The 109,452-nt window shown below is 36.6% G+C and overlaps 7 protein-coding genes, 1 long non-coding RNA gene and 3 other non-coding genes across 20 annotated transcripts; 5 read left to right on the top strand and 6 right to left on the bottom strand.

Annotated features, from left to right (window-relative positions):
• Positions 1–2,792: 2,792 nt before the first annotated feature.
• trnai-aau (transfer RNA isoleucine (anticodon AAU)) lies at positions 2,793–2,866 on the bottom strand. The gene has a single exon. It is a non-coding gene; the product is annotated as a tRNA-Ile (tRNA).
• Positions 2,867–3,057: 191 nt separating this feature from the next.
• On the top strand, positions 3,058–3,129 carry trnaw-cca (transfer RNA tryptophan (anticodon CCA)). Its single transcript has one exon. It is a non-coding gene; the product is annotated as a tRNA-Trp (tRNA).
• Positions 3,130–3,593: 464 nt separating this feature from the next.
• On the bottom strand, positions 3,594–3,665 carry trnap-agg (transfer RNA proline (anticodon AGG)). The gene has a single exon. It is a non-coding gene; the product is annotated as a tRNA-Pro (tRNA).
• Positions 3,666–4,816: 1,151 nt separating this feature from the next.
• On the bottom strand, positions 4,817–11,818 carry LOC113113664 (protein SNORC-like). Its single transcript, XM_026280051.1, has 3 exons — positions 10,721–11,818; positions 5,692–5,865; positions 4,817–5,491 (listed from the first exon to the last, which is right to left on the bottom strand). Exons 1-3 carry the CDS (start codon positions 10,803–10,805, stop codon positions 5,382–5,384), a joined length of 369 nt encoding a protein of 122 aa, XP_026135836.1. The 5' UTR covers positions 10,806–11,818; the 3' UTR covers positions 4,817–5,381.
• A 755-nt stretch (positions 11,819–12,573) lies between these two features.
• On the bottom strand, positions 12,574–38,530 carry LOC113113645 (GRB10-interacting GYF protein 2). 3 transcript variants are annotated; one of them, XM_026280022.1, is made up of 29 exons: positions 38,402–38,530; positions 36,256–36,306; positions 35,165–35,303; positions 32,141–32,236; positions 31,749–31,857; positions 31,391–31,499; positions 28,542–28,582; positions 26,024–26,056; positions 25,281–25,457; positions 24,967–25,190; positions 24,704–24,857; positions 23,914–24,165; positions 23,596–23,792; positions 23,313–23,463; positions 22,257–22,423; positions 22,065–22,156; positions 21,480–21,578; positions 21,185–21,324; positions 19,630–19,727; positions 17,447–17,587; positions 17,000–17,158; positions 16,385–16,624; positions 15,993–16,121; positions 15,636–15,860; positions 15,009–15,196; positions 14,745–14,893; positions 14,179–14,360; positions 13,962–14,091; positions 12,574–13,280 (listed from the first exon to the last, which is right to left on the bottom strand). In XM_026280022.1, the coding sequence occupies exons 2-29, from the start codon at positions 36,291–36,293 to the stop codon at positions 13,213–13,215; spliced, it is 3,927 nt and encodes a 1,308-aa protein (XP_026135807.1). In that variant the 5' UTR covers positions 36,294–36,306; positions 38,402–38,530; the 3' UTR covers positions 12,574–13,212. The 3 variants fall into 3 exon arrangements, with proteins under 3 accessions (XP_026135807.1, XP_026135815.1, XP_026135824.1); XM_026280030.1 differs by having other exon boundaries at positions 16,385–16,621; XM_026280039.1 differs by having other exon boundaries at positions 16,385–16,621; positions 24,982–25,190.
• A 2,227-nt stretch (positions 38,531–40,757) lies between these two features.
• On the top strand, positions 40,758–46,005 carry LOC113113635 (G-protein coupled receptor 55-like). 2 transcript variants are annotated; one of them, XM_026280000.1, is made up of 3 exons: positions 40,758–40,872; positions 41,637–41,715; positions 42,623–46,005. In XM_026280000.1, exon 3 carries the CDS (start codon positions 42,630–42,632, stop codon positions 43,557–43,559), a length of 930 nt encoding a protein of 309 aa, XP_026135785.1. In that variant the 5' UTR covers positions 40,758–40,872; positions 41,637–41,715; positions 42,623–42,629; the 3' UTR covers positions 43,560–46,005. The 2 variants fall into 2 exon arrangements, with proteins under 2 accessions (XP_026135785.1, XP_026135795.1); XM_026280010.1 differs by lacking the exon at positions 40,758–40,872 and having other exon boundaries at positions 40,924–41,715.
• A 2,031-nt stretch (positions 46,006–48,036) lies between these two features.
• Positions 48,037–54,362, top strand: LOC113113630 (uncharacterized). The gene is made up of 3 exons (XR_003293614.1): positions 48,037–48,123; positions 48,558–48,669; positions 53,718–54,362. It is a non-coding gene; the product is annotated as an uncharacterized LOC113113630 (long non-coding RNA).
• Positions 49,797–51,587, top strand: LOC113113611 (lysophosphatidic acid receptor 6-like). 3 transcript variants are annotated; one of them, XM_026279938.1, is made up of 3 exons: positions 49,922–50,482; positions 50,576–50,674; positions 50,821–51,578. In XM_026279938.1, the coding sequence occupies exons 1-3, from the start codon at positions 49,996–49,998 to the stop codon at positions 50,913–50,915; spliced, it is 681 nt and encodes a 226-aa protein (XP_026135723.1). In that variant the 5' UTR covers positions 49,922–49,995; the 3' UTR covers positions 50,916–51,578. The 3 variants fall into 3 exon arrangements, with proteins under 3 accessions (XP_026135713.1, XP_026135705.1, XP_026135723.1); XM_026279928.1 differs by having other exon boundaries at positions 49,797–50,674; positions 50,821–51,587; XM_026279920.1 differs by having other exon boundaries at positions 49,801–50,482; positions 50,576–51,587.
• Positions 51,842–59,574, bottom strand: LOC113113623 (integral membrane protein 2C-like). Of its 2 annotated transcripts, none has more exons than XM_026279965.1 (6): positions 58,993–59,574; positions 56,524–56,661; positions 56,156–56,344; positions 55,314–55,424; positions 54,715–54,865; positions 51,842–53,085 (listed from the first exon to the last, which is right to left on the bottom strand). In XM_026279965.1, the coding sequence occupies exons 1-6, from the start codon at positions 59,083–59,085 to the stop codon at positions 52,988–52,990; spliced, it is 780 nt and encodes a 259-aa protein (XP_026135750.1). In that variant the 5' UTR covers positions 59,086–59,574; the 3' UTR covers positions 51,842–52,987. The 2 variants fall into 2 exon arrangements, with proteins under 2 accessions (XP_026135750.1, XP_026135739.1); XM_026279954.1 differs by having other exon boundaries at positions 56,524–56,664; positions 58,993–59,571.
• A 1,576-nt stretch (positions 59,575–61,150) lies between these two features.
• LOC113113624 (transcription cofactor HES-6-like) lies at positions 61,151–62,734 on the top strand. The gene is made up of 4 exons (XM_026279981.1): positions 61,151–61,349; positions 61,433–61,519; positions 61,611–61,692; positions 61,798–62,734. Exons 1-4 carry the CDS (start codon positions 61,287–61,289, stop codon positions 62,244–62,246), a joined length of 681 nt encoding a protein of 226 aa, XP_026135766.1. The 5' UTR covers positions 61,151–61,286; the 3' UTR covers positions 62,247–62,734.
• A 2,638-nt stretch (positions 62,735–65,372) lies between these two features.
• On the bottom strand, positions 65,373–96,729 carry LOC113113592 (period circadian protein homolog 2). 4 transcript variants are annotated; one of them, XM_026279891.1, is made up of 24 exons: positions 96,553–96,729; positions 87,813–88,295; positions 80,547–80,645; positions 80,149–80,306; positions 79,499–79,620; positions 79,151–79,352; positions 78,787–78,838; positions 77,092–77,234; positions 76,729–76,807; positions 76,429–76,535; positions 76,076–76,226; positions 75,483–75,591; positions 75,181–75,321; positions 74,964–75,039; positions 74,506–74,671; positions 73,788–73,915; positions 73,046–73,231; positions 72,196–72,252; positions 71,667–71,921; positions 69,818–70,728; positions 68,305–68,482; positions 67,715–67,919; positions 66,896–67,046; positions 65,373–66,614 (listed from the first exon to the last, which is right to left on the bottom strand). In XM_026279891.1, exons 2-24 carry the CDS (start codon positions 88,196–88,198, stop codon positions 66,450–66,452), a joined length of 4,227 nt encoding a protein of 1,408 aa, XP_026135676.1. In that variant the 5' UTR covers positions 88,199–88,295; positions 96,553–96,729; the 3' UTR covers positions 65,373–66,449. The 4 variants fall into 4 exon arrangements, with proteins under 4 accessions (XP_026135676.1, XP_026135668.1, XP_026135685.1 ...); XM_026279883.1 differs by having other exon boundaries at positions 87,813–88,292; XM_026279900.1 differs by lacking the exon at positions 72,196–72,252 and having other exon boundaries at positions 87,813–88,292.
• Positions 96,730–109,452: the final 12,723 nt, after the last annotated feature.

Raw genomic sequence — 109,452 nt, 5'->3', positions numbered from 1 at the left:
GGGGGGGTGAAATGCTCGTTTTCACTCAATATCCTGTTAATCTTGAGTACCTATAGATTAGTACTGCATCCTTCATAACTCCAAAAAGTCTTTAGTTTTATTATATTCATAAGAGAAAGATAGTCTGTACCGATTTTTCCCGGAAAAACACGAGCGTCTGTAGGCGTGACGTGTGGGCGGAGCTAAAGAATCACGAGAGCCAGTAGGCTTTTGCGCTGATAGCGTTTGGAAGCTGTGACATTACGTGAGGACAAAACCAACCAAAACAAACCATTGCTAACAGTCAGATTCAGCGTATATATATGATCCAGATGCTGAAATTTAACAAGAGCAGCAGCAACAACAGCGGCTCTATGTGGTATGTACTGAAACTGTATATATATTTGCTTAGCGGTTTTGGAAAATGATTAAGTTCCACTTTGTCGTTTTTTTTTTTTTTTTTTAAGCTGTACATGTGGAAAGTGCAGTTTGATGACAACATCGCATGTTGTTTACTTGATGTGCTTACGCGCCGATAGCTAAGTTAACAACACAGAGATATTTGAAGCAGTTTTACTCGTGCAGTTTGATGACAACATCACATGTTGTTTACTTGATGTGCTTACACGTCCGACAGCTAAGTTAACAACACAGAGATATTTGAAGCAGTTTTACTCACCGCATGCGGTTCCAACACACGATCGTGACCCTTTTTCGTTGGGACTGCATTATCCTTAAGATATAAACGATGTGCAAATCCGTCGTCAAACTGGGCCTTGTAAAACAAGCATCTTCGAAATGCAGGGGAACAAACACAAACCCTTACACAACTCCGTTGATGCTCTGTAAAAATAAACTCCATCCACTGGTCCCTTAATGCTGTTTGTCTTTTGGTAATCTGTGCAGGGTTGTCTTGCCCTGGCAACCAAAAACACACTCCTTTTGTGACATTTCGCGACGCTCTCGCTCTGATCAGTGAAGTCTGTTGTGCTCTCAGTGCTGTGCTATACAGGAGCGCGCGCTCTTCCGGGAGAAGTGCCCTCAGGACCCATATAAGGAAATTCCGCTCCATCTAACGTCACACAGAGCCATACTCGAAAAAAACTTTCCGAAACTTGTGACAAACCGGAAGTAGTATTTTTGGAACAGAAATACTCCTTCAAACATACAACTTAATTTTTGAAACTTTGTCCATGTTTAGCATGGGAATCCAACTCTCTAACAGTGTAAAAAACTCAGTATGCATGAAATAGCATTTAACCCCCCCTTTAAAACAAATAGAGATTTGACGAGCGTGCACTGATATTTTCAGTTCCATTCGTTTGCACGAATATAACACAACACCGGGCGATTCATGATCAGAGTCAGAGAGTGGCAACCTGTTGAACCACCACCACGTTCGCGCTGGAAAACTTCCACAGTCCCCAATTGGCCAAAATGCTCTGTTCGACTTTTCTGAGATCATCTACTCTTCCCTGTGGATGACCTGTGACCTACATTCTGTAAGATCTGAATTTTTGAGTTTGAATTTTTGACATTGAATTTTAGAAAACTGAATTTGAAGTTTCGAATTTCTTCATCTTGAAAACTTGAATCTGAATTTGTTTTAAACTGAATATTTGCAGTATAAGAATTCAGAACAAAAAAACTAGCTGTTTGAAAATACATGTCTATAAAATTCAGCCATAAAAACATTTCAGTTTGTTAAATTTCAAATGTTCAATATTCGTTTAAAAAAATCTAATTCAGAACTATTTAAACTAACACCTAAAATTCAATTTTGTTTGATTACACTTGCAAATAATTAAAATTTACACAATTCAAATTCAAATCATTTTGTCATAATAATACCTCCATAGGGGACAAACTGCCATTGTTAAGCAGTGTATTTATGGGTTCATTGCCATTGCAACTGATTTTGAGCATTGTTTGTTGTTTAGCTGAATACTTTTGTGGATGCTTACCTGTTGTGTTTGATTGTAACGTTACCTGTAGAGGAGAAAAAAGTGAGAAATGATGACATTGTTTGCGTACCTGTTGAAGAAACATGAAAGAAAAGTGTTTTAAATTATTTTAATGTTTAAAAACAGTAAATTGTTACATTATTTATACCACCAGAGAAAATGCTCTGTGTGGGCGTTTTTTTTATCTCTCCCCTTTTCCGAATTTTTTTTTTTAATGTAGGATAATTTTTTTCCCCAGCCAAACGCTGCAAGCCGGAAATCCGGCACGGTGCCGGAGAGCATTAAGCCCTGCATTTTGTACCCCTCTGTCATTGTATTCATTGTTTTTTATTGTATATAAATAAACCACATCCATCCCCCACACTTTTGAAAAGCTTGCTACGCCACTGAGTCTGCAGAAACTGACCTCTGGTCTTCCGTGCCGTTTCTGGACATTTAGGGTCCTAGAAAACTGCTTTTTTTTACTGGTCCTCGACTTATTCAAGCATTCCATTTATTTTATTATTACTCACACAAAAGAAAAAATCTTACATCATGAATAATCATAGACATAGGATTTAAATAGGAAGCAGTGTATTTAGAACCTAGCAGATTTGTTGTAATTTATGTAATTTATTTTTTTATTTTTTTATCAGAGCAGTGCACAATAAATTTACAATACAATTTTGTTTTGATTTAAATATATGCATTTGTTTATTTTTTATTTTTTTGTTTCAATTTTTTTTGCTCTCTAGCACTGGCCTATAATCACCCCAACTGATCATTAAAAATTTTAAACCTTATTTATTAAAGTTATTTATTTGCCACTCGAAAAACTATGGCATTTGAACAATCTATCAAGAAGAAGACTGGCCCGTACGGGGATCGAACCCGCGACCTTGGCGTTATTAGCACCACGCTCTAACCAACTGAGCTAACCGGCCACGGCTTCACTGCTTGGGTACCCACCTAGAAATTTTTCATAGAGATATTGGGTCGGCATGTTATCATGATATGTAAATGTATTTCCACAGCTTTCGTACGCCTTCATTTACATCCTAAAATGTAAATCCATCAAAAAAATAAATGACTATGCATAGTCAGATAACATAGTACAGAATACGGTTTATTTACTGACCTCGTGGCGCAACGGTAGCGCGTCTGACTCCAGATCAGAAGGTTGCGTGTTCAAATCACGTCGGGGTCATAAGTTTTCTTGCATCTGCATAGTTTGCTTCATTTTGCAGATTCTACTTCAAAAGATAAGAACAAGTGTTTCATCACTTATTATAAGAACTATATATATATATATATATATATATATATATATATATATATATATATATATATATATATATATATAAATCGAGAAACGACTAAAAAAACTTTTTTTCTCTCGAAATCTACATTATTTGTCGGTAGACCTTTCTGAAAGTATTTATTTGTCAACTACTGACAATATTAAATGGACCTTGCATTTAGTTTTTAGCGCATAGAGGCGCTGTAAGCACATGTAAGCAAGGGTGTTGACGCCGAACACTAAAGAACCGTAAGCTTTATTAAATCTTGTTCCAACCTTTTTTTCAAGAAAACTCGGAGGAACAGCCCACATTTCAATACTGCGTATATCAAAAAGTAATTAAAAATAAAATAAGACATACAAAAAAATATGGGCTCGTCCGGGATTTGAACCCGGGACCTCTCGCACCCTAAGCGAGAATCATACCCCTAGACCAACGAGCCGATGCATACTAAGCTCAAATAGCACTACAAATGTTTATAGGATTAATTTTGTGTTTATAGGGTTAACATGTTAATGTTTTTTAATAACACCGCAAGCACTCGTCGGAAATGTAACGGCTCTTTCCATAATCGCGAGCTTCATAATGTCCTTAGTTTTACCATCAGTTCAAGCTCCAAAGCGGAACAGAGTCGTGTGACAGAGACAGTGATGAAGCTCATATGTTTTTGCTGTACACAAGCCACATATGGCTAAGACAGCTGACTACCCTGTGTGACTCTGTCTCTATCACACGCACACACACGCGCTCGCGATGAGCATAACTCCGCATTTGGGATTGATCACATGTAAGAATTCAACGTAAATAGTGTCCTTCATGAAGTTCTAAAGTGTAACAGTAATCAATTTAAGGCAAATATCAAAAATATGCTGAGTAATACCTGAAAGTAATACCTGATAGAACATTGACGAGACGGTTTCAGAATAAATTATATTTGTGCCAAAAAAAAAAAAACCCGGACGAAGGAAAAGCTCATGTCAAAGCTTAATGTAGAGCCCTGCTTAAACTAACAAAACATACTTACAGTATCTGATTCTGAAGCGCCAGATTATCGTAGCAAAATCCGAATAACCTTCTCTCATAGGTTCACGGAATGGTCGTTCTGTTCTGTTGTAAATTAATCTTGAAGATTCCTAAATGTATCTACTTTCGGAAGGCCAAATAAAGTGCTTTTGCTAAATGCGGTTACTGAAACCACGCGCACCTTTTGTTTGTGTGAATATTTGGGTGGCATTACAAATATTTCCACACCATGACGAAGACATGTGGGGGCGTGTTTGAATGAGCCGTTTTAGGGGGGCATGGCAGAGTCTTAAATTTGATAAAGGATATTTCTTTGGATTTGAGACTTTAGTCTTTGTTACTTTACAGATGTTCTTCATGCACCAATAGCTTGTAGGGAGGCCTACATTTCAGCTCCATTCTTTTAAGTTTTTAAGGACTGTTTCCTCTGCAGCTGACTATAACGAGAATATAAATAATCAACTAATGGCAAAGCATTATAAAATAAATAATTGTATAATAATGATTAATATATACACACACACACACACACACAGTGAAAGAAACTACTCTTGGAGGAGGATTAAACATGGTCTCTTTATCTGTTCAGTGACCAATCACAAGGTGACAGTTTCATCAGTTTATGTATAAAAGTTCAGTTAAATCACTCACTCTCAGACTGCTTTGATTTCACTCAATACATACTGTACACACACACGCACAAACTTTATCAAACTCTAAAGGACAAGAAAGTTGGTATACATTACAATACAGTATCATACAATACAGTATCAGTATGAAACAAAAAAAAAGGATGGATGGTATTAAATATCTTAAAATGTGGCTTTAATATAATAATTCTGCCTTTTAACATTTAAGTCTAAACCTTATTACAAGAGGATATTGATTATACGGTCACCAAACAAATGAACCAATGACTTCTCTTGATTGCAGTTACTTTTTTGTTCAGCCTAATTCTGTTTTTCTCTGTCTTCAGTTTTATAGGAGTAAGAAATCACAAAACAGGTCTCAGCAAAGAGCATCCATTTCATGAAGGACCTGCCACCAATGAGACACATGAAAATACAGTTCAGAGGAAAGTAAAAAGAAAAGATGGGTTTGAGGAAGGGAGGAAATGAAAACACATAAATGTCCCTTAAGAGGCAGTGAACTTTCTGAGCATGATCACAATGAGAGCGAGAAGAACAGAGGCTCCGAGGAACACGGCGATGACGATAGCTGTGATGGCACCTGGCCCCAACACAACTGAAACCAGAAATAACACAGCTGTCATTACACACCCTATAATAAACTCTTAACAAAACCAAGTTATTTTTATGATTAACTTCATATAACACTTTCATTAGTTGCCTTGGATAAAAGCATCTGCTTAATGCATAAAAACATCAAATATAAAATATATCTTCATTATGCACATCTCAATGGTAATTCAGTGGTAACTTTACCTTCTTCCTCATCCAGAGTTATTGAGTATGTTCCGTCCTCATAATCATAGGTGTGGGTGCTCTCTGTGGGGTCTTCTTGTAAAGGTATTTTTGTGGTCACATCGAAGCTTCCAGCACCGGATAGTGTGTCCTGATTATCATACTGCAGTGTAGGGGAGGAATCAGCCACTGTTTCTGATGGGAAGAAGAAGAAGAAAAAGGGAGAAAAAAAGAAAACTTTAGTCAGAGTCAAGGTATATTAAACAATATATAATGTCAGAGAACATTTTTATAATGCTATATTTTACAAATGCAAATCATTCCAAAGACAAAATATATATATATATATTTACAAGAAAAATACACTGAACAAAAATATAAAACGCAACACTTTTGTTTTTGTTTATCTTGGCAAAGAAGAAGGGCTCAATAACACAGATTTTGACAGATTTGTGAACACTATTTGAGAGAAATAGGCCTTTTGTTTTGTTTAGTTCAGCTCATGAAAAATGGGGGCAAAAACAAAAGTGCTGCATTCATAATTTTGTTCAGTGTACATATAAAACACACACACACACACACACACACACACACACATATATATATATATATATATATAGCTATAAGAATACAAAATAAATAAATAAATACATTTACAAAACATGATATATTTAGCCAAATAATAGCCACAACTAAGAATAGTAAATAAACAAAATAAACAAAAATAGTATATATTTAATAGTTGCAAGTAAAAAATATAAAAAATAAAATAACTTGGGATGATATCTAAATATCTAAATAATACAACACTACAAATAAGAAAATAATAAGTTAGGAGTAAACAAATAAATACAAATTATCAAATAATATGTTTATATAGCTAAATTATAGCTACAAGAATACTCAATAAAAATGATCTAATATGATATATTTTTAAATAACTAAATAATATTTACAAATGAGAATACTAAATAAATAAATAAAAAGATCAATCAATCATTAAATCCATTCACAGCCAGCAGGTCAAAAGAGAATGTTCTTAAGAATTTTAATTAATAAATAGATAAAGTTAGCTGAATTTAATATTTGTTTCTTCCCCTGAAACTAAGCACAGGGAATTTATAGGTCTAGAGAGTGGCAAATGTTAGTCACATTCTATACGACTCAATGAGTGTCTCAACTGCATGTTTCCTCCTCTCTTCTTCTCCTCGCATCTCTCACTAACATTCCACATCTCCCGCAGGCATGGAACAGCCATGCGACTTTTCTCACCTACAACACACTCACCAAGCCCAAAGCTGATTTCCTATGCTACAGCTTTCTCAGAGTTCCCAGAGGGCACCTTATGGACAAAGGTTCTGACCCCAAAATGAAGGGACAAAGACAGACAGAGTGAACATAGACAAACAGTGGGATACCTAGACTGACCCTGCTCGAACAATCCAATGGCATGGGTCAAGAATTAGCTAAAAGTAAACTGACAAACATAACAGAGCACTAGTTTGTCCACTGAAATATTAAAAAATACAAGTATTTACATGCAGCGACCACTTATACCACCTTTCAATGCAACTAAACACTAAAATGCTCATATTCCACCACAAATCTTAAAATTAAAAGTTAATATTTGGAGTCACACAATCAAGGATAGCCAGCATACGTATTTTTGGTAATAGTTTGTTTGCTCAGCAAGACACACTCTTTCCTAACTTGATGCAGGCAGTAGGTAAGGAACACCGGGGTGCAAGGCCAGCGATGCATCAATGAGTCCTTCACTTGAGGGTACAAAAGGGCGCTTGTGTGGTCAGAGAGGACGGCTTGAGGCTGAGGAACCAACGGCCGAAATACAGCCAGTACACTGCAAGTCAAAGAAGCTTGTTTATGAAGCCAGTCTGTGGAAAAGCATGCATCTCGGCGTCAGTGTACGTAATCTGTTGATTTGGAAAAAACACACTTTTTTTGTGTTTCTCACTTCATGACCTGCTTAAATATTTATTAAGTACTGCTTAAACATTTGACGAGAGGACAAGGGCAAGAACGTTGTTTCGTTTCTTGTATTTTAACACACAACTGTGAGATGACAACATGTAGACAGGTGTATGTGAATGACACAATCCTCAGCCACTGCGTCCTCATCTCACCTCGTCAGTCAGGTCACTCAGAAAAATAACAGAAATGCATTAGGTTAATTTTATGAAACTCAACATTCACTAATATTATCAATTTGACTGAACTGAACTGAATCAACACTGAACTGACTCGAGCTGAATAATGACACACTTGTGTAGAGCTGCTGAACTAAACTAATTTCATAATTTCATAATTGATGTGAACCAGCACTTAACTAACCTGACCTTAATAATGACACCATTATAAAGTTGCTTTTTCACACAATTTGAATTTGACTCGTATTTGATAGGTTATTGTTGTTATCATTTGTTACTGGGCATCTGTATGACAAGCTATATAAATAAATGTGAATGGACTTGAATGGGACTAGTCGAAGCTGTTACAGAATTTGTTGTCTTCATCAATGTTTTTGTGCCGAGTAAATTATAAAAAAAGAAATAAATTAATTTAAAAAAAGGCGACTTCTACTGACAAGAAGTATTTATAGAAATCAAGAGAATCATCACACATTAAAAATTCCCTCACAGTCAAGGTTTTTTTTTTTTTTTTTTTTTTTTTAATGAAGTAAAAAAAAAAAAAAAAACTTTAGTGTGTTAATATCTTCATAAAAAAGTTCTTCAACATACACTCTAAAAAAATTAAGGTTTTTGCAGCAACTAAACGGTTCTTATAATATTTTTTCTTCGTGTAATGAAAACTTAAAAATATAAAGATCCTTTTTATCTGTATAAAGCACCTTTAGTGGAATGGAAACGATACATGGATGTTAAAGGTTCTTCATGGAACCAAAGATGCCAAAATCTTTATTTTTAAAAGGGTGTTGTAATGCAATGTGTTTATGTGGTTTAAGGTTAAAAAAACACATTATTTTCCCTCATACTGTACATTATTGTTTCTCCTCTATACCCTGCCTTTCTGAAACACATGGATTTTTACAAAGCTCATCGGTCTGTAAAGCAAGGTGTGCTCTGATTGGCCAGCTATCCAGTGCGTTTTGATTGACCGAATACCGCAAGCGTGTGATGGAAACATAACGCCAATTACCATACCGTGATGTCGTCTCCCTACACTTGCATTGGTTTCCAGTGGGGACATAATTACTTGATTATAATGACTTAACTTATCAATTAATTAAATTTATGCATTTAGCAGACACGACTTACAGTGGATTCAGGCTATACATTTTTTTTTTTACCTATCATGTGTTCCCAGGGAATCGAACCCCCGAAACTGCGTTTGATAGCACAATGCTCTACCAACTGAGCTATATACTATCTTTTCACACATTGCGTATTGTGTCACGTAAACATAAAACCAATTTTCTGCATTTGTGATCAGAGAAACTACAAACAACAAGCGCTACTCTACACTGCTCAAAACTCATGTTTTTATTTTTTATTTGCGTTCATAAGTGGTGAACTCTTTTAAATATGAACACATATTTACAGGTTGTGAGTCAACAGCCGGCATTGTAGGTTCAGGAAATAGTCCTCCATTAAAATGCATTACACACACACACAAATATTTGGGTTGAACGGCTCTAGAACTGTGTTGTAAATACAACTTAACCACTGATTTCCAGTTGTGTACTTTTTTGGAAGGCCAAACTAATTAGTTTTGCTTTCACAGCTTTTCACCACACATAGCGTCTCGACGACATGGCGGCGGAGAATCAAGAAATTCCTTCTTTCTTTGCGTGAACATTTGGGCATGTTATACAAATCTTCCCATACAGTGACCTAGACATGTTGGGGTGTTCTTAAACGAGGCGTTTTAGGAAGGCTTTGGGTTTGAGACTTTAGTCTTTGCAATTTTAGGGATCTATCTATGCACAAAATGGCTTATAACACTCTAAAGAGAAAAGAAAACTTGAATCGCATCATATTACCCCTATAAGAGTGTATGCAATTTATCAAAACAGACTGTAACATCATGATCAGATTTTAGAACCATTTATGATGCCATGATTTCAATTTAAATGCATTCACATGAGAAATATCAACTGTGCCATCACTACTTCCTTTGGACCTTGAATGTGCATGACCTCGTATTCTGGCGGGAAAGTCTGAGATTGCCTTGAAGAGTCATTTTATCCAACTTTATGAGCAGGTTTCTGCATTTCAATACATCTTTTGGAACCATTTTATTCAGCACTAAGAGATTAAGGTCATAAATGGCAACTGTTTTGCAATTCAGATTTTTTAAAATAGAGCTTTTTGTAATTGTAAAAATGAACTTTGTGCTCTTTGTGCATTTGTATACGTCTTGTTTTTCCTAGAGCGTAACAAACTATCTCTTTGTCCTTGTTCACACTGAACCCAAGACTAAATTCAGGTTCAACACCTAGTTGTGAAAAAGAGAACGTCTGAGTCGATCAAGTCAGCACGCTTCAGTCTGCAAGAGTCCTGCTCTTATGCCACTAATATACTTGGTTCTGGCATAAGTTCAATTAAGCATTTTAAATGTGTCTTTAGTAACAACATTTTTTTTTTTACATTGAATCTATTAACAGATTTTTTTTTATGTGTCATATTTTAATTTTGTACAACAATCATACAACTTAAGTTGTTTTGCAAATGTTCATTAAACAAGTTTTTACTTTTTAGCTGTGCGTGTGCGTCCCTTTTTCACGCTCAGGCTATTCATGGCACTGAAAGGGGCCTTGCAAAACCATGATTGTGAACAAGCCGAAATTTTTAGATATCATGTTTTTTTTGGACATTCTTCCAACATGGCCACAAAATAATAAACTGATCGACACCTCACACATCAATACAAGCCACAAAATTCTTCTCACTGACCAAAACTCAATTTCTCACACATAGCTGCCAATAAATCAGAACCCACTGAATCTTTCCTAAGAACTCAACACATCTATGAAAAGTCCATCACTTGGCAGATGGGAAGGAGGTGATGTTACCTGACTGCACAAAAGCCATGCAGATGGCCAGAGCGCCAATGAAGATAAGCCTAGAAAGACCGATGTAACTGCTTCGGATGCCCATGGTTCCTGGCCGGACACTTCTGCTCACTGCTCCTAGACGGGTACGTTAATGAAGCACACAGAGGACAAGTGAGGGACTGCACGAGAGAGGCAGGGGTAGCTGGGTTTAGGTGGGAGGACTCTGTATAGACAGTGCAGACTTTTGTCAACTCTTCTGGTAACTGCCCACCCTCGTCAGAGTCTTTCCAATCCTGGAGCACGATGCCTTCAAGTCCATCAGAGGCCTAGGCACCTTTCTGTTGGATTTCTGATCATAGAGGAGGGTCGTGCAGATGACAGTTCAATTTTATTACAACTGATACAATTAAGCTATGTGAAGCATCAGGAAAGTATGTTCATGATTCAGTATGATTATTCTGGTATGATTCAGAATTACACTGAAGGGTATGGAATTTTGACCCAAAAACCATGCAAAAGTGCCTGCCTCATTAACTGTATTCCGGTTATGCAATTATAACACTTTAGGTATTACAAAAGTCCCAATAATCAATAATTAGGATTATTAGTGTATTGACAGCTATGGCCAACACAATTGCATAATTTGTAACCCTTTACATGTTTCGGTAAATTGGTAGCAAATTCATACAAATCGCATTTATATGTTTTCTGGTTTCACTCTAGTGATGCTTGTTAACAGGTGGACCTTTTTCAAAAAACCTTTTCATATGATCAACATCATAAGAATTCATACAAAAATCACCACCTTGTGAAAAGTTTACTTTTCTTGAGATCAGGTTGGCTGAAGAATCATGGAAGCGTAACACGATTGTGTGTAAATTAATAAATAAAAGCATATGGTCATGGGTGATGGGCTCTTTCTTGAACTCTTCAAGAATATTTTGCTGCAAGACATTTTTGCACCCTGCCACCAAACTCGTAAGTTATGAAGATATCAACTAAATATACAGTACATATCAATATTATTTTTAGATGCTGAGCCCCCTTGATAAACACCAGACAGGAACAAACTGCACAGAACAGCTTCTGAAGGGTCTCTTTGGGCATAACTAGACCAGATTAATCAGTCACTGAATCTGCCTGCTTTACGCACGCACGCACACACACACACACACACACACACACACACACATATAGTGCTTTCAATGGTGGGATTAAGTCGTTATAAACTACAAACTCTCAGACAATTAACTGTTGTCAGGAGAGCAAGTTAAAAACTAGATAAACAAAAAAAAAAAAAAAAAAAAAAATTTAATTTGACGCTAGTATAGTTATAAAATTTTGTGTCTTGGAGATATACTTAAAAAAAAAATGTACATTTAAATGTTTATTCGGTTTTAATGCACTTCAATTTTAACCGATTTAGTTTAAAGGACTGCATTCTTTTTAAATATTAATGCACTAAAATACTTTCTGTGGTAATTAGTAACATTTTGATTTTACTGTTGATTTTACGAAAAAAAACAAGAATCTGAACCCAAGTAACAGGTTAAACTTAAAGACCGGGCAGCTATTAATTTCAGGATTTTTTTAGTCATTCATAGCTAATGAAAATCAATTGACTGCACACAAAGAGGCACTGACAGCTAATGAAATACTTTAAAGTCGAGCATAACTTGCAGGCATTTCCAAATCATAATGGTATAACTCCCTGAAATGTCCAGGTTTTCTATAACCGTGGGAATCTGCAATATGCATAAACATTTGCACAACCCTGCTTTGATCATTACAGGCAAAAGCGTGCAGAACAGCCCACACAAAAGGCTGTTCGAATTATCTACTGCAATAAAAAAAAAAAAGTACGACTCAACTGGTTCATCATTTCCATATATTATTATACAGATGCAGAATTTAAAGTTTATTCTTTAAACAGCCTAATATTTTACAAAGAAATGGATAACGGTCTGGAACTTTCAAACATGTCCTTAAAACAGGACACTGTTGATTACATTTCCTCGAGTCCTACGTTGTTATCGACGTCCATCAACATAGGGGGCAGCAAAGTGGGAGAGGAGAGAAGGAAGAAAATGGAAAGCACTAAAAGAATGAGGGGAGGAACAAATAAATTAAAAAAGGAAGTTGTAATGGGGATAATACAATTTTTTTCCTCTGCACTCCTTTTATTCACACTTAAAGAAACATCTCCATCTCAGTGGAGCGTCACAGTGAATTCGGTTGGCTCCTCTCCTGCAGAAGCAAGGCTCTCTATTCCTTTTCTCAGGGCTTTACGTTTTTGGTTCTTTTCGTAGCCGCGGGGCAGCGCTGTTATTGCAACTGTGGTTTCCTCTGGGAGGGAAAAAAAAACTTGCTGTCCCAAATCTATTTCAAACTGAAGAATTGAGGATAAAAAAAAAAAACAAGAGAAAGGAGGAAAAGGTTTGAGAGAGAATATGAGGGACACTGTTGAGAAGGGAAACAGTCAGTAGGGGGAGCTTGTTCATCAGCAGGCCTCAAATGTCTTCCACTGTCTCAATCTCACCCATGTTGAGTCTGTCAGACGAGGCATTGACAGAAAAACCTGCAGAGACAGGAAAAAGGAAGACCATTACAGGGAGAACTAAATTTTATATATATATATATATATATATATATATATATATATATATATATATATATATATATATATATATATATATATATATATATATATATATATATATATATATATATAAAATAGATCAATTCAAATTGGCCACAGGCTTTAGGACAATTTTTTTGCAATGTGTTAGCAATTTGTAATGAATTAAACTATAATGAACATTATACATTTTTGTAATCAGAATTTTACAAATTATTGGACCCAATAAAAACAAAAAAAAAAACTATTTAAACACACACACACACATATATATTTGATATTGATAATAATGACTGACAATTATGAAAACTAAGTATGTTTTTTTTTTCACATTGGAATGTATTTCAACTAAAGGTTCTTTCAAGTTTTTTTTTTTTAAATGGTTTTTGACATTTTTTATTATAGTTGAAAATACCAGTCAAAAATAAAGGTCAATCCAAATCTTACTTGTGTGTTTTAAATTCAAATCTACGTGCATTATTTTAGTCAAATCAAATAGTTTTGTCGTTTAACATGATTATCTTATCTGTGGCCCAATAAGGTTCCCCAGAACTTCACTTCATAGGAATCTTAACCACTGTGTAATTTCTTTATAGGTCATATCAAGTTTTAAAACCTCACCTAGAAGGCTCGGGTCGGCTCGTACCATCTTCTGTTTCTTCTTCTTCTTGCCTGAGGTGACCGTCTCAAACCGCTGCTGCTGTTGGTGCAGTACTGACTGTGACACTTGGCTCAATCCCCTCACAGAGTCCTGAGACACAAACCCAGGGGATTTCAGTGATGTTGTCATTCATTTACATGCATACGCACATACTAGTGCGGAGGCACACATACGCACCTGCTGTTTTTGCGGCTGGCTCTGCTGAGGTTTTTGCTGGTTAGCGTTCTGTTTGGAACGGCGCTCCAGAAACTGCTTGGCAAAGTCCTTGGCCTGTGGAGTGTCGCCCAGGTAGGCTCTCACATAGTCGTGTACCTCGTACGGTGAATCCACTTCCTTCAGGAATGATGCAAATGTGGGGACTGTGTGAAGAGGGAAAGACTGATGCCTTTCAGAAACCTTTACACAACACTTTTTTTCAAGAGGTTATGTATACCATATCTGTGGGTGCTACTTCATTACGTTACAGTCATCATGTTACAGGCCAAATTTCAGAACGCTAAAACTAATCTAGTGTATTCATAGTAATATTAAAAAAAGAAGACTAAAAAAGACTACCACTAGATGTTTTCTGAAACAAAACCTTTTAATGCCAGAAAAAATTAAACTAATCAAGATAAAGCGATGAAACATCAGAGAGGGAAGTGGTTTGTGGGAAGAAGTTTGCGCATTGTATGACAAACAGATGCAAATAAGCATGATAGCTGAGGGTGAGAAACGCGTGTGTGTGTGTGTCAGAAATTCACCGTCAAAGTTATTGGCTGTGTTGAGAGTGTGTAGAGTCTGTTCACACCACTGCATAAAGCCGTCCTGGTTCTTATTGGCTCCCTGGAAAAGTTTAAGTAGCTTCTCTTCTTCTTCCACCTTTTTACTGGCTTTACCACTGCTGCTATTACTGCATAAGACAAAATACAGTATGGAAATGGAACAAAAAGCGTCTTTTTTATTTTGCAAGAGGTTTTATTGCACTGCTTCTAGCAATACAGACACTAATATGTGAAATGGTTCACCTGAGGTTAGCGTTGCCTTTGTTCTTCTGATTGTGGCTCTTTCGTGTGGCCTGAGGTGGGGCGGCCTCCTTTACTGCTTCATCCCAGAAGCCAATATTAGAGTTCTGAGCATCACCCCAGATACTGCTGTCCATCATCCAGTTAGAGCCGACATTACTAACAGAAGTCCACACTGAAGAATTGAGGGCCTAGACAGAGACATAGAGATCATGCAATCTACTGTACTATGACTAATGCACTCAGATATTTTCAGCTGCAAAACAGGGTAAAAACGTTTTATTCAATATATACATATGCATTCAAACTGCACTTAAATATTAGCACATACAAATTAGAAGTCAATCGATATTGGATTTTGCTGAAACTATGATAATGTGTTTAAAGCATAGCAATAAAATTATTATTGTGCCGATACCATTGGATTTAATGATTTCAGCCTTTCCTTCCTGTGACACAGTGGCCCAGAAATCTAACACCTAAAAGAGTTAAGACTTTTGTTATGCCATTTAAGATATTTAAAAAATAGGACCTTAAAATGACATTAAGAATTAAGGATATGTGGGGAAAAAATGTTCTTCTGACACCCACTTCTGAGGGTACTATAACTACAGGCTGCATGGAACTCACCACTCGGTTCTGTGTGCGGTTCTGCTGGGTAACGGTTGAGTTTTGCTGCTGCTGCGGTTGTTGCTGCTGCTCCTTCCGTTGTTTCACCTGCTGCGCTTCCTCTCTCTGGATTTCCAGCAGAGACTTGGTGGCCGCTGGCTGCTTGGCCACATTGCCCCAGCCCGAGAGCTTCGTCTGAGGTTGCTGCTGCTGGATCCTCTGGAACTCTTGCTGCTGTCGTCTTTGCTGCAGGGACAAAGGACAGAAAAAAAGCCCTAAGGACGAGGTTTATCAAGTGTTCTTATACATCCATGAAGTACTGTTTGGTCACATGGGAAACTGTTGCAATTTACAAGAGAAAGTGTAAGCTGGGGATACCTCTTCCTGTGTCTGTCGTTCTCTCTCTTCCTCCAGTTTCTGGATTTCAGCGAGCGACAGCGCATTTTGAGACTGTGAGAGGGTGTTTGCTGTGGTCGACTGCTGACCCCACTTAGAGGATGATGGGAGCTGTGAACATACCCATGAAAAACCAAAATACAATAACTGGTCATTCAAAGTTACCATCATAAATCCCATTTTTTTGTAAAATAATCCAGTCTGTGATCAACTCTCTATTCATAATGACTATACAGTACAATAGTAATAATAAATTGTAATTATTATGGGTATTATATTTATGAGAATTATCAAATTAATCAATCATTACATTTACTATAATACTATTGCACTGTAAAAACAGACAAGCAAACGTCCTCTGCAGGATGCATCACCTTCATCTGTGCGAGCTGCTGCTGTTGCTGCTGCTGCTGCAGTCGACGGAGCGCCTCCTGCTGTTGCTGCCGCTGTCTCTGTAACTCCTGCTGTCTCTGAGCCTCCTGCTCTCTCCTCTTCTGCTCCTCCTGCTGTTGCCTCTCCAGTGCAGCAGCTGCAGCCTCCTCTTCTAGCCTCTTCTCTTCCTCAAGTCTCCTCTGAGCTTCCAGTTGTTCCTGTTTCCTCCGCTCCTCTTCCTGCTGGAAAATATGAAACGAAAAAAAAAGATCAGTAAGCGCACTAAACCATGACAAACGTTATTCCATAGGCCACACATTAGTGATTTTTACCATGGTTAAGGGGTGTTCTTATTTCTGAAACAAAGCTTTTAGAAAACATCATCAACTGCTTGTAAATGATCCACTAAAGACTGACTTAGTAACAATAATAGGCCCAGATGAAATAACACTTTGACAAGTCTTGAAAATATTTTCATATCCAATTTAAACTTGTTGCCTTAATAATATTTGGTAATTGCCCAATAACTGTTATTTTACAAAGTTTTTGAACATTGCTCAAAAAATTAAACTTTAAATCTGTTTTAAAGCAAAAGTTAATGGTCAGGTCAGTCTTACAAGCTTGCGGAGGAATTCTTCCCTTTGTCTCCTCTCTTCCTCTTCTCTTCTCCTTTCCTCCAGCCGACGGAGGGCCTCCTCTTGAGCTAACCTTTCCTCCTCCTCTTTCTTCCGCCGCTGGGCCTCCTCCTGCTCCCGCTGCCTCTGGAGAGCCTCCTCCTAAAGAGACACAAATGATGCTTTAATGCCACTAAACTAACATCAAGGAACCATCCACTTTGAAATCTGACTAGTAAAGTGACTAGTTTATGAATATGCTAATTACTCTCTATGCAAGTACATTAAGAAGAGTTTCCACAACAAAAAGTGCAGTGAGTGCTTGTATGACAAACTTATGCTAAAAGTAAAAACTCTCATTCCTCTTTATGGTAGCAGTTTTTTTTTTCGAACGTAAAGCATTGTATTTGAGCCTCGATGTGCATTGCACCAGTTCTCTTCTCTCCTCACCTGTTTGCGCCGTGCCAGCTCTTCTTCCTCCAGACGTTTGCGCTCCTCCTCTTGTCTAGCCCGCAGTGCCTCTTCCAGTCGCTTCCTCTCCTCCTCTTCCCTTTTAGTCCGAAGCTCTGCCTCTCGTCTCTCCATCTCAAGCTTTAGAGCAGAAGAGAAATCATTTACAAAATGCCATTTGCATCGGTGTTAACCCCTTACTAGTAACCCCCTTTTTTTGGCATGGAGACAGAAATTACATACCCAAAATAAAAAGGTTTCTGCTCATGATTCTTTCTGACTAGATACATAATCAACCTTTGTTCACAAAGCTGACACTTTAAAGTTTACTGTTCAGGAATCAGAATCACTCAGACTGTTATGATAATAGAGATATATAAGCTCAAACATAAAAACAAAAATAAAAATATTAAAAACATATGTTTTAAATGTATTAAAAAAATTGTTTATGTAGGAAATGAGTTTGAAAACACAGTGTAGCTAAGGCCACAAGTCTTCCTAAACTTCATAAAAAATGTCATAATCGAATCTGTAAAACTGTGAATTTTATGAAATATTTTCTAAGGCCATGTCATGTGTGTTTTTAGAGAAGGCTAATCAGATTGATTTATGGCCCTTGTCATCTCTGTAAGATCTCACATGTAAACACTGATGTGTGTTTTATATGTGTGTTTGGCTGTGAAAACTGCCCGTTTCATGATTGCATTGTTCTCACCAAACGAGTCTTTCACACCTCCGCCAGGTACGACACATTATCCGCATTATTCTTTTATCATTATTCTTTTGTTTTTATTCCACCTTTATTAGCCTTGATTGTGGTTTTTCAGGCTTTACAAAGCAACAAAGCAGCGATCTCACTTCAGTCTCTCTTTGCATTTAGCCCTTATTTATCAAAAGTCTTACTATAAAAATACAACAAAACATTTTCTTACGACCTTACGTGAATTATTGAGACAAAAATGCATTATGAAGAAGAAAAGCACCTGCTATTAGTAGCATTGTAGCTAACGTTAGCATCTAGCTACAGCAGACAATTTATGAAATTATTAACACACTTTTACTCAAAACTCACTTTAAATTGTTAAATTGTTTGTTTATAATAACTTCCTTTAGCGATCAGGGATGGAATTTGGTCGTTTACTGTTGTAAAAATATGTTATTTGTAGCCTTTTTCATCGCTGCACAAGTTAGCATTTCCCATGTACATTTTCGATTTTTTTTTATTAAAACGCCCCAGATCTCAAGAAATTCTCATACCAAGCTTTACTATCGTAATCGCGGGTTTATTATTTGGATATTTCGTGTGTACAGAGGTGTTTCAGTGTTGTTTTGGCCAGATAACTACCAGGAAGTGTGCAGGAAGCATGTGACACGATGTGGCGGTGTCCATATATGACACTGTAAGATTGACATTTGGCAAGGCCCAATCAGAGTCTGAGTCACACACCGCACAAGCTGACACCACTGCGCACACACAGATCGCTGGGAGAGACTGTTTATCATCAGATCGCGTAAATCCGTGGAAAATGAATAGAAATGACGATTCTGTCTGAAGAAATATGAAGTAAACATCAGTAAAAATATCCATATATCTCTGCAGATATGCATCTTTTGTCTATAAATCCTTATTGACGCTGTTCAGTGAGTCTATGTGAACACAAATAAACCGCTGCTGACCTGACTGAATATTAGTTAGTGATTAATTTCTATTCAAAATGTGGCATAATACGGATTTATTATTTTGCACTTATGACAAAAATCACTAAATATCTGTCACTGCAACAATGTTTTATCAAAATATTGGTCAAATATCGAAACTAGAGTCTTTAAACTTTCAATTGATGCACAGTTTGTCCAGATGAAGTAAGACTGTGATGTTTAATGTGCTGTGAAAGTGAAACAATAATAAACTGGGGCCGTCGGTGATGTTCGCACTTAAAGGGGTTAATACTAGATTTTGAATTTGAGTTTTCCTTTTAATGCAAGTTGCATTTTTAGTAATTTTGTGATTCGATTTTTTGTTTTTATAATTTTCACTAATGTTTGTTTTAGTTATTTTAGTCCATCAAGTTAAACTTAAATGAAAACAAATAATGGTGCCATGGCACAAGTTTATAAATCTGATTTCAATTAAATGTTTATAACAAGTAAAGCCATTAAATGGCACATAAAATCTTTCCTACCTTCAAAGCTTTGGCTTTCTCCATCTGCATCTGTTCAATGGAAGACGCTTGAGGCATGGAGTCTAGTGGCAGATCCCATACGCTACTTCCTTCCCAAGCTTAAAAGACACAATCAAAGCAAGGTTATACTTTGATTTTACAGTTGAACCATTTGATGAATATGCTTTTAAACAGATGGTTCACCCAAAGATGAAAATAAACCCCATGATTTATTTATCCTCAAGTCATCCTAGTTGTAAATGACTTCCTTCTTTCAGACGAATTCAATCAGAGCTAAATTAAGTAAATGTCCTGGTTCTTCCAAGCTTTACTTTGGGTGATGTTCAATAGTTCACTTGCCTTTAATCACGTTTAAACTTTCTCAGACTATAGTTTTTGCTGTAGTATGTGAAGAAATGCTTAAAGTACAGTTTAAGTAATAAACAAAGTTACACTGATATAAAATAAGTTTTTTTTTTCCAAACTGTTGTTAAAATTAAATTTTCTGATTTGTGACAACTTTCTGAAGTTGTAGTGATGCTTTCTTTTCCAAGAAAAAATATGTTATTTCGTTATATAGTTTAAATTTGTAAATATTTTAAAGTATAATTTCAATTTATTTTACACACTTAAGTCAGTATTATCTCATCAAATGTCGCATTATTGAACAAGGTATCGCATATCGCATTTTCCTTCAGTATCGCACAGGCCTACTATCTACTTTGCCAGTTAAAAGCAAAAACTGCGCTGACAAATGTTAGGTTTCTGTTCTGCTTATGTGGCCTCCATTCAGCTGAGTCAAATCACTTGTAACAGGGTTATACCACGAGACAAAAATGAGTCATACTCAAAACTAAACAAGTTGTGTTACTGTAAGTGAGACTAGAAAACAAGCACACCAGACATACAATACAAGCACTGCAGGAAGACCAAAGCACTTTTTTCCATTTAAATCTACTGGGGCACTCTGACTCAGGTATCCCGCCCCCCCACCCCCGAAAGTATTTCAAGTGAGTTTGCTGCATGGTGAACGAAAAGTATGCTATACATATTTGTTTACCAATGGGGGAAAAAAAAAATCAACCCAGTGTTTTAAAAGTAGCCCAATTCCAACCCTGCATCCAACACAAGCTTGACTGATCACATGTAAAAAGTAGGATAGAGATGGCCGACAGACCATGATGGAATAAATGCTGCTCAGTTTCACTGAAAAATATCAGATCTTGTAAGATAAGATGTGCTCCTTTACAAAGAGTGTGCGTGAACGCGGAATCAAAAGTGAACAACGAGCGCACATTCCAAGGATATTTCCAAATATTTGCATCTTAAAGGGATAGTTCACCCAAAATTATGTCTAAACAGTTGATGGTACCATTGACTTTCTTGGTATTTTTTTTTCCATACCATGGAAGTAAATGGTTACCGTCAACTGTTTGCTTACTTATCTGCTTTCTGGAAATATCTGGTTTGGGACAACATGAGGGTGTGTAAATGACCATTTTACATTTTGGGTGAACTATCCTTTATTCTGTAGTAGGAAAAAAATACATTTCCAGTTCTAAATGTTCAGACGTACTGCTGGGAGTAGAGGGCTGCATGTTTGGAGAACAGGATGCCTGAGTGGAAGGGTTCTGCATTTCCCAAACAGATCCCGAGTCTGGAACTGACATGGAGCGCGTGACAGGAGGTAAGAGGTTCTGTTGTGGCTCTGGGGTTCTGCGGGGGCACACATATCAAACCATGAGATTGTGTCACAGAAGCTCAACCGCAATACCAGTGCAAAGAAACACACCACCCACGCTTTGCTGAATTAATATACAGTCCTCTATTTGTGCAGATGAGTGACTGTGACAGGAAAACTGAAAACTCACCTGATCTTAAGTGCCTGATGGAGGAGGAGATTGAGCTGCTGCTGTTGTGGAGGAGGTGCAGAGCTTAAAACTTTCTGCTGAGCCAGAGCATATTGTTGCCTACAGAAAAAAGGTGTCTTAGCAGCTTTCATTTTATTCTGATTTAAATAAAATAATGTAATAAAAGTTCACAAATTTGCACTCTTTAAGAAATTAGAACATATTCAGAAAGGATGCATTCAATTGATCAAAAGTGACAAATACTAGCATAATTTTATAAAAGATTTCCAATTCATATAAATGCTGTTCTAACACCTACATGAAAGAAAGGCTTGTTCTAAAATGTTCTTATAACAGTATTGTATATTTAAAGGTGGAGTGTGAATTTCTGTGTTATTAGAAGTTATCACACTAAATTTATTTATAATCTACATGGCAGCCGAACTGGGCTGAAAATAAGATTGGTTTAACAAATAGTGCAAGTTCAAGGTAAAACAATGGAAAATAGTAGAGTAAAATTAAGCTTTTTAACAATTTTTTTGGTGTTCTTTCTGGCAATTCTGTTAGCACTGCAAAAAATAAACACTTTACTGTCTGTCATCATACCTGAGTAAGTACTGATATTGCAACTGCTGTAGCTGATACATATTTAGAACATTCATCTCCTGTTGTCTCTTCATCCTCTCTTGATCATCTCCCTATATAAAAACAAAAACAAATCATAACCTTTAGGATGCTGAAAACCTGGAGAAGAAGTCCTGGATGTGGCATTTCACAGAGATACACGAGTCTTATTACCAGTATGGGAGGTAGTGTAGTGCCGGCTGTAAACGGCACTCGTCCCCACAACTTCATCATCTCTCCCAGGGGCTGGAACATCTCATCACAGCCTCGCTTCACCTGCAAGGTCATGGTGAAATAGCCTGCCTGAAACCACTCAGACATCTCCTGGTTATTAAAAGGTCCTGTGCAAAGACAGACAGAATGGGGTCACTGAATGTGGCTATTTAGAGCAGCACAGTAACATTTAGAGTTCTTTGAGGGTTAGAGAGGCTTCATCGCAGGCAAGAGGCACAAGCTATATGCTCTTTGAAAAGGTTTTTTGTAAGATGCATGTCTTAAAATACAAGGAAAGGTTTAGTCTGGCACCCAGTAATTTTGTACTTGGGAACTTTGACAGAAAGTAATAAATTTGCTAAAAATTCTAACATTTAAAACTTAAAAAAAAACATTTATGACTTTCTTTATTTACAATTTAACACCATGAATAAAAAAAAGCTTAAGCTTATGCTTTAATACAAATTTAATGGACAATATACTTTAATAAAAACATTTAAAATGGAAAAAACTGTCTAGTAAATGCTCACTTCAAGCAAAAAAGTTAAGTCAAATAAATGCTGTTCATTTGAACTTTATTTTCATTAAAGAATCCTTAAATTCAGTTTCAACAAAAAAATATTAAGCAGCACAACCATTTTCAGCTGTGTTAAGAAATGTTTCTTGAACACCAAATCAGCATATTAGAATGATTTCTGAAGGATTATAAAGACTGGAGTAATGACTACTGAAAATGTTGCTTTGTCATCACAGGATCGATTCAATTGCATTTTAATATATATTTAGAAAGGAAATGGTTATTTTAAATTGTAATGACTTTTGACATTATTTTGGTTTAACAATATGTTTTATTAACTAAATTGCAGCCTTGGAAAGCATGAGTTAATTAAAAAAACAAAACAACAAAAACAGCCCCTTACTTGTGACTGGTAGTGTACTCAATCTGACCAATGTTTTTGCTGAAAAACAGCTTTCAAAATGCAGTGCTAAAATTACTTTGTATACTGAATTTTCTACCTTGGATCTCTCCCTGTGGATCTTTGTAAAACCATTTGAATGCAGCCTCATGGGTAATGGGAAGAGCTGTGGGTTTGTGACCAATCTTAGTTGCCAAACGCTCATCGTCCACACCGCCATCCTGCAGGTAGGCCACCATTTTCTCAGCTTCCTGCTCAAGTAAGGAGAAAGAGGATGTGAACTTCTACTTTAATATAGTTTTTCTGTGCATTTAGTTCCTAATGTAGGAACCAGCTTAATATTCAGATGCAAGCTCTGCTGTACAGTAAACAGCCATTCAAACCTGCTCAAAGTGCTTGAGTCCCTCATCCTCATCCATGTCAGAGGGCAGGACAGAGGGCCGGCTTATAGAGCCCACAATGCCCATGGAGTGGGGGAGAACAGGAGCCACAGCCACTGGCATCTCCAAAGGCTTTATCTGCTGGGTTTGAGTGGGCAACGACTGAACGGGGAGCACTGAAGGCGCCGGGACCGGAAGATCTGGAAGCAGAAGCAGGTTTAACTAGAGATTCCTCAACTGAATGCTACAGAATTTTATTTCCCCAAATATCCTCATAACTAAGAATTTGAATCAGTAAATATTTCTTCATGTGATCATTACCTGGGAGTGTTTTTGTGACATGTGGTATGGAAATAGCCTCCATAATGCTGTTTGGTAGAGTTGTGTGTAGTGGTGCTTTATTGAGTTCAGGTCTGAGTTCTGTTACTGTCGTTCGCTCCAACGCTCTCTCACTTTCTACAGCTGGTTCCGGGTGCACAGGTGGAAGGGGAGTCGGGGTCACAGCCTTGGGAGGCGTCACCACCGCTGGAAACGGTACAGCAACTGGAGAAGGCTCTTCCGATTTACTGCCTTCTGGAAACCAAATATAACATTTGATTAAAATTATGACAATTATTGTCCATTGTTAAAGTAATGATGAAATGTTATCTGAAAATGTATAAGATTAAAGATTTAAAAATGGGAAAAAAATTATAGTACCATACAAAAGTTTAAAGTCTGTAAGATTTTTAAAAAGTAAAATAAATTAATACTTTTATTCAGCAAGAATGGAATTAATAATTCCATAGCGACTAGACTTCTACATCATTACTATTTTATTCCACGGCACGAACCCTGAAAAATAAACTAAAAACTAAAAAGCAGCTTTCAAATTGAATAATAAAAGGAAATGTTTCTTGAGCAGCAAATCACCATATTAGAATGATTTCTTAAGAATCATGTGACACCGAAGACTGGTGTAATGATACTGAAAATTCAGATCAGATTTTCCATCAAAGGAACAAGTTACATAAAAAAATAGATTTAATGTTTTAACTTGCAAATAATATTTCACAATTGTACTGTTTTTGCATAAGTGACTACTTATACCCCAATGAGACTGCCTTCTCACCTTCATTTCGGTCACTCTCGCGTCTACTACTTTCTGTGTCAGTATCTTTGGTTTGTTCTGATTCACTGTTATGCTTTTCTGTGCATTCTTCATTCTCTTCCAGTGGCCGGAAGTCCAGCTCCGCCTCTTCCAGGATCGGCTCCTTAGGAGCTTTCTAAATGAGCATTGTGGAAAAATCACCCATCAAAACACATTAATCTAGAAACACATCCTTCTTTACTACTCAATAATATAGATTAAAAGACCAAAGTTCAGGAACTCACTTCCAACACCCTCACCTTGAGTGAGAGGAAGGCCCCAGAGGAGTCAAATGTCCCCGTTTCCTCCTCTGCATCTTCCAGACACCATTCTGGCAAACTGTCTCTCTCCTCTTCTACACTCCCGCTGCCTGACCGAGGTCTACGGTAACCATCTTCACCCCTTGAGTCGAAAGGGAAGCGCCGACGTTGATCCGGGTGTTCCCGCCACCCTGCTGATCGTGGGCCATCTGCAAATGCAGAATTTGTTTGGATCACAACATTTTCCAATTAGTTACAAATACGAAGTTCCTGAGGAACAAAAAGGGTGTACAACAAACCTGGACTCGGAGGACACCATCGTTCAGTATCCCGACGAGAACCCACAGGCCTCCAGCCCCCATCATCATCCTCTCCATTTTGCTCATCTCGAGACATGCGCCAGTTGTCACTCTCTGAGCGAATGAACTCGAGCTTTCGAGCGTTCGCTGCACCAGCATCCTCATAGTTTGCCCGTACTTTTAGGGAGAAAAAAAAAAGTCAATGAAAATAAAAATGTGTATGATTGACTCAAGGCTCAAGAAGGATGCCATGCATCTATTAAACACCACTGTTGAAATGTTTGGGCTCAGTATATATATTTTTGTTTTAGAGCGAAAACTCATGCTCACCAAGTCTTCAATCATTTGATCAAAAATACAGTAAAAATTGTAATATTTTGAAATTTCAGTTTTCAGCAGCCATTACACCTACTAAAGTCTCACATGAACCCCCAAAATAATTCTAATACACTTTTTTTGTTGCATAAACATTTTGCATCATTATCAAAGTTTAAAACAGTTGAGCCGTTTAATATATTCATGGAACCAGTGATTCATTTTTTTACTGAATAGAAAGTACAAAGAATTCATTTAAAACAGAAATATTCTGTCTATATAAAAGTCTTTACTGACTTTTTTTTATCAATTTAATTCATAATTGCTTAATAAAAGTATTCATTTCTTTAACTTCCAAACTTTATGACCACAAACTTGTAAAGGGTAATGTATATTTTACAGGTCTGATAGCAAAGAGAAGCACTTACTGTGATTGAGTGGAAAATGGGCTGGTGCTCCATCTATGGACAAAGAGATTCAGTTGGTTCAGTGACGACATAAAATGTGATGCATTACATTATGTGTCACACTTTGTTTGAAGTCATCTGACATGTTTTAATCCCACAACCCATTAAGTGCAAACTATGCATGTAGAAAGTGCTTAAAGGTGTCATATGATGCTGCTAAAAAGAACATTATTTAGTGTAATGCAATGTGTTTATGCGGTTTAGGGTTCAAAAAACACATTTCCCATACATATTCATGTACATTTTTGTTTCTCCTCTATGCCCCGCCTTCTGAAACGCATTGATTTTACAAGCCTCATCAGACTGCCCAGCTATCCAGTGCATTGTGATTGGCTGAATGCCTAAAGCGTGTAATGGAAATGTTACGACCCTTAACACATGCCGTCTCCCAGGCCAGCAGTCTCTTTTAGCAGTTCAATCAATGTACTGGTTTGGAGTAACTGAATAACTCAGGATATTGGTTTATTTCACATCAGAGGGAGTGTAAGGCATGTTTATAAACCAAATAAATGACTGCGTACTGGAAAGCGAACGGTTTCAAGCGATTCCGTTCAATTTGGTGAACTGGTTCACTAAGGAGATCCAGTTAAATAGAAAGATTTGTTCACAATCTGGCCATCAGATGAGACAAAACCAATAAAACCCATTACAAATTATGCATTTGTAGCATCCAGTGGGGACATAATTACGGATTATAATGGAACTGTTTTTTTACATTGCGTAATCACACAGCATAAACCATGTGTGCATTTTGACTGGAGAAATGAAAACAACAAGCTACTCTACACTCCTCAAAACTTGTGCTGGAATCATCAGTGGCAAATTCTTTACATATGAAAACATACTTAAAGCCTGTGAGTCAGAAGCACCAAACTGTCCTTGTGAACAAACTGAACCTTTGTGCAATGTGCACAGACGGCATTGTACGCAACTCTCCCAGGTTCAGGAAGCAGTCCTCCGTAAAATGTGCTGGGCACATCTGAATACTGAACTGTTCTGGAAGAGTGTTGTAATTGCAACTTAACTGATTTCTAGTTGTGTCCTTGTTTGGAAGGCCAAAGTAGTTTCACTCTCACAGCAAAACACACAACATGGTGGCAGGGGCAGCAACAATAATTTATAATTATTTCAGACGCCATTATAGTCTCTCTCCCGCTTTCCGTATTTTTTTTTATTTTTTTAATGGTGGGTGTTTACGGAGTTGACTAGCACAATTCTGATTATGGAGAAAGGAGGTGTGCTCACTCTACTGGTTAGTAAGACTGCCACTCAAGGCTGCCAGTTAGGCGTATGCTCTGGGACAGTGTAATAGCGTGTCCAGATCACAGGCTTTTGTGATTAGCAAACCGTAACGTCTTAAATTGTGATTCGATTTCAATTAATCGCACAGCCCTAGCTAAGAATGCTTTCATAAGCACATATATTTGTGGTCACATACAAGGTCAGCCATTGACGCCCGTACCTCGATTAGGGTAGATGATGCACCAGGCAGGGAGGAGGTATGCTTAAGTGAATGAATGGTAGCTTTGTGTGTGTCTTCTGATTGATGGCACATAAGTACTTTTTTGATGTTACTGACGTACTTAAGTTTATTTTATGGCATTCTACACACATAGACAAACTTTACCATATTTTAGATTTCCAAAAATAGGACAGTGGGTGCGGGTTGATGGGCCAGGGGGCTGGGGTGTGATTGGTTGGTGGTTAAAGTAGTGGCCAAAGTAGCATACATTAAAATACATAATTTTACAGTCCATGTTAATGCATATTGATCATAAATACAGCTCAAAAGCTTCCTACCCCTCCTTCACAAAACTTAACATCGAGTACAGTTTTATCATAGGTAGAATGCAAAATGTTTCAATACAAGTATTTCAAAAATCCTGCATCCAACATGAACTGCAAGAGTCAGATTTCACTGATAACAGGTTGAGTGGAGAGATGGCTGACAAGATCATAATGGGGGATTTGTTGCTTAACAGATCTTGAGCTCACTGGCAAATATCTGATCTTCCTTTACACAGCGTGCGTGATCGTGAACAACGAGTGCTCATTCAACAGATTTAAACACTCGGCGGCTCTTTGCTGCAAGGAAATTATATGCAACAGAGTATGTGCGGGACTGGACACAAAAATAGAGGGAGCAGGTGATAATAGTCAGAAATTCAGTGTGAGCGGGATTAAGAAAACAGTCCCGCGCGGGCATGGCTCTAAAACCAAAACACACACAATAAAAGGCGAATGTAGAAGCAAAAGCCGAATCCTGGACATTTTGGGTGATTTAAAAATACCAGCCAGATGCATTTTTATAAGTTAAAAAAGAGGATATGTCTAGGAAAAAAGAGGATATTCAGTCACCCTAACATACACGCATCTGGCAGTTACAATTTCTCAATCACAGGCAGCTGTATATTTCCCTTTGACAAAATTAAGAATCTGATCCCCCTTTCACAATCACTTAAAAATCTTGCTTACTAACCTGGATCTTTTCGACCTGGCTTTTCAAACCTTCTGTCTCCCCTGGGCAGGACAAAGAAAAATGAGTTATGTTAGCCACAACCAAAATGTACAAACGACAGAAAACGAATAGACTTAATTTGTCACTTCCCACTGTTTAATCAATGTGACCCATCACGGAAAGTAGGGACACAAGTCGGTTCTGGGGTATTCTGAGTTATTCACAGATTCTGAAATTTGGAGAAGTTGTGGCAATTTGAATGTAGGCACTCAAAAAAACTCAAACAGCAGAAATAGCCTCTGAAGATTCGCAATTCTCACTGCTGCGAGTGAAAATGGGGCTCATTTACATCTCATTTAGATAAGCCATACCCCCTGCATAGCAACGACAGACACAACGGAAAAAATCGGACCGCATATTATTAATAATAAAGGAGAATGTGCATTATAAATGTCATTAATTTATCTTTTTTTGACTTTTATAAAAATTATTTAGAGGCTGAAATATGTGAGTTTTATCTTTTTATAAAAAATCTTTAATCTTTCAAATGTGGCCATCATTTTTAATGTTATTATTTTAATGTTTATGTAAACAAAAAGTACATATTGATGCTAATTTTATTTGTTATTTGCTGTTTTTCTACATAAAACTTGGTGAATTGATTTCATTGTGTAGCATTAGGACTTTTTAACAGGATTCTGTGATAACCGATGAGCTAGCTAATAACAATAGGTAGATATGGGAAGGTCTAAACATGGACTAAACATGAGATAACGTGTACGTGTTCTTAGAATGAACACAAAACGACAAACTTTGATGTTTATGAAAACTCACCCCCCATAAGAAACAGAAAAGTATTCTTGCAGATCCGAAGTTCGCACTGTACGTCTGTTTGCCTCTAAATGTTACGGATTTTCCCCATTTCTCTGTCTTTATCCCCGTCAAATGTTACTATCGATATAGCCTCTGATATCTTACGGTCCAACTCGTCTGACGCCAGTCCAATACATTCTTCCTCGTCGTCATCTTTGCTCAGTATTGGTATATACGCTTTCAAATATACCAATACTGCTATCTCAAACACTGAGAGGCTTCTTTGTGATATCAACTAACAGATTCTGCAAAAAAGCGAAAATCACCAATTTTGAAAAAAAAAAAACGCTTCTTTCTCATTTTGCTCGAAAGTTGTGCTGCCGACTTGTGTCACTGGTTTCCGTGACGGGTCACAAATATCTAGGCTATTATAAACATTTGCTTACAATATAATTAAAATAAAATTCAAGAAACAGCTAATGTGATGTAGTCTCAAACAAAATCAAAGGTTTGCATGACGTTCATTCTGAGATGTCGAAACGGCCTGTCGAGGCAAACGGCTCTGCCTTCTTTGACATGGAAATCTCCAATTCATTTTTATTCTGTTCAGTCGATTTAGGTCATACAGGAGTTAAACATGAACACTGGAGTGCTGCTTTATGGCAGAAATGTGAATATCAAAAATGACTCAGGCACTTTTTCACGTTTAATATTGTAATACTGCTTAAAAGCAATTTACTGAATGAAGTGCCATATAAATAAATGTGATTTGACTGGAGTGCTGAAATGCAGAGCTCATGCAAACATATACACATCACTATGGCCAGATGCTTTCTTTACTGCTGTTTTCTCATCACTGTCTTTTTTGTTGTGTTTTTATTTTGTTACTGAGAGGACAGGCTGCATCAAGACATTCACAGACAGTATACTACTGGAATGGTATTTAAACAATATTTACACATAACCATAGAACTAAGAAATAACTTGGCCGTGAGCGTATAGGCATCTTTAAGCCTTTTCACACTGAACGTAAAGATTTACCGTGAATGTTTGGTGCAATGACAATTTTTAATTGAAAAAACAGATCCCAATGGGGCTATTCACACCAGGCAAAAACAAGTTTTTTTTCTTTCCTATGCGTAACATTTTCTCATTGCTCTGCAATTAAACAGGCCGTCCAACTAGATCTGAGCATACAACACATGCCTGGAGCAGCTGCTGTTGCACAAAAGGGTGATAGTGGGGGTGCGGTTACGAAAACCAGTGCAAACAAACACTGCTTTTCATGGTATTTTTATAACAATTAAGGATGTTTATGACAAGTCTTAAACAGGTATAGTGTTCAATCCAACAGCTGGGGCTGCACCAATATACCTAAAATCGCTAGTTCAAACTAGACCTCCAGAAGCGACCTCCAGAAGCTTGCATTCTGCAAGTGAACGATGACTTGTGTTGCCATCCCAAAGAGGGACAAAATCAGCATCACAGACCTTTTCCTGGACTGTGACCAGTTGGGGGAATGACTTTGAAGTCTTTGGCCATTTTCAAAAAACATTTAAAAGACATATTTTACTCCAGCACCTGACAAAACTAATACTAGCACTTAGCTATTCTATAAAAATTAAAAAAAAAAAAAAAAAAACTGTGTAATGTGCTAGACGAACTGAGACTTGTCACAGCACTTGTACACTGTTGCGCTTTCTTTTGTCTGATTGCTTCTATTGTTGTCCTCAGTAGTAAGTCAATTTGGATAAAAGCATTTGCTAAATGATTAAATGTAAAAAAAAAAAAAAAAAAAAAAAGGGTATACGTCTGCCTATTATAGAATTGAAAACCACATTAGGTCACAATCGTAAATTATTACAAGCACTCGATGATGGTTAAAAGTGTGCACTCGTTCTGAAGGCACCTTTCACCAACAATTCGTCTCGATTTTTAGCATCACGTACAGTGTGAAATGGCCTTTAGACTGCATGTTACCTTTAACATTCCACATGCCATAGATATGCAATTGCTCACAAACAGTTTGTGCTGCAGATGCAAATAATTTAGAATACCTCTCCTCCCAACTCTGGGAGCGATGCATCTCTTTGACTCCATGGCCAAAACCTCCCTCCACATCATCAAAACTTCTTTGGTAAAAACCTCCATCTCCTCTGCCCCTCCCTGTCATGCAAACAAAAAAAGGGCTCATGAGCACATGCACCAGTCTAACCTTTGCTCATCATGACAAATTTTGTGTATACAGAAACAAGAACTACATAGGAAGGAAAATGTTTCACAAGGTGACAAAAGTCTGCACTCTGCTCTGGTTTAACAGAATTTGCAGTATTTCCGCTGTTAGAAATGTATTTTATTGCAAGTCTTTTGAGCAAAAAAAAAAAAAGGAAAGTCTGCGGTTGCAACACAGCTAACCTCGCCCCCGTGAAGAACTTCGCCCTCTGGGTGCCCCTGCTACTGGCCCTCCACCTCTTCCTGTCAGACGGAGTACTGCTGCACTGTTTACAGACATGGAGAAATTTCTCTGTGGAGATAGAAAAACATGCCGAGCAATGTAAGGGCCAATAGCTGCAAACTCAGCAATAGGTTGCGTGAGAGCAAGACTGCAAGTGGGCGTCCATTCCTTTTCCGTTTCAACCACAGCATGTGCCAAAATGAGTTAATTACATCACCTACAGAAAAAACTACTTTAATATGTAGGCAAAGCTTTTCATTGAAGTTTAACCCAACTTCAGTTTCATAAACAAGAGAGAGCTGCTAGAAATATTTATGTGCGAGTCTTCTGAGTGAACAGGTCCAATTCTCACCTGTTCCTCCTCTGTAAATGGGACTAATGCCAATGGTAGCAGGGGCTCCTCTTGTAAAATAGGTAGAAATTCCTTATCATGAAGATCTACAGGAATCTAAAGAGGAAAAAAGTTTGGAAACATTTAAAACTGAAATTCAAAATTAAGAGCTCCAACAAAAGTTCAGTGTGGAAACTGAAGAAAGAGGAAAAAAAAGTCAGTGAATTGAGGAATTTGGAAGCCAGACAAATTGGAATACTCATAACATCAATATTTTCTATGACAGTAATAGTCATATATTGTAGAATAATTGCACTGTAACATTTTATTTTACTCTATACAGTAAAGAAATTACAATACTTTTGGCCAACTTCTACACTTGCAAGCAGGGCCTAACAATGTATACAATACATACAACATTTTGCCTAACAACGCCCAGTGATATTACAGATATTTTTCCCCTGTCATGAAACTGCAAAAACATATTTAATAAACAAATAAAATATCTGTAGCCATTTTAAATTAGAGCCAACCCCTGTATTTTAATCATGATACAAAGAAAGATGATACATATCTGTACCATGAGTGTTTTTTTTTTTATTTAAATTTGATGGCATCATTTTGAAAACCTTAAAAACAAAAACCTAATGTTCTGATTTTAGCTTTGTGAAAATATGCTACATAAAACACACATACTTTTTTTTTTTAGATAATATTATATCTAAAATTATATAAGAGACGGGCGATAGGATATTTCATGATATGAGAAATTTTATTTCATGATAAAGATATGTATCTTGATAAAGCTTTTTATTTTACTAAAAATAAGAATAGCAATAACACGTAATTTATTCAACTACATTAGGCTTATTTAACATATAGTAAGACATTTTATAGAAATTAAGTCTATAAATAAAACACTGCATAGTCTTCACTGCCTCAATCAAGCATGAACTGATTCTTATTAAAGATCCAAAAGTGATTCATGCAAGTGCAGTGAGTGACAGACAGCGGCAGGTAAATAAGGCTGCTGTCCCTTTAAGACCAACTGCATGGATCCAATATACTGACAACATCTGGTTTTCACCAAAATATTTATGTTTTACACATAACAGACTGTGTTTACGTGAATACTCCTCACAATGGGCATTTTGACATACTTGTGTGTATTTGACCATTCAAGCACGAAAGAGATCTGTTTTTGCAATCACATGGGGCTTTCAGAGTGAATTAGTTCTTTTTCACTGGTAATTGTACTTAACTATAAAGTACGTCCCAGTCTTTATTTTCTTGCATGTTTCCTTGTCACTCCATGGTGTATATTACTTTTAAGTAGTACTATATTATGCAGATATATTTGCATACATCGGAATACACAATATAGCAAAATCTCTAATGATAGACACTTTATTCTGCGGTTATGATATACACAGTCATAATGCCCAGCCCTAATATATATATATATATATATATATATATATATATATATATATATATATATATATATATATATATATATATATATATATATATATATATATATATATATATATGTGTGTGTATGTGTGTGTATATTAGGGCTGGGCACACAAAGAACAAAAGCATTCAAGTCCAAGCACAGAGAATATGTGAGATGAACGAATAAATTGCACCAAACATTGACATGACGCTATCAAGTAGCAACCAGTGTAGAGAAACGCTGTGTCTACATCAGACCCGACAACTGTAGTGTAGCACCACAACAACGAAAAAGTCTGTCTACACTACACACCACCATAGAAAATCATTTGAAATTTGGGGGCATTTTTTCCACTGATGTCCTGAAGCGCACTTCAGCTTTCACTCTCCACACAAACGATTGGCTATGCGCCTATTAGCACACATTTATCTAGGTTAAATGTTTAATCTAACATTGTGATATGCTTAAAAGTATTTAATATCTATAGATTACATTTTTCGGCAAGTCGTTATTACAACATAGTATGACATTGTCTCAAATTATGCTCATAAGTTTCTTCATATTGCGCTAGTATCTGATAACATCAAATCACTAAAAGAATAAAAAATTGCACTATGAAAGGTCTCCATGATAAGCCTGTTTTTGCACTTCCCGTTTTCCCTGCTTGAGAATTTCTGTACAATAAATGGATTAGAATGTCTGGTTCACTTGCAAAAAAAGCAGTGTGAAGGCAAACCACATCACTGATGACTGCAGTCGTGACACACAGCTATCGTTCCTTAGTCAACTGGTGTTTGGATTTCATGTGATTACTCACTGTGGTGGTGATATTATGATAACTCAGTTTCAAGTTTAAGATAATCTTTATCAAATTCCAAACCTTGAGAGGCAAATTAACTTTTTAACACGCTATGTGTGCACACCCCTAATCACAAAGGTACATTACTTGCATGTGCTTTAAAAGCCTTGACTGTTAAACATTTAATTTGCGCGCTGTTGTCTACTTCAGCCTAAATGACTACCATTATTTTTTATTTTATATTTTCTTTCTATTGACAGAAACTGCAGTTGAGCTTTTATTTTAGCGGAAAACTCCATCTACTAACTCCAAACGTGTTTATTTAAATGTTGTCATTAAAATGATGGAAATTATATGAATGTGAAAAGGTGTAACTGGTGTCCATTGCGTTCCCAGTTGCATGCTAAACTCACAGCACATGCAGAAATGGAGTTCACTTGCATTCACTGTATCCAAACTGAGAAGGGAAAAAACACCAGATCTTGAGCTGATCATGTGAGTAAAATGTGTATTTTGCTTTGAAACATGCAGCGCAAACCAACTTGTTAAGTGAATTAAGCCATATAGCGCTTTTGCTCTTAGCTTGTTTGATAGATGCTTTATAATGAGAAGCATAAATATATTTTCAGTTTATTATGAATCTGTGGTGGGCCACCAGAGTCTAATAATGAATGGGAAACACTGACATGTAAACTGCACAAGACACTTAAAAAATAATACCAAAATGCAGTAAGAAAAATGCTACTGACAAAAAATTCCGTCAGCAAAAGCTCACCGGTGTCCTTACCATGTTATCTTTTACATAAAGTGCTAGCATCTCTTCTCTCCCGTAGCGATAGTCTGCAAGTTTATACTTTGGCATTGCAGGTGAGAGTGGAGGGGAGGCCACGGTGCTGCTACCCACTCCACCAGACAGGGCGCGGAGCCTGGGACACAGCCGAGAGAAAACATGCTACATCACCATATCATTACATACCTCAAATTATGTGTATGTTTATCATAAAGAACAATTTATTTAATGAATTATTTTCTGTACCTAATTGCAATTAATCACACAATTCACACCTAACATTAAAATTTGTAATCAAATATATTTTTCACATTGAATTTCCAAATTAATGTAGAAACGACAAAGACAGCATATTTTTTTCTATTTCTTCAATGGGTAAATATAGCCATTAAACAGTACGGTAAAATTGGTGCTATCATTTCTAACATTTAAAAGACCTAAAGTGTTAAATTATTACAATTATTACTTTTAATTTAAATTAACTTAAAATGATGTTCACAATGAGAGCTGTGAGTATATAAATTGACCATGAGAGTTTAAAAGCAGAAATTTGAAGCTTATACTTTTGTTAAAGCATTTACATAAACTCTTAAATCAATGAAGATGTGCTGATGCATTCTGTGAACAAATCTAGGGTTGTCAAAAGTACCGGCTTCAGTACTGAAATTTAAAAAATGTGATGATACCAGCATTTCCCGCTAGCATTTTGAGCGGATTCTTAAACAGATCTGATTGTCTATTGTACTTAGTACTTTTTCCCAGACATGGCGATGTAATCCTCCAGTTTTAGTGTGTGAAACCCTTAAACACTTATCTTGTCAATCTAATCGAAAAATCAGTGGCAATACCCAGTATACCTGTTCCTTTAGTTGAACTACTTTCTGTGTAATTGACAGTATGCCACAGATGACGTCCATAGAGCTTAAGTTTCATTTTGCATAATCACTAAACTTCCAATAACAGAAGAGGCAGACTCTGAGAAGAAATCCTGACTAAGTCTGTGTACATAAGACTGAATATTCATGACATCATTAAACAACTATTTACAATGCTACATCAGACCCTGATGCTTCAGCGACAACACTCACCATTCTGGTCCAAAGTTAAGTGTCTGGGTTTCTGCCATTTTCCTTGAAAGTCTGAAGAAAAGGAGAGAGACACTATTAATAGCTCAGCACAAAAAAATATATATATATATATAAATGGACATAAGTAAAAAGGACTGAACATTTAAATAATGAGTTAACACCAAAAACACAGAAAATGCCATTTATGTGCAAAGCCGCTTATCAACAGAGGATTGCACGTTTAACTACCACTGCAGGTCTAAAAAGTGAAAGTCAAATTACTTAGAATTATGTGCATGCAATTTACCAAATATGTACATACACTTCAGACCTATTTAAAACCAACATGTAAAACTATCTTTTCATGTGAGAGAAGAGTTCATGATGTGAAAATACCCCTACACGCATACAAAAACGAATACACAAGGCATCCATGCTGAACTCTGCACTGGTACATCTCAACGTGTCTTAAAATATCATGTACATATCTTAATATATACGCCCAATGCAAATACTCTATAATGCTTATGAAAACACACAGGCGGAGCAATTCCTAACACCTTCATAAAGCATATGCATGATTTATTTATTAAAGTCCCAGATAAGTATAATTATGTATACAAAATGTGACAAATGTACTAACACGCTTTCTTACGTCTATACAGTGGTGACTTTGGCTGTAATGCATTTTTTCCAGCATATTCTAGAGGTGGCCTCCATGGCTCCATCTGTTCGGCACATTGATGTACCCCCTTACTGTGGCAAAAGCTATTTTAGGAACTCTCCCAATTTGGAAGGGCATTCTCAAACATCTGTGCAACCCACGACTTTGCCCACTATGTAAGGCAACTAACTTTTTTCAACATTGATTTGAACTGATAACATATGCATAATGCATATTGCAGAGGCATCTTGTCAGACCTGTTAAAACAAGACCCATTTAACCTTAAGGGGAAAAAAGATTTTATTTTATTAGCATTTTATTTGCATCTTATTACTATACGTTCTAAATTTAGTATGAAGCTCTACACAGCATGTAGATGACATAATGTCTATGCAAAACAAACAGGAGTGACCTGCTGCTGCTGGGATTTAAACCACGTGTGAAACCCATTAAATCATGCAATTATGAGGTTGCATCATGTGTCAAACAGGCATGCACAGCTTGGGGGGGTTAGCAGTTGAACACAAAACAGAAGACAATAAAACTAGTTAAGACTGAAAACAGATGGTCAACAGATTGCAGGTTTTTTGCCCAGTTAAAATGCATTATCACTGTACAGCTTTGAAATTTCACAGATTTAATTAGCATAGTTATCGATTTCCACCGCTGTTATATGGGTAGAACAAGGCATTTTTGGTATTTTAAAGGCTAACAGAAGGTCAGAAAAGACACTCGTAGGTAACGTTAACGTTAAAAGTAGTTTGAGCAGTCAAGAAGGTTAGTTTAAGTGACCATGTGGAATTGCTCTCTGTCAAGATTTGACATGTTTTTATTTCCGCAACCTCAAAAGTAAATAATGATTCAATAATAATAAAATGATCATGTTTCAGTGAGGTTTTAATGATGACGTCCCTGTCGTCCATGCCTTCATACAGCCTGTGAAGCACTGCAGTCCACAAGCCAGATCAGGAAAACACTAATAAATCCGTTTAGATGTAACGTGAACTATTGAATTGACAGCTGCAGATGTCACTTAACATTAACCGTTTAAAGAGGCGTTTTAATAAGGCGAAATATCATAGACTGGCTATCGCTGGACATCTCACTTTCTGAATTCTAACTCCTACCAACTTTAAATCAACCCACACACCGCCATGAAAATGTACGAACTGTCAAATAGTTTAGGAATAAATGCCGACAGGAGCGCAGACGCATATCGAGGCAAAGGTGTGAGTGAGTTTAACACGAGTTTAAATCCACGCGGCCTGTGCTCACAGGCTCCAGCCACACCGCGTTCCACTACAGCTGCCAGCGGACAGCTGATAGCATCATCAGCGGAAGGCCGGTCTAATCGAGCCAGGTGCTTCCAGGCCTAACAACCATGCGGACTACAATAGCGTCGGTCCGCTACGTTGGGGCGGGTCTATGTTACTAAGAGTTAGCGTAGGAATAGTTAAGTTTTATTTTAGAGCAAAACCATGTACGCCGGGCCCGCTGTCTTACCTCTGCTTTTACTGACAGCGCTGAGTTTGTTTGCGAGTTGCGTCTCTCGTTTCGTATCCACAAGATGGCTGAATCAGAGTCACATGACAACACGTATGCTGAAAATTGCCCGGATGACAGCGAGTGTGCTGACAGCAGCAGTTCTTCTCAAGAGCGCGCGCACGCATACATACTCTACGCACGTGCTGCAGATTGTAGTCTGCTTTAAAATTATATGCAGAACAATTGCATGAACTACACAAAACTGTCAGTCATTACATTTGCCGTTTTCGCAAGTATTTTATTTTCAATTACTACTGTATTATACATTAACATTAGTCTTCTCAAATAATTTATTTCAATAATTTCAATAAAAACAAACAAACAAAAAACTATAGGGGAATGATACAGCTAAGTATTCTGAAAATTCGAATAATCTATGGCGTGTGTAATTGTATTTATGTAATGTTCTTTGCTATTTGTCCGCTTTATTTTTATTAGGCTACATTTTTTTCAATATATTTTCATATTAATAGCCAAATGTTCCTATTTTTAGTTCTGTTTTTTTTTTTTTTTTTTTTTTTTTAAAAAGCCTACTAACCTAAAAGAGTAAAACCTCAATGCTAGCCCTAATCCCAAATAACTAGTTTTGGCTTTTTATAAAAAATTTTTTTTACAATTTTTATTTATTTATTTATTGAAGTAAATGTTATATGATTACCTGTTACAAAGGAGGTTTTGTGGAACTTAAACTTCTGGTGGCAGTTTGTTCCCTAAAAGTAGGCTTGTTGCTAGGTTATCAAATTCATAATGTAAAGTGAAGTTCTCTTGTTTACATCTATTTCTACACTGTAACTGAGTTATATTCTAAAGGTGTATAAAATCCCCTGCTGAAATGCAATTTGCAAAACTAATTTCTTTGATCAATTTAATCATTAAATGGATAATACAATTAACAAAACAATTACATTTGTCATTTTTCTATTACAAATATTTAGTTTAATGCTATTCTATGCATTTAATATACTAAACATGATTTATCTTTGTCTGCAAAACAAGAAAAGTTTGTAATATTATGTTAAATCTTGACTGATTATTTAATCTGTAATCATCATAATTATTTTTCTCACTTCTTCTAGCATCGATGGATGTAAATATCACCTGCACTCTAATCTTCACGCTATATCTCTGAATGCAAGCAAGAACATGAACAGATAATCTCTGTGTCACGCAACAATGTAATTCTGAGAAATGACACTAGAATATTGCATTTTAAAGTACAGTATCTATTTACTGAATATGGGTTATGTGCTGCCACTGAAACTATGTGCCACTGAACTATTTCCTCTGAATTATAATGTGATCCTCTTTGCCTCCCATGCAAAAGTTGTGAACACAACGGATTCCTTTTTTCATTGTTTATATGTCGCCTGAAAATTGCCTGTAAATCCATATATGCTTTTCAGCTTTTATTTAATTTATTTGCTTTCGGTAAACTTATTTTAACACAACGTTATTTATAAAACAAAGATGTGGCAGTGAACATGTCAAATAAAAAAAGAAAAGAATAGAAGAAAGATAACCAGAAAGTTGTGTATGATCGAAGTAAGATTTTGATATTGTCAAATAAAGTTTTTTAGGCTATTTTTTTTTTATATATATATACTGTATAAGGAAAGTGTACACTGAAAAAAAAGTATTCTTAATGACTTTTTAATTTAAAAAAAAAATATATATACATCTAAATATTCTTAAAACGTGCTTGAGAAGCAACACTTTATAAGGGATTTAGAATTATTTATTGAGTATTTTGTTAGGTTTTCACTTTCTATAAACTACTTAAAACAAAGTTCTACCAATGCAGTAAGACAAAATACACTTGCATTCAAGACACAGTCAATGAAAACAAGCTTTGGTATCTAATGCAATACTGATTTTTAAGTACATTAGTATTGTTTTAAGTTTTTTCGATTTTTAATTGGTAAATAAGACTCATTAAAAACTTGTATTTGTTTGTTTGTGCTGTGTATATTCTGTAACTGGTCACCTTTTTGTATTTATTTCACCATTTTAATCTTCATTTCTTCGATCTTCAATCTTCAAGTCTTCATTTTAAATGCTCCTGTTAGTGTGATATACATTTTAAAGTACAAAAAACCTTGCATTTAATAGGAGCTCAAAATAGCCACATCCATACATGTAAATTAACTAGTAAAATGTTGTTTAAAATAGATCAGGATTAAGTAAAGCATGTCACATTGCAGGGTGTGTTAACTTCCCAAAACTATGCATATGATCTGTGATTATACTGACTAAGACAAAACGAAGTAGCCTACTTAACAGGCCAACAGGAAGATATCATAAAGTACCAAAGGCATGTTTCTGTTAGCAAGGATGTGGTCACAGGCAAAACCTCTGAAAACAGAAGTACGACTATCTACAGTTTTCTTCATTAAAAGGAAAGTATCTCTTATGAGACAATTGTCATCCTGGTAAGCACAGACCCCTTATTTCATTTAACTCTTTTTTTCAGGTCACAACAACCTCTGTTTTGAAGTCAGTTTAGAAATTGCACAGAGACAGTTTCAGTAAATGAATTCTCTCTTCCAGTAAGATTCGGTGTCAGAAAATTGCTTGCAGGTTCATTTAAATGTTGTGTGGAAAAAATGTTATAGCTGTATGATATACGCAATATAACTAGAATGTAACTACTACACTTATCCTTTGTTGTATACAGGTGGGACAAAACTTCATTATTTTGTTCATGAGATTAATGGTGATTTTTGTACACCAGACATGCTTTCGTGAGAGATGTAGCCCACATGTCTGAAAAAGGGAAAGACTGTGGTTTATTGACATGCATCTCAGACTAAGATGTAAAAGTAGACGAAATGTCAAAGAGGTTTAACGTTCAGCGTAAGATGAGGGTCTTGCATGCTCGCTGTCTAACATAGATAATACAGGAAGGAAAAAAGACATCTGCCAGTTCGTCCTGCATAATTCCCTTTCAACTGATTTTGCTCTTGTGGTTTATCGGCTTAAACTAATTTTGCTGACCTTTGGCAGCAGAGGTACGACATTTACAGCTATGCTACTCTCTATGGGTGTTGTGAGATGAATGCAGGTTGTTTTGTGTGTGTGTGTGTGTTTGTCAGAATGTCTGTGCCCAGAATTGGGGGTATTTGGTAATTTCATTGTTACACAGTCACCGTTTCCTTGCCATTTTTTTTAACTGTCATATTTTGTTTCTTAAAAGATTTACTTCATGAGTGTATGTACCACGGAAGACTACCACCATCATTTTCATAAATTATACTTTGAAGTGATCGGCAAAGGTAAGAATATCTACTAATGAACTAAAGGGTGGCAGAAATTATATATAGAACTATCGAATGAATTACAAAAAAACTGTCAATCATTACATTTATCATTTCTCATATTTTTCTTTCAAATAACTGTATTTTTAAACAATAAACGAACGCTCACACTATAGCCATCTCAATCATTTTTACATAAATGTATATTACTCTAATGATTTCAATTCAGCATTTGTGATAAATTACACCAATTATAAATTTTAGACTGTAATGATAAAAGCATAATATTCAGACAATTTTAATAACCTCTGGTGCAAGAAGCTTAGAGCAACTGATTGTAGTAACTTATACTTATTAATCTTGCTAATATTTGACTTCTATGTGAAACAAGAGTGAAGTGTTTTTTTGTTTGTTTTTTTTTTACAAAAATTTTAGCTCTTGCTATTTGTTTTGACAGCTGGAAGGATCTGAAAGAATTGTACAAATAAAATGAAGGGTTTATCATACAGCGTAAATAAATGTTGATCATCAGCAAATTGACATCATGTTCATTTTTATAGAAGTGGAAACTTGTTCAAAATGAAAACAAAAACAGAAATTTGAAGCCCTGTAAAACGTTTGATGTCGGAAGTAGTATGAAAGTATGCAGCTCTTTGTGTGAAATGTCTAAGCAAGGCCATTTTAAAGCATTTAGAAAACAAATAAAGAGCAATAAGCATTTTGCATTCAGAACATCAATTTTTTCTTTTAGAAGTTGCTCTTTTTGAAATCTGAAAAAAATACATAAACCATTGCATCAACAAGTGAAAAAATGAAAGCATGACATTGATGAGTGTGCATACGATGTAAACATTTCAGTTGTGAAAGTTAGAAATTTCATGAAGATGTATGTGATGTGTTACACACCTCTTCTCACCCCTGCCAGTTTCACTATGACGAACTGCTCAACGAAAGAAGTGGACACTTTAACGAAGACTCTGGACTTGATCATTTACATTCCCGTCTTGGTGTTCGGCTTGGCATTAAACATTGCAGCACTGGTGGTGTTCTGTCGGCTGCTCAGAAAATGGACCGAGTCCTCCATCTACATGACCAACCTGGCTCTGATGGACCTTCTGTTGCTGCTGCAGCTGCCCTTCAAAATGCACGCAGCACACCACGAGTGGGCAGAAGACAAGAAAATGCTTTGCTCCTTCCTGGAAAGTCTTTACTTTGTTGCTATGTATGGTAGCATCTACACAATTGTGTGCATAGCCATAGACCGATATATCGCAATAAACCACCCATTTCGAGCCAAGCAGATGCGTTCGAAGAAGAATGCCTTGATTGTTTGCATTTCCATCTGGGTGTTCGTTATGGCAGCGACTTCACCCATCTACACATTCCGGGAATGGAAGAGAACGGGGAATAATTTCCAATGTTTCCATGGCTTCTCTAAGAAGGGTTGGAGCACTGCAATAATTGTGTGCCTGGAGGTCTTTGGTTTCCTGTTACCTGCTGCAGTACTGGTGGTGTGCTCCATTCAGAGCGTCCGTACTCTCAAAGCCTCAAATAACGCTGACCACAAGGGGCAAGCTGGTGTGAGAATCATCTACAGCAGCCTAGCGGCCTTCCTAGTGCCCTTCACCCCCTGTCACGTGGCCATATTGCTGCAGTATCTTGTCCGTAATGAAATCATTTTAGACTGCAACCAGCAAAAGAACATCGCCCTTTTTATACAGGTGTCGATAAACATTGCAAACGTGACCTGCTGCTTGGATGCACTGTGTTATTATTTCATTGCAAAGGAAGTCCGATCCACCAAGGAAACACTTAGACTGTCCATCAGCAGAGCAAGAACCACCAGCTCCTCAGATGTTTGAGAGGGCGAATTAAGTTTATTAGACTTTCACAATGTGTGTTGATGGCTTTCAAGTGGAAGCAAACTTGTGGTCACACTATTGAAATATTAACATTGAAAGTTGAGTGGCAACTTTGAAACACAGCTCCAAAAAAAAAAAAAAAGGAAAAAGTATCGTTTAGTTTCAAAGTAAAAAGCGTTCTGTTGGTCAGTTCAGCAAATTCACATGCTTAAGCCCGATGCAAAATCTTTCACCTTGAGACGAAATTAAAATTTATGTGGATTCCCATTGAAGTAACTGGATTTCATCAATGAAAATATACCAAACGGTAAATGTGAAAAGACATTTTGGACTTGGTTCTTGTGGTCAATGTATGATATAATGGACAAATTATTACTTCCCTCATTCTAGTCTTAGGTATATTCACCCAAAAATGAAAATGCTGTCATCATTTGGTCAATAATGTCATTGCAAAACTGTGTGAGTTTGTTTCTTTTTGAACATAAAAGGAGATATTTTGAGAGATCAGAAATTTGAAAGTCAGTGGGCTCCAATTATTTTTGATTCCCCGCAGTCTTCAAAATAGCATCTGTTGTGTGCAGTGTTGGGGGTAACGCATTACAGGTAGGCCTATCACAAATTATGTAATAAGATTACTTTATTTAACTAGTAAAGTAACACATTGCTTTTGAATTTACAAGAAAATATGTAAGCTACTTTTTCAAATACATAATGTCAGTTTCCGATTTATTGTCTGACAGCTCTCCTGTCCCCATGTTAAGAGAAATCATGAGTAAGTGTAGAAACATTGTGTGCACTGTAAACATGATTGTTACTATAGTTCTAGACTAAATGTGAACATGCATTTACTTATCTCACTTGCAACACAGATATCCTTTATGTGTTTAATCCCATTTTATTGACTAATGTCTTTGCTGCTGACCTCTGAGGATCCAATTCAACCAAAAAATGACAATGACTTTGGATAAACATAACATTTGTGTTTGTAACACTATAGCATTTGCTTGTACAGAGGTGAATTTACATTTCCTTCAACCTGAGGCTTATTCATTTCCTTTTTGTTGCGAAATGGTTTTTTACATTTCCCAAAATTATTTTTTTATATTAAAGCCAGTTGAGCAAGCTCAGTTGAGAATTAAAAAACGAATTCAAAAGTAATGTAACACACTACGTTCCATGAAAAGTTACTTTTTTTTAGGGAGTAATGCAATATTGTAATGCATTACTTTTAAAAGTAACGTTCCCAACACTGCTTGAGTTCCGCAAGAGAAAGAAACTCATACAGATTTGCAATGACATTTTTTGGGGTGGACTGTCCATTTATTTGACAAAGTGTGACAAATATGTGAAGAAAATGGGAATAGAACAGAATCTTTACCCTGATCACAGTCTGAACTGCAAAATTGGTCTGGATTGGAGTTAAAGATCAGGATTACCCAAATCCATTTCATTTGTAAAACGTAAGTCTTATTTCCACAAAACTTTAGCCACTAACTAGATGAACCACAACCCTGAAACCCTGCCCTCCAAAGCCATGACAGCAGACACCCACACAAAATGATAGCATCTGAGAGCAGTGGCCTGCACAGACCTCTGGCGGGGCAGCGGAGAAGTGAGTAGTGAATACACTGTTATATTTTTAAAGCGTTAACATGTCTTGAAAAAAGCAGTTGGATAACAATAGTGGTCCGGGACATTAAATGCCATCACGTCCAACAGGTAAACTCATCTACACAATAGTCTGCTTTTACAGGCTCAAAGGAAAATGTTTTAAATAATGAAAGAGTTGTCGGATGTTTTGTGACTGTGAAGTTGAAGTCAGGCAACATGTCATTTATTTAGAACCTTTTACTTCCAGGCTTCCAAAGTCTTAGAAGTTGTATGTTTGTCACAATTGATTATGATGAACAAAACATGTAAGCTCTTGGCTAGTAAGCTTTTGTTGGGTCACAGAGCTTCTTGTCTGCATCAATCCAGAAGTCAGTGGAAAAAAAATCGTAATGGGTTTTTGTTGAGGAAACAATGTGAATGTGAACTTCCGAACTGGCCTACAAAAATATGTCATCACTGCAGCTCTCTATTTAATGTTATTTTCTTTTGAAATTATAATGTGAAATTATAATAATGCATTTACGATGAATTTATGATCCTGAGATAAGGATTTTTACCCCAAAGTTTCTTTATTTGTCTTTATCTCATGCTAACACTGTCAACATGAAAAACCTGAGATCTTCATGCTCACACGCGACTGTCGTCTGACAAACCATCCTGAAAACTTCACTATGACTCATAAAAGTTTCTGATGCAACATTTGGTATAGCATTACACACTTCACAGTTACCTCTTCAGTTCTGCATTTTGCCTCATAAATCGGTATGTTAAACGATTTGTGTAGACTTTTTTTGCCTGTTTTGTGATGAATATTAATAAAACTGTAAAATGTGAACAGGTTCCCTTTTGGGCAAGAGTATGGCACTGATTTCCACAAGTTGTGGGTAAGAATGTGTGGGTACAGAACCATGTGCCACTAGTTTCACTTAGTCAGATAGTGAGTGTCCTCTCATATCTGGAATTCAGCAGTCTGTTTATATGATATATGAAGTGAGGTAACAAGTCCTCTTCAAGCTAAAGTAAAATGAGAAGCTTGAAAGGAACATTTGACAGTTTTTGTATGTCTATGTGAATTATTGTGTTACATTTTATTCCAATTGTGTGTCGTAAATTATCATAATGCTTTGGCCACGTGCTTCTTCCTCCTGTTTATGGTGTACAGTATAATGAACGTTTTCAGCCAATGACCAGCAGATGGCGCCAGAATAACATCTAACAGAGAGAAAAGACAGAGTAAAGTACTGGTGCATCTCAACAAATTTAATATGGTGACATGCCAATCAGCTAATCAACTCAAAACACCTGCAAAGGTTTCCCGAGCCTTCAAAATGGCCACTCAGTTTGGTACACCAGGCTACACAATCATGGGGAAGACTGCTGATCTGACATTTGTCCAGAAGACAATCATTGACACCCTTCACAAGGAGCCACAAACATTTATTGCCAAAGAAGCTGGCTGTTCACAGAGTGCTGTATCCAAGCATGTTAACAAAAAGTTGAGTGGAAGGAAAAAAATATGAACAACCAACTGAGAAAACCGCAGCCTTTTGAGGATTGTCAAGTAAAATCGATTCAAGAATTTGCGTGAACTTCACAAGGAATGGACTGAGGCTGGGGTCAAGGCATCAAGAGCTACCACACACAGACATGTCAAGGGATTTGCTGAACCACAGACCATGCAGATTCGTCTTACCTGGGCTAAGGAAAAGAAGATCTGGACTATTGTCCAGTGGTCCAAAGTCCTCTTTTCAGAAGAGAGCAAGTTTTGTATTTCATTTAGGAATCAAGGTCCCAGAGTCTGGAGGAAGGGTGGAGAAGCTCATAGCCCAAGTTGCTTGAAGTTCAGTGTTAAGTTTCCACAGTCTGTGATGATTTGGGGTGCAATGATCTGCTGGTGCTGGTCCATTGTGTTTTTGGAAAACCAAAGTCACTGCACCCGTTTACCAAGAAATTTTTGGAGCACTTCATACTTCCTTCTGCTGACCAGCTTTTTGAAGATGCTGATTTCATTTTACAGCAGGAAATCAAAAAGATGAGCTGAAGGCCACTGTCAAAGAAACCTGGGCTTCCATACCACCTCAGCAGTGCCACAAACTGATCACCTCAATGCCAAGCCGCATTGAGGCAGTAATTAAAGCAAAAGGAGCCCACAAAGTTAAGCGGGATATATACTTTCCCCCTGTCTCTGCAGACTGTGAGCCCAGACCAACTACGCGTTTATACTTTATGCGTTCGCCATTGTAATTCTTTGAAATACAGGGGAGCGACGAGGAGTAATTGTCCTCTAAAACCTTTAAAAGTCTTGTGATGAATGAGTTGATGAATTAATCATTTATTTTTCTACCAACTTAAAACAATATTAAACTATTACCTGTATTTCGCATCAAACACTAGTATTTCAGATGATAAATGGTGAAAAGTTTCCCAATAAGTTAGAGATAATAAATATTTTATTCATATTTATTAAAATCCCTTTAAATTACAACATGTTAAAGTATGTATGTATGTATGCATATATAGCCTGTTGAGGAAGAAAAGGATACTACACAGCTCGACATTCAGTATGAACACACATAGCCTAATGAACACATAGCCTGATGGTACACAACTTATAAAGTATCATGTTTTAATTAATTTTCTATATATTTATTTTAATGTAGCCTATGTGTACGTTAAAAGTACCAATCTGGCAGTGAGAACTAAGTTAAGGTTAATGTTTTGGCATATTATGTTTATTTTACCAATTAGATAAGTAACTGGAGAGTCAGCGAGAGCCTCATGTGATTGGCTACTAGAAGGTGGTGGACGCACCCTCTCCTTGCAAAACTCGGTCATTGAGAGAATCATGCAAAATTGTAATCGCAGAGAAAAGAAAGACGGAGGTGTACATATCGGTTTATTTCAGGAACTTTTTGCTCCACGTGCACAACATGTCATTTAGACATTTGCAACAGTAAGTTTTTTCACACACAGAGACTGGTTCTATGCAGCGTATCCTATTCGCAGTTCTTTAAACTGTTGTTTTCACTTCCAAATCACTGTTCATGCTTGCAAATCACAGTTCACAGGCTTGGAGTACTTTTGATCGTATTTTAGCGAAAACAATGTGCCAAAAGTGCAAAAGTGTAAGCGCAGAAAAGTCAGAAGAATACAGATCATATTTATTTTGCTTTAGCATGAAGCTGCAGTTTCTCAATACTTTAATTACACTTATGAGTAACAGTAAAATGCTGCAAATCATTTTTTCTTACGCATGAAACGCTATTTACACCTTCGCAAAGCTAATCTTGCGTATGCTAATTTAAATTACGCTTACAGTTTTATGTACGCTTCCACATCTCCTACTCTGCGTATACAAATCTATTTGGCATTAATATACCTTCATAGAGAAACCGCGCCAAAAGGACTCCGCGGCGCGCATGTCCGAGTGAGGCCGACAAACCTGTGCAACACCGACCTCCAGATGGCGCCACGACACTAAAACTTTTCCTGCAACTGGGTAGGTTACATGAAATGTGACATACTATACATCTAAAACAATTAAATGCAATATTTAAAGAATTTATTGGAATTTATTCTTTATTAAATGTGATAAACATTCAAATAAACAAAAAACATTACCGTTAGAATAAATGTTCTAAATAATAATTACATACATGCAGCTACATTACATATCCTACATGCAGCTACATGGATATAAAGTTTAACTTAAAAATATTGATTCCGGAATAACAAAATGTTTTTTGTCAACAAACGTGCAATACGTTCATCCTGTTTGCACTTAGCGTCTCCACAACCTCTCCACCCACAGGGCTTTCGAAAGTCATTTGTGTCTCTGTATGTGGTGCTGACCTGACCTTTTACGTCAAGACAGTATCAGTGAGACTGTGGTGAGGCAAGCCAGTTAGATAGATGTTTATCGCTCTTTTCTGAAAGCACACATTAGATTGTCAGTTTGCTGCCATTTTTATTATATTTACTGCATGTACTGTTTATCATTTTACAGTTAAACAACTCAAAGAAGCACTACAGGCTTGAATTAAATAATCTACATTTATAGCAGAAGTACATTAGTTCCTATATTTTGCAAATAGTTTGCATTCATGGTGACCATGCTGACTTTTTTTACTGCAGATTTTTTTGATTTGTGTGTGATTAGAGACTGTGGGTGTGCTGTTATTATCTGCAACACTATCAGAGAAGTTCACACGCTGAGATGTTTACTATGTCTATCAATACATAAAGGGGAAGATTTAATAAACAATTAATTTTTGAATGCTTTTGAATTATCTTAAAGGTAACATGGACATGATTTTTTTGTTTCCACCGTTTCAGATTAAAGGTACAAAGCTTTCACAGAGGCGGTGCAATTAGGTACATAAGCTATAATGTCCCTTTTTACTCTTATTTTCCATTGAATGCTAAATTACTACTTTAAAAGTACATGTACCAAGAGTGTACATATTAGTACCTTTTGAAAGGGTAGCATCCCAGTGACAGTTTGGAATTTTTCCCAAAAGAGTTTCTTTTTTTAGACAAGAGGTTGTAACAAACAAGCACAAACTTTGAAGTTTGCATCTGACCTGATTTAATTAAACTGGTTTACATTGGACTACACGTCAAAACATATCAACACCGCAAAGTAGAATTTGCTACTCTTAAATATCTGCTTGTAAATGCAGTTCACTTACTAACACCTCCCACTATTTCCTGTCAACCAACAAGTGGAACTAAAAAAAGGTACCACACAGGAAAATAATCGTTACAGAGCCATTTCACATTTCGGCAAAGCAGTTCTCTTCAATTCGCCTGTATCTTTGGAAAAATGGCACCCATCAGCACAGATAACTGCAGCACATCTCATTTCAGATATCCACTTTTCACTTCCACCTACAGCATCGTGCTGCTGTTCGGATTCCCTTTGAACTCGGTGTCTCTTTGGGTACTGGTTTGTCGGAATGGCTTGAGGAAATCTGTTCCGGTGATTTACATGGCCAACCTGGCTTTATCGGACCTGCTTTTCATTCTTTCCCTGCCCTTTCGGATCATCTACTTCGCCACAGGTGAATGGAAGCTGGGAAACACTCTGTGCATGATTCCAGGGACCCTGTTTGCCGTCAACATCTACTCCAGCTCCTTGTTCATCACACTCATCAGTGTGGACAGGATGCTGGCCGTGGTGTATCCACTGCGATCGAGACAACTACGAACGGTGCCGATGGCCTGGGTGTTTTGTGCGGTGGTGTGGCTGATCATCGCTGGATTGGCAGTGCCAACAGCCTTAAACCACCCTGAAAACAAGGACGAGACCTGTAATGTTACACGCTGTTTTGAGAAATACTCTGAAGACAACTGGAAGTATGGTTTCATAATCCTCTGCTTTACCACTTTCTTTGGTATTTTAGTACCGTTCTGCATTATTTTGGGCTGTACAGTGTCAGTCGTGCGGCAGCTGAAAGGGTACAGTATGGCGACTTCCTCGTGCAGCACCGAGCTGAGCAAAAGTAAGATTGTTAAGCTGTTTCTGTCTAACTTGCTCATCTATGCCATTTGTTTTATCCCATTTCACGTTGCTTTTATCCTCTTCGGCCTGAGTAAACGTCATTACTTGAATGGAGATAAATCTCTTGAGGTTTACTTTAACTTACAGACTGTTACCATGTGCATGGCCAGCACAAACAGCTGTCTGGACCCCTTGATCTACTATTTCAGCACAAAGAATATTCATGGCAGAAGCAGATGTGATTCTTCATCCAGAACCATTGGTCTCGGCCTGGTTCAGAGCATGAGTTGGAACGGACAGTAAAGCAACAAACCATCACAACTTCTTATGCTGTTGAGGTAAACAAGCTCTTTGTCTCAAAGGAAATGGTTATGTAAAAAACCGAAGTCTTAAACCAAAAGCTGACTCACGCAAGAGACAATAGCATGTCTCTGCTCAAGTACATCACATGCAACTCTTGTTTACCCATCATGTGCGTCTGAAAGTGGGTGAAAAGGGAACAAGTCACCAAATGTTGAGCCATTTTGCTTCAAAACCTGCCAATGTGATATAAATACTTTAATTTGTTCTGCATTGTTGCTCTTGCATTGTTGCATATCATCAACTAAGCTATCTATATTTGCTTGTCATTGAGAACCAAGGGCTGTAGCTACTGTGAAAACTTTTGGCCCCTCTGGTTGTATATTACAGTGTTTAGCTGCATTAGCTGTATTTCTACCAGCATTACCATTGAAAACCTGTTAAGTTTGTCTTTTTTTTCTGTGTTTTTGTGTCATTGAAGAATTCTTTTGAACTGCATCTCTTTTTCCCCCGAGATTGCGCTGAAGTTATGCAGAGTATTATGTCTGCACTTTTACTTTTGTGTCATGCATTATGTTGGTAGAAATAAAACGAACGTTTCTCTTCTCAGTTAAGATCTGCATAGTGATGATTCATTTGACTTCAACTGATGTGTGAAAAAATTAGAAACATTTCACATGGTTGCACAAAGCTTACAGGCTGGCAAAGGGAAGTGAAAATTTCGAATCAACAGCTTTCAAGTCCACACCCTCTCCTGTTGTTTCACATGAGGGATGTTTTTTTATGTTGTGGTTTGTGGGCCAAGTGTTCTGAAAGGTCTCTTGCATGCTATCACATACTGTATCTTAAATGATCAACAGAGCGAGAGTAGGGTTTCAGCAGTTTATTAATGGATTTTACAATTTACAAAGCAGCATCAAACCAAACGCCTCATTTATTCCAGACAAAACCAGTTGTTGCTACACCAGTATGTGGAAGATGAACAAATAAAATTAAATGGTACAATTAGAAAAAGTGCAAGCAATATGAAATGATTCCACCTCAGATGAGGTCTAAAGATCTACCATTATTCATGGATGGACCGTACATAAAAAAAAAGAGGAATAGGAACAGCAAGGAAGAGATTTCTGCACATCTGTGCCTAAGATAATTCACCTTTAACTTAAAAAAACAGCCCGTTCTTATCAGTGCATTTAGAGATTATGAAACATTTCAAACCAACATCCGGTGGCTAGTTTTTCACATTTTTCTACAAACTTTATTCACATGTATTAAAGAGCAACACACAGAATATTTGAACATGATAAACTGCTCAGATGACCAACATCACTACAAAGAAATGGACATCAAGTTAGGAAATCCAAGATAAGAAAACTTATATTGCTTATATCATGTTCAAAAACTCACACTATGACTTAAAAATCAAGCTTAAAGTCATACATTTCTAAAATATGAGGTATACATCTTTTGGCATTGAAGACAATTTTCTAATACTGGATTTCTTAGCTAACAGAAAGAAGATGAACAAAATGTTTGAATAAATGAAACTCCACGAAAACCAACGGTCTACACAAACCGAGGCTTTACAGAGAAAAAAAGAAAATGCAAATCATTCATCAGGGCATGCCAGACGTTTGAGAATAATCTCACAGTTATATTTGAGGAAACAACCCCACTGAGAAAAAAAAAACACTACAACCTGAGAGTGAAATAAAACAACGATCTAGACAATGTGCTTCAGAGTATGCAAATCAAAAATTCTCAAAATTTAATTTAGACAAAGACAAAAAAGAAAAGAAAAAAAAACAAACAAAAAAAAAACATAGTTGGGTGAAACCAAAAACAAAATGTAATTAGTTTATTCTTGGAAAACCTGAACCAAGAAAACACAAATATGGCATTATTTAACATTATGTACAGGTTTATCATTCTGATAAAGTGCTGTTAAGCTGGACAGATGGGGACGGGTCAGTTTTGGGTTGTGCTCAGTAGAGTTGAGGAGAAGGGAGGGAAACTACAGCAGGAGTCGGTCGCAAATCTTGGTCTCTACGACAAACGTGTTCTCGAAGTGCCGGATGCTGTGACAGTTCCTGGTCTCCCGCTTATCGACGCCTGAGGAAGAAACAGATTCGAGTTGAGTCATTTATTTCTGAAAAGGCTCAATTTTCAGCATCATTACTCCAGTCTTCATGGTCTCTTGATCCTTCAGAAATAATTCTAATATGCTAATTTGGAAAGAGTTTAATTATTATCAATGTTAAAAGCAGTTGTGCTGCTTAATATATTAGTGGAAATAGTAATCCATTTAATATAAGATTATTTGATGAATAGAAAGTTCTAAAGAATACAATTTATTTTAAATAATGTCTTAACTGTCATTTAAAAAAAATCACTTTAATGCATCCTTTCGGATTTCTTTCACAAAAAAAATAAATAAATAAATAATAATAATATTAACACATTACCCCAAACCTTTGAATTGAATTAGTTAATACAATTTAACTACTAGGTAATTCGGTTAACCAAATACATAAATAGCAACCCATTTAATACCTTTTTATTTCTAATTTACGAATTTTTTTTGTTTCAAACTGAAAATGTTTTACAGTTTGATTCATCTCGGAGTTGGTCATTTGGTCAAACATTCTCTAAGTTAAAAACCCATTTTTGAGAAGTTGAACTGGGTGGTCACGCTCTAGGTGTGGGACATGTTGCAAGACAAGTTCTATTTCCTGTGGTTTCAGACACCATCTGCGGAAGGATGAGTGAGAGGAAGTCCTTAAGGAACTAAACTACCACTCCCACACCGCATCACTTCCCACACCACAGAGAGATGCCCTCTGATCCAAACAACAGCTCCCACAATGCATCAGTGCCTGACGTGCGTCACATCCCCCTCTATGTGGTTTCCGAACTAGAGATGTTCTCTACAATTGTGAGTCACGCTTACACACCTACGTGCGCACGCATTAATCAGGATGAAGATCGGTGTCAATGTGCCATGCGCAAAAAAACAAAGCACACAGCACATCCCCAGATCAACCTGAATGCAACATTTAATGTTAGATTAAAGCAGTCGGACTCATTAAAAAGAGGAACTTGCTGTTGTGTTATCAGCAAGATAACTGGGTGGATAAAAATTAGAAAAAAATTAATTAATTAACAAATGCTGACAAACAACCACAGATACATATCTTGTAAGTTCAAGTAATAAACAACATGCAAAAAAATAGAAGGCGAAGATAAAAACTATTACATGTTCTCTATTGTTTAAAATAACTGTTTTCTGTTTGAATATTTTAAAATGTAATTTTTCCTGTAACAAGTTTTTAGTATCATTACTCCAATCAGTGTCTCTTCAGAAATCATTCAGATTCTGATTTGGTGCTCAAACATTTCCTATCATCCATGTTGAAAACAGTTGTGGTGCTTCATATTATTGTGAAAACTGATAAACTACTATTCAAAAGGTTTTAATACTTCTATTCAACAATAATTTTTTTAATGGATTAAAGTCATATAAAAGTGACATTTAGAAATGTTACAAAAAATGTCAAATACTGCTCTTCTAATTTCTGATTAAAGAGTTAAAAAAATAAAACAACTACAACAGTAACGGTTTCTAGCCTTGGCGAGTCTTCTTTCAAACACATTAAAAATCATATTTATTTGAATCTTATGTAATACTACTAATAATAATAATAATAATAATAATATTCATCAAGATGTGAAGAAACTCACGTCTTTGGCTGCTCCGGCGTCTCAGTCTGTAGGTTTCTTTTCCATAACAGAGCCGGTGGATGAAGGGTCCCAGCTGACGCATGTTCCTAATGCGCCCCGTCACCACCATATCTTCCTGAATGATGTAGGTCTGGGGTAAATACATCCCCCGCTGTCAAAACAGGAATAAATACAAACGGTCACATGGGGCTACAGGCTTCATTCCATCAACACTGACACACTGATGAATCAAACAGATCAGAAATCTGTGTCGCCTCCGCTAGGGAAGTGACAAACTCCTTTTAGGGGTTGCACGCATTGACTTTTTCCCCTTGATTTTTGTAACCATTTTTGTATTGAAATAATTAAAAATAAAAATAATAATTTTGTAAATAATTTTACTGGAATAAATTTTTTAGTTTTTCTTTATTAAAAAATAAATATTAAATTCTACACTAAATAAGTTTTATACACTAATTGTTATACACTATTAACAATTGATTTCTGAAGATACGGTTTACCCTTCAGAAATCATTCATGAAATCCTTTAATATTTCACCTCAAACACAAACTGAGACCTTTTGTTTGCGTGTTACATAACACTTTATGTAATTGGTTACCTTGACATTGACAAGCATCTCCCACAGGTTCCTGGGTGCCATGACGATAGTCGTGTTGAGCTCAATAACGTAGCACTTATCCAGAGCGATGTCGTAATAAGCTGTGAGTCCCTGTGTTAACGAGAAACAACAACACCTCCGTTAATAACGACTCTAGAATCACATGAACAAAATGATACATTCATCACTGTATAAAAGTTTCAACTCAAGTTTAAATTAATACTTTTTCTCAGCAAGGATGCATTAAATTGATCAAAAGTGACAGTAGCAAGATTTTGATTTCAAATAAATGCTGTTCTATGCATCAATGAAAACATTTATCAGGGTTTCTATAGAAATATTAAGAAATAAAAAAAGAAAATCGGCATATTAGAATGATTTCTGAAGAATCACGTGACACTGAAGACTGGAGTAATGATACTGAACATTCAGCTTTGCATAAATTAAATTTTACAATATGGTCACATAGCAAACAAGTCTTAAATGAAATTTAATTTCACAATATTACTATAGAAATAGTTTCTAATGCACTTTGTGTCAATTAAATAGAGCTGGAAGAACAAAATGTTCTGCTTTTTTTACCAGACTGACATTCTAGTGGATGTACAGCTTCTGGGGAACTTGGAAACGTGGCTTTCACAGAAACGTTTGCATGTACTCCTGAGCCTGGCACATTGCGCTGAATATTAAACAATGATTTCAGCAGACAAAAGGTTCACAGTCCATCTGGGGGAGCCGTGATGACTAACAGCTTCTTTTGTACAGCCAGAGAACTAGAAGAAACTGTACCAGAGCTAAATGTTCAGAACTTCACTTCAAGTGCTTCCAGGAAAGATCCTCACCCTGTGGAAGTCGTGAATGATGTCAGCCGGGTCGCTGCTTCCGAAGTCGGGCACAGGCACGCTGATCTGCTCGTAGTTGTCATCCAGGTAGATGCCGACGTTCTCCTCCAGCTCCTGCCTTCCGAGTAATGGGGCGAACAGGGGGTCCTCGTACATCACCCGACAGTGGAACAAACTGTCCTCTGGGATCTGGGAGTGAAGCAGAGGGCTTCAAAAGAGGGCACTTGAACCAGTTAAGTGAAATGAAGACTGAGTAAAAGATACAGTAAGGTGTTGCTATGGTGATCGCTATGGCAATGAACTTGAATAAGCTTGTTTGTGATAGAGTAAAAGATGATTAACAGATGCAGTGACGTCTGGCGTCTCACCTGGGGGATGAAGTAGTAGCGGTACAGGCATACAGACGCCAGGATCAAGCCTGACAGGAAGATCACCAAGCCAGGCACGACGCACCAAAGGCCTCTAAAGGAAGACTTCTTAGATTTAACCGGGAGCACCAACTCCTCCTGCTGGGAAAAAAAACAACTTCATTTAATTTGAGAGAGAGAGATATATAGATAGATATATATATAATTATTATTATATTTTTTTAAGTTGGTAACCAAATAATTTCGGGTCACACTGATTTACATTGTAATGGGAAAAAATAAAATAAATAAATAAATAAATAAAGGACATCAGTGGGACCCAAACACAACATTGTTCAAAATATCTCCTTTTGTGCTCCACAGAAGAAAAAAAAAAAAATTACATTCATGTTTGGACTGACATGATTATTAATTTTGGGTGGTTTTGTTTTCCAGTCCAAATGTCTAAACATTCATAAATCATTCAAGATACATTTACATGGAAAAAAGAAGAGATTATTTTTCATAACCTATTAACAAATATTTGTTCTTGTTTTAAGCATTACTTGACACTTCCCAGAAATCAAGTCATTTTCAGTTATCTGTAACAAAAACACTTAAGAAAATTATTATCCCACTGACATATATTTTTTCCTTTTAAGCATAAATTCACTTCAATTTATAACATTTTTCAATAAAATGAGACTTTTTTTTTTTTTAATCAAAGCAATCTTCCTATTTCAAGTTAATATATCTTGATTATATATATATTTTTATAGATACGCGTAATGAGAAACGAGACAAAAATACCAAGCAAGAAAAGATTTTTTTTGCAGTGCATTACTTTCAGCACCTAACTGCGCCAAGAAATTAGTCATGGCAGCATCTCAAGACGTCAGGTGGCGTGAGCAATCCATCCGCCTCCAGTCTCTCAGAGACGCTGGTGCCGAGGACACCGGCTCGGATCGGCCCACGCAGGCTCTGGATCATCGTGAATCAAACAGACTTGCTGACAGAGCTACTATCTCCGCCTGGCAGAGGGATATTTTTAGACATGCACTGTACTTCCACTCTCCTTATTTGTACAGGAGTTCCTATCTACGTAGGGAGGACACACAGCAGCAGCGGGTAGGAGACGGTGTGTGGGAACCAGGCTGAAAATAACCGCTCTAATAAGATTGGATGAATCCACGTCATTTTCACTCTACTAGGGAAGATGAATGCAGGCACATGAATTTGAATGAATTAAAAATGTGACGCACTAGAGAAGGGAACGTTCTGAGTCGCCCACAAATGTCCTACATAATAAATGATTGTAGATTTCAGTTGAATTCTAATAAATAGACTTTATTTAGCTTTTTAGTTAAAATCCTACAGATCTGGTGCAATTTAACAGCTTCCAATGACTCTAAACTGATGCATTCTCAGAGATGAGAAATTTATTAAATCTGCTGTCTGCATCATATTCCTCTTAAGCCAATTACAACACTCAGATAAAAAGACTGATGCCAGGCATCCATCTTGTGAAGGCAAAGATCCTATTTCACCCCGGCTGGCAGGATCATGCATGTGCCTGTTCGGGTTGGAGCGAGTACTGAGCGTTCCAGGCACATCAGAACAAAAGGCTGCGGTCATCTGCACTGTTACAGCGCAAGTCAAGTGATGATAAAAGGTTTGCAGTTGAATAGCTATCATGGGAACAAATAGTAAGTGTCCAAGTAGAGAACACACAGACACAAATGCAGCTCAAGCCGATTTGTTCGGCACTAATCTGCAGTGAGGGATGATGTGATGTCATCCTGCTGTGCATCTCAATATCTATCAGCTCGTATCTATCAGCTGTTAAACAAAGCAGTCGAAGCCTGCCAACATGTATAACATGTACTTTAATATTAATACATTTATAAAAGTCTGTGTTGTTCAGTTATGACATTAGACATCTGATATTTATAATTCTGTAACAGGCAAATAAAGCCAGAAATTGATGCATTTACAGAAATAAGAAAATTGTGAAATCTACTGTCAGCATTATTTTTTTTCCTGTCAATTCCAATCGATGTTTTCCTGTGCATCTAAAAGCTGCTTCAAATCTATAATGCACAATCCATTTTTACATTATTTTTTGCTTCAAACATGCACAAGCCTGTCAAAGTGAATAATATTTAATGGAATAACAATAATTTTCATCATTTATGATTATTTTTGTTATACAATAATATTATATTTAGATATTATAGATTAGATCAGTTTTGTCTTTTAATAGCCTTACGTTTAGAGACATAATGGCAAAGTCCAACTATTACAATTTTGTTTCCCCTGAAGCAGAAGTTTAGCATAAATATGAATTGAAATAAAATTTGCTTTTTTACATTTTGGATTTGTTTTTGCAATGAGGAACGAGACAAAGCAAAGGATGGTTTCACAGCAGGTAACAAAACAATAGACATTAATGAGTAACGTTAGCTATTTAAATAGGAAGCTGAAACTCACGTGAGAGTAGGGCATGTGAATTTCCTCTTTGTCTCCATCGTTCTCCTTTTCAGGCTTCTGTGCAGTTACTTGCTGAAAAGATATCTTCACCATTTTGACGCTGCTTCCTAATTTTTTTGCGGTTAGGAGGACGTCCAGTAGTGCTGGAACCACAAAGGACGCTTCTGAGCTGTGAATGAAGCGCTCTACAGAGGGCGGGCGAACTTAAAGCGGATTCCCTCGCTTCCGGTGGACTTCAAAGTAAGAGTGCACCAATCGGCGTCTGCTTTCTAAAATTAGTATCACTTACAATTTTGACAGTATAAAAAAGATCTCGTCTATTAACCCGTTCAGATTCTAATTATGTTCCAAAGGACAAAATGACAACGCTTCATTCTTACTCTAAATACAACCATACATAATAATCATTCGGAGAAAATCACTTTTAAATCAGCACAAGAATAATCAATCCATCTATACATCCATTCTTTAAGATTTTCAATCTACAATCATTCCCATTACATTTTTTCCTGAGATAAAATGTTTAAGTTTTTAACATACAGAATTTTAATATATCCTACACAATGCCTGTATTGCTTAACTAGTTAAAGAAAAACCATCCTGCATAATAAATGTAACCTTTCAACATGGTATTATTGACGCAATTTAAAGATTTAAATTATGATGTTTTGCATTATTACGCAGTGATATACAATACATTATTGGTGCATAGTTAAAATATAAATCTAATGTAATAATATTTTCCATAACAATGATTGCGAGAAATCTTAATGGGCCAAGTTCATTTGTCAAATTAATAACCTTGAATGATATATCAAAAGATTATCTCGCTATGGATGTGATAAACAAACAGAAACAGAAAATATACAATTTAATAACTTGCACATATTTAAAATCATTTTTAAATTGTACTTGGATATTGGATATATATATATATATATATATATATATATATATATATATATATATATATATATATATATATACATTCCCCGGATTTTTTCTAAATCAGGCATTCACCTGCACCTGGTACCTTCTTGGACTTTTATTGTGGAATGTTTCCCACAAATGGACGTGCATTCCGGTTCTATTTTAGCCGTTTACGGAGCTCTACTACGCGTTCTGATTTGCATCAGACTGCCGGAAGTCAATAAATAACTTGACACTGATTAATGCTTTTTATGGCTCTGATGCTGGTCATAATATATAAATTAAAATCCACCAACAGCGCAAATTAAGCATAATCAAAAAAAAAAATCAGGTTATGAAACAGAAAATAATTTTGAATTTCATGTTTTATCATAGCACTGTGGGACTGTCGATTTAAAAGTTTTATTTTGTGACCTTCGATTATGCTGAGACTTAGAATTAGACAAAAGTGTATATATGGACCCCACAGAAGCTAGGCTCAATACATTCAGTAACTGTAATAAAATAAACATAACTCATTTGCTTTCTTGTGTTCACTAAAACAATGCGATGAATGTAACCAATTGTTTCTGACTTAAATGTTTAGTTTTAAGTAATCTTACATGGATGCTACATTTCACAATGTACAATGTGCATAATAAAGCAAAGCACTGATGATGATGTCACACATACGCACACTGACGGCGCGCGCTGAAATCAGATCAACGCATGAACTGAATTCCTGTAGCGGGCGCACTTTTGTTCTGTTTAATAAAATACATCTTGTATTTGTCATATTGGGGGTAAATTTATTATATTATTATGTGATGCATAAAAACTACCAATGTCTGGTTGCTTGCTATTCAGATTATGTTTTTGCCATTTATTCAATTATTTTAATTCAAAGAAATCTGAGCTGAAAAGCTATCATATGAAATTGAAGTTTCGTCACTCTGTTCTAAGTTTAATGTCAAGATAATGTTTTTCTCTGAATACATTATTGACTTATGCAGTATAATATTGATCTATCTATCTATCTATCTATCTATCTATCTATCTATCTTTCTTTCTTTCTTTCTAGGTAACCTACTTAGTGTAGTTGTAGGCTACTTAATTGTATTCACTAGACGGTCCTCTGGTCTATCTACAGGTTCACAGGACGGGTAGGTTTAAAGTGCCCAGACAAAGGCAAGGCTGTTGATTGGTTACCAGTCAGTGCATTCACATGTAAATCAGCCCTCATAAATGTCCCCCTTCAATAGCCCACTTTGAACAGTATATGTAGTACATGTTAGCACAGACTTTTGTCTTGAATTGGACCCGCCGACCATCTGCCCCCCATTCAGATCAGACGTCCTTTCAGCGGTCTCTAATACTGCAGCAATATGGCCCCTGCGTCCCGCAGTAACAGAGAAGAGGAGGATTTTTACGGAATAAAAGACAGAAAGGTACGCAACGCGTCTTTTTAACCGTAAAAAAAAATTTATCGACGTTTTCCATAAGTTAAACGCATTTCTCTCTCCCTCTTCAGACGAGGAAGCCGCTGGTGGAGAAAAAGAGACGCGCCCGCATCAATGAAAGTTTACATGAGCTGAGGCTACTGCTAGCCGACCCGGATGTAAGTTTATTCATCGCTTCTTCAAACATATGAATCCCGCACCAACATACAGCGCAAAAAGCGTCGTTATTTATGTATTTATTTATTTTAGGCGCAGGGTAAAATTGAGAATGCAGAGGTGTTGGAAATGACCGTGAAGCGCGTGGAAAGTATCCTGCAGAACAAAGCGAAGGGTAAGGAGAGCTGTTATCAAGTTTCATACAGGCCTGCCGCATTTATAAACACCCCGAGTATTGTGCATTTGGGTCGTGACGTCACGCCGCTTCTCTCTTCCGCAGAAGTTGAAAGTGTGAACCGCGAAGCTAAAGAGCGGTTCGCAGCGGGCTACATCCAGTGCATGCACGAGGTGCACACCTTCGTGTCCAGCTGTCCTGGAATCGACGCGACCATCGCCGCCGACCTGCTCAACCACCTCCTGGAGTGCATGCCTCTGAAAGACGAGGATCGCTTTCAGCACACACTGTCAGATCTCGTGTTGGACTCTAGTAATTGTGGCACTTGGCCTGGCGAGGCGACTTACGCTGCGTTGTCGCCCGGTGACAGGAGCGAGGTCAGCAGCGGCTCCTCAGCCTTGTCCCCGGTCCCCTCCAGCACCTCCGGCGACGACCTTTGCTCGGACCTGGATGACACGGACACGGAGCACAGCCGAGTCTGGGTGGAAACCGGGGATCAAGCGCCAAGCGTGGCAACCGTGCATCTCTCCAAGCCCATGTGGAGACCGTGGTAGACAAATCAAAGTCGATTCATGAACAGTGTATTTTTAGTTTAGAGCTTTTATAACATGCAGTAGTCCAGGAGTAACTTAACTTTATGATAAGACCACGGACAGTTCTGCATAGGAATAGGGCAGCTGCAACAATTTTTTGTTTGTTTGTCATCGACCTGTGGTTAACTTACCCCTCAGAAGCTCTTCTTGGTGCAACAAAGTGCATTTCAGTCCAGTCTTACGCAAAAAAAGTATGTTTATTTAATTGTGTATAACACTTTAAGGATAAATAAGGTCCAGGGAGTATTTTCCCATCTTTAATTATCGTAGACTAGGATGTAAATATTTCAATGTCGTGGATATAGATTAAAAAAGATGCATGTTATCATTACGATGAAGTAGACAAATTTTGAAAAACAAAATGGAAATATCAGATGTTATGACGTTTAATGTGTTTTATATGTGATTTGTGATTTCAATAAAACATTTTGATTTCCTTACTGTAAAAAGTGTCATGTTAAGTTAAGGTCATGCGAATTTGAGGCTTTTCTCGGAACTGAGCAAATGTAATGCAGTTTTTTTTACAGATACTATTGCTTTACTAAAAAAAAGTGAATGTCCGCTTTGGCCCTTCAGACGTGTAAAACATAAGTAATTGACGATTAATCAGCTGCGCGACAGAACTGATTGACACTATAAGGTGTCATGTGGTGCTAAATATCTTGACTACGTGTTACAGGTCAAGTCTGCCATCAAAAATAGGTGTTTGTAGATTAGATGTATTTAATGATAAGCGGTAACTGTGGTTGTAATGTTGTTGTAAGGGAAAGATCATAAAACCTGCAACCAATGTTATAGGCCTGTAAGTCCATTTACATCGCTCACGGTTTCCCGTTTGACCGATTAATATTGTAACCACTTTTCAGCCTTTTCATAGAAATAAATACAAAGTAAAAGTCCATGTAATTAGCACACTAACAAAAGGCGAACGTTACAACAGATAGACCAAGTTTGTTATAAGCTTAGGTTTTCGCGTGGATTCTGTTTGAATTAGACGTCAATAAAAAATATAAAAATAGTACATTATTTACATTACATTGTTTTAAATTCGCAATTCACACGCATATCTTAATACCACAAAACAATTTAAAGGTTTACTTTTAAAAGGGTTAATTGACGGTTAGGCTATTAGCTGTAACCAGAGCCGTTAAATCTATTTTCAACGGCTCTGGCTGTACTAGGCCTGCGCGACCAAGCCGATAGCGCCTGACAAAAAATAAATAAATAATAATAATAAATAACAACACTGATTCATGTCTGATTAAAGAATCCAGACTGAGTTTGGATAACCAGTTACGTTAGTTTTAAGACACGTTCAGTGTCTTAGTTTATATAAATCATTAGTTTTTGACAACCAGAGCACTTGAACGCCAAATCCACATTTAGGCTAATGTTCTCAGAATTATGACAGGTTACAGCCTATTACGTCACTGCGTTCATTGCATCAGGGCTTGGGTTTTCGCTGTCTGAAGTTTGTTGTCTTGGTAGGAGGCCTGAAGGAGCCATTCACACCTTCTATTCAAATTATCAGAGGTGTGAAAGAGAGGAACTAGCGCGTCTTTCATGTAGAGTCTGATCACATGAAGGGAAGCTGTGCATCGGATGTGCGCTGTAAAAAAAAAAAAACTATTTAACGGTTGTCTGACTTTGAACATATGGCTCAGAAATGGCCCCTCTGTTACAACAGTCCATTTGGGCAGGACTGTGTTGTAGGCTACAATAAAATGCAAATACATTTTATAGGCTACACAAAAGTAGCTAAATCTTTTATTCTTTTTTTTCATAGTCAACTATTTATTTCGTTTGTTTTTATTGCCATACTAGTATCTTTGGCTATTTTTATGGCAATATATATGTATTTTAAGACTCAAGAGTAACATACAGTAGTAGGCTAATGTAAAAACTTAGACATGAGAATAAAATAGACATGAAAAGGCATGTAAACAGTGTTTTATTTTTTTTAATTCATCCATCAGTTTGTCAGGCTATTTTCAGCCAAAATTTGTACTAAGATGATTCTCAACTGTTATGAAAGATATAACAGCATATACTACTGTACTTTATGGACTATTTGTGTAAAATGCCCATAAATTGGTATTCCCATTCTCTACATATCTATACAATGCACCTAATTTGCATATTAATGTGTTCTTGGGGCAAACCATAATGAAAAAAGAAGTGTAATCATGGGAATAACTAGCCTACTTGACAACATTTTCATAAGAATATCTAATTTCATAAGAATATTGATCTATAATTTCTTTCCCTATTGGTTTGTGTCACCTCAAAATGCCCGATTAAAATGCCATTTGCCCTGGTGTACTCTACAGAAAACGTATGAAAATGATGCCGTTTTGTAACAAAAAGTCATATTTTAATGAGGTTTATTTATGACAGTTTGAAAATTAGCAAGACTTAAATGACAGTTACAAAACATTATCATATTAGTGCTTATATCAGTCATATTAAAAGAATGAAGGTGTTTGATCAATCCTTTGATATCTTATCAAACATTTGATATCTCTAAAAAGCCCTGAATGAGTTCTGTACTGGGCATCCAGACTTAAAACTGTGGCATATAGGGTCAGATAGAAATACACTAAAGTATAATGTCTTCTACAGAGGACAAAACTCTCGGGTTCCAGGAGGATATAACAAACACATACGATCTTTCATTTCAATATTTGGTTTAAACAATTACGATTATTCCTGAAACATCCATCAGAGAACTTTCGGATGAAAAATTATGCCAATTAAATTTAAAGCAGTATATTTCAATAAAATATGTAGATGGGTCTGACAGTCAACTTTAAATAAAATACTAAATTGTCTAAATTTCTTGTGAATATTTGTTTATGTAAAAATTTACATGATCTCACTTTGTAACGTAATGATATAAATCATGATCATAATACATGTAAAGGTGTGAAAAAATGCAGTGGTACATTCAATGTATGACTTATTCATATAAAACAATGCATATACACTTAAATGTTGATCTAAATAATAATTTACCAAAAAGTGCTTCAATTCATCCGTCCTCACAGACTGTTTTAAATACAGTAGGAAAAAACACATTAACAAGAGTAATTTGTAAAAAATAGACTTTAATTCAAATACACTTCAGCATGAAGAAACACCATATATTCACATATTTGTAAGTGAATGAATGCAAGCACAATCATTCACAATGTGGCCATTAAAACCTTAATGCCAAGTTGACCTCCACAATAGTGTTTTAGTTCTTTTCAAAACAGAGACCTTTGAACCTGATATTGAAATCTACCCATATGTCCGTAATGCTGGGGATTTATGGTCATTGTGTTCGTACAGCAGGTTTTCACAGGTTTAGGTAGGGACATGGGTAAGTAGATTCAGTCTAGGGCTTATAAGAGAGGAAAAATTTAACACTGAGGTTGTACATCGCAACAGACCATCAGATAGTCAATCTGAACAAGACAGCAGCACCTTAAACTCTTTAGCTTGAAATACTTCTCACATAAAAGAAAACTAATGCTACTAATACATTGTATTAAGCTCTCAACACATTCACTATCTGAACAAATAAGCTGCAAGTGCTAAAGCAAAGTGATGCAAGTTATCATGGTTTGTGCCAATAATGTAGAGCACATTCCAACAGTCCTAGTTTAATAAATAATAATCCAGCTCATTAACTACAAATCCTCAGTGTTAAATTGTGAATTTGAAAGGATATTGGAAAGATATCCAACAACACAACTATCAAACACCAGAATAATTGTTACAAGAGCTTATACATGGATTTAGAAGAAGAAAAACATATAAAACTGTAAAAAAAAAATGTTGGAAAGTAGAAATAAGTTAGTTTGTGTATATGCACATTAAGTGAAAAAAAAAAACATTGAAAAGGAAATATTAATATTACAATCTAACAGTGATAGTCATTGAACAGCACAGTCTGGCTTAAAAGACAGTTTAGATTGTCTGGAAATAATTCATTCACTCCGATTCATTCTCTCACTCATTCATTTATTCACACTTCTGTACACACTCACACAAACAAGCAACAGAACGAGTCTTCATGAAGGTCTGTGGCAGCGGCAGAAGCATTTATCTATGCTAAAATGTCCGCTTTGTACGAACAGACGAGGTTTGTATCTTCACAGGTGGAAAGAGGAGTTCAGTTCAGGTGACAGGACCGGGACAGCCATGTGTTTCTGAGTGTGTAGAGGCTTCACTACTATTGGCCGGAGGCACCGTGACATCACTGCTTTCTGTTTCTCCCATGTGCAGATCTGGTGGATCCTCCTCTGTCAGGGTTTCACTCATCTCTTCACAGCCGACACACACCTGCAGATAAACACTGACTTTAGTCTGCATAGAGCTTGCAACCCATTTGACTTCTTTAATGTCTGTATTCTACTATTAAGAAAATATTGATTTCATCCATCTCGTATTGACTAGATAGTGAAATGTGGTAAAAATTTCTCAAGCAGCAAATCAGTATATCAGAATGATTTGTGAAGAATCATGTGACATGTGGAGCAATGGTGCTTAAAATTCAGCTTAGCATTATTTAAATGTCTCATTTGCTCAGTTTTAATATCAGTTAAATATCAGTGTATACAGACCTTGACGTCGATGGCTTTGGGCAGCCCACCTCTTCTCATCCAGGGATGCACCTCCACCAGCTCTCTCTTCTGCTCTTCAGTAAAGCGAGGCTGACTTTTCTGCATCTGCCGCAACTTCTCCCTGTCCTCCCTCAGAACCTTCTCGATGTCACTGCAAGAGGGAAAAAGATGTATGTAATTTAACATCAAGCCTGCGTCCATGAAAACCTGTAAAAAAACAACAAAAATAAAAACAATAAAAGTTAAAAAGCTACATACGCTTGAAACCAAATGAGGTTTGCTTATGATTTTAAAAGTGAAAGCCGAATAAAAGGCAAACACATACAAACTCAATCACTCAAATCTTACTACCACACCCTATTGGCAGATCTTTAACTTCCTGTTGTTTAAAAACGGGTTACACATTTTGTTTTGTGGGTCAGATTGACATGTTTTAGTGTTTGACAAGCTACAATAAAGGTTTTCTGTTTTCATAATAAAAACTTTACAGCCTTTCCAAAACACGTTTTGAAATTCTGCATTCACAATCACTAGGTGAGAAATACTCACATTTTCAAGAAGAATTATTTTAAGTATTTCAAGCAGTTTAAAAACTGAGTGTGGTCAAACTGACAGCAAGATAAAAGACATCCTGTTCCTCTTCTAGATTCTATCATTCTGTTCATATGACAGTCTGTTTCAACCTGGTCAAGCACAGTATAGACTGGGGACTACAGCCTTGGACTTGGACTAGAGCTCTAAAGATGAATGGTAGGAAGGGAATATTGGTTACTAGTAGTGGGGGGGGGGGGGGGGCTACTTCTCCCTCTGCCCACTCACCGAGATGGTAATTGGTATGACATCATAACATCTTCATTCACGTTAGCCATGAGCAGCCACAGTGGGTCCTGCAGGGCATACTTGATCAGCTTCTCACTCCCATCCAGTGTCAGCGCCCCAGAGCCAGAGCCTTGCCCCTTGGCCTTATGGGATTTCTGGGAAGAATCCACACTGCCGAAGTAGTTACTGCTGTTGTTGCTGCTTCCTGAAGATGTAAAAAAAATAAAAAAAGGAGTGAGGGAGAAGTGGAGCTTTTGAATATCACAGTTTTAACAAGGAAAGCATGTACTGGAGAAACCAAACAGAATACAAAATAATTTAGAGGAAGTGGGGCAAAACGTTTATTGTGGGCTAAGAATATGAGGTTCTTCCTCTTTCGGGATTGCACTTCTGTGCTTATATATAAGGTTGTCAAACTATATAAGCGTACAGTATTTTTACAGTAGACGTAATACCGCTTTGACTTTAACTGTAATACATTTATAATGAAGTATTAATAACACAGTAAGTTATGTTTAAAGTAATCATAAAGAGGTAAAACAAGACACAAGTGTTGTATCAGATCTATCACTATAAACCCCCAAACGTACCAGTTCTGCTGGCAGACCCGCCGCTGGCAGACGTTCCACAGCCGTTAGATCCAGAGCCCATGGAGCCCGAGGTGGCAGAGCCGGTGCCCGAGCGCGAGTCCTCTGGGAGAATATCCAGCAGGTCACTAGATGATGAGAACGCATCACTATGCTGACCGTCCACAGGTGACCCTTCATACTGAAAATCAACACAAATTGTCCATTAATACTTTTATATTTATTATTTCTTTTATTGAAAAAAGTACAGAACATCTTATGCCGTCAGATAATCCAAAATAACTTTGCATGCTTAAAGCCTAATGTGAAGAATACAAACTTTAAAGCTGCATGTTTGGCATACCATTTTAACGTTTTTTTTTTTTTATAATACTTCATTATTTTTTTTAAATACAGATATTACTAATAATTCTGCACGTTTTAAATCTAATGTGGCAAAATGAAGGTGCAAAGCTTAATTTTGAATGAACTTGCTTAAAGTTTTTTTTTTAAGGTTTAATACTGCCACCTGCTGGTCAAGACAACGTTTTGCATTTGAGTTCTGCTTTGTGCAGGGGTCTCCAAGCTCAGTCCTGGAGGGCAGGTGTCTTCAGAGTTTAGCTCCAACCCTAATTAAACACACCTGAACTTACTAGAAGCCAGAAATACTAGAACCTGAAATTGTATCTTTTGTTGTTTGAAAGAATTTAATGACAGACGGCACAGCTTTATTCGGCAGCTGTCTCTTTAAGACCGACTGCATGGATCCAATGTAATGATACACAACAACTGTTTACATTCACTTCAGACAAAAGCAAGGGTACTCGGCAAGATGGACATTTTGATATAATTTTGTGAGTATTTGGCTGCTTAAGTGCAATAAACTGTGTAAAACAACTACCGGCTGTATGTGCGTGTGCTTCGGATCTGACTGTGAGCGTCTATGGAGCGTGCAAGTCACAAATGGTTTAAAAAGACTTAAAAAGATGTGAAAATAATACTTTTTTGTGACGACCCAAAAGTGACCCAATTAGGCAAGTGATACTCTATCAACTGTCCCAAAACATGCAGCAGTTCTCTTGTAGTGATGGCGAGATGCGATGACGTGCTGTTTTCATATAACTGTTTTGATCCAATATTCTGTGTAGATTAATTTACATCTAATCCACATGCTATATTAAATAAATGTTTGCGGGAATTCAGGACCCGATTAAAAATATATATTCTATTACACAGAGATTTGAGAAATACATTTCCATGACTTGTCCAAAACGTTCTGGGTTTATACATTTTTCCAGGCCAGAAAATTGACCAGGATTTTCCATGACTGTACTGAACCCTGCAAAGTTGGAACTAAACTCTGCACGACACCCCTGATTTTGTGTGCGTGTTTTTTGAATACTTTCAGACAAAAATGAAAGAACGAGAGATGAGAGGTGAGATTAAGATAAGTATTTAAAAAGAACACAATGGTCAAATATGCACTGTATAATAACAGTACTGGTAAATCACAGAAAAAGAGATTACGTTTCCCAACCTGTGGCACATCCTTGTCAGTTGTGGTTTGCCCGGTTGAATCTCCTGCTTTCTCCGCACTACTGCTACAGTTTGCCTGTGGTACAACAGATGGCGCTGTCCACTCCTGTCTCTCAGCAGAGCGTTGAGTCTCCTCTAACTGCAGCAGGTTGAGCTGCAAAGGCGAACTGCAGCGTGACTGGAACAAAGGCGGGGACGGTGGCCCGGCTCCACCCACAGACTGAGGGGTGGGGCTTCGTGAAGGATCCTCCCTCAGCTCAGGCTCAGGTGGTTTTGGCGGTTCCTGGGGACACGTGAATGGAAATGGTGTCTGTGGAGTAAAGGGGTTCTGGGGGGCGAACTGGGTCTGTATGGTGAATGTGGACTGTTGAGGGAACGGTGTCTGTGCAGCAAAACTAGGCTGAGGTGGAAAGGTAGGCTGTGAGGGGAAAGTTCCCTGCTTGGGGTAGAATGGCTGCCGCGGAGCACCGCCGATCTGGGGGAACATGTAGTTGGGCAGTACCAGAGCCACCATGGGCGTGACCAGAGGAGCTGAGAACGGCGTTTGGATAGGCTGCATCGGGATGCGTGGATCCTGGCTGCACTGACTCTCCCCAAAGCCTGACAGTGGAGCATCTACCCTGGGCTGCACGCCGCCGGCTCCCGGGTACATCTGCAGCGGGTACCCGGGCATCACAGCCGGATAAGCGATGGGGAATGTGGATTGGGATGTGTCTGAGGGAGACCAGGAGGTCTGGTTGAGGCCCTGCAGCTGAGGTTTGGGTGGTGGCCTACGTCCTGAAGGTGTGCTGTCAGATGACTCGTTCGGCTTAATGCGTTTGGTCTTGGTCTTCTTGTTGCGACCCCGGCGGGTTCCACTGGTCTCAGGTGCACCACCACCACCCTGCTTAGACAAACGAGCAGCGGGAACAGCTGGAAAGAGAGACAGGAAGCAGTTATCGACTTATATCATTATACCATTTATTAATTCATATCTTGTGAAGACTACTTTCCAATTACTCTTCAATTCAATTATTTTTGGACATTTACAAAGAAAAAAAAGTGATTGGAAAAAAATAAAATATATAATAATATGATTGTAAAATAATCAAATTAAATATAATAATTGATAAAGTTATAATAACAATCAACGTTTTGTTTAAAATAATAATAATAATAATCAGCATTATTATGGTGAGTATTATGGTATTATTATTATTATTTATAAAATATGAAACAAAATAAACTTGCTGCTTTATTATTATTATTTTTTACTTTTGTAACATTTCCCTGTAAAAAAAATAAAATAAAAATAAAAAATAATAATGTTATATTATTATTATTATTACTATTATAAATACAAATATTAAATGAAATAAACTATGTGCACCTTTATTTTACTTTTGTAATAAAATCATAATATCATCTCATAACTTCATACATTCATATCATGTAAAGACTTTTTTTTGGACATTTACAATCAAAGAAAAAAAATCTGTGATTTGAAAAATGAGTGTTAAATAATAATAAAATGAAATCAATAATATAGTAATAATAACAATCAATGTTAGGTTTAATAAATAATTAATTGAAATTATTAAATTAGTTTTTTATCATAGGAAAATATAAAAAAAAAATATTAATAATATTTATGGGATGTCTTGTAATTATCAGTTTATAGGGATTTTACATTACATGTATGGGATGATTTCCAAATGTACGTTATAAACAACACATTATAGACTACAAGCACATTTGCAGAGATGTTTTGGTGTGGACTGAGGAGCTCTGAGACACTGAAAACACTGGATCAGGAGCTGCTCACGTGTAATAGAAGTGCTGTGCAGCCTCAGACTCAAGTCTTTCCTTACCCTCAGATGGAACTCCTTTCTGTTTCTCCAGATAGAGGGAGCAGTCGGCATTAAAAGCGTGGACACCTCGCAGCTCTCTGAAGCGGCTGAGGAACGCCTGCTCTTCTTTCTGAGTGTGTGCTGCCAGAACATGCTTGGTCAGGCCCAGTTTCTTGTAAGCCTCTCGCTCCTGATTGTGCGGTGAGACCGTGGCCAGAGGAACAGCGAGACCCTGACCTTCAATGCCTTCAGAGCCGGGGACGTCTTCAATGATCTCTGCAAAGAACAACAGAGATGTTTAACTTTACAATGAGCAAAGTGTTCTCCCTAAACACAGGCGGCACAGGTGGCACTTGTTTACGGGGTGCATCCAGGCCTTCTCAAGTTTATCTCATGCATGTTGGGATGGGAATCAGGGGAAAATGCTAGAAGGATGCACATATTCCTGAAGCCCTGTCGGGGTGATCTGCACCTTTATTTTACTCATCATCTCAATCAAAAGGCTTCGCAATCATTTTTTGTCCCTATGTCGAGGGAAGATTTTACTAACTTTGAAGTTTGGAAGAGAACTCTTGCTTTGGAGAGATGTGTCTTGTTGAGGATACGACTAAAACAAAAAAGGTGTTTTACCAAGGAACAGACAAAACACTTACAGCTCTAATACAGATAAACTATCCAAAACCTTGTGAGCTGCATAGATAGCATTTCATTATGCAGCTGTAGGAGCTGTATCTGTTGATATGATGATACATCTGTTATTGGATATTTTATTGTGAACACTCATTTCCCAAATTAGATTATTATTTAGATGATTTCAGTCATCTGACACTGACTTAAATTGAATTTTTAAAGACATTTTTTTTTTAAAATAAATATTAAATACGGTTAAAATGCTATTTTTAGCAAATATTCAAATAAATATCAAATTTGCATGTTTTTTTTATTGAAGTACATAAAATGATTATCAGTATCTGCTAATTTATTATTTATTATCTTAATTTAGATTATCATTTTAATTTTGTTTATTATACATCTTTATTATAACAAAATAATTAGAAACAATTAAAAAAATGTATGTGACTTTATATTATATATTTTTAGCAAATTTATATATATATATATGATTTATATCAGGCTTATATATATATAAATATATATACACACATACATACATACAGCATTACAACAGTATTTATGTTTAGAATCATATTATTACCTTAGCAACATGTTAATGGCAAACTAAAACAATTTCATACGCAGGCAGCAGACATCAAGACAGCTCACAAGGTTTTGTAACAGAAGCATTATTTAGAAGAATAGATAGGCAGTAGAGAAAGACAGGCAGACAGACAGACAGGCCAGACGAACAGACATACAGTTAAACTTAATAGATCATTTACCTTTCTTGTCTCCTACGTGTACGATGGTGCTGCTGTAGCTGCACTGGCTGGTGATGGACATCACACTTTCAGGTTTACTGGGCAGAGCGAGTGGAGTCAGAGATGGACTCACTACACCAGAGCCTGGAGGCTTCTTAGACTCCTCTAATGATGAGAGACCTGGCTGGTTCTTCAGATGACCGGCCTCTGAACATACAGAATAAACAGAAGGTTTCAGAACTGATGGATTTACAGGGATTGACAAGCAAAATTGTCAAATACCACATTATATATTAATTTTATATATTTTTGTAGGGTATTTCTCAACATGCCCTAGGATGTCCATTCATGTTCATTTCACACCATTCTAAAACTGTATTTATCATTTGAAATTCTTAATAAAACTAACAGGATTTGAAAGCTGGGACTTTGTGTCCTATTGTCAAATGTAACATGCTCTGTCTTGTCTGTGTTGTCTTTGCTCTGCAATGTTTTTCATTCCATAAAAAAATTACGGTAACCTGTGGCGTGAGAGCGTGAACATGTGCCACTGAATTTATAGAATGTAATATTGATATTTAAAAAGAATTTATTAAATATAAATGAATACTTAAAAATAAAATTGTAAAAGTTTTTAGGGTTAAACATTTTTTACGGTAGGTCTGTTTTAATGTGTTATTGGGGAAAATGAAAGGAATTTTTACAATTTATGAGCATGCTCAATTTTGAAAACTAATCTTGGAAAGTGGATTTGTTTCAGTACCTTCAGACACTTGTATGGAGCTCTCAACACCTCTCTGCTTGTCTTCGTCTGAGTTTGAGGATGTTGTGTTTGAGGAGGACTGGCACTTTCTCTTCACTGTGATGGGCACGTTACAGCTTTCCAAATACCTGATGGAGAGAGAAAGACGCCATCAATGGAAACAAGGTTTACAAACAGCTAACCGCGCTGAATGTAACATAAAAACCCATCTGATCTACTACTGTTTTGTCTTTATTCCTTTGTTTTGTACCCTTATGACCCTATAATCATTTGACTATTGTTGTTCAAGTGTACATCACACGTGTCAAAATCCTATCCATTTTTTTCAAATCTCTTTGAAAATATCATCAAAGAAAATATCAGTATGCTTACAGTAAATATTAAATATATATTTTTAATAAAACTCATCAGTCAAATACATTAAAACTGAGCAGGATGTAAGTTTGTGTCATCTTCCATTGTTTTAGGCTAAATATTTATAATGATTATTCTGTTGAGAAAGGGCGCTAAATGAGACGTCACATCCTGCAAAACCTAATGTCCTCTGCCAGCTCAAGAAAACAAGTTCATTCATCTTCATGGCATTCTTAATTCAGTTTCTCATACTCTCTTTGCATCACAGAATCAATAAGTGCATTACACGTGGCTAAGTGAATCGTGACATTCTCCGTCCATACACCATCAGTTTTCACTGTGACGTGACTTTGCGTCTTTGTACCTGATTACGCTGTCCAGGCAACTAATCTGCTGATAGGAGTAGACGGTCTGGTCTTTGAAGGCCAGCTCCTCCTGAAGACCTGCACGCTGCTCCACAGGAGACTCTCTCCAGTTCACAGGATACGCAGAATCTTTGGGTCGAACCACTGGACTTTTCTGTAGAAACTCTGCAAAGAAATAAAAGGCCTTCAGAAGGGCTGCGCAAGTAGTCACATTAAAATGGGAACTGCCAAGTGACCTAGTGTGAAAAATACATTGGGATTGTAACACTGGCAAAAAAAAAAATAATTTGAATATGCTTATTTGGTGCTCAAGAAACATTTCTTCTTCTTCTTATTTATTTTTTATGAATGTTGAAAAAGCATAGTTTTAGAATTTTTTTCAGGATACTTTGATGAATTGAAAAGTTAATGCATCGCTTCAATTATTGCTATCAGATAGATGGATATTGCTACATACTAGTAGGGCTTTTCTTGGACTGCTGCTCCTGGTTTTTCTGCATGTGGACTCCTTTGCAGATCTCCTGAAAGCTCCTCTGTGAAAACACACATATATTAAGACAAATGAACCCACCAGAGCCTCAATGCATGAATAAAAAAGTGACCTTGAAGCATCTGACCTTTATAAATAGCTGCACTGAAAAACCCACTGAACTAGAATTCATCACATGACTCACCGGTTTGGCTTTCCTGGCATCCTCTTCCTCTTGTCGCAGGCGCGTTCCATTACTGTTACTTTCACTAGACGATGCCACACTCAGCAGATGATCATTACTGCCCAGACTCCCATAGCCGCTCGAACCGTTGTTGTGGACCGGCTACAGCACACAAAAACATGTTTTTACCAGTGACCAAAATTAAATGTTTCTAGAGATGTTAACACTAGGCATCATAACCTCGCCATCTTTGTAAATGGTTTCTGAGAATAAATTGGGTATCATCATCACTCAGTTAATCTGGTCCTTCCCAGTTTCCGTACCTGCAGCAGGAGTCTGTGAATTTGCTCAGTGATTTCCTGGATGTCTGAGTCTAAGGATTTGCCCTCAGCCACGGCCGAAGCTGCAAACACATCTTCATTCACTGGACCCCTGGTAGAATCAACCAAATTACAGTTACACTACCATTCAAAAGTTATTTCCGGAAAGAAGTCACCAAGGCTGCATTGAGTTGATAAAGTAAAAACAGTACTATTTTGAACCTGAGTTTTCAGCACCATAACTGCACTTCGGGGTCACATGATTCTTCAGAAATCATTCTAATATAATGATTTGCTGCTCATGAAACATTTCTGATTATTATCAATGTTGAAAACAGTTAAGCTGCTTAATATTTTTGTGGAAACTGTGATACTTTTTTCTTTTTTAGGATTCTTTGATGAATATAAAGATCAACAGAACAACACTTAAATGTCTTTACGGTCACTTTTAATCAACTGAATGCATCCTTGCTGAATACAAGTATTAATTTCTTGTAAAAAAAAAAAAGAAATACATTTTTTTAAGAAATCATTTTTTTAAACAAATATCAAGCTCATCTCAGATACATTCTCTTTTTTTCATCCTATGCACTCACATGCGAACTTTGTGTCTGCCAATGACGAAGGAAACTTTGCGGCTCCAGGGATTGACAAAGCTGGACCAGCTGGTGTCTATGGTGATGTACTCTCCATTACGAGCACAGAAGCGGATTGAGTGGTCAAACGGCTGGCCGGCATACTGGAGGACTAATGGGACAAAAAAAAAAAAAAAAAAAGGTTTTACTCACAAATAGAATATCTAAAACCCATTTAATTATTAAAAAAAATAATAATCCACCCCCAATTTGTTCCTAAACAATTGACTTCTAGTTCTCTCTGATTAAGCACCTTCCCATTAAAAAGTTAAACATAACCTTTAATGAACTAAGCAGCCAGAACAAAGACTCACTCTTCCTGTGGATGCCAAGCATGACGGGTCGATCACTGGGATGTAGGTGCAGCAGGACAGGTGTGCCAATCAAATCCTGAGGCAGGTATCCTAGTAATGGAACGGCCCTACAGAAAAACATCACAAAACAATTCTGGTTACTTTGGGGGGGAAAAAAAACCTGTTATTGGCTTTAATATGCATGATTATGAGAAATGGAAAACAGCAGGTGTGGTACAGCTGTTGCGTGAGACACCTAGGGCTTAAGTTACCAGCCAATCACTGTCAGGTTCATCAACAGTGAAGCATTAACACTCTTACCTCTCGTCCACATCCTGAAACACACAGCTGGGAGTGTGTGTTGTGGTGAAGATTCGTTTGTCCGTGGGGATCCTTGGAGCTGAGGAACGAACATAATAAAAATGTTGAATGGTAGTGTTTATAAAATACTCTACTTTAAATAAATGAATGTATTAGACACCAAAAAATATGCATTTCTTTAAACATTATTAAGCGATAACAAATAATTCAGAGAATCAATTCTCTTAAATTTTTTGTCCTAATAATGATTCGGTTTTCCTCAGTGTTGCTATAAAATGGAAAAAAAACAACAACAAAAAACAGCACCACTACATACTGGAAAAAATGCATTATACATAGAGAAGATTGTGTAAAAGAACTGACCTTCGTAGCCGGAGTGCACTCTCTCGGCCAGCAGGAGGCAGCAGAACTGATCTTCAGAGTGCTCCATATCCTGAACCTTCATCAAATAAGGAGTCATTCTGAAGGGATAGTACTGCAGATCTGCCTCACACTCTTTACCACCGCTGGAGAACAGGACAGGACAGATTTACACACACATTCAACAAAAATATCTGGTAATAAACACTGGCTTTGACCAATGTAACAGGGATTTTCCTATCTAAAACAGTATGATTAAACTAACTCATTTCATGTCTACAAAACTAATTTCAAGCATTTAAGTATAAACCTTTAGATAAAATGGTCTTTTAAGAAGCATAAATTACGTTAACAGTGTCTAAACCTTGACATTAATTTCATAATTTGCTATTTATGTAGGATCTGGCCTGCAAACAGAAGTTGTAGGTTTGATCATAAGTGCACTTTCAGAGAAAAAGGAAAAAGATAAAAGGAGTCTGCTGCAGCATAGTTTCACAAAGCTAAAGACAAACCGTTTGCTTCAAATATTGAAATTATACAATTAAACAAACAAACAAAAACAAAAAAAACAAACAAATCTGCTTTCTAATTAGTCTTAAATCTCATTTTGTTAAAAGAAGATTGTGAGAAAATCATATATGTATGCTTTAACTCATGACGGATGAGGGGCAAGAAAATAAAACATTTATGAATATAAGTATAATTACAACCATATCAACGCTGCCAACGTTTACCAGACTATGGACCAGTTTTGACTCCTTGAACTTTGTTCACTGCTGAATTTAGTGGCGATGCTTTCCCGTCTGTTGATGGCGTTTCATTTTTAATCAGAAATGTGCATGTTGCTTTTCTAATCTACACTGAACTTTTTTAGTGGCTTGAAAAGTCTCCGTTTTTGAAATTTGAAATGAAAGCCCCAAACAATGGTGGGACTATATTCAGGACAGTCATAAATCGGATATCATTCTTTCTACCATCTGTTGCAGTAAATGACATTACTGGTTGATATGGCCTAACCTCAATAAAGTTGGCACAAGTCTGTGGAGGATTGGCTAACTGCTTAAAATTGCTGACATTGTGAATTCTCCACTGAATGAATGACACTATCTGTTCAATTACTGTTCCTCCATCAGCAATATCTATTTTAAGTGTAAGTGCTTGGTGAAGAGCGGTGAGTGATGATCATTGTGACCAATCACAGACATATCTGTTGAGCACCCGAACACAATGGCCAATCAGAAATATTTAAGAATCCACTCAACAGTGCTCAAATTTCAGTACCGACGCTGGTACTTTTGACAATTGTAAAATACATAATATTAAACAGTAAAACAGTTAAACAGTAAAATCAGAAATTCCATGACTACACTAAACTGATACTGATTCCCGATACCCTCGCAAATGGAATTGGAAAGTTCCAGAAATCCTGTTCAACCACCCAAGTGTTCAGTCTGAGTTTTTATTAGCAACTGACTGTCCTGCGTTGCTTAACAGGTGTTTACTGAATGCATGTTTTCCATACTAATGTCAAATGTATTAGTAATCAAATCTTCCTATTCACTCGGACAAAAGCTCACCAGAATTACTTTCCCTCAGGCTGATTCAAAAAGAGGAAACTATGAATTAAATCATGGTGAACAGATGGTGCACAGGATACTTCCAACGCTCTTACACACATGTACACACACAAACACTCACCTAATGCGACAGAAGAAGGATTTCTCCTGCATGCAGTCTGACGGTGACGACTCTTTAAGGAGGAAAAACAAGAGTGATGAGTTCAGGTTTAATTCAACAGCGTCTCGTCTTTCAGAGGTGACTAAGTCAGCTGTCAGCTCAAGCTAATACTGGCTGCTGCAATAACAAAGACACCTCAATAATTAGCACTGGTTTTGTTAATGAATAAGAAACAGAAAGCCTTTCGTATATGTGCACATTTGGTGCTTGTGTTCTGTCACCTTTAGGTGAAATAGGTGAAAGGTGGGACAGATTTTTTCTTGGTTTTAACTGCTAAAGATATTATAGAAATCTATAGATATTATGCCTGGTGTTTGTGTCGTACCTGCGCCAGTGCACATGCTCCAAGACGGCAGCCTGTAAGGTGTGGTGAAGCTATAAAACACGCTAACATCCTGCGGGGTAAGAAACTCCACAAACTTAGCGTTCTTGAACACATCCTGTTTGCAGTTCAAGATGGAGGCGGCCTGGTCTGAAATATAGACAATCTTTCCAGTGATGAGGGACACTGCCACTGCAAAGATATCCTGTAAAACAAAGATCCCATGATCAATGATTATTAAAGAGAACAACTGAAATATGAAATCATGCAAGTGTTTCTTCAACAAATAAACTGGAATAAATAAATGTACATACATGAATAAAAAAATAATAATTGAAAACATATACTTACTGTGTTTTTGAGGGTGTATTCAGAGGTGATGCTGTCTATCTCCTCTATGGTATATGATGAAACGTCAAGCCCTGATGGCTGACTATCATTAATCATAAGCAGCTGGTAGTATTCTTCATTTGCTGAAATAAAAATGTTAAAATAAATGCATTAAGCCAATTCAGTTAACAAATAAAATGTTATATGGGCCTAATAATAAAAAACATGAAAAACACATGTAGTGTATAATCTCAGGTTCGACTGGTTACTTGTGTTCTCTCCTCTAATTAATGCATAACAAATATAATCTTTGAAAACCAATCTTGTATTAGATACATTGTCATATTTAACTTTTAATATTAAATGAGATATGCATTGTAAAATTGCAATTTAAAAATGGGCAGACATAAAACTGATCAGTTTACTGATCATGTGACATGATGTTCACCAAGTAGTTCTAAGTTGCTGAAATATTGCTTGTATTACCAATGGACTTTTTAGGTATTAAATGTGTTTTATATGCACCTAGGCTTCATTTGCATTGCAAGCAAAATGAAACTCATAAAATATATTGATAATTTACTAGACAGTAGGACTATGTCCCTGTGGTCAGGCAAATTTTAGGGAGAACTTATGTAATGATATACTGAACATCATAATGTACTGCTCACCCTCCACCTGTCTGACGCAGCGCAGGGCATATTTTAGAGTATTGAGCGTCGTCGACTTGCTGCCCTTGTTCCTCTTTTCCGATGGCAAATGAAGCTTCAGCTCTTTCAGAGTTTTAAGCAATTCTTTCTGTGTCTTTGCCTTGGCGGATTCTTCACTACTGCAGGTGCCCAAAAAATACACATGCACAAATATGTCAGCAATAAAACCCATTCTAAAACACATAATTCTATGCAATGTATAGAATAGATCCATTTTGAATGAAATTATGCAAGTTATTTTGTAAACATTTTGAAAATAAATAAATATTTATAGTAAATATAAAAATATTTGTAAAAAAAAAAAAAAGATAAAATAGATGCAGACACTGGTAGACTGGTCATGCGTGTTCATGTTTAACCTGCAGCCGCTGGTAGATGGGTTGTCCTGCTCTGAACTGGCACTCAGAAGGCTGAAGGCATTCGTGCTGCTGGGTGGTGAAGGACTATGAGAGTTGGAGCTGTAAAAAGAGTGAAGACACATGAAGCCATCATAAAACAAGTCATAAACTACAGAAAAATCCTTTATAAATAGTAATTGAGCAGAAGTCATTTTATCGGGAATGATACCCTTTATTGCTTTACAATTGTAATTAAATGAAGGCCCAAACCAACAAAGAACCACACACATAATACTGCTTATCTGCGTAAATCTTAAATTGTTTGACATCAGGTTTGACTCAGAAACATCCCCTCAGTGTATCCATGCAACGAACATGACGACACTATCGAGAAATGAGTCATTCAGTATGCCTGCTGAAGCAGTCAGGACAGGCTGTTGTTGCAAGAGAAAAAGCAAGCAGTAGCTTCAGCTCAAAACCTCATTCTCACAGGACATTTTCAATCGTTGAGGACAATCAAACAGAGAATAGGTGCTCCTGTTCCAGATGGAGGTCACTTGGACATTGCCTTCCATCTCAGTTATCCAATCTTCACCCATCCACTATCTTTACTTTGCCACAAAAACACGATGCCATGTGCCATTCCCAACCAGGCCCCCATTAGCACAGCTAAGAATGGCTTGTATTGCAGGCTTCTAGTAAAGCAGTTAACTGAGACAGACCAAAGTGGATTAAACCGCTCAACTTAGTGCACTGATACTATAATAAGTCCAACGTCCAGCTGCAGGTGACATGCTGAGGGACATAAATACACCAGGAGTGGTTATAAATAGCCCACTAAGTAGCTTTGAACTGAAATGGGCTTCACATGTTGCACTTCTTAGCTGTAGGTGAGTTAATTATATAAAGCACATCTGTGTTAGTCTAGCAGGGCAATGTGTTTCGATGCTACTGATACAGTCAGTTCAGCAGTCTAATGAGACTGGACAATAAGGAAGATTATTTATACTATTATTTAACTACACATGCAAGGAAGTGTGGCCTTATAACATGCTGACATAGCCTTCGACACACTTGAACAAGTATACTAGTACAGGAATGTAAGAATTTCATATAACTGACCATTACGGCCGTATGGCGCATTGTGACTTCATATCAACTTGTTTTCTTATTTGAAAATGCTTTCACAATTTTGTTTTTGTTCAATTTTGTTTACTGCTTCAATACTTGGCAACCAATTCTTATTTAGTTATGTACAATTTACTAGTTTAAATTATTAAGGTTGAATGCAAGCCAATCAAATACTTGAAAATAATTTTTGCTAAACCTATAGTTGCAAGCATGCTTTGCTTGGGACTAAACGAAGAGAATAAAAATTAAAATAAGTATTATTTTATGTTTTTGAGCAACACGAGAGGGGGAGACTTGATAGTCTTTAATATTCAATAATGCTGGAGTTATTATAACTATTTAAATTACACTGGGTTACCATTATGGAAAAGAGTGGAGAATTTGCTGTAGACTGGTAAATGCATGCTTTTACTGCTTTGCTCAAGGATCAATTAATGCTTAGCATTTAGCATGCTAACATGTGCTTTCGCTAATTTATAGCCTCATAGCTATCTATTGCAATCTTATAATTCAATCATGTGACAAAATATATGAAACTGAACAAATTAATTCTGTCATCAAATCATAGAAAATCACTTTGAGACTAGTTAATTGGGTCAGACTTATCTGACTCATGTGGCACAAATGATTAAATCATGTTCAACGATACGATAGACGGATGGATGTGTGGAAAGACAGATGGGCAGATGGATAGATAAATATATGGATGGATGGACGAATGACGGATGGATGGACAGAAAGAGGAAAGGAGGAACAACAGACAAACAGATGGATGTATGAAAACACAGACGGATTGATACATAAATGGATGGATGGTTGGATGGAAAGACAGATGGATGAATGCACAAATGGACGGATGGACTGAAAGATAGATAGAAAGGACAAAAAACAGACAGACAGACAGATAGAAAGCCATAGCTTTGGTCACATAACTGTGTGTGAAAAAGACAAAGAAAGAGAAATCGAACAAAAACTGTTCCAGGCCTTTCATTTTGCCTCACCCATTCACTGTATACAGAAACAGGGATTGATTACCAAAAGAAATGCATGAATCAATGAGCAGTTAGGTAGGGAACACATCTAAATGACGCTCATAGACTGCTACAGATGCCACTTAAAAGGTAAATATGAGAATGAGTCCAACAATTTAAATTTAAGAACAATCAATATATTCTTCTTTTTTATAAAGTCAAAGACTGACTGCTAGCTAAGGAAAAAAGCAGTAGAAGAGGAAAGAAAGACTGACGAAAGGAAGAAACTCCCAACTTTTCCGGAGCTCTCACTGGACCTCACCCGTCCTGTACACAAGAACAAACTGTACGCTGTTAATGGAAACCATGCCACATATGTCTGCAATGTGACATTGATGGAGCTGGGCATTACAGCTGTCCAGAGTATCCACTCAATTACATTTTCAGAGTGAACACTACTATAATAGTTGTCTAGAAAACTATGCTTATAATTTGGCAAAACTTGAAAGGAAAAATGGCTTGAAGGAATAAAATTGCTGGTCATACAATTATAATATCATCAAAAAGTTGATTTTATTTCACTAATTCCATTCAAAAAGTGAAACTTGTATATTATATTCATTCATTACACACAGACTGAAATATTTCAAATGTTTATTTCTCTTAAGTTTGTAGTTTAAAACTGACAACTAAGGAAAATCCCAAATTCAGTATCTCAGAAAATTAGAATATTACTTGTACAGTACGCTCCTTCTGCCTGAATTACTGCAGTGTGGCATGGAGTCGATCAGTCTGTGGCACTGCTCAGGTGTTATGAGAGCCCAGGTTGCTCTGATAGTGGCCTTCAGCTCTTCTGCATTGTTGGGTCTGGTATATCGCATCATCCTCTTTACAATACACCATAGATTTTCTATGGGGTTAAGGTCAGGTGAGTGTGCTTGCCAATTAAGAACAGGGATACCATGGTCCTTAAACCAGGTACTGGTAGCTTTGGTACTGTGTGAAGGTGCCAAGTCGTGTTGGAAAATGAAATCTGCATCTCCATAAAGTTGTTCAGCAGCAGAAAGCATGAAGTGCTCTAAAACTTCCCGGTAAACGGCTGTGTTGACCTTGGACCTCAGAAAACACAGTGGACCAACACCAGCAGATGACATGGCAACCCAAACCATCACTGACTGTGGAAACTTTACACTGGACCTCAAACAACGTGGATTGTGTGCCTCTCCTCTCTTCCTCCAGACTCTGGGACCCTGATTTCCAAAGAAAATGCTAAATTTACTTTCATCAGAGAACATAACTTTGGACCACTCAGAAGCAGTCCAGTCCTTTTTGAAGCGAGACGCTTCTTACGAGGCTTCTCAAGAGTGGCTTTAAACAAGGAATGCGACAGCTGAAACCCATGTCTTGCATTCGTCTGTGCGTAGTGGTTCTTGAAGCACTGACTCCAGCTGCAGTCCACTCTTTGTGAATCTCCCCCACATTTTTGAACTGGTCTTGTTTCACAATATGTTAACCCGCTGCCCATGAGGCTATTGGGACCGACCAACAGGTGCTAGTATTTTTTTTTCCTCTTGTTATTATTTTGTCTCATTCATTTCTTGAAGTGAATGAGCACTATAAAACAGCATTCATACTTGGTTATCATGTGATAATGATTCATAACAGTGTCCTGAGAGACCTTACAGCATTCTGACGCAATATGCTGCCTGAAAGAACAGTATTCAGTAATTTTGTCTGATGAGGAGTAAATAACTAATAGTTTGGTCATACTTTTAACCAAAAAGAAATTAAATACTGACGTTGTAAGGTCATGTGAAACACGACATTTCAACAACGACGGTCTCTTATCTATGTATAAACACAGCTTAAGTACATATGTTTTTATATATTATCACAATATTTCAGGCTTTTTGTAAATAATTTAAATTAAATTAAAAAAAGATATATACATATATATATATATATATATATATATATATATATATATATATAAAATAAAATATCCAAATAAAATAAAATGATAAAAAATAGGCTAGATATGGCCTTGGCAGATAAATATAATCCAAAGAAGCAGAACCAAATATAACTCTTGTTGACTTTATTTAATCTCTTTGTTGGAGCACGATTCTATTTTTAAATCTCTTGAAGGTCTTCACAAGGAAGCATCCCATTAATGGAGGACTCGAGATGGAGACAAACAGAGGAAAGTAGCAATTGGAATGAGTCAGCAATCAACGCAATTTGCCTAACATCTGTTCAAACAGGTGACAAAATCCCAATCCAATACTCATTTTGTTAAGCATATATTCTGCACAATAAGCATCATGGTCACAGTTTAGTTTGGGGACTAATTCTCACTTTGAACTAACTACTACTTATGAATTTTGCCTCAAACTTCAAATTTGTTGCTTATTAATAGTTAGTAAAGTAGTTGTTAAATTTAGGTATGGGGTAGGAATCTAAAACATACCCACCTAAAACATACTTAATAAGGCAACTGTTTATTAGGTTTGTATGTGCCAATATGCTAGTATAATGCATGCTATGAAGCGAAGTTAATAGTGAGAATTGGTCCCTAAACTAAAGTGTTACCAGAGTCAATAAACTGATTCTCCACATTAGTTCTCCCACTCTTCACTGTATATTTTAAATTGAATGTTTCTTAGCAAAATTGCTCCTATAAACTGTAAATGATTATCCACAATATGAAGCTGGAAGTGCACATAAATTACATTGTCACATGTTAGACCAATCATAGTCATATATATGGGGGAGCTTTTTTCAAAGTCTTGAAATGGCGTCGGAGTAACTTAGGAGACAGAAAACTCACTGATGTTGATGAAAAGGTATTCAAATTCTGTGGTTTACCACCTATTGGCAAACCAAAACACTACCAGAGCACTTCAGTGGTTAAACAAATGGCACGAGTGTCTGCATGCAACCTCTTGGCATAGGGTTGATACATGACTAAGTCAATACTGTAAAACAAACAGTCTCCAAGGAGATTAATCTAGAAACCGTGCAATCCAAATTAAGCCTGCACATTTACAACAACAAATTTGTTAACTATGTTATAAATATATGATTAAATAATGTTATTTAACAATGTTATACATTGTTATACATTGTTTAAAGTATTAATATTGCATGTAGTCTGTCAGTCAGTTTGAGGTCATTAGCTGCATACAATTCATAATCTTAACTTTGCAAAGATATTTTATCTATGCACAATTAGTTCCAAAATGTAAAAAAAAAAAAATGCTATTAACAATCATAAATATATAAAGACTTTAAAGTGCTCAATAGTAAAATGTAAAGAACACATTGACAGCAGTAGTGCTGAAAAGTCAAATGCTGGTGAAGCAGAACTTTGCCCTCAACAACAGTTTAGTTCCTAGACCATAAGCACACTAAACTACACTACCTTTTAAAAGTTTGGAAACTTTTTTCAACACTGTAAATAATACAAGATGTTTTTTGAGCAGCAAATCAGCATAGTTTAAAGATTTCTAAAGAATTATGTGCCACTGAAGATTGGCGTAATGAAGAAAAAAAAAAATCAACTTTCCATCACAGGATTTTTTTTAAAATTACATTAAAGGAGAAAACATTTATTTTAAACGTGTGTGTGTGTGTATATATATATATATATATATATATATATATATATATATATATATTTCTATTTTAACTGTACATTTGATAAAATAAATGCAGCATTGGTGAGCATAAGCATAATTGAATTTATTTATAAACATTAAAAACTTTAGACTCCGAATTTTTGAAGGGAAGTGTTTTGAACAGTAGATTCAGAATAAAACAAAACGGTTATTTTAAATAGTATAAATTTTTTCAAAATATTACAATTTTTACTGATATTTATTTATTAAACCAAACTTTTGAATGGTAATGTAAACAGATCCAGAGTAATCTGTTCTGGGCACATACAGCTATTGTCAAAGATTTTGGCCCATTTACACATTAACACCTGGTGGTAAATGTGTAAATGTGTCTAATATTCTGAAATAGGTTTGTGCAAATAACATATAAATTCGAAAGGAGACAATGGAAAATAATATGGAGAGCAGCTTTCATTTCCACTCCTACAGACATAAAACTATGCAGAATACAGTGGGTTTGTGTTAGAATCAGCAATGGTAAGAAAACATTGTGCTTTTTACAGTTTTTATTTATTTATTTTTTAATTCAAACCAAACTTACATCCCATAATGTTTAAGAAATAGGTCAGTAGACAGAGAGGAGGTGGTTTGAACGCATTCGACTACATGAGTGTGTTTTCAACTACCTCTGGTAGTGCTCAGAAGCAGACAAACTCAAAACATTTCCCAACCCATTAACACCTGTATTAAACATTGTCCACTTGTGATTGGATATGAAAAATGCATCTTAATGCTAGGTGTGAACAGGGGGTGTGTCTCAATCAGCTTGTACTTGTATCATGTTCTTGAATACAGGCACAGACCTAAAGAATTGTGAGCACTCACCGACAAAACCCAGAAATTTGATGCCGTTTTACTCACCGTCTGCAGTTCTGACTCATGACAGGGACCTTTTATCGCTGGAATCACTCTTATCTTTCAGAATCAAACGATGTGCAAATCCCGTATTGAACTGGGCCTTATTTACGAAACATTTGTCACCATCACTGGGTTCTTTGGGAAGCTGAACAAGGTCATCTTTCCCTCACAGCCAAAAACACACTTCCTTGGAGACATTCTTTTCAAGCAAGTACTGTGCAGCACTGCCAAAGACATCTGTAACCCAAAATGAAGCACTTTGATGACCATGGACTTCTTAAAAAGTTTGGTTAATGTGTCGTGCGCTCTTCAGGGAGAAGTGCCCATACAAGGAATTCCGCCCTTCTCAAATTAAAATAAACGTGATACAGGGCCATACTAAAAAAAAATGTTTCGAAACTTATTCGAACCCATAAGTAGTGTATTTGACACAGAAATACTGTCATACATCCAAACCACTTTTTGAAACCTTGGGCATGTTTAGCATTAGAATGAATTTGCATTGTGTTGTGGGTTTAAATAGGGAGTGAAAATTCCAGCATTGATTGAGACAACACTTCAAATGGCTGACTCCATGATCAGTGCCCTGCCTACTGAGCTGATTGAGATGCACCCACATAAAGACAAACAGAATAAAACAAAATTACCTTTTGTTACTCCCCGATGACTCTAGAAGCGCCGAATCCTTGCTTCGGCTATTGGAACTCCCAGAAGACTCATTGCCATGGGAGTCATTTCCATGGGAATCATTGCCATGAGACTCATTGCCATGAGACTCTGTTCCACTCCCGCTGGACCCGCTGCTCTTCATCTCCACATCCTCATGGAGGGAATGTGCCATCTTCCGTTTGTTGTGGGGTGAGGCGGGAGTGTCTTGGCTGCTGTCGCTACCTTCTGATGCAAGGCCAAGTTTGGTCCCCTCTGCGAAACTGCCCATACGATGCATTGTCGACATTGAACTGCATCCGGCTACTTCACTCTGCCCCTCCAGGGAGGAGAACAGGTACGGTTTGGATTCGGAGTCCTCAGACATTGGAATAGTTTTGGAGAAGTGAAGCAAGGAGCCAGCAGATCAGATCATATTCATGATGGGGAGCATAGAAGGAATGTAGACAACATTTGTATTTCTACTGGGAAAAAAAACACAGAGAGAAAATGAGTCAATCATCGGAAATTTTCCATCTCAAATAGCGGTGTTCGATAATGACAAAAATATTTCTGGAGTTGTGTTGACAAAGATAATTAGACATTATTTTGCTGGTACTTTGACAGGTATAGGACTTGCCATGGACAGCTGATTCCCAAAGCTTTTGATATTATTCATATTCTGTGCGGTGGTTAGTTTGCAAGAGTAACAGAAAATAGCCTATAAGTTTAAATTTATTTATACCTTTTATGGGCATTTTATGGGCAATTTTTTTCATACATAATTAAATGTACACTTTATCTTTTGTGGCAGTTTCTTAAAATTAATCAATAAATTCAAATTCTAAGACACTACAGGGCTGTTACCAATCAAATGAAATCAGTATAAAAAAAATAGTGTTTGCAATGCAGAGGTGGCACAGAATCTGCATCTGATGTGGCATTTAGATGCATTTACAAAGACATGACAAGAATGCATTGAACCTACAGTTACAAATGCATAACTAATGTTTTTACATTTTAAAACAAAATGCTGAATACTGATATTTGAAATTATATGGGGGGGGGGCATTCTTTATAAGCCTGAAATCGGCAAATTACTGCATGAGTCAGTTGAGTCATTCATTTACCCAATTCATTAATTCAATTCAATAAAGGATCACTGTTGTGTGTTGCTCCGAGATGCAAAACAGTTCTGCTGTGGCTTTGTTTGGAACTATTTTCATTGTTGAAACACAGCAAAAACAAAAACTGCTGTGTCTAAAATGTAAGTCAGATGAGACATAACATAAACGTCATACAAGGGCATTTTTGCCACCTATTCTTGAATTTTGGGGGAATTCTAAAAGTATTTTAATAAACTAATTTAAGCAGTAAAAGCATGAAGTCTAATTGCGCACCTGCAGTAGTCTACCATTTATCAGGTATGTATACGTGCACTCTCTGGGTATGTTTTTGTTTGCACACCCCAAATCTCAAAAATCCTTGTCTTTGCGACAAGTGGATGGTACGCTTAAGTATGTCAAAAGAAACCAGGGCAAGATGGGGCAAACCTAATCTGGATGTGATCACTGCACAGGAGATAAAATCACCTCTTCAGTTGCACGCTCTTCTTCTAACTTGCCCCTCCCATCAAAAGTAGAACATTAAAAGTTGAAAAAGTCAAACTCACATCAAAGTGAAACATGCACAACCCTCTCTGATCCACTACTCTTACAACCTATAGACAGGCAGGCCCCTGTCTGGTTCTGGTCTAAACTAAGCGTTCAAAGGTGGGAGTCCCTGGCGTCCCCTCATTGTGTCTGTCCAGTGTCCTTTAGCCAAACAGATGTGGCATTTCAACTTGTAAACACTGCCTCCTTCAAAGGATTAATCCCAGCAAGTGCACATAAAAGATGCTAGACAGCTGTCTGGACCAACAACAGGCCATGACTGGTTTTCATCCCTTCATGTTGCCATTAAAATGGCAGCGGGCAAAAATAAACTCTATCCCTTTGCTCTGAAGAAATAAATAGTAATCTGACATGACTGACATGATGATCTTGAATTTTTTTTTATATAAATTAAATGGCAATGCACATTTTAGAATAATACATTGAATTGTATATTTAAAAATGCATGATTTTGACTTTGAATTCTGATTGGATGAGCCACAGATTATTTACACATCTATTGAATGCTACATTCTAAATTCTACTTGGTTACTGGCTAAGCGTAAATGTCTGCCCTTCAATCCCAACTTTTTTTGTTCTTTGTCCCTGTTTGAAACACGTTTCTTTGTCATTCTCACGTGTAAATAAAGCAGTCCTGCCCACTGTATAAAAGTTACAACAAAATCGTAGCCTTTATATAATATAATCACCCACTACAACCATAATTCCAACCCTACCTGGCATATACGTCAATGGTTAATCACTTAGTGCCCTACCCAATTTACACCTGTTTGAATTATTAGCAGCAATGAGACATTAATATGTCTGGCTGACTACCTTCTGTAACCCAGTAACCTACAGGGTGATGACACGCCACCGCTAACCTTTGAATTTCAAGTTATATAGTAACTCACTGGAGGCACTGTGCAGTGTTAATCAGAACAGTAAATGAAATAGACAGTATCAGCTATTAAGCCATATATACTGTATGACAAGTCACATTAGCTTATGTAAACCCCAGCACGTGAAAACGCAACTTTCAGCCTTTTAGTGTAAATCTTTAACTAAAACCTTGCAACCTAGAGACTACTTTTGTCCTTTTTAAAGTCATAAATCAGGTGATCTAGAGATCTAGAGGTGACCTTCAAATGACACATTATTAGCCAGTAATGTGAACTTTATTTAAACCCTAAGGGCGTCTTCCTGTGATATAGACTGCCTGGGGGCCATGAAGGAGAACACTGCATTTTAATATAATTACAGCTGACAGTTCTACATTGATATCTCTTTCTAATACAATCATATAGGTACTATTGGGAACAGTACATGGCTTAAACATCATCTGCAGTGATAACTAAGTAAAAACTAAGCGGAAGAAACCATTTGAAACATCATTTTGAAGCACATCAAAGCAAATTTAACATTTTACCAGATCGCATTATAATTATGTGTGTAGCTAACATTATGATGTTCTTGCTATCTTCTTATTAGCATATAAACATGATAAACAAAGTGTAGGTCTAAATAAAAACCATAAATCTTTTTTACCATAAATCTGGTGATGCGATGCAATGCAATTCAGAGCAATCAAGGCAACAATATTAAAAATCCTCTCTTTAAAAGACAAATTCATGTACCTCTTTGGCTTCTTAAGCAAACTTTGCCTGCTAAAAATATCATGTCCAAGTCCACTGCCAGCAAAAGTTCATAGTCACAATCTAACTGCCAATTCAGCATTTTCTTTTTCAGGTCACTGACCTCAAGGACTAACAACTGCTACTCAATAGTAGATTGGCTGAATTCTGTCATGTTTGTATATGAAAGCCAGAAGTCAAGAAATATAAATGGGAACAAGCTTTCCATAAGTTGAATAATTTACAGTTTAATTAAATAGGCTTGTAGCAAATTAATTTATAGTATATCTCCTCTTCAGCATATTTAATTGCATTCAAAATCTCAACAACATAAATCTAATCCTAATTATATAAACACGAACCACATAACTGCCTTGCAGGCAGTTTTATAACTAAGTATCAAGTTAATGTAATTTATGTAACTGAATGTGTAGCAATGGCACATGGGCTACTACATGTTTTATATAAGGACTTACATAAGTTTAGAGACAGATAGTTCATATTCCTCAAATGCTAACATTTTAACACAATTAGAACTAATTGTGATGTCACAAATATTATGCATTTATTTTTGTGGTTTTGAAAACTTCACAGACAAGAAAACTTCTTCAAATCATTCCGAACTTCAAGCATCTGAACATCCTTGGATGCACTTCAGCACTTCAGCATCAAAACCAAAAGTATTTAACATACAATTCAATGTAGATGTATATTATAATTGTAAACGACATTTAGCAGGCTAAGAAGAGACAACAATGTGATTTTTCATGAACTGTGCAGGAGACGAAAACAAAATTAACCCCTTTGAATATTTAATGGTGGTGTCAGTTCTAGCTGAAAAAAATGTTTTGACTCAACTGTCTTAATGAGCTCTTACATTTGATATAACATGAATTTCACCAGTCCTGAAGAAGATTAAACACAGAGATTGATGTCTGTGCTCCATGATGTCATGGAGCCAGTCCTGTGCCATCAGGTCATGGCTTAGAAATGCACTATTTCAGAGTAGCATGTGACAGGAAAACCGTTCTTAAGCTGTTGCTGTCCTACGCAATCTGTTGACACACATTTGTGTTTTGGAACTTGTTGAGAGATCATATTTGCAGATTCATGAATTTACAGAACCACAGCCTAGTTTTATATCATATTAGTTTGATTATCAGTAGAGCTGTCCAATTTTTTTTAAATGGGTTGAAGAGTGAAAAATAAACTATATTCAGTGTTCGGGGCAATTGATGAAAATGTCACTTTTAAGTATCACCAATGTAAACATTTAAGTGATTTTATACAATTATAGTGCAGGAAAATGCAAAAGAAAACTAAATTTTTGAGTTATATTTTTTTGCGTCTTATTGTACTTGAATGGACAAATATTAGTAGTTTCTAAAGTGGCATACAAATTTGAGAAATTGTATATAAAAAAATTAATAAAATGTGTGTGTTGCAACAACCCTGAATGATTACAATGCAAGGTTACATGTGTCAAAACAATGAAAAACTGTAATAACTAAAAATACTGTTATTTTTTTGATAATTTAAATAAATGAATGAAAAAATGCCATTGTCGCTCTAAAGTTAACTTTGCCAAACAGAGAGCAAGTATACTACCAGCACACAGCTTAATTAATTTTCAATATGCTATTTGGTGACTCATTAGAACTGATGTAATGATGTAGCTGCTTGATTGCAGCCTAGCCTTATATAATGCTGAGGTCTTTGTGGTAGCCATATTCCAAAGTGTCCTTGTAAACAGCTGTTTGGTAATATTGCAAGCAGGCAGCAGGCAGCTAACCAAATCTTTCCAAGAAGACACATGTGATTGGGGTTACACAAGGACATGTGTGGAGACCTCCAGATTAGATGGTGCGTCTCATTCTTCTAACCCTAAATTCAGCATGTTTTTCTTTTAACTCCATGCATTATTGCAATACACAATCGAGTATTTCAGATCTTTCGAGCCCTCAGTTCTAAAAGAAACACCTTTAAAAAGGTGATTCAGATAGGTGAGCGAATAAATACAGTAACTTCAGGAAGTGTTTCTTGAGGTTTCTGGGATCTCCAACTCAAGATGTTTGTGCAAAGTGAACAAAGGCCAGAACTTTATCGTGGTACCTTCTTTATAACACTACGCAACAAGCATTTCCAGCCACAACTGGTTTCAACCAGACCTTTCTCTCTCTCCGGCCAGGAAAAAAGCACTTTATCAATCAATTACTTATCTACACTCTTACTTGTCTACCGCCTTTAGGTGCACAGATGGGCACCAGAGAAGGTGAACGTGGCATGGCCAGGTTAGCAGCTGGAAAACCTCAAAGCTCATACGCAGAAAATTCACTTGCTTTGTGGGGGTCAGAGTGACCCATTTCGGGAAAAGGAGGTTTATCTCAAGTTACAGACTGATGGAATCAAATGCATAGAGAGAATTATATATGACAATGCAGTATATGAGGTCCATGTCTATATATGAGATCCTGTCTGCACTAAACAATTATGTAATGCAGTAAAACTACGTTTGCATGCCAAACACTTGTAATAGTTGAAAGTTTGCCACAAATGAAACAACACTAAAATCACAAAACATATAAAACTGCAGTTTAAATAAATCACATCTTCAGCATAATCTAATTCCTTGACTGTCCTGTTTCTCATCTACTGAACCACTCAACAAACTCAAGTTAAACTTGGAAAGATAATATCAACGAAAGCTTTGGCTAGATGGACTGTGCGTGTGGCACTCTGCCAGTAATAGTCTAAATACATAAAAATGCACCGAGGACTGCCTTCGTGCGTCATCACTTCCTACCCTCCCACTGCCTCTGCTGCAGCAGCCAATCCCATGTCAACTGCCAACGCTTTCAGCCTCTTGTTGAGTGAGTCTAGATATCAGACACATCACTAAAACGCCTCGCCTACACTATCGCTTTTATAGCCAGAGTGCGAAGTTCAACAATGACCTGGGTGGGCCTACAGCATGTATTTAAAACAGCTTTATTTGAAGAAAGATAGTGTTTCCACTCACACAGATAAACGCAAAGCATCTTTTATTTCAGCAATTTAAGGTGCTATGTACACATCTACCCTCAATAGGTGCTAAAATGAGAATCCATATCTTATCTAGTATTAGAAACCAAGATTATATGTGTGTCCAACTACTGTTAGGGGCAAATGACGCTCAGTTCCTGATTACGTTAGTGCTGCATGCTGCTAACCATTATTCCAGCATCTCTAGTACCAAAATAGATCTAACAATTAACTAATCGCAATAGGTTCTAATTTGGATCAAGCTGTGGAACATTTACGGACTTGGCCATGAAAAATAGATTAAATACAAGACAGAAAAGCAAGAAATTTGACATTCTACCTCCTGATACCATTTAAAAAATGCAGCATCTGACAAATCAAAGCAGATTTTGAAAGACAACATCTTAAAGACTGCAAGCAGTTATTATTTTTTATTCAATCTGCACACTTTAAATGGAATAAATCACAAAATGCAAATGAAAATGGCAAAATATATTCAAATTAGCTTACATCAAGCAAAATATTTTGGGAAATGACTGCCAAAAAAGTACAATTCAGCTTTGAGGAAAGGAGCAGGGAGATAAATATGCTGAAAAAGAAAGACCTCTTTATATAAAGTTGGATATATAAGTATGTCCATGCATATTGGATTTATGTATGATTTTATTGCCCATCTGCACAATGTTACCATAAGGCATGAACATACTGAGATATCAACATTATGATTTTCTGTAAAGCTGCTCAGAAATGTGTTTGTGAAAAGTGCTATAAAAATAAATTGTCTTTTTTTGACAGTTTGTTGTATGTCAATGCACAAGGAAGTCGATGTGATTGCTACATTAGAGGCAGATTAAGATATTTGGAAGGAGTAGGTCAGTAGCCAGCAAACACCCCTTCCCCACCTCTGCATATCTTACTTCAAAATCACTTACCCGGCATACGCTGCAACAAAAGTGGACAACTGCCAACTTCAGGCTATATTTACTCTTTAAAAATCAATTTAAGAGCAAAGCACAGCCAGAAATAACAAGTCAGTCATCATTTACTCATCCTCATGTTGTTCTAAACCCATATGGCATTTTTGCTTTTGAGAAATGCAAAAGGAGATATTAAGATGAAAAATAGTTTCAGTAACCATTCAGTTTCATTGTATTGCAAAAAGACCCACTGAAAGTGAATGGTTACTGAGTGACTGACTGATGACTGACTGATTCTGCCTAACATTTTCCTAAAGAAATAAATATAGGTTTCCTGTATTCTTAGTTGAAATGACCACATACTAAAAGGGAATTTGATTTAAATTTTATGAATTAACACAAACTAAAACACATGCAATAAGTGCTTCATTCTTTGTCCCATGCATAAGTCTGAACTCTGCATAATTTACAGCAAGACATTATCTAACATTCATTACTCTACTCGTGACAATTATATATACAGCCTGCAATGACGTATAATTACCACATTTCAGACCCATAGGCTACAGTAGATGAAGCTGAGATCCATTCATTTTAGCGAGAGAAATGTATGGCAAACTATTTAAACATTTATTATTTTATTAACGCTCTACTTTTAGGTTACCAGTAGTTTATTATTATTATTATTACTAGTAAGTAATGTAGTGTAAATTTTACATTTTAAGAAATTCAATAATACAATATACAGTAATACTTATTCATTAGAAACTATTACTTATTCCTTACAAAACTAAACAAATATTTCTTGGTTACTAAAATAAGTCTTAGCAAATATTCCACTTATCCTATAACACACAGAATAATAACACTTATTTATTAAACTATAGAATACATTCCAGTTATTACTAATAATTTTTTGTAATAAGTGACTGAATCCATAATAGTTAGTATTTCAGAGTGATAGTAATGAATAGCTGCTAGTGAAATTATTAGTTAATATTGAATTTATTACAAGTAAAAATCAGTACTAGTAAAAAAAATATATACTAAGATGCTAGTTTTAAGGAATTAATGTTAAAATGGCTTGCCATGACAATGAGGCTAGTAGGCTGGCTCATAACTACGAGTTCTTGGCTCATATATTTAGTCTAACGTATTGCAGCCTGAGTAATTAAGGTGCATTTAAATTTTAAAAGTCATATGGCTTTTTGTGGTTGAGGTAAACAAGGAGGACAAAACTGTAGTGATATATAGGGCTTTGTTCTGGAGCACTGACCAGAAATGACCTAATCGCTGACACAGTTATGCAACGCCTAAGTTTAATATATATAAAATATACATCTTTAACATAAACATGACCTAGTCGAGGCGTTTTACATATGCAACCGTGCATCTTTATGAACATCACTTTCTGTTCATGACACAAACTTGTTTTTGAGCACTGGTCACATTGCATTCAATAGAAAGTGTTATACAACAGCTCATCCGCCGGCTCTTTAAAACATGAATGTATCCTACCTGACAACTTAAACAGTCTTGCTTTTCATACAAGAAGCACGTCTCAAAGAAGGTCTCCGTCCTGTCCGGCCAAAAGTCCGGCTTAGTAAAATATATTCCTAAAATTCCAGTCGAGCCGCGGCGTCAGTTTGACACACTTCAGCACAGAATGCTCCCTCACACCGCTGCCCTGGATCTCTCGGGCTCGCAGCATGACCTGAATTCAAACTCCTCCCACCGCGCGCTCCTATTGGTCAAACTCCGCTTATTAGCATGCGGAAAATGCGGAAATACCAGAAGCGCGCTGTGATTGGTCGAAAGGACCGCCAGTCTCTTTACATAAGTATGTTATACGTCTCACGTGGACGCCCATGGCCAGTGACGACGTGCGCTGCGTATGGGCAAATCAGTAGTAAGAGAAAGCTGGGTGAATGGGACGCTGACTAGGGAAAAGTGCGTGGTTGGTTCGGGAAAGCCGAGTACGTTGTAGTGTTATACAAACGGTTATACAAGTGTGTGTACAGTCAATGTGGTCTCGCCCTGTATGCGCGAAACACGGCATGTGATGCTATTAGAATAGCTTGGAATATACGTGCGTGGTTGCTCGGAATCATCCACTACGAATTATAGATACATTAGTGATTGTTACATGCACTTATAATATATATTTCTGACAATTTGTATCAATTTCGTATTCATTTCAGGCACATTTGGCATTTCACATAACATAACGTAACAGCTACATAACATCTCATACAGATGCCATTGCACAACATCTCATCTACATAAAAAAAACATATTATTAACATTATTATTATTATTATTATTATTTGCCTTTAGTTATTATTAAACTGCATATTTTGGAGCTGTAGTTTTCCAAGTGACATATTTTAAAGGCTACTTTGCACATCCTTTATAACAAATAATTTTTCAGGTATTATCCTTTATTATAACTGATAGCGGCTGTACCTATATGTTTCAGAAAGCACTTTGGATGAGTTTATTAGAGCACACAATAATCAAACATTGTGCGTGGGGAAACACTCTCTCGTTCACTGTTTGGACTCTCTCCATCTCCATCTGTTAGAAGATCCTGTCTTTTGCCAATGTTATAATTGTGCTTTTTCTTGTTGCATGCATTTATTTTTATTTCTAAATAGAGCACACAGGCAATGTTCTGGTTTGAGCTGCTAAAACTGGCATTTGTGTGATGTGTAAACACGATTTATTCTCTAGTGAATTGTGTTGATTGCCGTGATAATGATTTTCAATCATACATAGTTATATTAGTTCCATCTACCATTTAAGCAATATCACATGAGCAAGAGTACTGAATATGGCCCAAGCAAATGTAATGATAAAAAAAAAAATCTTAAAGAAGATGGACAAGACATTTTCAAAAATCTATTTCTTCTCCTCTCTCGTGCACACAGAGTTCTTAATAATAATATTAATAATATTAATAATAATAATAATACTAATAATAATAATAAATACCTCTCAAATAACACCAGATGGCATCTATCGCTTCCAATATGAATCCACAAGACTGGATGTCAAACCAGACTATTTCGAAGAACTCTCATAGACTCTCACGGAACACTTTCTTTCTGTCTGTCACACTTGTGTCTGAGAATAATAAACAAAAACATTATAAATCCTCAATTGCTCTCTGTTATTCACAAGGCAGGTATTTCATTATACAAGAAAATACATATGAATTATTAACAGCTGATCATTAGTGATGTCTACAAACTGCCAGCAGTTTCTGAGCATTAATGAACCCTGAAAGTCTACAGACCAGTGTATTAATATTTTAAAGGATTTGATCCAGTTAGCACAAAAAGAACATTGTGTTCACCGGTGAAACTAAATATGAAATTAAAATATTGAAAAATGAAACGTGTGATACAATGAGGTCTGATAGTGAGTGCATAAATGGATTATATGATAGTATCAGAGACAGAAATAAAAGGGCTGAATGAGGATCCAAACCAAAAAAATCACTCTAAATGTTCAGTCAATCCAATAGAGACATGTTGGTGTTTGTTGTCCCAACGGAAGCACTTTATGCCTGAAAAAAAGCAATGAGTCATTGAATTGAGTGCAGCTCAATCTAATAGTTCCACTTTTATCAGATGCTCATCGGGTAAAAGGCTTTTTGCTGTGTTTGAGTGTGTTTGTCATTGGCTCTGGTTTCATGAAATGCTGTGGAAGTGACGCACATAAAATATAACCGAAGGCCAAACAATCCTACAACAAGGCACTTGAATGACCCATTATTAAGTGATTTTCTGCAAAAAAGTATATTCATTGTTTTATAATGAGCTAATCTTTTTTCTTTTTTTTTGCAATGAATGATATTTCAGCGTGTTACGTCCTCACCAAGAATGATGACTAGAACAATAACAATGAAGATATCGTTTTAGCAATCAGTACAACTCTTTGTTCACACCACAACTAACAATAATGTCACAGAGGAACAACATCATTGGAATTAAGCTCAGAATTATTATTTTTTTCCAACTAATGAATGAAAAATATTGATAGACAATCAGAATACACCTGACTTATTAAAGCAGCAAATGACAAAACTGCACACACAAATCAGAATGTTTTCTGCTGGTGTGGACACATATAGTTATAGTTACCGTTTGTGGTGAGATTGAGCCTTTATGGATGATGAAATCAAATGAAATCATATTTCTGTCACTCTCAAAAATAAAAAAAAGTATAAAAACTGTCACTGTGCAGTACCTTTTCAAAACAGCATCAACTTTTGTTTTTCTAAGGTTAAAAATCCTTCATTAAGAAGGGAGTCACATAATGTGACTATATATACTATGACATATATACGGTAGTAATGCATCATTAGCAAAATAATCTAAAACCAAACTGACTCAGAACCAAGGCTTTTTAATGCTGGAGTTTATTCAAATGCTCATAATAATTCAAACACATTTTGGATGTAAAATATTCTGTGGTTCCTTTAAACTGTCTGTGAGTCCTTTGGTTTTCCTAGTACAATTTTATATCCTATTAAATTGTCCATTAAAATGTGAATTATTCCACTTTTATATTTTTATTTCCTACTTTGCACTCAAACTCACATTCAAATACTCTTCTCTCTTTGATAACCAAGTGAAGCTTGCTATTTTTGTAATGCCATCTGTTTGGCCTAATTTGATCAAAATGTAAGCTTGCAATCTTCAGTTCTATCACATAAACTCTAACATCACCTCTCATATCTTCCTCATTAAATAATAACACTACAGAAATCATGCTGAAACATTTTATACTTAGGCTACATGTGGTTTTTACAAAGCATGCTTCTTTTGTCTGTCTATTGTAAAAAATAAATAGAAGTAATGAAGTTCATTAAAAGCTAACTATACCTACCCTACCTATTTCATGTATTACAGAGGTTCCAATTTCTTTGGCCTTAAATACAGCAGCTAATTTCCCATTTAAAAGAACACAATGTTCTAAGGATGTAATTGGGGAAAGTAAAATTACATCTCAGATTTTTCATTTATTCTGCACTTTATGAGAACACATTAAAAAGCTATTAAATATATTTTATTGCACATTCAGCACATAATGTCTCCTGTAGAAAGTAGCTCATACTGCTTGGCGTCTTCACCCAGATTTTCCACTGTCTGCTACATCTGTCTGGAATAGAAAAAGGGGAGTTGTCTGTTGGATCATGTTCTGAGCATTACATCACCAACCCACATATATAACCCAGCAGCAGACATGAGCCGGACGGAAAGGCTCTGGCATGTTGCCCGGTGAACGCGTGCTGTCTTCCATAAACTCTTCTCTCAAACTTCCACCCCTTCTCTCTCTTTTCCCCTTACTGTGGAATTTTAAGCAGACAGCAGTGCCTGTACTGCCATACACGAGCCAATGGTATTGTAAGAGGAAAAAGATTTTATCTGCACGTGGAGCAACGTCATAGAGCTCCATGACAGAGCATTTTATGTATGGGATTACAAAATGAAGGATGTTTTTATTCTGCCATCATTTTTGCCAAAAAAGAATTGAGGAATGAAAATCATCTTCACTTGATTGTTAAATTAGCAATTAAAAAAAATCTATATTATTTATTCAAGAATTAGATGTAAAAAAAAAAAAAAAAACCATATATCTATCAAAGTTGATTGCAATTGCAAACAAATGTGTATATTTGTACATAAATAACTTTACATATTAAATACCATGAATCATTGACAAAAAGTCAAATGTTATATTGTACTTTATACTTTCTTTTTCAAGCAATTATGTCATTCACTATGCCTCAACAAATAAATTAAGTACACAAAATTGTACACAAAAAGCAAGAAAAAACAACACACACACACACACACACACACACAAACACACACACACACACACACACACACACACACACACACACACATGTATATACACACACACCATTAGTATTGTTCTTTTGAGCATTTAAAAAAAAAAGAATCAATTCACAAGCATTTGCAGGGTTTTAGCTACACCTTCTACTTTTTTATTACCTTTACTAAATGGCTCATATTTCTTGTCTTGTGTTGAGCATTATTAAATCATTCACGATGCTTCTGATTCCATTGATGAAAGTGTTAATGAAGGACACCAGGCAGGGAACCATTAACAAGGATGAACTTTTAATGCCCACCTCTCTCCATGACGTAAATCCTTAAGGAAAGAAGCGTGGGTTTGCTCTTGGCTTATCAGACGGTGTGGAGGTTTCTAAAGTGCTTCAGGGAGACAACACGAAAACTCACAATCACACAACAACCACAAATTACTATTTTTGCAATATGATGCTTCCTTATTATGTAACATGTACAAATAATAACTTGAATTTCCTTATAAAGTCCTATTGCCTTGTCCTAGGATTGCATACACCAAATCTATTCGCTGATGCTCAAAAGGCATCCTAATGCTGCTTTATTGAATCATTGCTGAAAAAAATGCTTTAGGATTATTGTATTTAAGGGTAACATCTAAATATTTAAGTAGCTTAATATTTGCCATGTAACTTGTTTTGAGCTAATGAAACATGATTGGCTCATGCTATGATAAATTTCAGGTATTGTTGTGCAGTACCTTTGCATCTCTCCTCTAATGTGGATCTGTTTTCACATGCATGGATCTGTGTTGCACCATTATAAAAGGTTCTTGCATTATTTTTTAGTTTTCTAGTTTAACAGAGCTGTTAAATCTCACACCATCCTCTAGCTTGAAAGCACTTGTAGAGCTTGAGGGACTTTTCTACTCAAAATGAACACATTACTCAGGGCAGAGGAGTTATGACCTGAGAGGCATCCCAGTTATATGGAGTTGACTTCTTGCCGAATCACTCTTGCTGATGTTGCTTAGGAACAGCCATGAATCAGTGAATGGGAGCCTGCTGATGGGTGATCAGGAGCAGAAAATGAAAATCTTTACCCTTTCTGATTTATAAACGACAGAGCCAGGGAAACATTTGCTTCTGACTGCTGGAAACTTCTGGCTGTGGTTATTGTTGTCAACAAAAACTATATATTTTTTAATAATCATCACTGTTTAAAAAAAGAAAATAAAAACCCTCACAGCTGTGGTTACCAGGTGGTAAAGCAAAGCAAAAATGAAAATTATTCACATGTAGCTTTTCCACAAACTGAGGTAAATACAAATATATAGAAGGTGCACATATACAAAACATGTAACAGTAACACACACACAACACTAAGACAATGTGATAAACATTAATTTAACAACAGAAGTTCTATAAACATAAAACCCTAACATAACCTATAAGGAAAAAAACTTCAAAAAGTCAACAATTGTTAAGTAACACGGTGTGATTTAACAGTATTTTACTGTAAAAAAAGATGAAATGTCTAGAGGTATTACAGTTTTTCAAAATAAAGAGCTGGAACTTAGCCATTTAACAGGCTTTACCACAGCATTTTTATTAGTTTCTTAACCGTTAAAATTACAATACGTTTTTTTTACAAGTTGATGCTTAGGCATTTTAATACAGGTATTAATAAGATAATGAAACAGCCACAATATTTAACTCATTAAGAAATAAACTGAATGAGAGAGAGAGAGAGAGAATATCCTCAGCTGTGCAATCTTTGCTAAAGAATAACAAATATAAAACTTTTTAAAGGTTAATAAAGATAAAATATGTCAAAAATGTTCTGCAAACTTGTTTTAAAGATGCTTTAAATGGTAGATTTTGGAAATCTTTTCTGAGTTGCAACATTGTCAGAAATGGTATTTTTACCTTAATGAGGACACAGTTTCTTTTAGAGAAGCACAGCATGTTGTACATTTCTGTGAAATAGAGAAACTGAAATACATTATCAATCAGAACAATTAGTGGCAGTGGCTCAGTGGTTCATGTAGGTTGTCTACAAACTGGAAGGTTGGTGGTTCATTCCCCGGCTCCACCTGACCAAGTGTCGAGGTGTCCTTGAGCAAGACACCTAACCCCTGCTGCTCCCGACGAGCTGGATGGCGCCTTGCATGGCTGACACCGCAGTCGGTGTGTGAATGTGTGTGTGAATGGGTGAATGTGAGGCAAATTGTTTTTGGATGGCCATGTGGTCTGTTGAAAGCGCTATATAAATGCAGTCCATTTACCATCAGAAAAATTACAAAAGGGTGATTTGGAACCAAAACTATTACATACATATTCAATAAAACTAATTCCTGAGATCAGTTAAAACAGATATTTGACAGCCACAGGTCACTATTGCCTGCTAATATAGGCCTAGAATAAAATATTATGACATATGTTAAATGAAATGATGGTTTAAAGTTAAAATGACTTGATGGATAGATTTTCACTTCACAAGACATTATTTGATGGACTGGAGTGGTGAGCACTTGTGGATTAATGTAATGATTTATCATCTGTTTGTACTTTCATTCTGACGGCACCCATTCACTGCATAGGATCCATTGGTAAGTGATGTAATGCTTCTCCAAATCTATTCCCATCCAAAAACTAACTCAACAACATGTTTCAGCAAATTTTCATTTTTGGTTGAATTATTTCTTTAAACCCCATCTTACAAGATCACAATCATCTGCCTCTACTTTTGCCCAGCTCTAAACAATCTAATTGACAACCAATAAGTCCGCATCCTACATTTATTCTTTATTTGATTTTTTAAATAAACTTGTTAACTTGGATGTACATCACAACACAGAAGAGAAGCTCTGTCATCACTTCCGTTTCATTGCGACTTTAAAACTCATGTGGGCCGATCCAAGTCTGAGTGTATAAACAGTCCATGACTAACTGTCCAGAATAAACGCAGTGATTTCTGTGATGAATGATCTCATTCGGACGCATCATGGATCTGAGCTGATGCAGAAGAGAGTTTCCCTTCAGAAAATTCATGCTCATATAAAGTCATGACAGTCCAAACACGAGAGGTGTTTTTGCCTCCCACACCCGATGAGCCGGCGGAAATGCATCACAATTTCACCCACTTATAAATGCATATCTTCTCACATCCCCTGCGCACAGACACACACATGATCACACGCCACCACACTCCTACTAACACAAACCCACGGCACTGGCAGCCTTCATTTGCCCACTGAATCATTACACGTTTTGTAGTTTTCATGTCAAGACTCAAGTGCTTTACTCAGATTGTTGAAGATACAAAAAACAACCTGATATACACTGATATAAATGTAACATTATAAAACATATAATCTATGCTGATATAGCACTAATATAACATATATGTTTTAAAGCACACCGCATATAAATATAAGTGATATATGCATATATGCATGAACGTATGTATCAATAATATTACTATATATCAACATAGAAATGCATGCATGTAATGACCAATAGTACATTTATAGTACATATACACACATACATGCATACTTCTATTTACTATACTTTTAATAAATTAATATTAAAAAAGGTAAAAACATAATCTAAACATTTTTTGTTATTATGAATATGTTATCAGCATAGCAATTTTAAAAAAGCATTTTAAAATCTACTATATATATAATTTGCCCTGTCCCCTTATTGCCTGAATAACACAATGCACCCAAGTTGGCATGCACATAATAATCATTAGATATTGACGTCAAAACCTTAATTTGTTTTAACATTTTGGCAAACACTAAAATGTTGTTTATTTGCAGGTTTAATTGAATAAATAAAATTCAGTGTGGCCTAAAAGTCCCCAAAACTTGGGAAAACAAAAAAATTAAGTAAAAGCATCAATAAGTTGCCACCACAGTAGAATTGAATCTACTGGAGGAGGTGGGAGCTTCAGATTCCCACATTTGTGAACACGCTTGAGAACCACACACGGTGTGACTTGACGCAGATGGTGGGCAGGGTTTGTGTTTTTAACTCAGAATGCCGTATTATGTGCGTCACAGACACATATATTTTCGATTAGGCCCAAGCTGATATGTTTTAACACTGCATGGCATAGCTTTCAGATTATACAAATGACAAACTATTACAAACATGCATTGATAGAATTTGCCGAATAGAACGAGCCTAAAGCTTTTTGGCATGAGGTATATTACTGTTGATACAGAACTCTAATAAATTGGAAATTCCAGATGTATATATTTCCTAGATTATATATATATATATTTATATATAGTGCATTTAATCCCTTATTAGTGCTCCGTTTTAGTTCAAGTAAGAACCTATGACTGTAGAGTTTCTATTGAAGGTCAGCTCTATAAATAACTATCCAAACAATATGATTTCAAAGTAAAATAAATAACTGAGGAATCAGCAGTTGTTAAAGACCCTGTTAAATTAATTCAGAAGTGCATTTATCACACATTTTCTGCTGAATCAGGAAGTTGGAGAAAAATATGTCAATTTCACTAAAAATTAAAAAATAATAATGTTAAAAATAATCATGATTTTCAGTTGTAATATTGCTTGTAAAAATGTTTAACTGGTCTGAATACACAAACATATTGAAATGCTTAGAAAGCCAGATGGCCAGTGGGGCAAACGGGGACACTAGCCAAGCCAAGACAATGAACCTTTGGTGCCCCTGAACTTTAGGTGATCCCTGAGTGCAAGAAGAGTGACAAAGTATGGTGACACATACTCAAATTCGTGCTCTGAATTAAACCACCTAAAGCGCGCGCGCACACACACACACACACACACACACACACACACACACGCTGGTTCATTGCAACTTGTGAGTCAACCCGATTCATGAGCTGTGCTGCTCTCTAGTGGTAATGACAAGGCACTACAAAATATTAACAAAATACGTGGTGAAAAATATAGGCCTACTCCACCATCCCACCATCTCACTTTTTTAAATAATCATGATTTAATTAATATTCATCTGAATTCTTTTATAATAACAACTCTATACAGGTTAATCTATGAAGCTTACAGATCCGCTGCAACCTCATTGCAGAGTAGTTTAGTAAATTAGGCCTTGGGCAAAATCTGTGTGATGGCGCCCTCTTCTGACGGGTTGTCTCATAAACTACATTTTTTTAACTATTCGGACAGGATTAGTTTTGCCAGGGTAAATGGAGCAATGTAAGTTCTACCTCACGACGCCTATAATATGAATGGCACGGGATAAAAAATCTATCTAAAAAAAAATTAATAAAAAAAATACTACCAGAAGTGGGTAACTTGATTTGCGCTCCGCCGTCACCTGTTTGTTGTCGTCCGTCATCGTTGCCTCCTCCTTTTTTGGAGCAACTGACATAGTGACCCCCCTCTCCCTCTCTAGGCAAAAAACACCTAACCCTAAAAAAATTCTAACAAAAGGTTTCTCAGCTGTTTTTTTGTAGAATTAGCTGTCCTTAACCCTTTAAGGTACGCACTATGGAAAAACAGCAAAGGAAAAATTATTTCTTTGCATTTATTATTCAATAATGATAACAATAACAACAATCAGTAGTTTTTTTTTAATGAGACCCTACAGTATTTTAGATACAGCCCTCTACCAAACGGTTGAGATGTCTGTTTATAACAAAATAACAACATTCAGAACAAGTCATTTTAAGTGCAAGTTCTTGGCCAATAAAAAAATCTGATGACTAGTGCCATCTATTGGATTCTTTTAGCATTACACGACTACACCAAACTGTAGAGATGGCTCATTCAGGTGGAGATAAGCTTGATGCATTTTTCAGTGAAATATAGTGACTTAAAGTGTGGTCTACCAAATCGTTGATTAGTACCTTATTAATAACATACCAAAAGTTTACCAAAGTTTGACCACTATAAAGGTGTAATTTTCAAGCCCTTAAAATATCCTAACTCCTTCAATATTTGACTTAGTCAAGTAATCTTGGTGTCTAGCCCAATGTTTTCTGGGTCTGTGAATCCATTGGACTTGTCTAAATTGCACTAACATTATTAAATACTTATGGAATACATGATACTATAAGGTTTTATCATTGTTTGGGGTGAACCAGAGATGTAAACAATTTAGCCTATGTCATGTAACTCCTACCCAGTATGTGTTTTTTACACCAAAATTCAATGTAAAAGTTATTGCACCCAAAAGTAACTTAAATTGGAGTTGTATAACTTTGATCAGAAACAACCGTGAATTAGCCAGAACAGAGGCCTGTGTGTGAAACCTCTAAAATGGTCACTCATTTCAATTTGAATAAGGTAATACATATATAATGCATCCTCTATAGATGTTTTTGAGTATAAAGGTGGCATTATACTAAACCTAACAAAACTAAATTCACAATTTTCAGTAATTCAGAAGATGGTGGAAGAGAATACTGACATTTGATATCGCTTGACTCATTGTAATGTTGTTGGCAGCACAGGGTATACCATTTTGCTCAAACAAAATTCATCCTTGACTACTTAAAAAAAAGAAAAAGTTATACATTTTTTGTAATTTAATAAAAAAAGTAAACTTTTTGTATATTCTAGATTCATTGCACACAATGCACACAGAAATATTTCAAGGTTTTTTTTGTTAATAATAAAAAAAATGTAATATTCCACTTTGAGCTTGATTAGTTTTTATTAATCATGAGTATAAATGCTGGGCACCTCCTGGGATAGTTTAGAAGATGCAACCACAATTATGGGAAAGACTACTGACTTGACAGTTGTCCAAAAGACAATCATCGACACTCTCCACAAGGAGGGTAAGCCACAGAAGGTCATTGCTGAGAGGGCTGCTGTTCACAGAGTGCTGTATCAAAATATATTTATAGGAAGTTGACTGGAAGGAAAAAGTGTGGTAGGAAAAGGTGCACAAGCAACAGGGATGACTTCAGCCTTGGGAAGATTGTCAGGAAAAGTCGATTCAAAAACTCGGGAGATCTTCACAAGGAGTGGACTGAAGCCGGAGTTAGCGCATCAAGAGTCATCACGCTCAGACATATTAAAGAAAAGGGCTACAGCTGTCACATTCCTAAAACCAAGCCACTTCTTAACCAGAAAAAAACATCAGAAGCATTTCACCTTGGGTAAGAAGGAAAAAACTGGATTGTTGCTCAGTGGTCCACAGTCCTCTTTTCAGGTGAAAGTAAATTTTATTTGGAAATCAAGGTCTGGAGTCAAGTCAAGTCACCTTTCTTTATATAGCGCTTTAAACAAAATACATTGTGTCAAAGCAACTGAACAACATTCACTAGGAAAACAGTGTGTCAATAATGCAAAATGATAGTTAAAGGCAGTTCATCATTGAATTCAGTGATGTCATCTCTGTTCAGTTAAATAGTGTCTGTGCATTTATTTGCAATCAAGTCAATGATATCGCTGTAGATGAAGTGACCCCAACTAAGCAAGCCAGAGGTGACAGCGGCAAGGAACCGAAACTCCAGCGGTGACAGAATGGAGAAAAAAACCTTGGGAGAAACCAAGCTGTGTTGGGGGACCAGTTCTCCTCTGACCAGATGAAACCAGGAGTTTAATTCCAGGCTGGAGTCTGGAGGAAGAGGAGATATACAGAATCCAAAGTCCATTGTGAAGTGTCCGAAGTCAGTGATGATTTTAGTGCCGTGACGTCTGCTGGTGTTGGTTCCTTGTGTTTTATCAAGTCCAAAATCAATGCAGCCATCTACCAGGAGATTTTGGAGCACTTTATGCTTCCATCTGCTGACAAGCTTAATGGAGATGCTGATAATTTTGCAGCAGGAATTTAGCACCTACCCACAGTGCCAAAACCACTTCCAAGTGGTTTGCTGATCATGATATAACTGTGCTTGATTGGCCAGCGAACTCACCTGACCTGAACCTCACAGAGAATCTATGGGGAATTGTGAAGAGGAAGATAAGTAATATCTAACAAACAATACAGAGGAGCTGATGTCCGCTATCAAAGCAACCTGCAGTGCAACAGACAGTAATTGCAAAAGGAGCCCCAACCAAGTATTGAGTGCATAACTAAACCTACTTTGGGGATCTTGAATATTTCTGTTTTGTAAATCTTTTTTTTTGATTGATCTTTGAGAAAATATTCTAATTTTTTTGAGATACTGAAGCTGTAAGTCGTAACCATCAGACCTCAAACAAAAAACTCTTAAAATATTTCAGTTTGTGTGCAATGAATCTACAATATAAAAAGTCTGCTTTTTTTGAAAGTGGGGGGGACACCTCCCCCGCGTCCCCCGCGTAATCTACGCCCCTGCTTCCATGCATTCTTCTGTTCTATTTACATGGTGTATTGTTTCTAAAATATGCTGACAACTCTGAAGCATCTTTAATACACTTTAATATGTTTAAATGTGTACACAGATTACTGTCTATCACTTTCATTATTATAATTTTATGTACGGTTGCTCTGCTGATGAAACACCTCTCCACCTTCACTCTTTCTCCAGCTTATTTTACTTTCCCCTTCCAGTCCCATGCTCTTCAGCTTTATACTTATCTGGAAAGAATCACATAAAACATGGAAAATCATG

The sequence above is a fragment of the Carassius auratus genome, chromosome 2, assembly GCF_003368295.1.
Source record: "Carassius auratus strain Wakin chromosome 2, ASM336829v1, whole genome shotgun sequence".
NCBI classification, from domain to species: Eukaryota; Metazoa; Chordata; class Actinopteri; order Cypriniformes; family Cyprinidae; genus Carassius; species Carassius auratus.
The sequence above is the reverse complement of the archived record's forward strand: the minus strand, read 5'-3'. Positions and strand labels throughout refer to the sequence as shown.

Bases quoted from the DNA above. Each gene is read 5' to 3' on its own strand.
- LOC113113664 (XM_026280051.1), bottom strand. From the start codon at position 10,805: ATGGGCATCCGAAGCAGTTACATCGGTCTTTCTAGGCTTATCTTCATT. The intron at 5,866-10,720 runs GTAACATCACCT...TCTTCCCATCAG, and splicing joins CATGGCTTTTGTGCAGTCAG to AAACAGTGGCTGATTCCTCC. The intron at 5,492-5,691 runs GTAAAGTTACCA...TTCTGGTTTCAG, and splicing joins AACTCTGGATGAGGAAGAAG to TTGTGTTGGGGCCAGGTGCC.
- LOC113113645 (XM_026280022.1), bottom strand. From the start codon at position 36,293: ATGGCAGAAACCCAGACACTTAACTTTGGACCAGAATG. The intron at 31,858-32,140 runs GTGAGAATTGGA...CTATCTCCACAG, and splicing joins CATTTACAGAGGAGGAACAG to AGAAATTTCTCCATGTCTGT. The intron at 14,092-14,178 runs GTGCGTATGTGT...TTTGTGTCTCAG, and splicing joins GCCAGCCGCAAAAACAGCAG to GACTCTGTGAGGGGATTGAG.
- LOC113113635 (XM_026280000.1), top strand. From the start codon at position 42,630: ATGACGAACTGCTCAACGAAAGAAGTGGACACTTTAACGAAGACTCTG.
- LOC113113611 (XM_026279920.1), top strand. From the start codon at position 49,996: ATGGCACCCATCAGCACAGATAACTGCAGCACATCTCATTTCAGATAT. The intron at 50,483-50,575 runs GTAATGTTACAC...TTGGTATTTTAG, and splicing joins TGAAAACAAGGACGAGACCT to TACCGTTCTGCATTATTTTG.
- LOC113113623 (XM_026279954.1), bottom strand. From the start codon at position 59,085: ATGGTGAAGATATCTTTTCAGCAAGTAACTGCACAGAAGCCTGAAAAG. The intron at 56,665-58,992 runs GTGAGTTTCAGC...TTTTTTTCCCAG, and splicing joins TTCACATGCCCTACTCTCAC to CAGGAGGAGTTGGTGCTCCC. The intron at 53,086-54,714 runs GTGAGTTTCTTC...TTTCTTCCTCAG, and splicing joins ACGCCGGAGCAGCCAAAGAC to GCGTCGATAAGCGGGAGACC.
- LOC113113624 (XM_026279981.1), top strand. From the start codon at position 61,287: ATGGCCCCTGCGTCCCGCAGTAACAGAGAAGAGGAGGATTTTTACGGA. The intron at 61,350-61,432 runs GTACGCAACGCG...CTCCCTCTTCAG, and splicing joins ACGGAATAAAAGACAGAAAG to ACGAGGAAGCCGCTGGTGGA. The intron at 61,693-61,797 runs GTAAGGAGAGCT...TCTCTTCCGCAG, and splicing joins CCTGCAGAACAAAGCGAAGG to AAGTTGAAAGTGTGAACCGC.
- LOC113113592 (XM_026279891.1), bottom strand. From the start codon at position 88,198: ATGTCTGAGGACTCCGAATCCAAACCGTACCTGTTCTCCTCCCTGGAG. The intron at 75,040-75,180 runs GTGAGTCATGTG...GTGTTTTCACAG, and splicing joins ATGCCAGGAAAGCCAAACCG to AGGAGCTTTCAGGAGATCTG. The intron at 70,729-71,666 runs GTAAGGAAAGAC...CTCTCTTTCCAG, and splicing joins GAAAGGAGTTCCATCTGAGG to CTGTTCCCGCTGCTCGTTTG.